The 143,131-nt window shown below is 45.0% G+C and overlaps 7 protein-coding genes across 9 annotated transcripts in view; 1 reads left to right on the top strand and 6 right to left on the bottom strand.

Annotated features, from left to right (window-relative positions):
- Nucleotides 1-44,093: 44,093 nt before the first annotated feature.
- Nucleotides 44,094-72,305, bottom strand: hace1 (HECT domain and ankyrin repeat containing E3 ubiquitin protein ligase 1). Of its 2 annotated transcripts, XM_056285732.1 has the most exons (24): nt 72,056-72,305; nt 70,378-70,432; nt 70,075-70,164; nt 69,755-69,859; nt 68,231-68,306; nt 63,346-63,477; nt 62,521-62,603; nt 61,160-61,256; nt 60,952-61,053; nt 60,610-60,716; nt 59,139-59,289; nt 52,863-53,182; nt 52,020-52,088; nt 51,736-51,823; nt 49,732-49,843; nt 49,498-49,595; nt 48,726-48,813; nt 48,364-48,513; nt 48,025-48,221; nt 47,444-47,575; nt 46,734-46,832; nt 46,178-46,248; nt 45,938-46,051; nt 44,094-45,469 (listed from the first exon to the last, which is right to left on the bottom strand). In XM_056285732.1, the coding sequence occupies exons 1-24, from the start codon at nt 72,144-72,146 to the stop codon at nt 45,367-45,369; spliced, it is 2,730 nt and encodes a 909-aa protein (XP_056141707.1). In that variant the 5' UTR covers nt 72,147-72,305; the 3' UTR covers nt 44,094-45,366. The 2 variants fall into 2 exon arrangements, with proteins under 2 accessions (XP_056141707.1, XP_056141709.1); XM_056285734.1 differs by lacking the exon at nt 70,378-70,432 and having other exon boundaries at nt 72,056-72,062.
- A 3,357-nt stretch (nt 72,306-75,662) lies between these two features.
- On the bottom strand, nt 75,663-100,429 carry bves (blood vessel epicardial substance). Its single transcript, XM_056286684.1, has 8 exons — nt 100,285-100,429; nt 98,969-99,235; nt 98,451-98,575; nt 97,991-98,178; nt 97,699-97,807; nt 78,581-78,748; nt 78,223-78,364; nt 75,663-76,286 (listed from the first exon to the last, which is right to left on the bottom strand). Exons 2-8 carry the CDS (start codon nt 99,207-99,209, stop codon nt 76,153-76,155), a joined length of 1,107 nt encoding a protein of 368 aa, XP_056142659.1. The 5' UTR covers nt 99,210-99,235; nt 100,285-100,429; the 3' UTR covers nt 75,663-76,152.
- Nucleotides 100,430-101,024: 595 nt separating this feature from the next.
- popdc3 (popeye domain containing 3) lies at nt 101,025-102,105 on the bottom strand. The gene is made up of 3 exons (XM_056287080.1): nt 101,597-102,105; nt 101,391-101,499; nt 101,025-101,299 (listed from the first exon to the last, which is right to left on the bottom strand). The coding sequence occupies exons 1-3, from the start codon at nt 102,103-102,105 to the stop codon at nt 101,075-101,077; spliced, it is 843 nt and encodes a 280-aa protein (XP_056143055.1). The 3' UTR covers nt 101,025-101,074.
- A 10,625-nt stretch (nt 102,106-112,730) lies between these two features.
- LOC130118230 (syntaxin-12-like) lies at nt 112,731-118,569 on the bottom strand. The gene is made up of 10 exons (XM_056286631.1): nt 118,499-118,569; nt 117,389-117,517; nt 117,101-117,170; nt 116,821-116,920; nt 116,005-116,142; nt 115,851-115,894; nt 114,492-114,600; nt 114,321-114,393; nt 113,561-113,643; nt 112,731-113,344 (listed from the first exon to the last, which is right to left on the bottom strand). The coding sequence occupies exons 2-10, from the start codon at nt 117,486-117,488 to the stop codon at nt 113,255-113,257; spliced, it is 807 nt and encodes a 268-aa protein (XP_056142606.1). The 5' UTR covers nt 117,489-117,517; nt 118,499-118,569; the 3' UTR covers nt 112,731-113,254.
- An 847-nt stretch (nt 118,570-119,416) lies between these two features.
- On the bottom strand, nt 119,417-126,304 carry LOC130118388 (tRNA selenocysteine 1-associated protein 1-like). Of its 2 annotated transcripts, XM_056286820.1 has the most exons (7): nt 125,504-125,595; nt 121,592-121,691; nt 121,407-121,459; nt 120,960-121,116; nt 120,825-120,858; nt 120,249-120,524; nt 119,417-119,873 (listed from the first exon to the last, which is right to left on the bottom strand). In XM_056286820.1, the coding sequence occupies exons 1-6, from the start codon at nt 125,587-125,589 to the stop codon at nt 120,394-120,396; spliced, it is 561 nt and encodes a 186-aa protein (XP_056142795.1). In that variant the 5' UTR covers nt 125,590-125,595; the 3' UTR covers nt 119,417-119,873; nt 120,249-120,393. The 2 variants fall into 2 exon arrangements, with proteins under 2 accessions (XP_056142795.1, XP_056142796.1); XM_056286821.1 differs by lacking the exon at nt 125,504-125,595 and adding an exon at nt 126,218-126,304 and having other exon boundaries at nt 119,417-120,524.
- A 6,002-nt stretch (nt 126,305-132,306) lies between these two features.
- On the top strand, nt 132,307-137,501 carry cnih4 (cornichon family AMPA receptor auxiliary protein 4). The gene is made up of 6 exons (XM_056285624.1): nt 132,307-132,375; nt 133,473-133,541; nt 135,042-135,154; nt 135,321-135,461; nt 135,571-135,647; nt 137,430-137,501. Exons 1-5 carry the CDS (start codon nt 132,307-132,309, stop codon nt 135,596-135,598), a joined length of 420 nt encoding a protein of 139 aa, XP_056141599.1. The 3' UTR covers nt 135,599-135,647; nt 137,430-137,501.
- Nucleotides 137,502-139,623: 2,122 nt separating this feature from the next.
- Nucleotides 139,624-143,131, bottom strand: part of wdr26a (WD repeat domain 26a) — a 4,938-nt gene continuing 1,430 nt past the window's right edge. The window contains exons 4-14 of the mRNA XM_056285623.1: nt 142,930-143,066; nt 142,609-142,706; nt 142,302-142,458; nt 141,826-141,964; nt 141,555-141,695; nt 141,309-141,428; nt 140,840-140,985; nt 140,650-140,728; nt 140,368-140,497; nt 139,906-140,100; nt 139,624-139,752 (exon numbers count right to left, since the gene is read on the bottom strand). Coding sequence (XP_056141598.1) covers nt 139,730-139,752; nt 139,906-140,100; nt 140,368-140,497; nt 140,650-140,728; nt 140,840-140,985; nt 141,309-141,428; nt 141,555-141,695; nt 141,826-141,964; nt 142,302-142,458; nt 142,609-142,706; nt 142,930-143,066 — 1,365 coding nt within the window. The 3' untranslated portion in view covers nt 139,624-139,729. The remainder of the gene's footprint in view (nt 139,753-139,905; nt 140,101-140,367; nt 140,498-140,649; nt 140,729-140,839; nt 140,986-141,308; nt 141,429-141,554; nt 141,696-141,825; nt 141,965-142,301; nt 142,459-142,608; nt 142,707-142,929; nt 143,067-143,131) is intronic.

The following is a 143,131-nucleotide window of genomic DNA, read 5'->3' as shown; positions in this document are numbered from 1 at the left end:
AAAAGCCTCCAGGTCACTGCAATTTGCAGAGCCACAGGTTGTTAGGCCAAGACACACAGACAACACTGACAGGCAACAGCGTGAAAGAAGCAGTGATGGCATTCTTCAAGTAATGCTGAAGCAAAATATGATAACAGAGAGATGCTCGTTAATCAACAGAAACAGACTTAGCTGCCAGTTAAAGATATTGCAGTGTTCAGGGGTGATATGGATCTTTTATCAGAGACTTCGGACAAGCCATTGAACAGATAGCTGATAGTAATCAGGACAAATTGTATTACTTGCAACAGTACACTGCAGGAGAACCACAAGAACTTGTGCATAGCTGCGAACACATGCCACCACACCGAGGATTCAAGGAAGCAAAACAACTACTTCAGCAGCACTACGGAGATGTGCTAATGATAGCTAGTGCTTATATTGATAAGCCTTGAAGTGGCTGCAAATAAAGTCCGAAGACTGAACAGTGCTGAACGCTTATGCCATATTTTTGACTGGCTGTCATAACACTATGGGAGATGTGGAGTTTATGGAGGAAATGGACAACTCTACAAACATGAGGATAGTGGTATCCAAATTGCCATACAAAATGAGAGAAAAGTGGTGCAATACAGCATTTGAAATCAAGGAAAGGAGAGGACACAGAGCAAGATTTGCTGACCTTGTTATTTTCATTGACCGTCAGTCAAAAATAGCTATGGATCAACTCTTTGGCGACCTCCAAGACAGCTGCACATCTGTGGCAGGGAAAGACGAAGAAAAAGGGAAACCCATCAAAAGTGGGGTGAAAGGAAGCAGCTTTGCAACCAATGTGATGGTGGAGAGAAAAAGACCAGATGTAGCAGCAAAGCAGGCTAGCCCATTCAAGATGGCTAATGCCTTCGAAACACCGTGTCTTTTCTGTCAAAAGAATCACACATTGGACTCTTGCTTCAAATTTAAAGTGCTGGCACTCAAGGAGCCTGTTGAAGTCCTAAAGACAAAGGGGCTATGTTTTGGGTGTTTGACACAAGGCCATCTTAGCAAGACCTGCAACAAGAGAATGGTGTGCAAACAGTGTTCACGGAGACACCCAGACATTCTTCATGAGGAGAAAGAAGACAATAAGAATATGCCCGTGTCGACGAATGATGACAGCATTCTAAATGAAAAGGCCACAGGTACTCAGAAGTCTTTCGCACAAGAAATAGTTGGCTACACTGGGGCCGGAGAGATAGAGTGTACATTATCAATTATGCCAGTGAAAGTGAGATCCCATAAGGGTGGGAGGCCCATAGAGACATATGCTTTTCTGGACCCTGGAAGCACAGCCACTTTCTGGTCGGAGGAGCTCCGAAAGAAACTGAATGTGATAGGAAAGCCGACTCAGATCTTGTTAAGCACAATGGGCCAAGAGGAACCTGGTGGACAGATGCTGATTAGCAGCTATATGTTCTCAGACGTGGAAGTGTGTGGCCTGGAGGAAAACAAAGTACATTCAGTTACCAAAGGCCTTCATACACAGCAACATCCCTGTACAGAGAGGAAAAATCCCCATTCAACAACATCTGCAAAAGTGGCCATGTCTGAGTGAATAAGTTTACCACACATTGACACTGATGTAGGCTTTCTCATAGGCGCCAACAACTCAAAGACAACGGAGCCATGGCACGTAATCAGTAGTCAAGATGATGGGCCCTACACCATGAAAACCATTCTGGGCTGGATGGTGTGTGGACCTGTAAAGAATGAAAGCATGAATTCCACGGATAAGACAATTCATTATAGTGTCAGCCAAATCTCAGTGGAGGAGATAGAAAAGCTAATGGTCGAGCAGTACAACACAGACCTTCCGGAGCGTCGTTAGGATGACAAGGAAGAGATGTCTCATGAAGACAAACAGTTTATGCTGTCAGTTCAAAAGACAACAAGGTTCGTGATTTAAATGATTTTCCACTTAAATTTAGTATAGTTTAACTGTTAATATATGTAATTGTTACACTGTCAAGCCATGTAAAATGTCATTTGATGTAGTTAAATTGTGAAGCAGATTGTGAGTGTATTTTTATAGTTTTGGTTGTCATTGCATGTTTTGACCAGTAAGTGGCAGTGTTGCGGACTTTTATTGTAACTCCGTGCAAGTTATCCAAGTGCATCTTGGGTATTCTTTCTTTTTTTCTTGTGTGGAGCACCTGAAGATTGCGGTGTGACGGTGCCCCGACTCCGCAACGCTACTGGAGTTGATGTTCGGTGATTTTGGGCGCGAGCCGTCGACCACTGTTCGCCATTGCAGGCATGACAAGGTAACTGACAGAGTGAGAAGTTGCGCGATCTTCAGGAAGTTCCACATGTCTTTGTTAAACCCTGTTTAACATATATAGTCCACTGCCGTATTTTGCACCGTATGTTGTATGTTGTATTTATTTTCCTTTTAAAATCTTTTCTGTTAAACTTGCCACATCTGTGAACATTTATGAGCTGTTTGCTCGAAAGACACAGGAATTTATGCACTCAGTAAAACGATCTGCATTCGAAGGTTCAAACAATAAAATTAAAGCTACAAGAACCCCGGAAGTAATTGTGTCCTGTGTGGTATCTAATTCCACGGGCTACATAATTTTGGTACCAGGAGTGGGGTGTAGCTAAAACATTTTTTTTAAATTGGCAACAGAGTGGCTTATTTTTACTTAAAAAAAATACGGCAGTGGTGAAGATTGCTGGTGACGTCCATTGGTGTTGGGTCTGAAGCCATCCTGCTGTGGAGGTGGTGACCAGCGAGAGACGACGTGAGGGGCTCTACGAGGTTCTGGTGCTTCCTGTGTCACACGACTCAGCCATACCAGCGCAGAGGACTCCAGCGCTAACTTCAGCTACAAAGACCAAGATTCAGCAAGGCTCCAAGTTAAAGACTGTCCTTGTAGTATCCTTGAACCAGGTTTTGAACTAAATATCCTCATTTATACTGGACTGAGTAAAGATTAATATATCATTATGTCTAGTGATTCTGGTGATGAAGGGAGTTCACGTAATGATAATGGCCACACCTCAGGTGGCATAACGGGTATAGGTGAAGGTGCTACAAAAGAAATGCAGACCACCATGCAAGAGCTCGCCAGACTGCGAGATGAGCTCACCAGGTTAAATGGTGAAGCAAGGGCTCAGAGAGCAAGTGATAACAGTGCACCCACACGTTCATACATCTACGTTCCAAGAGAACGCCAGATCCAAGCATTTAGTGGGGAGTGTGGTACAGACAGGAGATCTGTCGAAGAGTTTATTGAAGAGGTTGAAAGGGTTTTAAGATACAGAGAGCAAACAACAGAAGAACAATGTGACTATATACTATCTCTATTGCGTGGCCCTGCATTGGAAGAGGTGCGACTATGCATGAGGGGTCAGTCAGTGGGGCCCAGTGATTTATACTCTTACCTGAGTAATGCATTTGGGGAAAAGCGCAGTTCCACACAGCTTTTGCAGACCTTTTACAACCGTAACCAAACTGATGGAGAAGACCTCCGTGACTACTCCCATGCACTATCCCAGATTTTGAGCTCTGTAGTGAAACAGTCCACAGATGTAATACCTAATGAGAAAACTGCGCTCAGAGACTGGTTTATTGAGGGTTTAAGAGAAGCAGCACTCAGGTGTGAACTCAGGAAAATGGTTAGGGACAAACCAGAGAGCAGTCTTCTAGATGTGAGGAACGAGGCCCTCCTGTGGGAGATGGAGGACAGCAGGTCTCATCGTCCCAGGGTCATAAAGAGCAACCAAGTTACATCAGAGGTTCCAGAAACCCAGTGCTCTATTATTAAAACAAACAATGACCAAGGTACTGCATTAAATGATGTTCGGAGAGCAGTAGCCCATCAGGAAAAACAGCTAGCAGAGTTAGGCAAAACACTTGCTGATCTAGCCTTTGCTGTAGGTGAACTGAGTAAGCGCAGCACTCAACAGACATTCCTAGAGCCCAAGCCACGACCTAGACCCCAGCCAAAGTTCACACCAGATGGTCAGCCTATCTGTTTCAAGTGTAGAGGCATAGGTCACATTGCAAGAAAATGCTCACAGGCCAGAGGGGGTCAAGGGGACGCAACACCTAGTTCTTATGTATTACAGGAAAACTCGCACCCTCAGTTGTCATGAGCCACACAACTCGAGGGGAGGAAGCTGGCTCACCAAAAGAGACTCCAGACAGAAGCAGGATCTTAGAGCTGGCAGTCGGAGAATGTAAAACTGTTGAGGTGAAACTACGAGGTGTTACAGTGTCCTGCTTACTTGACACTGGTAGCCAGGTCAGTACAATTTCTGAGAGTTTTTTCAGGGAACACCTGTCAGTGAAAGGCGAAGACATTCACCCGGCATTTGAGTGGTTAAAGATCACTGCAGCTAATGGATTAGACATACCCTATATGGGCTATGTGGAGCTTGATGTAGAAGCCATGGGTCTGACTATCCCAGAGCGAGGTTTTCTGATAGTTAAAGATTCTGAACACTCTTCCTCTGTTCCAGGTCTAATAGGGATGAACATTGTCAAAAAATGCAGAGAGCTAGTACACACTGAGTTTGACACCACACTGCAGGAGAGGTTTGACTCAAACTGGAGAGAGGCTTTTAATCATCTTCATGCAGTACATGCAACAGACAGACTCTCTTTCGCTAGGGTAGCTGGTAAGGATGTAGTCCATATACCTGCTTCATCTGCTGCTACAGTTATGGCTAGGGGACTCAGGACCGTGAGTGAGGATGGTTCTTTTTTGTTGCTGGAGTCTGTGGGTGTCCCCGTTCCTGGAGGTTTGGTTTTTGTGCCTACTTTGGTTTCATCGGGAAATCACATTTTTCCAGTCCGAGTCATGAACATGTCTGATGAAGATATCTGGCTAGAGCCACGGACTAGGCTAGGGGTTTTGACTCAGGTAGACTGTGTGAAAAGTGATGAGCTTTGTGAGGTACAGTTCCAGAGAATCTCAGCAGACACTGAACAAGTGAGTATCAGTGAACACCCCGAAACACCGACAGATGTGCAGGAAATTCTCGGCAAGCTCAATTTTTGTGGTAGCCCAGAACAGCAAGCACAGCTGACTTTGTTACTGGAGAAGTACTCTTTTGTGTTTGCAACAGAAGATGAAGATCTAGGCCACACTGACAAAGTACAACATGAGATCCATCTGACAGATGACATACCTGTAACACAGCCACACAGACGAATCCCACCCACACAGTACAGTGAAGTCAGGGAACATATTGGCAAGCTGCTTAAAAAAGGGGTCATTCAAGAAAGCTCTAGTGCTTATGCTTCGTCCATAGTACTAGTGAGAAAGGCAGATGGTAGTCTGAGGCTATGTGTCAATTACAGGAAACTCAACTCAAAGACAAGACGTGATGCATTCCCGCTCCCGAGAATTGATGAGAGTTTTGATGCGCTGAGAGGGGCAAAGTTCTTTTCGACCATAGATCTGGCGAGCGGATACCACCAGGTAGCTATGCATGAGAGAGATCGGACTAAGACTGCATTTACTACACCGTTTGGTCTGTATGAGTACGTGAGAATGCCTTTTGGTGTTTGTAACGGTCCAGCTACATTTCAGAGACTTATGCAAGTTACTATGAATGATCTCATTTTTCAGATACTCCTGGTCTACCTAGATGACATCTTGGTTTTTTCAGAGACATTTGAGCAGCATTTGGAGAGACTTGAGACTGTGTTTAAGAGACTGGCAGAGACGGGCCTTAAGGTGAAGTTGCAGAAGTGTGCTTTTCTACAACAGTCAGTAAAGTTTTTGGGTCATCGGGTGTCAGCAGAAGGTATAGGAACTGACCCCTCCAAGGTCTCTGCTGTTAAGAACTGGAAGGTCCCAATCACTGCCAAAGAGCTGCAGTCGTTCTTGGGTTTCTGTAGTTACTACAGGAGATTCATTCGAGGCTTCCCACAGATTGCCGGGCCACTGCATGACCTAGTCAACAAATGTTCAGGTGTGAAAAAAAACAGGGAAAGTAGGTCACCAGTTTTGTAATATGTGGACACCAGAGTGTGACTCTTCCTTTGAGCAGTTAAAGGAAAAACTTACCTCTGCTCCCATTTTGGGTTTTGCCGACTTCACACAACCATTTGTAGTTGAGACAGATGCTAGTCAGCATGGATTAGGCGCTGTATTGTGTCAGCAGCAAGGTGACACCAGACGTGTCCTAGCATATGCTAGCCGCAGACTACGCCAGGCTGAGAAGAATGACCGAAATTATAGTAGCATGAAGTTGGAGTTGCTTGCCTTAAAATGGGCAGTTGCTGAAAAATTCAGGGGTTACTTGCTTGGTTCAAAGTTTGTTGTCCTGACTGATAACAATCCCCTCTGCCACCTCAAGACAGCCAAGTTAGGTGCTATAGAGCAGAGGTGGGTAGCGCAACTGTCTGTTTTTGATTTCGAGGTTAAGTACCGTCCTGGTTGCAGTAATGCCGCCGCAGATGCTCTCTCTAGGCAGGAGTTTGCAGGGGAGCCTGAAACAGACCCTGACTCGGATTTTGACGACTGTATCACTGTGTGTAACCTGATTGAGCGAGGAACAGTTCTGGATCCTGGTCTTGTCTCTAGAGGTCTGGAGTGTTACAAAGTGAGACAGATCCGTGCTGGGGAGTCGAGGTCTGGTGAGACAGGTACTAAACAGGGCAACGCCCCCACACTGCCAGGTTATACCAGAGAGGAGCTGGTAGGTTTTCAGGCCGGTGACCCCACCCTAAAAGAGTTTAGGGCATTTTGGGATCGGGGGAGGAGGCCATGTCCCAGAGAGAGAGCAGCCCTGTCTAGTCAAGTGAAAAGATTGTTGAAACAATGGAGATGCATACAACAACGAGAAGGGTTGTTGTACAGGGTTATCACAGACCCACGTCATGGAGAAGTGTGGCAGTTACTCGTGCCTAGTTGTTTGAGGGACCAAGTTCTAGAAAATGTACATAACAACATGGGACATCAGGGCATAGAGCGCACTGTAAACTTGCTAAGAGGGAGGTGTCTTTGGGTAGGGCTATGCGAGGATGTTGAAAGCTGGGTTAAAAACTGCGAGCGGTGCATTTTGACCAAGATGCCTCAGCCAAAAATCCATGCTCCAGTTCAGGCATTCCTGGCCTCCCGACCTCTAGAAGTGGTGGCTGTTGATTTTACAGTGTTGGAGGCAGCTTCAGATGGCCGTGAAAATGTCCTTGTTGTGACCGATGTGTTTACCAAGTTCACACAAGCGTATGCTACCAAAGACCAGAAGGCTGACACTACAGCTAAAGTTTTGCTCAGGGAGTGGTTCATGAAATATGGGGTCCCAGAGAGACTGCACTCAGACCAAGGTCGAAATTTCGAGAGTGAAATTATAGCAGAGCTGTGCAAACTCTATGGGGTTAAAAAGACACGGACAACTCCCTACAGGCCACAGGGAAACGGTCAGTGTGAAAGATACAATCGCACGCTCCATGACTTGTTAAGGACACTCCCACCAGAGAAAAAAAAGCGTTGGCCAGAGCATCTGTCTGAAGTAGTATATGCCTATAATGTCACTCCTCATTCCACCACAGGGTACTCGCCTTATTATTTGCTTTTCGGGGTACAGCCACATCTCCCAGTAGATGCTTTATTAGGGCGTGAGTGTGTGTCAGACAGGAAACAGGATTGGTTGTCTGTTCATCAGGAGAGACTCCGACAGGCACATGAGAGAGCCAGAGAGTACTCAGAGCAGAAGGCAGCTGAGAGGATCTCACTGCAAAATGAGAAGGTGTATTGTCCTCCTGTGGACATTGGTCAGTTGGTTTTCCTACGTCACAGACCCCCAGGTAGACATAAGATTCAGGACACATGGACCTCAACAGTCTACAAGGTAGTTGACATCCAGGGTACCACACACACTGTTGAACCTTTTGAGGGAGGTCCCATTAAAAGAGTTCATAGGTCAGAGTTGCGACCTTGTGCGAAACCAGTTCCCAAACCAAGAACTAGAACTAGGTTACAGACCACTACACAGCCTGTAGCTGAGGATGAGCCTGAGTCACCTGAGGCTGATTTTGTTATTGTTGAGGAAGTCATCCCTCGCCGGCTTGTGCAAGTACCTAACCTGCCTCTTGCAGCAGAAAGTGTTAGTTTACATGTGACAGCACCCACAGATGAGAGTGACGGTGAAGGACCTGAGGAAGGTTATTCAGATATGAGAAATTGTGGCACAGAAACAGAATGTGTTAATGATGTGCATCCAGACGTTAGCAACATTGACTTGCCCATTATTGAAAACAGGGACAGGCCCGCACTAACAGATGATGCTGGTGGAGCAGGACGTAGAACCTATGCACCTAAACCTGCCATTAGGAAAAGCAATCGGGAAAGGGCTGGATCTCATTCAAACCCATTTCATCTGCCAAAGTCAGCCTGTAATGCAGTCTCAGTCAGCACAGACATGGTCTCTAAGGTTTTGACAAGCCTGGGTGCTGCTCTCTTTGAAAAGGCCTTGCAGGGAGTATTTGAGTCAGTTCATGTTTCGTAGTCACCGAGGACGTTGACTATATTTGCAGGGGAGTATGTAGCCGGGTGGTGAATCTGTTAAATATGTTAAATGATTTTCCACTTAAATTTAGTATAGTTTAACTGTTAATATATGTAATTGTTACACTGTCAAGCCATATAAAATGTCATTTGATATAGTTAAATTGTGAAGCAGATTGTGAGTGTATTTTTATAGTTTTGGTTGTCATTGCATGTTTTGACCAGTAAGTGGCAGTGTTGCGGACTTTTATTGTAACTCCGTGCAAGTTATCCAAGTGCATCTTGGGTATTCTTTCTTTTTTCTTGTGTGGAGCACCTGAAGATTGCGGTGTGACGGTGCTCCGACTCCGCAACGCTACTGGAGTTGATGTTCGGTGATTTTGGGCGCGAGCCGTCGACCACTGTTCGCCATTGCAGGCATGACAAGGTAACTGACAGAGTGAGAAGTTGCGCGATCTTCAGGAAGTTCCACATGTCTTTGTTAAACCCTGTTTAACATACATAGTCCACTGCCGTATTTTGCACCGTATGTTGTATGTTGTATTTATTTTCCTTTTAAAATCTTTTCTGTTAAACTTGCCACATCTGTGAACATTTATGAGCTGTTTGCTCGAAAGACACAGGAATTTATGCACTCAGTAAAACGATCTGCATTCGAAGGCTCAAACACTAAAATTAAAGCTACAAGAACCCCGGAAGTAATTGTGTCCTGTGTGGTATCTAATTCCACGGGCTACAGGAATAAAAAGTTGCTGGCGATGGTGGATTTCACAGTCCTTCAAGGGGTCAGTGTCACTCGCATTGCCTCTCATCCGCAATGGTCGGAAATGTGTCTCGTACTTGGCTGCTTTGGTGTGTCTCCTGGAAGACTTTCGCAAACTCTGTTTCTGAATTGGATCGCATTTCTTCAACCTGTCTGCCTACCTCGTCAGCAGCAGAGATGCAGCTCACTAGGTCGCAGTTTTCTTTTTGAAGAAACTGGTGTAACCGGTTATTTTCTTGCCCGGTGCGGGATTCGATACGGGGTGTACGTACTGCACCACAAGGCGACATCACTAACCGCTCGGCTAAAGGGTCAGACCCGTTAGCTAGGGACTAACGTGTCTTATTGGTAGTTTACACTGGGATAGGTGGAATGTTTTGCCAAGCATCTTCTCGCAGACATTCATTGTAAGCGTGAATTCGGTTTTATCAATTACACTGAAAAGCTGGTAAGCTTTAACAGACGAATCACCAGAGAATGTGTCACTAATCTTTGTCAGGCTAGATCTCACTGGCTCATATAGCTCATTAAAAGTGAATATGGCTTCGTGACGCTCTACCCATCTTGTTTCACACAGGGAGCAGAGTCTGGTTTTCTTTTGATCAGGCATAAGCCGCTGTATTTCCTGTCTCAGGCAGGCGGATTGGAGAGCGGAATCATGAAAAAGGTGGCAAATTTCAGATACAATTCCAAAGCAATTTCTCACTAACGGAACTGTACAGCATTTGTTCAACACCCGATTTAGACTGTGACTCGCACAGTGCACATACACAGCATGCTTGTGCTTTTCTTTCAGTTTTGCCTGTGCCCCGTTAATACGGCCACTCATGGCAGAGGCCCCATCATAGCCCTGACCACGTAAGAACCGTACATCAATGCCTGCTGTCGTGATCTGTCCATCAATATAATTGGCAATTGCTTCTCCAGTCAGGGCTTCTATGTCTAGAAATGACAGAAAGTCCTCTCTGATTGCATATTTGCAATCGTCAGGCATAACCACATATCGAATGTAGAGAGACAGCTGTTCTCTTCCAGAGCAATCTTTCATTTCATCCGCTAGTACACTAAAACATTTAGCTGCATTTATTTTCTGTACTATTTTGTTTGTCATGATATCATCTATAGTGTTGATAATCTCATTCTGTGTTTCGGGACTGCAATAGCTTGCATTCGCATGAAAGTGACCGAGGTGCTGGACCAGAGCTTTGTCGCTAGCTAGTGCCCTTAATCGAAGTAGCGCTCGAGAAGTCCCATCGTTGTGCGTGGGCTGATCAAGCCCAACTGGCCCCGAATCTACATGCCCTCGTAGCATGATTGCGTGACGACCACGGAAAATTATGGTTTCAGTTATGCTCTTCATTTTTTTCCCTGTTTTCTGTAACCTGTCTTTTCTTCTCAGAGTCCAATTTCAGTGATATGTCCTCAGTTTTGTTTTGAAGAATCTGTTCAAAGTGGTCAGCTCTAACGCTTGCATCAATGTGGTATTTTTTTTCTTTGCATGATCTCTAAATGCTTCTAATGCATGCTTCCAGTTCGAGAATGGTGCACTGACTAACTTTCTGAATGTAGCGTTACCTCCTTTGCCAAAATCCACCGCAAGCAAAAGGTAATGCTTGCAGAAGCAACCGTCCGCCTGTGCCGAATAAATAGCCAAGTATTGGTTCAACCAGTGACGCTGAAAACTTAGCCTAACTTCATTCACGGGGAATGAATGTCCAGTTAAGGGCGTCCAGCCAGATGAATAAATATTTCTCCTGTGCTCATCTGAAAGTCCCTTACTTTGTCTTTGTGGAACATAGTCCATTATGTCAGACTTCGGTGAAACGTTAACAGCAGCCGCTACCGGCGCCGCCTCCTGTGATGTTTGATCCCCCACCGCGGCCTCCTCTGCTTGCACCATCGTCGTATCCACCGGTACTCCGCCAGAAATGCCGCCGTCGCCGACAAGATCAGATTCGGAGGCTTTGGACTTTTTCGGGGTAAGGAAAAAGTCGCTGACTTTTTTGTTCTTTTTTTGTTTGATCCATTGCAGCTAGCTAACGATTCAGGTAGCTAGCTAGCTAACGTTAGTGATGATCACGGCTAGCTAACAAATCCTTTTCGAATTGAACAATGCATTCGCACAATAGCTAAATTATGGTTGGCGATAAGATTGTATGGCCAGCAGTATACATGATTACACAAGATAAGTGATGTGACTTGTTCAATTCATGTCTCTCAAAGAAAGAGGGTGATTAAAAAGCTAGGTAGCTTACTGATTGGTTTATGATAAACTCACTGCACATTTATGGGAATCATTCAGCACATGGATTGCGCAAAACCAGTGTTGTTTGATATAGCTGTGCTGCACTGTTTCTGACAGTGCCAAGCAGTTTGGAACTGTCAGAAAATATTTCCGGGAGGGAGGTTAAACCCGGCCACCCCCCCCCCCCGGCTATGCCAGTGGCTTGAAAGCAGCAGATATTGTCCCTCCGCTACTGAACCGCCTAAGTTTTTTTTTTTTTTACTGGACCACCATTTGTTCCGGTTTTTGGGCTGCAATTCAGAGAACATAGAATAAGTGTTTTCCACGGTAAAATTTGTTTTATTATTATTATTATTGACACTTATACACAGTCTTTTTTCTTCTGACATGGGACATCGTGCCCCGTTTTCTCACCTCGCTGCACCTTCATCCCGACCTCAGAAGAAGAAAGTTAGTGAGTGAATATGCAAACGAAAGTTAGTGAGTGAAGAAGAAGAAAGTTAATGAGCGAAGAAGAAGAAAGTGAGTGAAAAAGAAAGTTTTTTTTCCAAGACTTCCAAAATACAAACACATCAGCAAAGCCAGTATACCCTAAAACAACAGAGTAGGCTAAGAACAGTACATCAAACATGTAAAGACAATGAGAACAAAACAAACAAGCAGAAATACTAAATTAAAAAGTAAATTAAAAAGAGATAAAAAAATAAAATAACATAGGACAATACAATAGTCTTCTTCTTCTCCTTTCGGCTTGTTCCCTGTTTCCCAGGGGTCGCCACAGCGGAATCGACAGTTTCCATTGGTACCCTGTGAGGGCACAACACTGATGGCGGTCTTGTCAATCCGCATAATGATCTGGCAAAATTTTACGTCGGATGCCCTTCCTGACACAACCACTAACCCTATGGAAGAGGACAATACAATAGTCCGGGGGTTAAATTACATTCAATTGTTCAAATGCAAAGAATAATTTTTGGCATTTCCGTTTTTCATACATTTTAGAGATTTGGAAAAAGTTACTAATTCGTTTTTAAAGGCAGCTAAGCAGGGTTGGGTTTTTACATTTGTGTATAAAATATGTTGCCAAAATAATTACATTATTCAACAAGAATTCTACATTTCTATCTTCCATAAACATTCCAAATTTGACACATGCTAGTAGAAATGGAGGCAGCGCACCAATGCTAGATTTCAAGCATACATATAAATTATACCAAAAATTATAAGTAATGTTACAGTGGGAAAATAAATGATCCATTGTTTCTACGTCTGTCTTGCAAAATTGACAGGAATTGCAGTCTACGTTAAATTTTAATCTTATAAATTCACTGGAAGGGTAAATATCATTAATTGTCTTGAAGTGGCCCTCTTTGGCTTTGGGGCGGGGGGTAGGGAATGAAATGTATCTTTTTCCAATTTTATTGGCATTCAAATTTGAGTACATGTCTAAAATATAATTCCTTCTTAAAGGGTTAGGATAACATATCTTCAACAGCGAGTTTCTGATAAAGTAATTATTGCAGGTTCTATCGATAAACTTTAAGTTGTCACTCATTAAGGGGCGAAGTGTGGGGCTGACAGAAGAGTAAATAAGACCATGTGAGACCATCATCTTGAGTTGTACAGGGATTGCACCTGTTATTATGTCATATGTGGTGACCCACATCTATATAACTAGAGACATTCACCTAAGAGGACAGTGTACCTTTAAGGGAAGAGGCGAGGGGTCAGATAATGCACTTCCGCTTCCGGTACAGAGTGCAGTGTCGTTGTCGAACGTATGACATGCAAAGTTGGAGCTAGTAAACTACCTCGACTACGTCTACTCTCACGTCTCCTGTCTCGTTGTTTTCTAACTCCACATTGGTGACCCCGACGTGATCGAACTACTAATACGAGTATGTCTGACAACGACGACGCCGGTGCTAACAACATGGCTATTGCTAACGCTAGCATTTACACCGCTACTGTGAAGCTACCCGACTTTTGGCAGCATAATCCACGGCCGTGGTTTCAACATGTGGAAGCCCAGTTCCAGCTGAGAGGGATAACGCAGGATGCAACGCAGTACTTCCACGTAGTGGCGGCGTTAGACGCATCGACAACGGCGCGAGCAATGACACTGTTGGAAGCTCCGCCAGCTGCTGGCAAGTACGATGCTATAAAGACATTCCTCCTGAAACTATTTGAACTGTCGGAGCTGGAGAAGGCAGACCGTTTACTGTCCCCGAATGGCCTCGGCGACGGCAAACCGTCTGAGTTAATGGAAAAAATGCTGTCTGTGCTGGGATCGGCTGATCCGGCCTTTCTTTTCACACACATTTTTCTGAGGCAGCTCCCCGCACCTGTACGCACAGCACTGGCCAGTTCTCCTCTCGCCGCCTCCAAGGACTACCGTTCTCTGGCTGCTGAAGCAGACAGGGTCTTCCTGGCCAACCGGCAACAGTTTGTGCATGCCCTGCTACCCCACCAGACCGCCCCACCACCACCTGTGTACGACTATATGGACACCGCGGCTGCGGTGACAGCCCGCCGCCAACCTGACGACGGGCTCTGTTATTACCATGCCAGGTTTAGGGCAAAAGCAAAACGGTGTCGCAAACCCTGCAGTTACAGGGTTCAGGGAAACGCCAAGGCCGGCGCTCGTTAACGGCTATGGGCGCCGGCCGTGACTGCAAGCTGTTGTTCATCAGAGACTCCTTGTCGGGCCGGCGGCTGCTGGTTGACTCTGGCGCTCAACGCAGCATACTACCAGCACAAGCTGTGGACACGATGACCGACAGTAACGGCCCCCAGATGGACGCCGCCAACGGCACGTCCATTCGGACGTACGGTATCAGACATGTGGACGTGTGTTTTGGCGGCCGACGTTTCGGCTGGGACTTTGTGATGGCTGCTGTATCCACCCCGCTCCTAGGTTCGGATTTCCTCTGTGCTTTCAACCTGCTGGTGGATGTTAAAAACTGTCGCGTGATTGATGCCGTCTCTTTTACGTCATACCCCTGCACGCTTGGGGGGGCTGGAGCGCTGTGCCTCGCTAACACACTCTCCACCGGGGATCCATACCAACGCCTGCTCGCAAATTTCCCCGAGCTCACCACACCCACCTTCTCCTCGGCGGTGGCCAAGCGCGGCGTGGAACATCATATCACCACAGTGGGCCTCCCAGTTTACGCCCGGGCCCGACGCCTCGACTCGGCCAAGCTCGCAATAGCCAGGGAGGAGTTTTCGACTATGGAGCGCCTCGGCATTGTCCGCCATTCTGACAGCCCGTGGGCTTCCCCTCTTCACATGGTTACTAAGGCCAACGGGGGTTGGCGCCCGTGCGGGGACTACCGTCGCCTAAACAATGCCACGACCCCCGACCGGTACCCCATACCACACATACAAGATTTCTCTACCCACCTGGCGGGCGCTGCCATCTATTCCAAAATCGACTTAGTGCGGGGGTATCACCAAGTGCCGGTCCACCCACTGGATGTCCCAAAAACGGCTGTCATCACACCCTTTGGGCTCTTTGAGTTTTTACGTATGCCTTTCGGCCTTAAAGGGGCGGCGCAGACGTTTCAGCGCCTTATGGATTCTGTGCTCCGCGACATGCCGTTTTTGTTTGTGTACTTAGACGACATCCTCGTGGCCAGCGCGTCGGCGGAGGACCACATGACGCACCTCAGACAGCTGTTTGACAGGCTCAGCGAACACGGCCTCATCATCAACCCAGCTAAGTGTCAGTTCGGGGAGTCGTCCATCACCGTCCTCGGGCACCACATCACTCCACAGGGGGCCGTTCCCCTCCCTGCCAGGGTTGAGGCTGTCACCATGTTCCCCCGCCCCCGCACTGTACAGTCGCTGCAGGAATTCCTGGGCATGGTGAACTTTTATAACCGTTTCCTGTCCCGTGCCGCCCACATCATGCGTCCCCTGTATGAGGCCCTGCGGGGTAAGAAGTCTAAGGACGAGCTGGACTGGTCTTCGGGGATGGACGAGGCTTTTGTGGCCGCCAAGACCGCGCTGGCCAACGCTGCGCTGCTAGCTCACCCGTCGCCTGCCGCCCCCATAGCCCTTACAACGGATGCCTCCGACTACGCCGTGGGGGCCGTGTGTGAGCATTGGGTGGGGGGGGGCTGGCAGCCGTTGGCGTTCTTCAGTAAACAACTCCGTGAGAGCGAGCGCAAATACAGCACCTTTGATAGGGAACTACTGGGTCTCTTCCTCGCAACCAGACACTTTAGGTTCCTATTGGAGGGCCGACAGTTCACCGCTTTCGTGGACCACAAACCGCTGACGTTCTGTATGGCCAAAACCTCAGAACCATGGTCTGGGCGTCAGCAGCGCCATCTCGCGGCGGTTTCCGAGTTTACCACGGACATACAACACGTGTCGGGCAAGGATAACTTCGTCCCCGACTGCCTTTCACGGGCGGTTGTTAACGCCGTTCACTTGGGACTCGACTACGCCGCTATGGCAGCGGACCAAGCCAAGGACGTGACCGTTCAAGACTACCGGTCGACCCCTACGGCGCTACGGCTGGAGGACGTGACGTTCGACGCGGCCAACACCACCCTCCTCTGTGACATCTCCACCGGTCAACTGCGCCCCCTGGTGCCTACTTCCTGACGGCGCCGAGTTTTCGACACCGTCCACGGCCTTTCCCACCCGGGAGTGAAGGCCTCGACCAAGCTGGTGAGCGTCAAGTTTGTTTGGCCTGGGCTCCGTAAGGATGTTAGAGCCTGGGCCGGCTCGTGTGTGGCGTGCCAACGCGCCAAGGTGCACCGCCATACCAAGGCCCCTTTGGCGCCGTTTGTGGTTCCAGAGAGGCGGTTTGACCACGTCAATGTTGACCTGGTGGGTCCCCTGCCCCCCTCCCGTGGTTATACGTTCCTCCTCACTATTGTGGACAGGGCCACCAGGTGGCCAGAGGCTATTCCCTTGTCCTCCACGACGGCAGCAGAGGTAGCACGGGCGTTCATCGGCTGCTGGGTGGCCCGTTTCGGCACACCGGGTGACATCACGAGCGACCGGGGCTCCCAGTTTACCTCGGAGCTCTGGACGGCGGTCGCTGAGCACCTGGGGATGAAGATCCACCGCACTACGGCGTACAACCCGCAGAGCAACGGACTTTGTGAGCGGTTCCATCGGGACATGAAAGCCGCTCTGCGGGCAAGCCTCACTGGCTGCGACTGGATGGACCGGCTCCCATGGGTCATGCTCGGCCTGCGTTCGGCCCCGAAGGAAGACCTCCAGACCTCCTCCGCTGAGCTGGTGTATGGCCAGCCCCTGCGAGTTCCGGGGGAGTTCCTTCCGGATGCTACGGCTCCCTGGTCGGCTGCCTCTCACCTCAGTGCGTCCTGGAGCGCTGCCGGTGCCTTCGCTCCCGTTCCGATGTCTCAACACTGCCTCCCCCGGTCCTACGTCCCCAAGGATCTGCCATCGGCAAGGTATGTCTTCATTATAGTCCATGGGCCAGACGATATTTCGGTACACTCAAGGTGGCAAAACTTACTTATAATTTTTGAAAGGATCCATGTCTGTAGATGATATTTTGGTATGATAACCATTCCTGAGTGGCAGCTGTATCACAGTTATCAGCTCATGAAGTTAACCACCCGCTAAACTAAATTGCATTTTAGACGCTGGTGCATATCCTGGTTTAGCCTCATGGTCAGGACATTTTTCAATGTTCTATAATATTGTCTTTGGTATCATTTTAAAGGGGACCTTCTTAGCTTTCATTCAAGCCCTGTTGTGGATATTTCTCACAAATATAGAGGTCACTTGAGCTCTTCAACCCTTCAATAACACACATCTATCTGCAATGTTCGCCTAAACTATATACTTTCTTTTAGCCCTGTGGCATCTAGGAATATCAGGGACACAAAACACAAAAACTGGAATACTCACAGGACTGTAAAGATTCAGGAAATGTATAATACACCCATACTATTTCATTGTGTGAGGTGATTGTGAGCCTTAAATGAGAACTAGACCAAAGCCAGTTAGGTCACAAACTGGTCTCTATACATTTGTTTAAATACACAATCAAAATACATGATAAAAAGGAATACCATAGTGAGGTAATGAACTATTTTAATATTTTAAACAACATTGACATTTACATATACTTAGTCAGTGATACATGTAATCCCATATCATTAGTGGGTATATGTAATGGTAATGGGTATATGTGAATATGGTTACATTATTGTTATCAAGCTCTGGGTAACCAAGTCCAGAATCAACATCCTGTGCATCAATAGACTACTACCACAGTAATACCATCAGAATCATCACACTGTCATTCATCAAACTGCTCGTTTCTCTCATCATCTGACTCCCCAAGTTCAAAGTCCAGTTCTGGACCATCCTGCTGTTTTTGGTTACTGCAGGTCTGTAACCTGCACATGTCTGTGCATGGAAGTCCATTTGACAGGCACATGCAGCTTGGCATTTTGCATGAATGCACACACTTGCATGTTAGCATTTCCAAGACCACATCTGGTGCAGGTGGGGAGCGCATCCAGTAAATGGCCAGCTTGCCTTCATCGTCTGTCCATCCATACTCAGTAGGGCTTGGCACCACAGGGTTAGCCTGCAGACAGCACTTCCATATTGCTGCCTGATAGTTGGCTCGTTGAACATGCATAAAGAGACAGTCTCTACATGGTGGCAGCTGGCTGGACTCAACCTCTCCCCTTTTGGTGCAGAAGAGCTGGTAACGCAGTTTGTTCACCTCAGCAGTGCTGCTATTAGCAACATACATCCGACAGGTGAACTGCTCAATTTTCTGGAACAGCTCATCACTCACATTCCATGTCTGTCCCAGTTGACTAAAAGTCTCTTGGCAGGAAGTGTGCTTTCTCACTATCTTCAGGGCATTCAGCTTCCCTCGACCAGCGAATGCACTGACAGTGTCGCAGCCTGTGAAGGCATGTAAGCCAATTAGGCTGTCACAGATGCTGTCTCCAAGTGAACTTGCCAGTTTGGTGATGTCGACAAACCGTGTGCAGTTCTGAGTCCCACACTTCTGGTAGATGGGACAGGTGATGTCCTTCTGGAAGCCAAGACAAAGCACCATGACATCAGTGTCCTCAGCTGTGATGATAACTGACTTTGAGCCTGCATTTGCTGCATGCAATGCATGCAGGAGCAGACGGGTGTCAGCTTCTTCATGTGTGGAGTGCAGTTCTGCTGCTTCCTCACACCCATCTTCTGTCAACTTGTAGCAGGTTTCCTCACAGGTCATGTACAACACCTTGCCATGCAGCATAGCTCTGTATCGTGGGAGTTTCCACTCTTCCACCAGAAACTTGATGAGACTGGTCTTGTTGGAGGAACTGCACAGAAATTTTCTCCACTGCTGGACGTGGTGTCCCCCTGCAAGATTCTTGTACTGGAGAGTGATGTCTCCATCCCCGGTTCAGTCGTTCAGCATCTTTGATCGAAGTCTGGTGATAGACATCAAAAACAACATCAATCCTCCCACTCTGTGCTCCCTCATAGAGGACCTGGGTCAAGGCTGACTCTGCCACCTGTGCAAAGGTTTTGTTGTTGCCATTCATTTTTTTGGACCAGGCTCATCCCATCAATGATGGAAGTAGATGGGATTGGGATGTCTTCTGCAGGAGATACATTCTTTTCAAGCTCTCTGGCAAGTGCAGCCTTGTTTGTTTTTCGTAAGGACCAATCAGCATTTGCCAGTGCCCATGGTAGTGGGCCCAATGGGTAGGCAAAGACATCCTTCAGATTCACCTTCCTGCTTTCAGCCACCAGGATCATGTGACTGAAAAGGTTTCTATCTGCCTTCAGAACCACATCCTGTGCTTTCTTTCCATGAGCTTGTTTTGTGCTGACATTGGAGAATGTTTTCAGACTTTGCTTGGTCATCTTGTCGTGGAATTTCACAGGTGGTGGGTCTGCATCTAACCTTGTTTGCTGGAATGCTTGGTAGGCCTCTTCTCCTTTCTCAAGAGCTCTCAAGAGATCTATGGTCACATCAGGTGGAGCCATGTTGCCAGTGGAGAGGCTAACCAAATCAATCTCATCAGGGGACATAGGATTGAGCCAGTTATTCTCCATAAGGTTCATGAGAGACTGGACATCTGCTTCATCTCTCTTGATCCTTGGACTCTGTAGATCTGGATGAGACCATTTGCACCTGCCTTGACCTGTCAGGTCTCTCAGCTGTCTGAGGTACATGCTTCTGTACTCAGCTGTGAGATAATATTTGGTCACAGCTCCTGGCTTCAAGCTGAATCCCTTTGTCCCTCCAGCTGTTTGGGTGTCTTTGTTCACCGTTTCTTCTATAGCTTGGTCAACAGGGATTCGGCCAAAGGGATTGGTGGAGCCCAGTTGGACTGAGAAGCCTCCTTCCATGAATTCTGTGTACACATCTGGGTGTGTGATGGGCAGCTCAGACATCTGGGCGTAGTAGTAGGGGAGGTAGCGTGCATAATTCATCCTGTCATAAGCAAAGCACCATGGGATCATTGCTCGAATGCTAGCCAAGTGTAGCATCCAGTCTCCCTCTCTGGATGCTCGGATGAGCCCCAACAAGATTTCAACCATGTCCAAATAGGACATCCAGAAGTTCGAGAGGCTGCCGTTTCCACCTCTAAGGAACTCACGGTAGACTTCAAATAGATCCATGATGCGTGTACAAGAGCTGTTCTCGAGGACCTCCTTCAAAGCATGTTGTGAGACTTCTTTCCCAAGGCTGTCAATGGTCTTCAGTGTCTCATTCAGGTGAACCATGTCATTCCTGTGAGTTTCTTCCAACCAGGACAGGAAACCATTCAAGGTCAGTCGCATGAGAGCCTCATACAGGAGCTTGTGTAGTCGCACTGCCCTGTTGTACTTGCAGCCATCCATAACACCAGCAATTGAGCCTTCTGCAATCATGCCAGACTCAATGCAGAGGTCTTTGAGCCCAGCATCTTGGAAACGCTTTCCTATTATTGCCAGCAGTGTGCAGATGGTGTGGAATACCCCAAGCCTAACGATGATATCATGGAACTTGTCATGGTGTTTCCATGTGATCTCGACAGCCTTCGCATACAGGGCTTGGTCAAAGACACAGACAATCTTCCTCAGGCCTAAGCACTGCATGATGCTCAGTGACTGGTTAAGCACCTCGTTGACAGTAGACATTTGTGTCGCTGGAGCATTGATGGTAGGCAGATAGCCTATATTGTCGGGTATGACCGTCATCTCTCCTCGAGTCAGGATGTTGAAGCCTGTCCAGCTGCTGACTGACTGTTCTTCTTGTTGTGACATGCGTGCTAGGACCCAAAGAAGGTTTTTCTCTCTGGCAAGCTTAGTATTGGCTGCAGTATCGGCATCTGACTTTTTGCTTTGTGGGGGCCCTACCCGTTGTCCAGCATTGTAAGTTGGTAACATTGGTGGGGGTCCATCAATGCTTCTCTTCTTTGTTTTGGGAACAGTGGGCATGGGTTGGACAGGAAGTGGGTTGACTGGCTTTGCTTGCACAGCAATCCCATTGACTCTGTGAGATGTTCTCTCACCACTGACAGTTTCTTCAAGACGGTCGATATTGTCCCAGGCTAAAGTTGTGAATATGCCAGGATGGATGTTAGCTGGAAGGGCAATGCCACTCCCTGATGATGAGAGTTTCTGGAGACACAGGGCAGTGTTGATCTCTTCCATCTGTGAATAGGACACACTGTGACCAAGTCGGTTGAGGATGTTTATCAACTCTACATTTCCTGTCAACGATTTGACACTGAATGGCAGAACAATGTGCTTGGAAGGCTTGGTATTTCCACATGTCACTGCATATACTATGTCATGGCCAAATGACTGCAGAAGGCACTGCACTCTCTGGGATGCATGATCAGGATCATTTGAGCCTGTGAGTAGAGAGTACAGGAAGATAATGAGCGACTCTGGAATGGTAGGACATTCTGCTTCTGGTTTGACTTCAGGCGGCCAGGTTTGAGGAACATCTTGACTTTTAATGTCTGCTCTCAATTTGATGGCTGCTTTGGCTATAACATCTTGTGCACTGACACTTTTCAGGGTCTGCAGCTCCCTTTTGAGAGACTGATTTTCTTTGGCAAGTTCCCTCATGGACAAGTTATCGGGATAGAGGAGGAATTTTCCTTTCTCATCAGGGAATATCTGCAAGGCTCCAGCAAACTCACTCTCCAGGTTTCGCCTTATGTGCTTCTTGGTTGATTCCTTGACTTGGGCAATGCCTTGGGAGTTCATTGAAGCTACCAGTCTAGAAGAGAGATCAGTCATTGTCATCACTTGAGGATTGCCTAAAAGCTCCATCCTGATGAAGAGGAACAGCTCATTGTATGCCTTATTCACAGCAGCTTCATACTGCGCTGCAGCATCATCATCTTCATTGCTGGCAACCTCTCCTTTGCAAACCTCTTCTTTGGTGTAAAGTCTATAGCATGACCTGTGGTAGTGCCCTTCAGCTGCTACAAGGTCTCTACTCACAATGGCAAGGATTCTGCTGCCCCTTTTCTTTGTGGCTGCACTCCTGATCTTTGCATCAGCTCGCAGTTCTCGACACTGCACCAGTACTTCTCTCGTATTCTGTCTCTTGGAATATTTGCTGTTTTTCTGACAAAATATGCACTCTGCATCATAAGTCCTAGATGTACTTGGAGCATGTCGAGCTACTCTCTTAGATTGTTTCTCTTCAGCAGAGACACAACTTTTCTTTTCTTTTGCAAGGAGGCCATCAAGAATTTGCTTCATAGTGAAGATACTGCGACACTTTCTGTGGTAGTAGATTGCTGGAATCTGTCTCTCAGGAATGTCTTTTGCCAGTTTCAAAACTGGTGCATGATTTCGTATCTGAGCTGCCCTGAGCAGAGTTCTCCATGAGTCGACACTTTGTAGTGAAACCAGCTTATCTGTATCATCAGAACAGTGGATAATGCACTCCACCCGTGGGCGCTTTGGTATTGGGTAAAAACTTGCTTGTTCACCAGTGGCCATATTCAGTCAGTTTTCACCTGCCACATACAAACAAATACATGTAACTTAGGTGTATGAACACTACTAGAACAAAGTTTACTTTGCTTCACCAGCGTCATATTACCATTATTTATCTTACATAGCCACAAATAGATACATTACCTAGTTGCTATGCAACAGCTGTATTTTGTCCACATGAGGCCGCTAAAATCAACACAAGATGAAAGTTCCTCGTAGCCACTTTAACTAATCATATTAACATATACATTAAAAGAACATGCTAATATTATGGGAAATTAGCTTACAATCTTCTCCAGAGTGAGACAAGAAGATAGATACCAGTTTCCTCTATATGTGTTTAGTAGAAAGCTATCTGGCTGCACGTTAGCCTAGCTTAGCACAATGAATGGAAGTACACAGTACTGGTTATCCTTGGTTGTTGGCCAACTAAGAACTGTCCCAGAGTTTAAGCTAGGCTAATCAGTACCAGGGGTGTTGAAATGCTATATTTGTAAAAATCTGGGCAAATACACAATCGTGAGAGGCACAGAAACAGGTTTCCTGAAAGAAAAATGAAATAGCTGCTCATTTGGAAAGGTTATCATGTATTATTTTACTTCTGTTAGTGTACCAAATAAAATGGCACCAGTGAAGTTGTGTCACCTTGGGTGATATCGATATCTGGTCTGACCCATGGACTAACTGGCTTTGGTCTAGTTAGTTTCTTAGTAATATTGCCCTTCTAATTTAAGGTTCACAATCACCTCACACAATGAAATAGTATGGGTGTATTATACATTTCCTGAATCTTTACAGTCCTGTGAGTATTCCAGTTTTTTGTGTTTTGTGTCCCTGATATTCCTAGATGCCACAGGGCTAAAAGAAAGTATATAGTTTAGGCGAACATTGCAGAAAGATGTGTGTTATTGACGGGTTGAAGAGCTCAAGTGACCTCTATATTTGTGAGAAATATCCACAACAGGGCTTGAATGAAAGCTAAGAAGGTCCCCTTTAAAATGATACCAAAGACAATATTATAGAACATTGAAAAATGTCCTGACCATGAGGCTAAACCAGGATATGCACCAGCGTCTAAAATGCAATTTACTTTAGGGGGTGGTTAACTTCATGAGCTGATAACTGTGATACAGCTGCCACTCAGGAATGGTTATCATACCAAAATATCATCTACAGACATGGATCCTTTCAAAAATTATAAGTAAGTTTTGCCACCTTGAGTGTACCGAAATAGGAAATTTTGGGCTCTGGCCCATGGACTATTAGGCACGACAGCCATCGGTCCCCGCTGCAGCCCCCATACGACGGGCCCTTCCGCGTCCTGGAGGCGGGGGATAAGAACTTTGTGGTGGACATGGGGGGCAGGCCAGAGCGGGTCGCTATAGACCGTCTCAAGCCCGCTCACTTGGACATTGGGGAGCCAATGCAATTGGCCCTACCCCCGCGGCGGGGACGCCCTCCTAGGTCGGCCCCGGCACCTGCCTCTGTTCCTGCTTCGGCCCCGCCTATGGCCCGGGTTTCGGCCCCATCTGTTTCCCCTCCTGTGAAGCGCAGCCGTTATGGCCGCAGGGTCCGCCCCCCGACTCGTCACTTGTTTTCCCCGTGACTTTGCACTATTTCATTGACTGTTCTGTTGTAGAGTCTATTTTTATGTTCATGACTTGCGCTTTTGCTGTTTTGCATTGTTTTGTGTAGGTGAATTCTGGGGGGGCCTGTGTGGTGACCCACATCTATATAACTAGAGACATTCACCTAAGAGGACAGTGTACCTTTAAGGGAAGAGGCAAGGGGTCAGATAATGCACTTCCGCTTCCGGTACAGAGTGCAGTGTCGTTGTCGAACGTATGACATGCAAAGTTGGAGCTAGTAAACTACCTCGACTACGTCTACTCTCACGTCTCCTGTCTCGTTGTTTTCTAACTCCACACATACACCTTTTCAGAGGAAGATAATCTATATTTCAAACACAACTCATTATAATTCAATAAATTGCCTCAGGATACATCTATTATTCCAAATTGGAACTTCATGGGGGGTAAAGTTATGTTTAAACAAGTTTCCAATGTTGTAAAACTTGTTTATGAAAGGCGGATAAACGTAACGGTATCTTGGACAGTTCAAAATCACAGTTCAAAAGAAAAGCAATCCCTCCCAAGTGAAGAAGAAAGTTAGTGAGTGAGGAAGAAAGTTGAAGAAGAAAGTGAGTGAAGAAGAATTAAGTTTTTTTTCAAAATGATACATCATGTATAGGAGAACTGAGCACACTGTGCAAACACAATTACAACCTACATTCATCCAGTTTCATTTAATTTAGTCTCCTTTGTAATATGCACTCCTAAGTATTTAACGGAATTTTTAATGGATATATCATACGCTGCCAGAAGGTGGCAGTTATGTACAGCTAGTAAGTCACATTGTTTTCAAGTTCAATTGTAAACCAGATGCTTTCGGCTGCAACTAAAAAGAGTAAAGGACAGATTGGGCAACCTTATTTTATACCTCTGTTAATTGAAAATCGAGGGGAAGTATCACCCGATAAAGATATTGATATATTGGTGCCATTATGAAAGGATTTGATTACATTCCTAAAGTTCTCTCCAAAACCACAGAGATCCAATGCCTTGAAGATAAAAGGATGTTCTACCGTATCAAAAGCTTTATAAAGATCAAGAAAAAGAATAAAGCCATTATCATCAAGATAATCAGTATATTCAAGTAGGACTAGGCGCACATTATTATATTGATCTACCTCTCATGAATCCTGACTGAGTGTCACTTATAATTTGAGAAAGACCTTTTTGGAGACGACTTGAAAATATATGCGTGACCAGCTTGTAGTCAGTGTTGGGGAGCGTTATTCGTCGTCAGTTATCCAATATTTCTTTATCTTTACCTAGTTTTGGGATAAGAACTATTACAACTTATCTACTAGTCTGTGAAAGTGATAAAATCTCAATAGTTTATTTTGGTGTTTCAAATAAAAGTACTTTGATATGTTCCCGAAAATGTTTATAAAATTTTGATGTAAGGCCATCTGGGCCAAGAGAGCAGTCAGGAGTCAAGCAATGCATTGCTCTCTCTGGCTCCTCATTTGAGATCTGTGCCTCACAGTCATTTCTAATATCTTCATTTATTTGAGGGATGAAAACTTTTAATTTTGTCAAAAAAGACGTCTGCTGTATCAGGTGAACATGTAGAAGAGTATAGATTACTAAAAAAATGAATATGTTTCATTGGCTATCCTCTTTGGGTAAGAGCATTCATTGTTATTGATGATCAATGTTCCCATATTGTTTTTTCTTGGCAGGTTTTCTCTAATCTGCAAAAATAATAATTTCTCTCTCCTTCCTCAATCCATTTTGCTTTAGATCTAATGAAAGCCCCCTTTGCTTTCTTTTTGTAAATATCACCCGGATTGGCATGTAGCGTAAGTAATTTCCTTTTGTCAGCATCAGTAATTTTTGGTTTATTGCAGCACAGACATATTTCTCAGTCAGTTGGGCCTCTTCCAACTGGGCGGAATGTTTCAGTTGTTTACTAAAGGATACGGAAAAGTTTCTTATTTCAAATTTCAAAAATTCCCATTTGGAGATAGGGTGTTATCTTTGGAAATGTGAGTAATAATATTTTAACCCCCTGACAGTAGACCTCAGAATGTAAGAAGCTGGCATTAAACTTCCAATAACCCTTATTTCGCTTGTAAGCATTAATAGGTTTCAAAGTTAAACTAATAAAACAGTGGTCTGATAAAGGAGTGGTAGATATAAAACAGTCAGCAACAAATTATTTTATACAATCAGAAATGAGCCAAAAATCAATCCTAGATTTACTTGAGCCATCTGGCTTAAGCCAAGAAAATTATTTTAAATCAGGGTGCAGAAAGCTCCATGGGTCAAATGGATTGTGGTTGCTACAAAAATGAATCAAATGAGGATTATATTGATGGCTGGCTATGATACTTGGTGGGAGAGCAGTCCAATCACTCATATTGAAGTCCCCTCCTAACGTAATATTATCAGTTGGGTATCTCAGTTTCAGATCCTCCTCAGTAATATTATTGATTTCAGAAAGTAAGTTCTTATTCTGGTTTATATTATTGTATCCGCACGTAGTTCCCAAAATAACAAAGGAATGCTCAGTTGACAAAACACATAGGATCCAGTGACCGTCCACAATTTTTTTGAAAGTAATAATTTTCCCAGGGAAGCTGTTCAGAAGGATAGCAGTACCTGCAGAGTGATTGGTTCCATGACAAAATAAAATCGTATCCCCCCATTGGTTGATCCAGAACTTTTACACAATTTCATCAGTGTGGTTTCTTGCTTTTACAGAAAAGAAAAATTGTCTTTCGTTTGATATCTCTGAGACTCCTTGCATTACGTGAAATGAAACAAAAGTCTGAATTAAAAGAGAACATCAAAGAACAACTTAAAATGTAAATAACTGAGATTAGCAGGAAAGGAATATATCAGATTCTGAGCAAAATATTCCTTTGTCCCACGTTGATGACGTATTGTAAGCAGGATTGTGACTTCTTGGGCCTTTCTCAAACCAAAAGAATGCAAAGAATGGACTTGTGTCCTTGGGGAGAACGTTCTTGCTAGCTGACTTGGAACTCGCAAGTTCACAAGCACACAGAACGCTCTGTTGACAATTTGAGACGATGCGTTCTTTCTGGTATTGCACAATATCCCCAGCACAGAGGCCGCCGGAAGTGCTTCAGATCAGCAGCTGGGCTTTATGACCCAAAACAATTGATGTTGTACAGTACACTAAGCTTAGTTGATTACTCCACAACTGTACACTAACAATGCAACGTCTATTTATAATAAAGCAAAGCCAGCGCCCTTTCATACTACTTATGTTGTTTATTTTTCCCAAAGTGCTGAAAAGTGAACTGTCAGTACATCACGAGCCAACGGCGGGGGGGGCGGCAAAAGCTATTGTTAATGCTTTTGATTCAAACAATAAAGGAAATAAAACTTTTACAGAAAAAAAAGATGGATCAGGCAATGTTGGCAGCTACCGTCGGTATACTTCACCGAGAAGCAGAAGAGGAGGCTGCGAATTCAAGAGAGAAGAGCCAGGGTGAGGAGGAGGATAAAAACTATCTAATTTTTTTTCAAAAATTCATGTAATGATAGAATAACAGTGGAATGAAAATTCAAAATATCTTACAGTTGATGGCCTGGCTTTCCTCTGCCATCCTAACATTAACGTTAGTGTTGTGGTTTGTGTTGTGACTGCGGGGTAGGAGGAAAAGGAAACAAGACGGGTGTGTGAGCAAACTGGCCGGCCGGCTGGCTAGCCAGCTACCCCGTGAAGCTTCTCAACTCCGAAACCGCTTGAGCAAATTTCCATTCGCCATCAAATTTTCGTTAAACTGTCGATATTTGAAATCTACATAGTTGATTTCTCGCCCGAAAATTCCTAAGAAGTGACTTTACCATACGAAAATTGTATAAAAAAACTTAGCGTTGCTTGCCTCTGCCTCCACTGCTTTCAGCGCCGCGCTTGAAGGCCGAAAGGAACGCTGGGATATGTGTGTTGACAAGTTCATACAAGTTACCAACCGATGTATCCTCGGTAAAATGGGCGTGTCAAGAACACTTCTGGGAATTTTAACCGCTCTTGGCGTAATGTGAACTTTTGTATTGGGACAGTACTTGGGCTGCAACTGATGACGTTTTACAAGGACACAAGAATGCAAGCACAGACAATAACACAGATTGAAAAAGGGCCCTTATTTCGTGGATCAGAATTTACGGGAGTCAGGATGGCGCTCTAAACACACATACCCGGATGTGCTCTGCAAACCTAATAGTTTATTATATAGTGTGTGTGAACAAAACTATTATCAACCTTCTTTTGACAGCAATTCTACCCAACTACCTTTGGTCAACCTCAATATTCCAGAATGAAAAGCTCAGGAAAAGAATGAGCCAAGTTAAGAAGTCGCTAACTGCTAATTCTGCTAGCAAACTTGCTACATCAACTCCCGGTGAACAGACTGAAGTTAAGAATGCACTCATTGACAACATGAACGACTATGGGCGCGGATTCCAAACCAGTGAAGATTATGATGATGGAAGAAGATTTTCCACCTCTTCTCATTACACCGTCTAAGTCTGCTGCGGTTAAACAGAAGAATTGATAACACAGAGACCACCTCCATTTTCTCCCAGCTCTCGTCTCTGCTTGCTGATAAACAACAGATCCGATGCCTTGGGAAAGATGGTCAGTGACAACTCCAGTGTGATTGCAGAAGTGAAAGAAGCAGTTAAGGAAAACGTGAGGTAGATTTCAGGCATTAAATAATCGCTTGACTCTGCGTGTGCTGAGATTTAAAAAAACACGAAGGATAGAGTGGAGCACACTGAATCACGGATCATAAAATATGAAGCAATCTCTGACACACGTGAGAAACGGATTTCCCATTTGGAAAGCTACTCGCGCCGCTGGCATCTAAAACTCTACGGCTTAATGAAAAGGAGAAACAGGGCGTGTGAAAAGAAATCATCCAGGTTTGCCAAGCTCTTCTTCCAGAGGCCAAAGATAAAATACCAGACGTCATTGACACGGTGCATCACCTTAGCCCCAGCAAGCCACAAACCCCAACCCAGATGTATCATCCTGCATTTCAGATCTACCGCGACGCTGTTTGGCGTTCTGCAAAAAAGTCCACCTTCCTGGAGAGTAACAATTTAAAGCTGGCAGAGGACTTGTCTGCAGAAGACAGGGAAAGGTGAACTAGACTTTGGCCCGCAGTAGAAAAGACACGGAAAGAAAACAAGCTAGCTTTCGTTGTTGGGGGCCGTGCTTTTGCGAATGGATCGGACATATTACCACCTCAGAGTCACGGTTGGTGTGCCAAATTTAGCACTGGTGCAATCAAGGTACAGTTTACAATGTCACTCACTTTTCTTTTTTTTTTTACTGTTTTGCATTAATGCCAGAGGTTTTTTTAATGAGAATTTTATTGCCCTACCAAGTTAATTAGAAGCGAGATGCCCTAACTTGTGCTAAAAGCTGCTAAGCTGAATATTTTTGAAGATATGTGCAAATGCTTTATAAAAGACAACACACGGTATAGTTAAAAGCAGCTTTTTTATTTGTTTATTTACCTCTTTCTTTTAAAAAAAAAAGAGACAATAGTGTTCTTAAGACTTTCCAGAGGATGTCTGCCACATTGAGCACATTGTTATGTACCCTCATGTTCACACTATGTTGCTGGATTATGCACCTTACGTTCACGTTTTTCTTAAAGGTTTGCAGTTTTCATTCCCTTGTGAATACATTCTCAGGATCCGTACGTTTCCTATTTCGGTGTATTACCATTTACTTGGTCTAACACTCGACCTCCTTTCCGTTTTATTTCTTTTTATTCATTGTGTATTTGTCTATTAATTCACTAAACGCGAGAGGTGTAACGAAATAAAGTCAAACGTAATATTTCTATTTTGCAAACAATATAATTGTCATGGACTCTGCCGGAGCTTCCTGATCCGCTCAATCCCCTCCCTCCTGCTGCACACACCCCTCAATCTCCAATCAACACCTGCCAGTTGTCCCTAACATATTGTAGCGAGTTAAGAGGGGCATCCACAGGAACCAGAGCCCTAGAAAAAGAGAGTTACGTCAATGAGGGGGTCAGAACGCGAGAGGGTCACGTGGTTCATGTAGCCGCCGAATAATTTCTTTCTAGGCCTCTGACAGGAAGAAGGCCACTACATATTCCTTATACTTGAAATTGCTAACTTTAATTACATTATAGCTAATGTTTATGGTTTTAACTCTCAAACAGAGAATAATGCTGATATTGGCGGATTATAAAAACGTCTTCTTCACTGGTTATATACATTTCCAAACTGTTCCATAATTTTCGGAGGAGACTTCAATACTGTGCTAGATAATCAAATTCACAGGTGGCCTTCAAGGAGTTCAGGTTTCCCTAGTACTCGTGCGAAGATGTTCATACATAGATTTAGTTTAACGGATACATGGAGCAATACCCATCCTCTACAGAAATCATATACACGGTGCAACAAATCACTATCAAGCCAGTCACGAATTGATTATTGGCTTATCTCCAAGGATCTGAAAAAATGTTTTTCTACCTTCACCATTATCTGATCATAAGACTATGTATATTTATATTCCTTTATCGCCTTTCTCTACTACCCCTATATCTTTAGACTGGCAACTTAACAGTACTATTCTTAAACATGGCGATGTCACTGCTGCGATTGAAAGAATGATTAGGCATTACTGGAACAAAGCGCTAAAGGAAATTGTGTATAGTAATAATTGGGAGCTGTTACTTGGGATTTCTTCTTTAATTTCCAGGCCAATAGACGTCCTCTCCGAGTCAGAAAAGATTGAGCTTGTTGATCAGCAGCATAGGTTGGATGAGAACATTCACAGACATGAGATATATAAGGGTAAAGCCGAAGGTGTTAGGGTTTGTGGAAGACCCCAAGCGCACGACACCAGACAGAGATGGGGTTAGCCGAAAACTGGCGTACTTTATTCCTTACGCGTACAAAGTCAAACATAGGAAGGCAATGAGCGACAAGGAAAAACGGAAAGTCCAAGGGGAAAAAACTCGCGGGTAATCCAAACGGGAACACGGCAGGATACTTCCACGGGGAAACTTTGCAAGGGAAAAACATAAACCAAGGGCTGGGGTGAGTTCGGAAAGAAAAGGACCGTGAGGGAAGCGTAGCCGCTACAACACAAACTGACGACGGGCGCGTGGGAGGCCACCAAACTTAAGCCCAGCCCTGATGGCTAAACCCGGCCCTGACGAGCCGATTGGCTGCCGGCGCGGGGTGGGCGGGCCACGGCGCAGGGTGGGCGAGCCGTAACAGAAGGGCCATTTGTTAGATCACGTAGAAGATGGCTCGAAGAGGGGGAACGAACTCAGCATATTTTTTTTAGGCTAGAAAGACGATAATCTAAAAATAACTCTATACAGAAATTAAGAATTGATGGGTTGATCACCGATGATCAAAAGAAAATAGCAAACTATTGTGTCGAGTTTTACAGTGATCTTTACGCTTCCAAGCACTGCCATCAAACTGCCTCTCACCTTTTGTATTCTATTCCTGATATTAATCGTTTGAATGAGGCGGATAGTGACTTGTGTGACAGACAAATTTCATTAAATGAACTCACTGATGCTATAAACCGTTTAAAATGTAGCGGTTCAGCTCCCTGCTCGGCTCTCTGGTTCCACCGTGAGGTCACGAAACACATCTCCACCATCTGTCTCTGAAACACCAGGCACGTCTGCGCGCGCTCGTAGAGCGTCGCGTAGACACAATCAACAACAACGCACCTGTCTAAGATCCACAACCACCACACCTGCGAGCGATCAGCTCATCGCCAATCTACAAGACCTAAGCCAACCCACTGTGTCGTCGCCAGACGTGCCTAAGCGACAGTCGGTAACGTTGTGTAGCCTACCTAGTTTACTCGTGTCTTCTAGTCAAATTGTCAACCCAAGTTTTCCTTCGTGTCTTCTGGTGCCCTGTTTAATCCTGTTTTCCCTGTCTCCTCAAGAACCCCTCGAGCTCTGCCCTCTCCCACGGACCCTAACCTCTCACTTGGAACTCCCGGCTTTTGGGTTTAGACCCCTAAAGGACTCTCTCGCGCGGATTACGGACCCTGGAAAACCACGCTCAGACTTCTCTTGGACCACGGACACCTTTGCCTGCACGCACATTTCAGACATTGGACACGCCATTTACATGCCGCACTACACGTAGAGTAATTCTTACACATAGCCTAGACACACAACCCGCTGGTCATCACACATAGTTTAGACAAACATCCCAGAAACAAGACGAACAACGCATCATACACAATACACTTTATTGTTGTGTTTTTCCTTGTTTAATTTTAATAAATCCGTCCTCCCGGCGGCTAAAGATTCCGCTGCCTCTGAACTACCTCTTTTGGTTCCACTCTGGCCGTTGCCGTGACAGTACATTCTGGCCAAGATGGAACCTGACAGTTCGGACGGTTCAACGAGACCCAGTGTCCCTGCTATCGTCACGACGGTCCAGCAACATGAAACTGTCCTGACGGGCCTAAAGGCTCAGCTCGAGACAGCCTTTGCTCCGGTTACAGCGAGGCTCAACCAGCTGTAGCCTCCCTCAACATCAACGCCTCGGCTCAAGCTCCCGCACCTGCCCTCCAGTCCCCGCCAGGTGGCGCCTCCCACATGGCTCCAGCTCCTGATCATGACCTTCAGTCAGGTGACGTACTCCCTGTGGCCCCCAGTTCTCCGGCAGCTCCAGATAGCAGGGACCCAGTCTAGCTTGTCCTACGACTTTCAAGGGAGATTTCGACTGATCACCCTGTAGATGGCCAGGATGCCGCCACACGCCTCCACAGTATCCAACAGGGTTCTCGTTCAGTTGCTGACTACACTGTTGAATTTCATATTCTGATAGTGGGTGGGGGGGCGGGGATAAGGCTCTTCTGAGCGCGTATAGGCGAGGGCTTAGTGAGGCAGTCAAGGATGGGATTATGAGGCGGACCCGATTCCTCTAATGCCTTAGTCGATCTGGCTCTTATGATGGATCTGCGCGAGGGGCATAGTCAGCGTTCCCCCTCCCTCCTCACAAGTCAGCCGCCGTGTTAGGTAGGTCCAGTAGCAGCCCTTATTCCCCGGTTTCCCGTGAACGCTCTCCTAAAGCATCCCGTAGTCTCGCCGCGCTGCCTCCTGTCCCCTCTGTTTCCAGGGCTGAGGAGGAGCAAATGCAGGTGGGCCGGTCGCGTCTCTTCCTCGAGGAGCGTGACCAGCTGTTCCGGGACTGCCTCTGCTTGTACTGTGAACAGTCTGGGCTCTACATCCGGGGTTGTCCTACGCGCCCAAAAGACGGGGCTTACTCGCTAAGGGAGTCCTAGTAAGCCTGACGACACCCCCCCAGAACAGGCCTACTTACAACAGGCTCTTCCTCTCATGGCACCAACAAACTCTCACTGTCAGGGCTGTCCTGGACTCTGGGGCTGACGCGTGTTTCATCGACGCCCCTTTGGTCTGGCAGGCTGGTATCCCTCTTGTTCCCCGGACACGCCACTTACCGCTCAGGCCTTGGATGGTCACTCCCTCGGAGCTATCACTCACAGTACTGACTCTCTCTCCGGCAGTCATGTCGAGACTACCCGGCTCCTTGTGTTGCACGCTCCCGCAGCCCCTCACGTGTTGGGTACTTCAATCCAGTTATTGAAAAAACCCAAAAGGTCCTCAGCCACTGGTTACAAAGGGACTTGTCTCTGAAGGGCAGAGTTCTGCTCACTAAGGCGGACGGTATGTCGCACCGAACTAAATCTTCAGCTGGTCCTTGGTTCTCAGACGCAACATGGATTGGCCAGGCTTTTGCTTCTTCTGCCGGCAGCACTTCAGGGAGCACGTCTGACTCAGTAACTTTTTCTCTACATTCATAGAGCACCATGAGTTCACTCGACGTCTCAGTTAACATTCTGCCGCACACGCCCAAGGCGCTTTATTGTCTGCAGAGCATTTTCTGTTTTGGAAATTTTGTGTTCTCAGGGACAACAGTCATTAGCGCATGACTCTTATCTAGTGCCTCTCATCGACGCCAGTTCTTTAACTTGTTCATGAACATTTGCATTTTAATTTAACTGCTGGGTTTCATTATCTCGTTTCTTTAGTTGGTGATTAAGCTTGACTAGGAACTCGAACTAATCCCAGCCGTGCCTCCATTTATGTAGCCTACCTATTCCTTCTTAATGCCCCTTTCACACTGGCTAAAAAAACCCGCTAATGTCTGCCTTTGGTCTGTGTAAAAAGGCGGGGGTTTTTGGCTAGTGTGAAAGTTAAGAAATGGGCCCTGTGTTCTTGTACTGTAACTGACTTCAGTATCAGATTGAGTTCCTGAATTACTGTATTATAAATCACCGGTAACACATCGCTTGTCTGAATTACTGATCTACTAAATGATTCTATACACTATTTTTAATTGGTCCAGATCTATATCTAATCATGTAGGCCTATGTACTATGAACTGAAACCTAATGCAGTTTTAAACCCATTCATAAACACACAACTCGGGTAAGTTTAATTAATAATAATTAGTGTATTTTTATAGAAAAATCCAATTACCAATACAAGATATGAATTAGTATACCTCTAATATACCGTCAATTTATATTTATCAAATATCCAATTACTAGTGTAAAATAACTATACTTTCCATAGGCCTCTATGAACACACACACACACACACACAGACACACACACACACACACACACACACACAAAGCCGGCAACAAAACTAAATTATTTATTTGCATGCAGGTTATTTTAACACTAGAAGACTGGGATTTCACTCCTACCTAAAACGACCATGGGCGGTCAAAATGACGGCCGGTTTGTAAACTCTATATTCTGTCTAGATAAATACCCAGTTGATATATTAATGCATTGCATATGTTAGTATGTCTGTTAGGAAACGACTGACACCAAAATTAACATTTTAACAACTATAATACTATTTTGAAACAATTTAGACTTCAGAGAGACATGGTCGAACTTGAATAGCAAAATTGAAAAAGTGAAAATAATACCTGAAAAACAAAAAGGAAAACAGAAATAGCTAATCTAACAAACGTAACAAGGCCTATGAAACATGAAATGTAAAAAATGAACTGAAAATAACCATTGAAACAACCCCAAACGACGACCGAAAAGTAAAAACACTAGAACGGCCATGGCTTGTCAAGATAAATACCCGATTGAGATATTAATGCATTGCATATGTTAGTATGTCTGTTAAGAAACGACTGACACCAAAATTAAAATTTTAACAACGTTAATACCATTTTTTTCAAACAACTTAAGATGGCTGCAGTCCAACGCCTGTAAATACTGCAACGCCTCGGTGGTAGTCATGGTGCATCTGTATCGGCGTCTGTAACCAGACATGTTGGCAATAATCAAAAATCAAGTTTAGACTATTACTCTGCACTGGAGAACGCTAGTGTGTTTCTGGGACAGAGCAATGAACTTCGCGAAGGAAATGACGCGGCCAACACACGTCATAAATGGTGATGTGACGTGCACGATGACGCACAAATTACATGCGGTCTTTTTGACGGCTCATTGTCGTTTTAGGTAGATCTTAACATAACTTTTTTGTGCAATTGATCTAAAACTCATTTTAATGCAAATATGTGCAATTTTAGGCGCATTCACTGAGCGGCAGGTCTTTATCTCTTTTTTCCCGCAAAGTTATTAAACTTGGAAAATCCAAAATGGTGGCCTTGGTCGTTCTTCGTGTCATGCTGGATTTAGAATGGACTAAGGTTCTCATATGTGATTGAGGTTAGTAACACTAAGTTAGCCAAACTGTGACAATACCCTGACTAAATTAACTCAGCCCGTTAGCTAACGTTATGTAACCTAATCTACAGTTTCTGATCTGGTGACCAGGTGCTAGGTTTTTGCATACTTGTTTTTATTTCATATACTATTCAGTTGTGCTTGACTTCAACGCAAAACTTGTGTGTGTGTGTGTGTGTGTGTGTGTGTGTGTGTGTGTGTGTGTGTGTGTGTGTGTGTGTGTGTGTGTGTGTGCACGGAAACATTTAATTAGGAAAACAATGACAGTGTCATATGAGAAACACCTTGTTTTCCTTTTAGAGCTATAGGGTATATTATAATTTCACAGCCCCACTCTCCACTGTTGTTCATTTAGGAAGCTTGTTATTGATTGCCACAATAATGTCAAATATCAGTAAGATTTATAAGGTGTAAGCAGGCTGCAACAGTTTTCATTAATGTTGAAAATAAAACTCAACTTTTCATGACCACTGTCTTTTAACTTTAAATGCAGAAACTGGTGTAGATCATCAGAATTTCATATGACTTGACTTGTGACTTGCTTGACCTGAGCAATGACCTGACTTGTGACTTGCTTGACCTGAGCAATGACTTGGCTTGTGACTTGCTTGACCTGAGCAAGGACTTGACTTGTGACTTGCTTGACTTATAGCAGGGACTCGACTTGACTTGTTTGATTCTCACGACATTAATTTGGGACTTGCTTGAGACTTGAATGTTAAGACTTGAGACTTGCTTGTGACTTACACCAACCTCTGGTTTGCACGTTCAGTTTCATATTCGGACCCAATAACGGACTCTGGGTGGTCGACGCCTCAGTAAGGAGAGGAGTGTCGATGTTTTAATCCGGAGTTTCATCACAGCCAAGGATAACAGCCAGCGGAAAGATCTATCAGAGCTCTATAATAATCTCCATGTATCAAAGAGCTCCGCCAGATATCGCCGCTCAGCACAGCACAATACATCTCCCCGTGTACACCAGCCGTAAGCAGATTGCTTTCAGGGAAACAAGAAAAGGAAGAGGGAGAAAGCTCTATACATCTTTTTTATTGTATGGAAACAAGTGTAAATGCTGCAGTTATCCATCTCAGGGTTGGCGGTTCAATCATTTTCTTACATGTGATAATGATAATCTGTGTCCTAGCCTGTCTCTTTCCTCTTCTTAATTCCAAAAGAAAACCAACTCAAGTTGAGATTTACACTGGGAGAATTTCAACTTCTGCCAGTGCAGCGTCACTAGAAAAAGCAAGGTATCGGCATCCTAAGATGTTGTGGTGAGAACACAGCAGACCAGACATCCTGGGAAAAAAATCAACAAATGATCCATTCAAACAGCAATCGCATTAAAGCTAGTCGGTTGCCTATTACACTGGGGGAAAATTAGAAGAAAAAAAAAACCTTTTAAAAACATTTCCAGAGAAATGCAATAGCGAAAGCCCTCAAAAGGTCTAGCTAGTGTGCGGTTTGTTGACACGAAGTTAGGAAGAGGGAGCGGTCAGATCAATATGGCATGTCAGTGGCCCAGAGACTTGCCAAAGACATCCCTGAGCCTTGCTCTGGAGAGAGGGAGATGCGGAGCGTGGCAGCAAATGCCAACTGAGCACGCTCACGACTGCCAACATCAGAGCCAATGTCAGACAGAGGTGGAAGGAGTTCAAACGCAGAAACACGTTTATTGCTTTGGCCCCCTGACCCTGCGACTCAGTCCGGCACTGATGTGTATTCATGAATGTGAAGCAGAGGAAAGGCAAGGCCAGCCTGTGGGAGAACACACACATATACACACATACACACACCTACTCAGACCAACAGCCCCACATTATGGAGTAGTTAATCTGCTCTTTGATGTGCTGCCCCTTCCATGGACCTCTGGGGCAGAGAGGGAATAAAACGAGGACTCTGACCCGGAGCACAACCCTGACCTCTCCTCTGAGATCAGAGGCACAGAAAGGAGGAGAAGGCAGATAGATGCATAAAAAAAGCAACCACAGGCATTAACTGACCCTCCCTGACCTCCAACGTTCTCCTAATATCCTCCTCATCAAAGCTGACATCACAAGAAGCGCTGCATAAAAACTGTGGGTGGCCAAAAAACATTTAACTCAGGATCGAGTGCTCGACAATAACTTGGGCTGTCTGCTAACTGAATTTTTTTGGCCTTTCTTTTCTAAGTTTATGGTGCAATGCTTCCAAGTGATGTTCCAAAACTCCCAAATGACCAATATGGATGGATAAAAAGAAAGAGATAGCACCAGAAATGGCAAATAAGAGTGTGCTGTCTCCGACGCTTCGTATGTCTTTAGGACAGCCATGTCTTATCTTCGTAATTAGAGATATCAATTAATGAAGGTCAGGGGCTTCCTTGTGGATGGAACAATATGATGGAAAATTAACTGCGCAATCCATTTGTTTGATAGGCTCTTGGAATAAACATCTTCATAAAGAGGTCGCGGGGAGAACGTGTTAACATTTGCTTAATATAAAGATAAACATCTCCTGTTTATCTACCATCTCCTGCCAGGCTGATGAAAAATGGCAACCTGAATCAGAACTGATGTGGCTAAACCTGATGGGGGAAAACTGAGGGAGGACGAGTGGAAAAGAGATGGAAAAACAAGCAGAGGGAGCGGGAGCAAGCGAGCGTGGGTGAAGTTGTGTGTGTGTGTGTGTGTGTGTGTGTGTGTGTGTGTGTGAGAGAGAGAGAGAGAGAGAGAGAGAGAGAGAGAGAGAGAGAGAGAGAGAGAGAGAGAGAGAGAGAGAGAGAGAGAGAGAGAGAGTTTATTGTGAAGAGGTTAAAACAGCAGTAACAACTAGGTCTCTTGGATGCCAGCAGCAGACACTACGGTGAATATCACATACAGAATGGCAAGTGCTATTCACGCAAACTGACAGATCTGAAAATTCATTTCCATAAGCAATGCAACGTTCTGGCGAGCCTCGTTTCTCCTATTACCTTGTACGGGTCTAACTGTCCCCCTGTCATCCTGCCCACCACACCCCCCCCCAACCGTCTGGTTGGCGCAGTTTGGGGAGAATAAATGAGTGAAAGCAGCTCCTGTAACGAGGGTGCCAACTCAGGTTAGGGCTGCCACCCAACCCCACTAAACATCTGTGAGCGCTTCAGTCTGCTTCAATGAGGCGGGGCAACATCGGGGAGGGCGGGGCACTTTCGGCGGGCAAGGCAGTTTGGAGTAGTGATTAATCCAGCTATGCGCATGTGCAGAAAACACCACCTTTGTGCAAGCATGGCAGGGTATTTCTGTGTAGCGCCTACCCATCCACTTTAAAATGGTTGAGGTAATTGTGGAATAAAGCCACATCTGTTTCTCTCCATAGTTTTATCGTGTCCTGAGTAAACCCACATTATGTAAATACGTTACTGTATATGTTTCAGTGTCTTTATTTATAAGCCTGTATTGTCTCCTTCTATAATACACACCTCAGCTGTGTTAATGACAATCAGGGCCAACTTATTTGTACACAAAAGAAACGAAAATCCGTTTAACCCAGCCCACAGCAGTTTAACACAAAGGACAAGAACACATATCCAAAAACCTCCAAAAACAACACCACCAAAAACATACAAAAACAGAGAGAACAAAGCAAAAACAAAACAAAACACACAAACAGCCAACAACACAGTACAACCAGTGCATCACAGTCCAAAAACTCCACTGTCCAGAGAACAAACGCCAGCCAGGATGACCGTCGGTGTGGGTTTCATTTCTGCTCGGGTACAATATCGTCTCGGGGTCCTTCGACTACATATGACGTCACGGATTATGTTGCTAGGTCAGTGGCGCCGTAAATGGGTATAATGTTATGAAGATTCTGAGGCCGCCAGACTAGAGGGGGCGCCAGACCAGAGGGGGCGCCACAACAGTGCTCAGTTGTTGTTGTTTTTTTTAATAAATGTATTTCTAGTTTTTCCCCTTATCCCACCCGATTACCCAATGGCATATGGCCAGATCTTGTCGAAGACTTCTCTGATTCGCGAACCACAGGAAGGAGAGAGCCACAGGAAAGAGCCCACAAGTTCAAACTGGGCTATGGTGGTGTAAACTACTAATAAGACACGTTAGTCCCTAGCTAACGGGACTGACCCTCTAGCCGAGCGGTTAGTGATGTCGCCTTGTGGTGCAGTACACCCCGTATCGAATGCCGCACCGGGCAAGAAAATAACCGGTTACAGTGGTATCACATTCCTTTTTGTTAAGAGCATTTTATATGTAAATTTGTCAAACTAAGAAGAAGATGAGTCCCTTATTGGAGAAGCTGTTGATGAGGGATTGTTGGGCAAGCTGGTAGCATGGGATGAAGGTGGAAGAAGGGGTTTAATGTTTAGAGAAGTCAGAAAAATAATAAAATAATTATTTGATTCATTAAACAGATAAAGGGCACTCAGTCACAGACAGCCCAGGGGCACAAAATCCTTGGCGGCACCCCTGTGCTAGCTAGTGTTATTATTTAGCTGTGTGTTTTTTTACAATTCACGTTGACATAGAGTTGGTTAGTAAAGGTGCGAGGGTCGAAGTCCCGAGCTGCGTCTAAGGAGCAAGGCCGCAGGCTCGGGGGTGTCCTGGACGAGCGAATGCGCGTGAGGGCCGAAGGCCCGAGCTACATCTAACGTTAATCTGCTGTTTCCTGCTGTCCCTTAACTCAACTAGCCCCTACCCAAGCCCCTACCCAATCACAATGCATGAAGCAGTGATGTCATCTGTAGTAGCAGGACCCCGAGCACATCTGGTAGGGCGAGTAGATCAAGTACCGACATCGGAACTGCAGGTCTACAGCCCCACCTACAGCCCCACCAAGAATTGTGTTAGCCCCACTTTAGCCCCAACATGGAACAACCAAGAAAATTACCAAGCAGGATTAGCCAACCCAGCACCTCCACATTAGCCTGGCATTGCTAGACCAATTTGCAAATGCGAAGGAAAACTCATTTTTGATCTCCAAGTGGTGTTATCAACGGGCACAGACCAAATGCCGCCATTAAAGTGATGACATCATTTTTGTAAACAGAACGGACAAACATTCGGATAAATTAGCTTGCTAGCTAGAGCCACTGACATTTTTTGTAAGTTATAATCACTCATACGAACAATTACGCTGCCAAATATGAAACTCTCAGACATGTTGTTTACTGTTGGTGTTCAGCACTTCCGATAGGCTGATGTGACACATTATTTGTGTTTATACACTACATGTTATGTTCTTGTTTTAAATGCTGCCGCCGCGCAGCATGCAGTGGACGGATGTGCCTGACAACATGAATGAGTTGAAATAGCATGAATAGTATTGTCTAAACTCGGTAGTAGTAGGGTCCGTCCGCATCTATTGCGCTTGATGTAATTTTGCGTGTGAAAAAGGGAGCATGCAATCCTCTAACCCATAGTCGCCTAATGTGTGGTATTTCTAGCTGTTGGGAGGGGGTGCTATTCTATTGTGTATGTACTTACATTGAAATTCTGACATTGATTTGAGCCACGCCACTGTATGGATTAGCCCCACCGTAATTTAGCCAAAAAAATAGTCTGCCGTCGCCACTGCGTCTGCATGGGCTAGCAATTAGCTTAGCCTGCCCCGTCTCCGCATCCCGTCAGACTGCCCTTGGTGTTTCCTCCTCAGGCACAGCTCCAGGCAGGGCCGGGGTCCCTGGGCCCATCGGATACGGCAGATCAGGCTCCCCCAGCCGATCCAACGCCAGCTCTCCCAGCCAGACACCCTGAGCACTCTCCCCCGCACTCCACATGACGACACAGACGCAGACAAAAACACCGCAAAGTCGACGCTAGGCGAGGCCGCCGCCAGACCGCCTCGGTGTTTCCTCTCGAGCAGGGCTGAGCAGTTAGCTTAGCCTGCCCCGCTTCCGTGTCCTGTCAGACCGCCCTCGGTGTTTCCTCTTCGGGCCCACAGGACGCAGCAGACCAAGCTCTCTCAGCCGATCCACTGCTAGCTCTCCCAGCCAAGCGAAATCGACGATCAAAATAAAAACTTCACACGATGACACAAACTTAGACGTAGACGTGGACAAACACATTGCATCATCGGTACTGGGGGAGGCTGCTGCAAACGCGAGCCCGCGCCGCCATCTTCCCAAAAGACCTAAGAGAAACTGATGTCAACCAGGTGAGCATGATCACCGCATGTAAATGGAGATCAACCGTGAACCCTACTGACTTTCTAAATGCATATCTCCATCTCCTAAATGCTTACTAAGCCCCTTTGCGTCCCCACACTGCATGCATCCCCAAGTCTTTCACCCGTAATCGAATCAAAGGTAGCAAAGGGACAAGGTGAGGCTTAAGAACCATTCATTTACCCGAGCGAGGATTGAGCTGCCAACTCTCACTCAAAGCGACAAAATATGCAAAGTATATTCTCGAGTCACTAAAACACCGCTTAATGTTCAAAATAGGGAGTGATGCAGGTTCCTCACCGTAACAGATGAGAACTTGTTACGTCATCCTAAGGCTCGTCGTTTAGTGCAGCATTAAATGATGACTCATTTCAGATACGACCTTTGTTTGGTACCCATAACTGAACCGCAGGCATTGACAACACTTTTTGTGGTGCACGTAGTTCTCTCTAGTCCTCTGCATTGTAAAACAGACCCGAGTCTCACCACATTTTCAGCTCCGTTGCATTGTACCACTCAAAAGCATGGGGGATGTGTGTGCTATGATTGTCTTTTGTGTGACTGAGCTTGTGTGATGAATAGTGAGTGTGTGTGTGTGTATGCGTGTGAGGGAAGAGAGGGATGCAAAGAGATAGACAGAGACTATGAGGGAGGGAGATGAGACACAGAACAAGCTATTGCAGAATGAAAGAGTGTTGTAGCAGGAGTGCAGCAGCCAAAGTGTGTTCCTGTGTGTAACAGAGTGGTTGAACAGATGTAATCACTGTGTGTGTGAATGCAGAGGTAATAACTCTGCAGCGAAAGCCACAGAAGTGGATCCATCTCTGTCTTGAGGACACAGTCCAATCAGGATGAAAAAAACCTCAGCCTACAGATCAAGAACCGGGGTTCAAAGGCCAGGCGTGACTCATTTCGGGAGTTCACTTCTGCAGGATACAGAAGAGAACTGTTAGAGATGAGCAGATGGGAATGGTTGGCAGTTGGCGATTAAAGACAGCATTTTTTTTTAATATGGTAAGGACATACATGAGTGCATTATAACAGGATAGGAATCTCTCAAGCTGTGGCAGAGATTTGGCTGGTTGCAAAGAAGACACTAATCCACCACTAAACTATAGATCACACAGTCTGGGGCTTGCATCTGTCCATATGTAGTCTATTTTGTCTTCCCTCTGGACTTGCCTGCAGGACAGAGGTAAGAATTTTAAATGCACTGGCCACTGAAAAATCAGACCTCTGGTGTTGGAATAGAATTTGTTGCCATGGCAAGTCTCCTGTATCTAAAGCACAGTGCTGTCCACTATTGTTGAGGAAGAAGGGTTGCCATGGGGACCAGGTACTGTGTTATGATGAATAAGGTGGAGGGGTTGTTAGGACAGCGTTGAAGCAGATGTTAAGAGTTGGCGGAGGCTGGCGAGGAGCAGTTTAGCACCAGTGGAAATGCCGTTCTGAACTGTTGACCCTACACGGTGCATGCTGAGCCCACATATTGTCCATCCAATCAGAAATGCAGCTTTCTTCTGATATGTACAGCACAGGACTGCACATGTGCCTCTATCCTTCATCACATACAGAGTGGCTCCCCCCTCCCTTTTTCTCCCCAGTTGTACTTGGCCAATTACCCCACTCTTACGAGCTGTTCTGGTCGCTGCTCCACCCCCTCTGCCGATCCGTGGAGGGTTGCAGACTACCACATGTCTCCTCCGATACACGTGGAGTCGCCAGCCGCTTCTTTTCATCTGACAGTAAGGAGTTTCACCAGGGGGACATAGCGCATGGGAGGATCACGCTATTCCCCCCAAGCCACCCCCCGAACAGGTTCCCTGACCGACCAGAGGAGGCGCTAGTGCAACGAACAGGACACATACCTACATCCGTCTCCCCACCTGCAGACAGCCAATTGTGTCTGTAGGGACACCCAACCAAGCCGGTGGTAACACGGGAATTTGATCCCTGTGTTTTTAGGCAACAGAATAGACCACTACGCTACCCGGACGCCCCAGTGGCTTTAAGCGTCACACATCACTCCCATGCAATTGTATGATGACTCTCACATGCACATATTCACGCCAGCTAATTGGGTAACATTACTGACTGACTGCAGATTTTCCAAAAAACTGTTTTACTAAATACAATTTTTAAGCACAACTGATGATATTTATGCTAAAATTCATAATTTGATATCAAAGACATTTGCAGAAATATCTATAAAGGCTCTGTTTTCAATAACCGTGATTACAAAAGCAAAAAAAAAAACAGGTAATACATCCAAAACAATACTGACAAAATAACACAAAAAATGGATGATCATTTACATTCCCATCTCTTAAGGAAAGGGGTCAGTTCAGTCAAAGATTAAGGTAGCATTCGCTTGGATACATTCATGACATGAAATGATCCCTGTCCCTTTTTAGCAAACAATTTTCAAAGGAAAGAAAAAGAAACAGTGATCGAAAGGATTCCAGCTAGGATTTTTTTTTTTGGCACTGCCGACCGAGCAGTTGTCATGTAGGTACGCCGTGTTGCTCTCCAGCCCTGAAAGACTTACTTCACATGGACAACATGGACAACAGCAACACAGGTGTCAGAGGAACACAAACACCAGAAAGGACTGCTACTCAAGACCAATTACAAAGAAACACGGCTACTGAGGACGGGAGACAAATCAATTTAAATATGAAACAAAATAGAGAAAGACAGGCCAGGGGATCCCACAAAGTAAACCACATTAGACATGCATGCTACACAGAATGCCTGTGTCAAGGCCGCTATGTAGACAAATGTAAAACAGCCATATGTCCAACATCTAGATTAACGTATTTGGGCTCTTTTTTTTTTCCATTTTCAGACAACACACGTACCAGTGCAAGCAATGCACCCGTTTTCACTTAGTTTATGAATATGTGAGTACATAGTCTTATAAATGTACATACTGTACATGATTTCATACAGATTCATTTGTGCTGACACAAACTCCCTCTGCAACACACACTCTCACACGCACGCACACACCTTTTATCATACATATGCTAGCAGATTGGCTTGGTTTTGCAGACCTTATACTCTTGTTGGACCACCGATCAGAAGCAGAAGAGGCCATGGTAACCTGTTTTGGCAGTTCAGGGAGAGGGTTCAGAGGGCAGGCTCACTATGCAGCCTTGCACCTTTCTCTTCCATCTAGCCGTGCCTCCACAGTGCGGCTTTAACAATTTATGTTTCCCTTGACTGTCCATATGTTTCACCAGCAAAAGCGATGCCTTATCGGTAGGGGAGAAGCAATGTGGAGGAGTGTTGGCATGTGTTCCCTGTACTGAGTAAGTGATTCCCCAGGGATGCGTCTGGGCCCCATCAAGGAACTGTGCTGTGCAGCATTAAGTGTTGACGTCACGCCATGGTGTACCCGTAGCTCCCACAATGCAGCGCTACCAGCAGGCGGTCTCTCAGGACTTCCTCGCTAGGGTATTCTGGGAGCTTCAGCATGTTGATGCTATGAGGAATAGTGGGAACATGGGGATGGGTAGGTTGGGGTGGCAACAGTTGAAGGACATGGTCAACACGGAAAGAGGCACTAGTGATGGCAGGTTAATACGGTGTTATTATGGCTATAATTGAGCTGCTGTGAGGAGTGGTGATTTCCGCAGTAGTCTCATAGCTACCTAAAGAAAGACCTGTGGTGATAAAAATTACCTGTCGCTCATTTCACCATGCAAAGTCTTGATCTTTTCAAACTTGCCACACAACTAAAACATCAGGGGACGAGAATAACACAATTCCACACTAGATGCACACAGAAGCAACACACTGCCCTCTAGTGCTCTCTATCTCTACTGTCTTTATTTTTTTATTTTATTTTTTTAAATTTCCCTGCATATACCACTCTTTCAAGGATTACTCTCCAAATGTTTGGGAACAAGATGACCCAGTATGTGAGCAAGAGATAGCGTGTGTTCCTCACCAGGTGCTGGAGGTAGGCAGTAAGTTGGATGTGTATGGCACCGCAGCTATTGTAAATTTCTGTAGGCCACTTCCACCCATCAGGTAAGCGAAGCCACCGTGAGGGACCCTGGAGCTGAGAGAGAGGGATGTGGATGGAGAGGTAAGACTCACCGGTGTGAGTAACCGAATAAATGTGTGAGGGATTTACAGTAGCTACTGATGCCCTTATTTAAGACTGTCGTCAACAGAGTGGTCGAACCTTCCAGTGACAAACTGTAGCAGCAGCACCCGCTCTTCCTGAGTAAGACTCTTCACAACTTCCCAGAACCACTACGAGGCAATAGGAGAGAAAATGCATTGAAAGACGACAATCACAGAGTGTAGTGTTATCAGTGCTACTGGTATCCACCTTCAATGTCAGATAATTTGGTTTTGGTTAACTTTGGAAGATTATTTGGGACTTAAATAACTATAATTATCAGAGGACAACCCACACTACCGCACTGCAATCGGCAATGTTTTTTTTTCATTATCTGCATGGAAAAACATTTTTTGTAATCCAAAAAAATACAAATAAATCCAAAAAATCTTTCAGTCATCCTCACATGGCCAATTTAGGAAAAAGAAGTTCTCCTTCATGTGAACATATAAAAAACTGATGGATTTTTTTTTTAACTCTTTAAACAAGTTCACTTCGCCAGGCACTTATACAACCCTAACAGGTAAATACATTAATAGCAATGAAAGAAGTGCAGCCCTGCTTTCTCTAAGTAGTTAAAGCATATTAAACCAACCCCTGTAAAAGATGGCCACACCTGAATGACTGGTTCATGAAGGTCATAGCCACTGGTGTACTCTGTGTTTCTGTTCCAGTCCTGCACATCAATCTCCGGCATCCCTGAGAGGAGTAACTCCTGCACAAACACACAACATGCAAGTTAATACAGGCCTATTGCTTCTTTCACTGAGCAAGAAAAAAAAAAGCAGAAAAAGAATAACACAACACATAGGGTAACAGGAAACTAGGTAAATATATTATACACTTTCACAGAGGAAAAAAAGAAAATGGAATCGGTTATCTCTTCAAAATCGGAAGATCACAACATTGTTGTGACACAAAACACATCCTACTCATATCTCTACTCTTCTGAGAGTTGTCAACAGACACGCAATGACTGCATGACCGAGGCATGTCCAATAAACACGGGGAGGGATAATCGTCCCGACACCCTATTGATCCAGGCACAAGTAAGGACAGGCAACGGGAATCTGCCGACACACACAGAAAAAAATCCATCTCGTGGAGCCAGAGAAAGGGGAGGGGCTTCAAGGTGACCCAGACATCCTGGTGACACCTCTGGCCAGACATGGCTAATCAATCCCCAAATCACCCAACCAGGCAGACAGGCAGGGAGGGGACGGGGGAATACAAACGGAGAAGACGAGCAGGGTTTAGAGGATACAAGGAGGAGAGAGAGAGAGGGAGAGGTAAGGGGAGGACAACAGAGGTGAGGAGGAAACTAACCAATTCGTATTCATCAAAAAGCTGGATGAGTGAGGGGGGGATGAAGGTGTGAAATCCATGCAGAAAGGCATTTATTTGAGGCTGGATGGCTCGTGTCATTCTCAGCTCTGTCACCAGCTGCACATACTCCGCCTGAAAGATCAGACCAGAAGAGATCAAAGTATAACAGAAATATTGATAGAGACTTGGGGGATGGGCTGGGGTGTGTGTGAGGGTGTCATCCATTGGTAACCTTCCCACGTAGAGTTTGGGCATTGAAGCCCAGTTAGACAAAGTTAACATTCTCTACCTTGTGAGACACTGCCATCTGAAGGGAAGTTGCAGTACTACATGCTCTAGTTCTGCCTCTCACTCATTCAAGAGAGATCAATCCTTCATTAAAGCCGAACTTTTCATGAATTCACTGGAGAAGGCCTCTTAACAAGAAACACCATGGGCAACCATTACGTTTTTGTTTTTTTTTTGTCATTTGATAGCTGTGTCTCAAACACAACACAACTCCTTACATTATATTGACAACTGGCAGCTTATGTTTCATTCACCTTCAGGATGTATTGCAATAAAACTGATCCTGGACTGACCTTGTTGTCCTGAGTGACCAGGATGCTGGTGCCCCCAGGTTTTAGAGGCACTTCCTCCATGGCCCCAAACACATCTGTCTCCACAGAAAACGTCAGCTCCAGACCCAGGTCACTGATGTCATTGTCCAGGATCCACTGGAGGTTTTTAGCATATTCAGGATCGATGGACGACACATCCTGGTAGTTGACAGGGATCCCTTGAAAACACAACAGACACATCCAAATAAACTTACACAATATATTTTAGATTACAAGCACACCTATACATGCATACTTACTATACCATAAAAGTTAGAACAAAAAAACAGCTTAAATTGTTGACAGAAAAACGCCGACAACCTAATATGTGTTTGTAGAAGGAGCGGGTGAAGTAGATGTTAACCAGCTGACGGTGGTACAGTGCCAGACCCAGGATCTGTCCCGCAAATCTGAAGTAATTCAGATGATCTGGATTCACTGAAGAGTTACTGTTTGGCTGAAATGTGGTACCTACACAGTGATTACAAAGAAATATGCAGATACAGTAAGTACCCTCCTCCAAGTGTAGCAACACTGCATGCTAGTATTGTTGTCTTCTTTGCATCAATTGACACCAAACCATAACGGTAAAATTGAGCATAAAACGTGTTGCACAAATCAGATATGATACGAATCAGAATCATATGTTAACATACAAATATTGTGCGATAATGTGACCATACCATCAGCTGACTGTGTAAAGAGAGCGTAGTCTGGATTTATGATCTCATTGGACAGGATGTCAAACCACTCCCTAACAACACCCTGGCCCTGCAACACAAAATTAACGTTCAAGAGTTGTTGTATACCTTAATGGACTACAATGACCTTTTACAGCATAGAGCACCACATCACCACAAAACAACACAGAACTGGATTATTTGCTGATCGAACAGCTGCTATCATACAAGTGGGCAGTAGAAAAGTGTTAACTGAAAGCAAATGTAACATAACTATAGGGTTCCAGCAGCTTCACCACTTGGGCCCCTTAATTTTCTTTTTTTTTTTCCCCAATTGTACTTGGCCAATTACCCCACTCTTCCGAGCCGTCCCGGTCTCTGCTCCACCCCCTCTGCCGATCCAGAAAGGGCTTCAGACTACTACATGCCTCCTCCTATACATGTGGAGTCGCGAGCCGCTTCTTTTCACCTGACAGTGAGGAGTTTCACCAGGGGGATGTAGCGCATGGGAGGATCACGCTATTCTCCCCAGTTCCCCCTCCCCCTTGAACAGGCGCCCCAACCGACCAGAGAAGGTGCTAGTGCAGTGCCCAGGACACACACCCACATCCGACTTCCCAACTGCAGACACGGCCAATTGTGTCTGTAGGGACGCCCGACCAAGCTGGAGGTAACACAGGGATTTGAACCGGTAATCCCCATGTCGGTAGGCAACGGAATAGACTGCCATGCCACCCGGACGTGGACTCCTTAATTATATGAAGGTGACACCCACCATCCCTTCCTCGCCATGGAACCGGACAGCAATGCCCTGTTTGAGTTTCTCATTGGTGGAATTGGAGACCATTTCACAGCTACTCCAGAATATGGAGTCTATTGACAAAACCCAAAATAGAAACAGAAAAAAATAACATTGTTTATGCTGTATAACACACTAAAAGGGCAACAAAAAAACAAAACACAAAAAAACAAAGGTGGAGGAAAGACTGGACAACGTTGCAGTAGGTACCTCTGTGGATAAGCAGAATGTCGTTCTCGTTAACCGGCCGATGGACCATGTCTGAATCTGGCTGCCCAGCTAACAGATGCTCATAGAACCACTCGCAGCGGTCCTTGAAGGGCTGCAAAGAAGAAAACAACACTTCCTCAGCACTCTTGAAAACTAAATACACCAACACCCATCCCCTACCCTCATCCTTCGCTCTACTCTCCACTCATAGTCAGTGGTTTTTTTAGTCTCAGCTGATGGCTCCAAAGTCTCCACTGTTGAACTACTAGTCTGTAATGCAGAGATGAGGCTGGGGTCTATTTGCATAATGTATGCCTTTGTTCTCTGAGCAGCCGAGATAGAGGGAGGAACGATGGAGCGGGGGGGGGGGGTTCCCCCAGGGCTGTGGGGCATACCGAGAGAGGAATCAGGAGATGGAATCAAATTCGCCAGGTTAAAGTCTGTAATTAAAACACAGCCTGCTCCCAGGTGGGCCCTAATCCATGGGTAACGAGGCTCGCACGCGGCAGCTCAAATATTAACACTGAAGAGTGCCTGAATGCCGTACAACTTGGAGAAGCACTTAAAATTTATGAAACCATATAAACGGAACTTGTGCCAATGCGACGGCGGTAGAACACAGTTAAATGATCCCCACTGTGGAGACACATTTCATTTCAAAGTCACTTTCCATGCAGTCCCGGAAGACAGAGAGAGAGAGAGAGAGAGAGAGAGAGAGAGAGAGAGAGAGAGAGAGAGAGAGAGAGAGAGAGAGAGAGAGAGAGAGAGAGAGAGAGAGAGAGAGAGAGAGAGAGAGAGAGAGAGAGAGAGAGAGAGAGAGAGAGAGAGACACAGAGAGAGAGAGACACAGAGAGAGAGAGACACAGAGAGAGAGAGACACAGAGAGAGAGAGAGGCTCCAACAACTCATCAAATTGTGAGGCTATGAAATCAGAAACACTCAGGAACACTTCATTTGTCATTTCACTTCATGCACTTGCGTACATGAAATGAAACAAAATACTGTTTCCCCCAGCCCACAGCAGTACAACACAAACACAACACACATCCAAAAACTACAAGAACACATATATCCAAACTAACACATATATCCAAACTAAACAAAAAAATCACTGTCTAAGAGAATGAATGCCAGCCAAGATAAATGTCGGAATGGCCGGTCTGCATGGATTAGCAGTTAGTTTAGCCCACCCCGCTTCCATGTCCTGTCAGACCACCCTCGGCATTTCCTCCTCAAGTGCAGCTCCAGGCAGGGGCCATGGTCCCCAGGCCCACTGGACAAAGCACACCAAGCTCTCCCTGCCAATCCAGCACCAGCTCGCCCAGCCACACACCCTCGACACACCTCTCTGCACTCCTCATGACGACATCAAAAACACCACAGTCAACGCCAGGTGAGGCCACTGCCACACCACCCTCAATGTTATAGGAACTGCCGGTCTGCATGGGCTAGCAGTTAGCTTAGCCTATCTTGCTCTCCCAGCCGATCCAGCACCAACACTCCCAGCCATCAAATGAAGACAAAACTTAGATGCAGACATGTACAAAAACACTGCATGGACGGTACTGGGTGAGGCCGCCGCAAATGTGAATTCGCGCCGCCATCTTCTGACACCAGCACTGGGTGAGGCTGCTGTAAATGTGAATTCACGCAGCCATCTTCCTACACCGGAAGCAGTCTGAAGATTGCTGTTGCATCATGTTTAGAACTTAAACGGCTAAAATGAAACCTACTAATACACACGAGATCTGAAAAGTGGTGTACATTACTGCACACATTGTACAGCCTCAGAAACTGTGTATGTGACGTACTGTGAGAAATTTCCCAAGGTCAAGTCTTTTCCGTAAAAAGGGGTTTGGGAAAAAACAATGACACTCTGGTTTCCTCCAGGGACTGAGTCTGTGCTTCCTGGTTCTGAGTTCACTGTCCACTTCCCGTATCGCTCCCTTTGCCAAAAACCAGAAAACTGACATCCGAAAAGATTAAGTCAATCACAAACCTCACCTGTCCTTTAATGATGTGCATGAAGCGTGACATCAACTCCGGACATTCCAGAAGGAAGTGGAAATGATTAAAGATAATCTTTGGATTCCTGAGAGCGGGAGGAAGACAGACAGACAGAACCAAAGAGAGAGGAAAGGATGGACACAAAGAGAATAAAGGGAGAAAAGGGGAGAGGAAATGGCATAGAGAGTACAAATTGAGAGGAAGGGAGTAGCTGGATCAATACTGAGTCTTGAGTACTATGTGAGGGGGGTGGTACCTGGCACAGCGCCATATTGACTCACCTGGTAACAAAACATTTGAGTACCTCGTCATGCTTGCAGACAAACTCAATGAAGCGAGGGGATGTCATTCTAGATGAGGAAAGAGGGGAAAATGGAGACAGAGGAAGACTGGGTGAGACAGGAAAGAAGAGGGCTATAGAAGGAGGTGGAAAATAACTAAAGCTCTGCTGCTGAATCTGCACTCTGATGAAAATGGAGACTACTGATTCATCTCTAAACCAACACAATTTCTAAACTCAAGGCTGTTTGCCGTGAACTGGAAAACAATTGCTTATGCAATGCCAATGGAATGGGAAAGAACAAAAATAACTTAAAAAAAATCAAGAGAAGTCCAACTTCAGCAACTCAGTTCTATTTAGTGTTGCTATAGGAGCTCTTAATGACCTATCTTTATGTTTTTATGGCTCTGGCTAATGGGGCAGAGGGAGCTTGGAGGATCGAATGGAGAGACATTAATAACTTAACAAACCTAAGGTAGATAGGAGGAGGTAAATGACCCAAGGGTGGTCACAATGGAAACCAACTGGAAGAATGATATTAAAACACTCAGAAATTAGAAAATAATAGGCACAAAACTTGCCCAGTATCTCCTGCATGCTTTGATGAGTGCTGTATAATACAAAAGAAAATCAAATAATTCCTTACTGCACATAAAAAGACTTGATATCTATTTGACAAACCTAGGAGAGCTAAAATGGGCTGCATTTTTGATTGAACCTCTATGTATACTTATACATTAACGCACCCCATCTCTTGATGGTGCTTCTTAATTTTACATTCCCCTGTCTTTACAGGTTGGAGATTAAAGTGTTTAAAAGGTAAGAGGTGAGGATGGATGCTCACCCTTGCGGCATTTGACAGGAGCAGCACATGTAAAAGGCCTGGATCACTGCGCTGAGCCGATTGGCTGTCATGGAGATGACATCCTCCCCATCGGCACACACATCTGATGTTTCCATGACAACCTGAGGGCCCAGCGAGGAGGGTAACATCGCTGAGGGGAAGGGTGACCCCGTGGAGATGGATGGGTCAGCCTCCCGCTGTTTGAGGAGGAGGGAAGCGATCTCGCTGCCCGAGGAGGTGGGGTTTCTTCTGTTTCTGTCCAGCTCGGTGGAGATCAATACCAGCCACTCATCCAGAGAGTGCCAAAGAAGCTCCAAAGGCTGGGAGGAGGAAGAAAAGATCAGGGAAGAGAGAGAGAGAGGGTAAGAGAGAGACAGAAAAGAAGGGGACTGATCCACTGAGAGGTAAATGTGATGGGGAAATGTCTTTGTTCAGCAGCTGTATTGGCACAGATAAAACAGTCTCTCGGAAAGAGCTAACCATGCAAACCATGCTATCACACAATCACACCCCCACGGAGATGGGCTCTCTCTACACATCCCCAAAACGGAGTTGATAACAGTAATCATTTTCAAATGGCTTTAATTATCATCAAGCAAATCATAATGGCCTAAGTGATTGGAATTTTGTCCAATGCAACTTGAAATTTAGCAGCTTCACATTTTTATTTATTTTAAACAAATAAAAATGTAACTGAGATAACCGAGAATGATTTTAAGCTCAGACAACACAGAGTCTATTCCCCAGATAACAACATGATATAGCTGCCTGTCCAGGTTTATGATTAACTCCCTGCAAATATTAATATCTTTGTAACTCACAACTGGGACACCAAATTCTCCCCAGCAACTCTGGTGCTTCCTGCTGCATATTGTTGTCTTACACATATCTGCATCACCAATGGAGTGAGTCAGTCTTAGCGTCATTGTTCAACTTTTGGAAGGCTAGGGGTGTCCGAGTAGCGTAGCAGTTTTTTTCGTTGCCTACCAATGCAGGGATCACCGGTTTGAATCCCCGTGTTACCTCAGGTGTAACAGTCCAAGATATACCCCCTGGCCAGACTACACCCTAGGTTAAAGTGGGCCGGGGTTAAAGTGGGCTAGCCGCTTTTATACCCCGGGTACATTATGGGCTAGTCCAGTTTATACCCCGGGGTATTATTTAGGCTATGCTATTTCATATCCCCTTAGGCCAGATTATACCCCCCACATTCAGACCTGGGGTTAAAGTGGGCTAACTTGTTTTATACCCCGGGTATATTCTGGGCTAGTCCAGTTTATACCCCGGGGTATTATTTAGGCTAGGCTATTTCATACCCTTCTAAACCAGATTATACCCACCACACTCAGATACACAAAATAATCAAGGATACAGTATTCAATTTTGATTTTATTTCACACGCTGATGACACAACCTTATAAACTATCATACAGCGTGTGCCAACCATCTGGAACTGTGAAGAATCTAGAATAAAATGGAGGCTACAAAATAAAATAAAATGAAATAAAAAGGCTATATTAGTAAATCATACTAATCAATAAAGGGTCCCAGAGACCCTTTGTTCTCTCTCTTATGCTCTTGCCATTGTAACCTATGTTTGGACTGGGTACATGCAGTTTCTTGTATGTACCTTGCAAATACTCTGCTGTGAAACTCCTAGCAACTTGAAAGTCTTTGACCGTTAGTTGTACGCTGAAGAAGAAACCATCTTCTGAACATGAAGAACTTTGAACTCAAATAACTACAAGCTCTCAGGACTCTGAACCAATCTAGACTACTTGACATAACCACAGTGCTAAATTCTCTGAACTCTGAACTCCACCAAACGCTAACAGGTGTTCAAACAGTCTGAAAATAACCCGATCGCACTGCCCTCTCTCTAGTGTCAAAGGGGAACCACCGGCGGATGGCCCCTGCTTCCGAACCAAGTGTTCCAATGTCATCCATGTGTCTCTTCCACGCTGAGTTGAGTCTCTTCCACATTGAGTTGCACATACGAGTTTTGAAATAGTGCCCTCTGTAACCCGGCGGGGGGGGGGGGGGGTATAATCTGGACTAGAGGGATATAGTCTGGCCTAGCCCAAAATATACCCCGGTGTATAAACCAGCCTGGGCTATTTTATACCCCAGGGTATATTTTAGGCTAGGCCAGACTATACCCAGGTATAGTTTGGTGGGGGGTTAATCTGGCCTGCTACACCAGCTTGGTCAGGCGCCCCTACAGACACCAACTGACCGTGTTTGTGGGTGGGAAGTTGGATATAGGTATGTGTCCTGATTACTGCGCTAGCTTAGGTTGTTTTATTTTGTTTCGTTTCCCTGCGTTTTTTAACGCACTGACCAGTGTTGTATTCTGTACAATGACAAAAAAGGCGTTCTATTCAAATCTATGGTATTCTGTTCTATCCTATTCTATTCTATGTCAACAGAGCCTTCCCTGGCGACAAAGTCATACAGCCAAATGTCTCTACAGCAAAGTGCGACACATTTATGGATAGGACCTTGTTTAATATGAGCAGGAAGATGTGCTTTTTCTGTGAAAGACCTTACTTTAACCGAGGAGAACGGTGCAGGTCTGCCAGATTTGCCGCAGAGGTGCCACATGTGCAAAAGTATTGTTGTAGATCAATACTTTTGCACATTTGTCAAAACTAACAAAGTCCAGTTTGTTTCCATCTTCCGCTTCCGGTTTGGGAAGATGGCGGCACGAATTCACATTTGCAGTGGCCCCACCCAGTACCAGTGTGGGAACATGGTAGTGCGAATTCACGTTTGCAGCAGCCTCACCGAGTACCGTCCATGCAGTGTCTTTGTCCACATCTGCGTTTAAGTCTTGTCTTCATTTGACGGCTGGGAGAGCTGGCGCTGGACCGGCTGGGAGAGCTTGGTCTGCTGCATCTTGTGGGCCCAGGGACCACAGCCCTGCCTGGAGCTGTGAACCGAGGAAGTAACACCAAAGGTGGTCTGACAGGACGCAGAAACGAGGCAGGCTAAGCTAACTGCTAGCCCACGCAGCAGTTCCGATAATACCGAGGGTGGTCTGGCAGTAGCCTCGCCTGGCTGTGGTGTTTTTGGTGTCGTCGTGTGGAGTGCGGGGAGGTGGGGTGGAGCAGCGACAGGGACGGCTTGGAAGAGTGGGGTAATTGGCTAGGTACAATTGGGGAAAAAAAGGGGGGAAAATCCCCAAAAAAAAAAAAAACTTGGAAGGCAAAAGAAAAAACTCTGTTTAATCGAAACAAAGTTTTTCTTTGCGTTTGAAGTGGAATTATTCAACCATCTTTAGCTGAAAAACTGGAACAGGATCAAAAGGTGCAAATTGGACTTTGACAGAATCAGATTTCCCCAACTTGGCAATAGACTGATTTCGGGACTGCTCGCAACATATAAAGCCAAAGCCTGCATTATTATTTACCCTTATTAGAAACTTGCTACATTTTTGTTGAGTTATACTAATAAAACTGAAATTACAACAATACCAGCAGTAAAAATATATCATGTAATACAACTACAGCCAAACTTGCTTAAGTCAAACCCACCTGAGGAGGGATGAAATGAGTTGAGCTGCAGGGGCCTGCAGTCAGCAGAGGTTGTTGAAAGGTTTGGTTGTTTGGTACTCACAAGGACGAGCCACGAGTTCACTGATGGGTTGTTTGGTACTCAAAGTATGGCAATCACACATTTATAGTTATAAAAAAAAGTTACATTTACTTTTTTCAACATTATTCTAATATGGTTTATTAATTAAATATTATTTTATATTTAGAAATTAAAAATTTGTGACCCATGATGTCATGTGTCAGTGGCCATTTCTCATTGCCAAGTCTGTTTATTACGTTAAACACACAATTATTATGATTAGTGATGATTATATGATTATAATGATTAATTATTATTATTACACAATTATTAATTAAATAACATTGAATTATCATTAAATTATTATTAATTATTATTACCAAAAAGTATTGTTAAATTATTAAATAGTATACAATTATTAAAGTTATTACTTTGTTCTTTTAATTTATCTGTTTTGTTTTGTTTTTGTTTTTGTTTTTTTGTTGTTTTTTTGGTGGGGGGGGTTCCAGTGTTACACCAAAAACTGTGACCCATCAGATTATGTGACCCAGCTTTTAAAACGTGCTATTTCAGCCGGTTACAGATTTCATTTAGGCATAAATTTAGAGATGGTTGAGTTTAGCCATTAAGTTGGAGACAGTTTTAGATGTTAGCTTGGTGTGGTTAAAATTGGGATTAGCATCTGGGTGGCAGCCGAAATAGTGTGTTTTAAGGGCAAGGTCACATAATCTGACGGGTCAAAGACTTTGGTTTAACACCGGCAATGCTGGCGATTCCCTGTTCACACATACAGCTTCTCTCTGTCAGACTTTCATGGGCATCTCTGTCAATCAAACAAGAATACAGGCCGCCACATATTGAACTCTCAGGTTCCAATTATATACAGTGCATCCGGAAAGTATTCACACCCCTTCACTTTCCCCACATTTTGTTATGTTACAGCCTTATTCCAAAATGAATTAAATTCCTTTTTTTTCTCATCAATCAACATACAATACCCCATAATGACAAAGCGAAAAAGGTTTTGTAGAAATTTTTGCAAATTTATTAAAAATGAAAAAACTGAAATATTGCATGTACATATAAGTATTAACACCCTTTACTCAGTACTTGGTTGAGGCACCCTTGGCAGCGATTACAGCCTCAGGTCTTCTTGGGTATGAAGCTACAAGCTTGGCACACCTATATTTGGGGTATTTCTCCCATTCTTCTCTGCAGATCCTCTCGAGCTCTGTAAGGTTAGATGGGGAGCGTCGCTGCACAGCTATTTTCAGGTCTTTCCAGAGATGTTCAATGGGGTTCAAGTCTGGGCTCTGGCTGGGCCACTCAAGGACATTCACAGACTTGTCCCGAAGCCACTCCTTCGTTGTCTTGGCTCTGTGCTTAGGGTCATTGTCGTGTTGAAAGGTAAACCTTCACCCCAGTCTGAGGTCCTGAGCGCTCTGGAGCAGATTTTCATCAAGGATCTCTTTGTACTTTGCTCCATTCATCTTTCTCTCGATCCTGACTAGTCTCCCAGTTCCTGCCGCTGAAGAACATCCCCACAGCATGATGCCGCCACCACCATGCTTCACTGTAGGGATGGTATTAGCAAGGTGATGAGAGGTGCCTGGTTTCCTCCGGACGTGACGTTTGGCATTCAGGCCAAAGAGTTCAATCTTAGTTTCATCAGACCAGAGAATCTTGTTTTTCCTGGTCTGAGAGTCCTTATGTGCTTTCTGGCAAACTCCAAGCGGGCTGTCGTGTGCCTTTTACTGAGCAGAGGCTTCCGTCTGGCCACTCTACCATAAAGGCCTGATTGGTGGAGTGCCGCAGAGATGGTTGTCCTTCTGGAAGGTTCTCCCATCTCCACAGAGGAATGCTGGAGCTCTGTCAGAGTGTCCATCGGGTTCTTGGTCACCTCCCTGACCAAGGCCCTTCTCCACCGATTGCTCAGTTTGCTGGGCGGCCAGCTCTAGGAAGAGTCCTGGTGGATCCAAAATTCTTCCATTTACGAATGATGGAGACCACTGTGCTCTTCGGGACCTTCAAAGCTGTAGAAATTTTTTTGTATCCTTCTCCAGATCTGTGCCTCGATACAATCCTGTCTCGGAGGTCCACAGACAATTCCTTTGACTTCATGGCTTGGTTTCTGCTCTGACATGCACTGTCAACAGTGGGACCTTACATAGACAGGTGTGTGCCTTTCCAAATCATGTCCAATCAATTGAATTTACTACAGGTGGACTCCAATCAAGATGTAGAAACATCTCAAGGATGATCAGTGGAAACAGGATGAACCTGAGCTCAATTTTGAGTGTCATAGCAAAGGGTGTGAATACTTATGTACGTGCAATATTTCAGTTTTTTATTTTTAACAAATTTGCAAAAATTTCTGCAAAACCTTTTTCACTTTGTCATTATGGGGTATTGTGTGTAGATTGATGAGGAAAAAAAAGGAATTTAATCCATTTTGGAATAAGGCTGTAACATAACAAAATGTGGGGAAAGTGAAGGGGTGTGAATACTTTCCGGATGCACTGTACATTCTGCTACAAAGACCATTCTCTATATCCCAATGATGAGGTACAATGCAGGGCTGTGCAGATGTACAGACTGCCATACTATTAAGTCAACATGCGGTGCACTTTATACCCCCATATGACCCCACTTTACAGAAGACATGCACTTATTTGAGCGCGCACCAAAGCTCCTGCTAACCTTAAAGACCTGACTGCGAGGGGTTTTGTTCCCATTGTATCCCATGTCATTTCCGTTGTTAGGAGAGGATGGACCTAGGCGGAAAACATGGCAGAAGATGCGTACAATTCTCAGCAGGCTCTTCATCTGAGCTTCATAGCTGCTTGAAAGACTGGGAAAGGAAAGGGGAAAAGGGGAAAGCAGATGTCAGCAGCAAAGCATGTCACACATCTTCCGTGTGTTCCATGAAACAAAATAAATCATATTAGCAAGCAATGCAGAGCATGTGCTCTTCTAGATAAGATTAAAGACTAGTAAATATATCCACTATGGAAATGAGGTAACAAAAATTTATTCAAGTTTAAGTCCAAGTACAACTTTATTGTCATGTGTATTAGAATACAATGAAATTCTTGTGCTCTGGCTCACTCAGCTTTAACACTAGAACGACCAAGCCGGTAATTTTTACCGTTTTGGATTTTCAAAGTTTAATAACTATGAAAAGAAAAAGACACAGACCTGGCGCTCCCTGAATGCTCCTAATAATGCATATATTTGCATTTAAAATGAGTTTTAGATCAATTGCACAAAAAAGTTATGATAAGATCTACCTAAATCGACCATGAGTGGTCAAAAAGATGGTGCGTAATTTGCGCATCATCGTGCGCGTCATGTCACTATTTATGACGCGTGTTGATCGCGTCATTTCCTTCGCGAAGTTTATTGCTCTGTCCTAGAAACACACTAGCGTTCTCCAGTGCAGAGAAATAGTCTAAACTTGATTTTTGCCAATATATCTAGTTATAGACGCCGTTAAGGCTGCACCATCACTACCACCGATGTGTTGCTGTATTTACAGTCGTTGGACAGTGGCCATTTTTAAATTGTTTGGAAAAATAGTATTAAAAGTTGTTAAAATGTTCATTTTGGTGTCAGTTTCTTAACAGACATACTCACATATGTAATGCATTAATATCTCAATTGGGTATTTATCGTGACAGAATATAGAGTTTAAAAACCAAGTTTTTTATATTTCATGTTTCATAGGCCTTGTTACTTGTTAGATTAGCAATACGTGTTTCCTTTTTGTTTTTCAGGTAATATTTTCACTTTTCAATTTTGCTATTCAAGTTCGACCATGTTTCTCTGAAGTTTAAATAGTTTAAAAATAGTATGATAGTTGTTAAAATTATAATTTTGGTGTCATGCGTTTCCTATCAGACATACTAACATATGCAATGCATTAATATCTCAACTTGGTATTTATCTTGACAGAATATAGAGTTTAAATACTGGCGGTCATTTTGACCGCTCGTGGTCGTTTAGGTAGGACTAAAATCCCGGTCGTTCTAGTGCTAACACAAGGGACACAAGGACACCCCCCCACCCCCTGCCCCAAAAAAAGACAGCACTACAGACCTACAAAGACTGTCTACACAATCTGCAGATATGTATTTATTCTATGCATTAATGATACTATATCAGGATTTACCTGAGCAGCTTGTGTCCATTGGTGGTAGCCACTTCAGCAAGACTGGTCAGGATCCTCTGGTAATGACTGTCACTCTGCTGAGAAACATGCTCCAGAACCTGCCTGAGCTACACACACACGCACGCACGCACGCACGCACGCACGCACGCACGCACGCACGCACGCACGCACGCACACACACACACACACACACACACACACACACACACACACACACACACACACACACACACACACACACACACACACACACACACACACAAAATCATTTTAAGCGTGTAGGCATGGTTTACAAGCGACTGTGGTCACAAAGAGAGAAGAAAAAAAACAAAGTGGCTTTACCATATTCTCTTTAATGTCATCATTTTGTGTCATTTGGATGAGGGTCTGGAACAGTCTGCCATGGTGCTGGATCAGAATCTCACACGTCTCTCCATATCCGCCCTGAACACAAACAGGAGGAACAGTGGCTGAGTTCAAGACAAAAGACAGACAGAGAAAAAGGGAGGGTGAAACTGGGCTGGGTTAACGGCCTTTTGCTAACGCTCACCTGCACGCAGAGATCAAGAGGAGTGACTCCATTCTTGTCAGCCATGTACTTGGCAGCTCGAGAGAGCAGGATCTGTGCTGTGTCTCTTTGGCCATGGCTGTGGAATAACATAAAATTTCAATACGTCGAGTCCAGTTAATTCATTTATAAAGCTTTGTGAAATTTAAAGATAACAAAAGAGGCAATCAGACAAATATAAAATTACTAAAATGAGTATAAGACAAGGGAAGTCAAGAAGAATCCAAAGCTTAAGGGTTATAAATGGGTTTAAAGGTGGGATTTAAATGAGCCCTCTGTTCATAACAAAGCTAAGGTTAACAGAGTAGTAACAAGAAAAACAGGTCTTAAAGGGAAGCAACCCGTTCATAATGATAAGCCAGAAGAAAAAGGCATAGTTAATAACCACTGAGAGGTCAGCAGCCTGACCCAGGCATGACGGGCCTGATGCTACTGACACATTAAAACCGATTTTCACACCACTAGCTTTGTTAGGGCTTTGGCTTTAAGCTAAATTAACAATACACCTAATCAACGAAAATTAAAAACCCTTAAAATGTGGATTCCACTAACTAAGTCAAATGTTTTACAATACTACCTATAAATGTCACTCTCTCTCTCTCTCTCTCACTCACACACACACACACACACACACACACACACACACACACTGCCCCTTTCTGCAGCAAATAAAGAAAAAAGCTACCAGGAAGTGGAATCACGCCACCCCATCCCATTTTTTACCCACAAGACATCTGACATAAGATAAATGCCCACCAAATATGCTTCTGAAGGCTGCTGAAAAACAAAGCAGCTACAGTGCCATTTAACTCAGTGTTTCTGTGTCCACCAGGGGCTGATCACGAGCTGGATGTGACACACTCGACTTGTATTCACCAGAACGTTTTTATGTTCTCGTTCTGCTTCTCACCTATTTGTCGCAGAACCATGTAGGTCTGTGAAGTGTGCATTGGGTTCAGTTCAGGTTAGGGTCAGGAATCCTCATAAGCTTCAAGACTTGGGCCTGTCTGTCTAGGGCAGGGGTGGGCAGTCTTATCCAGAAAGGGCCAGTGTGGGTGAAGGTTTTTTTTTTTTCCAACCAAGCAGTTACACACCTGATCCCACTAATCAACCAGCAGAGTCTTTGCTGAGGAACTTGATTAGGAGACACAGGTGTGTAGCTGCTTGGTTGGAACAAAAACCTGCACCCACACTGGCCCTTTCTGGATAAGATTGCCCACCCTTGGTCTAGGGCCAGGGCCGGACTAGGGCCTAAAGTTTAGATCCATGCAGGCCTCTAATACAGTGTGAATCTTGACCATTAAAATCCCACCAGTGAATTACTCTGAGCAACCTGCAGCTACCTGCAGGCAAAGTAGAGAGGTGTGGCTCCAGAGACATTGGGCCTGTTGATGTCAGCTCCACTGTCCAGGAGACACAGCACCGTCTGAACAGGAACAAACAGAAAAACACCAACCGAAATGACACACTGCGAAATGATTTAAAAATAGGTCAGTGACGAAGAGGAAATGAGAAACAGAAACAGTCAACATCCAACTACAAGGACTTGACAAAATGTCTTCTTATATATTTAGGTCACCCTCTTTGAGGAATAGCTGTTATGAAGCTGATGGCAGCCATACCCAAAATAAAAAATAAAAAAATAACCCAAGGTTGTAGGTGTATTTGCTTTCATAGATATGGTATTTTCTTTTCGGATTTTTTTTCTCCTTTTTTCTCCCCAATTGTATCTGGCCAATTACCCCACTCTTTCGAGCCATCCCCGTGGCTGCTCCACCCCCTCTGCCAATCTGGGGAGGGCTGCAAACTGCCACATACCTCCTCCTTTACATGTGGAGTCAACACCAGCCACTTCTTTTCACCTGACAGTGAGAGGTTATGCCAGGGGGACGTAGCGCATGGGAGGATCACGTTAGTCTCCCCCAATCCCCCCCCCCCCCCAAACAGGCGCCCCAACTGACCAGAGGAGGTGCTAGTGCAGCGACCAGGAGACATACCCACATCCGGCTTCCCATCCACAGACACGGCCAATTGTGTCTGTAGGGACGTCCAACCAAAGCCGGAGCTAACACGGAGTTTCGATTCAGCGATCCCCGTGTTGGTAGGCAACGGAGTAGACTGCCATGCTACCTGGATGCCCCTAGATTTTATATTTTCAATCAACTCACAGTCTTGTGTCCGTTCTGACAGGCGACATGTAGGGCTGTCTGCCCCATGGCATCTTCCACATCCACGTTGGACACATGCTGGACCAGATCATGGAGCAGCTCTGTGCGGCCGTTCACCGCCAACCAGTGAATCTAAAGGTAGAGGCACAAAAGAACAAGGTCTTTATCAGTTTTACTCTCTAAAGGGCATGCACAAAGCTCTCCAACCCCTTAATCCATGTTTTAGTGCTGCATCTTGAATTCATCTTTATAAAATAGGGATCTTTTTTCGACATGGTATAAATGTGAAAGTGGATTTTTTATTTACATATTTGCAAAGAAATCAACCAAAAATGAAAAGACGACATACCTGCAGGTAATAAGTGTTTCACCCCTATGCAGTGAAAGCTCAAACTGAACTAACTAACTTGAGCTTAAAATTAAATTTTAACTTGATTTTCCATCTGTGGCAAATTCAGGTGAAAGGGCATGATTTAAATGAAACCCATATGCATCTTCAAGGTTTAACAGATTTCAGTGGATGTAAATGCAGAAACTTTGGCCTTTCAAAGGATTGAAACTTAATCCAGAAAACACAAATGTGTGTGTGTGTTGGGGGGGTTTAATAAAACCCAATCCGGTGTGGGAAGATGTCAGTGCGAATTCATGTTCGCAACGGCCTCACCAAGTACCGTCCATACAGTGTCTTTGTCCACGTCTGTATCTACATTTTGTCTTCATTTTATGGCTGGAAGAGCTGGTGCAGGATCAGCTGGGAGAGCTTGGTCTGCTGCACTGTGGGCCCAGGGACTGCGGCCCTGCCTGGAGCTGCGCCCGAGGAGGTAACACTGAGGGCGGTCTGACAGGATGCGGGAGCGGGGCAGGCTAAGCTAACTGCTAGCCCATGCAGACCGGCAGTTCCGACAGTCATCCTGGCTGGCATTCGTTCCCTTGGACATTGATTTTTTTTTTATATATGTGTTAGTTTGAATATCTGTGTTCTTGTAGTTTTTGGATATGTGTTTTTGTCTTTATGTTGCATTGCTGTGGGCTGGGAGAAACGCCATTTCATTTCATTTCATGCGTGCAAGTACATGAGGTGAAATGACAAATAAAAGTGTTCCTGATTTCTTATCTTTATTCTGGTGGTAGAGTTTGCTAAAAGGACAACAGTCAGTGTACCACTTCAAAAATGTTAGCTACGTGAAAAAGAAGCCAAACGAGATCACACCCGAAAAGGAAAAAAAATAACAACTGCATGACAAGAATTTACATATAAGGCAAATGAAAGAAAGCATGACATGAAATAGATTCAGATGTATAATTGAATGAAAATTGCAGTCTTTGTCTCCCTGGCGAAAACCAAGCAAAGTTCCTCAACTATCTAACAGCATCCCAACCGCAGAGTGAGGTGGTGTAACCATCGCGTGGAGGTGCTTTTCAGCAGCAAGGATATGGAGATTTGTAAGGATAGCGGAAATAATGTCATGATGGAAACCTACCCTCGGGAGGGCCCAAGACATTAGACTGAGGGGATAAATCATGATCTGGTAGGATAATGACCCTACGTACAAAGCTGAATCAAAGTTGCAACGGCTTCAGAAGAACAATGTTAAAGTCCTTGAGTGGGCCAGCAAAGCCCAGACTTGAATCCCATTGAAAATGTGTAGGAATAGCTTAAAAGAAGATGTCTGTGAATGTTCTCATTCATCCAGGTCATGGTTATCCAAAGGAATTGAATCGAGTGCAGCTGGACTTGGTATATATCCTGTGACAATCTTAAAAGAAGATTGTCACAGGGCTAAGCTCTCCCATGCAACTTGACCAAGCTTGAACGCTTTTACAAAGAGAGGGAGAAAAAATCCCCAAATCCCCAACTGAAGAGTATCCCCTTCTAAGATCTTCCAAGCAGATAAAGATGTGCCCAAGAATCCAAACTATACCACGTTTCCCGGACTACAAAAAAATGCGTTGTTGTGAGGAAGAGAAAAAAAACATATACGAGTCGCTTCAGTGTATAAGTTGCATGTATATGGTGGTATAGCATAGAGCCCTGCGTGGGACTGTTTTCTTAATCCCACTCCCGCAATGTTTGTGTTAGACTCCCACCTGCACCCGCAAACATTCTGACCAGTCACACCCGCACAATAGAGTTCTATAGATTTTGTGTCCTCTCCCATCCAGCAGGGAAAACAGATTATAAAGAGAAGCATACCTGTCAGTAATAACATAGCAAAATTACGTTCTAGTACATAATTACATTCATATGAGTGCAATTACAACAGTGCAATAAGTAAACCTATTCTAGGGCAAAATTACATTATTTTACTTATTATTTTAGAACATGTGTTGTAGCTGTTTTGATGGGGTTGGTTTATTTTATTTCATTTCCCTGTGTCTACTAACGCACTGATCAGTGTTGTAGTCTGTACAATGACAACAAAGGCGTTCTATTCTACTCCACCCTATTCTACTCTATTCTATTCTATGTCAACAGAGCCTTTCCTGGTGACAAAGTCATATGGCCAAATGTCTCTACAGCAAAGTGCGACACATTTCTGGATAGGACCTTGTTTAATATGAGCAGGAAGATGTGCTTTTTCTGTGAAAGAGCTTACTTTTAACTGTGGAGAATGGAGCAGGTCTGCCACATTTGCCACAGAGGTGCCACATTTGTGCCTGTTGTAGATCAATACTTTTGCACATTTGTCAAAACTAACAAAGTCCAGTTTGTTTCCACCTTCCGCTTCCGGTGTGGGAAGATGGCGGCAAGAATTCACGTTTGCAGTGGCCTCATCCAGTACCGGTGTGGGAGGATGGCGGCGCGAATTCACATTTGCGGCAGCCTCACTGAGTACTGTCCATGCAGTGTCGTTGTCCACACTGCGTTTTAAGTTTTGTGTTCGTTTGATGGCTGGAAGAGCTGGTGCTGGATCGGCTAGGAGAGCTTGGTCTGCTGCAACTTGTGGGCCCAGGGACCACGGCCCTGCCTGGAGCTGTGACAGAGGGGGTAACACCAAAGGCGGTCTGACAGGACGCAGAAGCAGGGCAGGCTAAGCTAACTGTTAGCCCATGCAGACCGACAGTTCCGATAACACCGAGGGTGGTCTGGCGGCGGCCTTGTCTGGCTGTGGTGTTTTTGGTGTCGTCGTGTGGAGTGCGGGGAGGTGTGTCGAGGGTGTCTGGCTGGGACAGCAGGCACTGGATCGGCTGGGAGAGCTTGGTCTGCTGCGTCTTGTGGGCCCAGGGACCACGGCCCTGCCTGGAACTGTGACCAAGGAGGTAACACAGAGGAGCGGTTTGACAGAACCGCGGGGAGGTCTGTCGAGGGTGTCTGGCTGGGACAGCAGGCACTGGATCGGCTGGGAGAGCTGGGTCTACTGTGTCTTGTGGACCCAAAGGCCACAGCCCTGCCTGGAGCTGCGACCGAGGAAGTAACACTGCGGGCAGTCTGACAGTACACGGAAGCGGGGCAGGCTACGCTAACTGTTAACCCATGTAAACCAGCAGTTCTGACAGTCATCCTGGCTGGTGTTCATTCCCTTGGACAGTGAGGGGTTTTTTTTTTTTTGGCTATATGTGTTAGTTTAGATATATGTGTTAGTATGTGTGTTCTTGAAGTTCTTGTAGTTTTTGGATATGTGTTTTTGTCTTTGTGTTGCACTGCTGTGGGCTGAGGAAAATTATATTTCATTTCAATGTATGGAAGTACATGAAATGAAATGACAAATACAGTATTCCTGATTCCTGAACTTTGTCAGTAACAACTGAGAAATCTTTCCAAATGTCAGACTTGTCTTGTCATGCTTTGCTTTTGACCTGTTTTGATATTCTTTTCAACTTCATTCATTGACTCCCTTGTTCTGGTTAGAGCTAGCTCAATTCTGGGGACCGCAGTTTATTTTTTGACCACCCACTCCCACCTGCAGCAAAGTTAAAACTGCCTGCTCCCACGAGATCTGCATTGGGTTCCACAGGATGTAGGGTGGCACGGTGGCCCATTGCTTAGCACTTTCGCCTCACAGCAAGAAGGTCCTGGGTTCGAACCCCAGGGTTGTCTAACCTTGGGGGTCATCCTTGGTCGTCCTCTGTGTGGAGTTTGCATGTTCTCCCCGTGTCTACGGTGGGTTTTCTCCGGGTGCTCCAGTTTTCCCCACCATCAGAAAGACATGCATGTTAGGGCTAATACTCCTGTCTGTGCCCCTGTACAAGGCATGGCAAGAAGAACTACATAGAGTTGGTCCCCAGGCACTGCACGGCGGCTGCCCACTGTTCCTAGCTAAACAGCTAGGATGGGTTAAATGCAGAAAAGAATTGCCCTACGGGGATTAATAAAGTAGTTAAAAAAAAACATTAAAAAAAACAAATCCCAATGCAGTCCTCTAGTACAGTATTTTCAATTGAATCACAAGATTAAACAGTGCCATCTACAAGCCTTAGTTGAAATGCAGTGTATTCATCTGACAACACATTGTATAAGTCGCTTTGGAATATAAATCACAGAACCAGCCAGATGAGTAAAAAAACAGCGACTTATAGTCCGGGAAATAGCATACTTGCTGCTGCCCAAGGCAGTTCTACAGTGTTGACCTGTGAGCCGAGTACTTATTTTAATGACCATCCTCCTGTACTTAATTTTAAATAAATCTGCAAAACTTTCTTAAAACATGTTTCAACTTTGACATTCTTGGGTCATTTGCGCAAATTATTGGTAAGAAAAATCTCTTTGATCCATTTTGAATTTGGGCTGCAACAGGTAGTGTGTAAAACATTCTTAGGTCAATGTGAATGACGATGGCAATGGCAAATCGGTACCAACCATGGCCCCAAAAGAACAATAATGAAAGCAGTAAGTGCAAACATTGAAAACAGCATCAAACCCAAGGCAGAATTATAGGCTACTTACAGCGGTCAGTCCTTCATTGTTGCAGATGTTGACATCAGCATTATATTCCAGTAGTCGGCCCATACACTTCTTCTGTCTGTAATCAAGAGTGGAATGAAGCACTTTATAAGTGACAGGCTGTTTTAAGGGGCCATTCAAATGCTTTAAAGCACCTTCTGTTACCATCACCATCAACAAACCATGAACATATACACAAAGACAACACAGCCACTGTTGTTTGTTCCAAAATTGCAGCCAGTTTTTAGTACTAATTTATTGTTTTTATTGCCATTTCACTGCAGCTCCTTAGTTGAACAATTTAGGTTATGAATGCCTAGAAGAACTTCTGACATGCATAATGAGACAGAAGACTACAAATGGGATCATATTTTATCTCATCTATTCTAGAAAATTACAATTGAGGTGCTTTTTTTCCTAAAAACTGATCACTTAAAACACTGTTCTGGTGGACAGTAATAGTATCATTTCACTGTTATAACAATACCATTATATGAAACTTAAGGAGAAGTACAAGATGAAAATCCAAGATGGCACCACAGACATAGTGTGCTGTCACTACGTGGTGGAATATTAACCTCCTATTGCTAGCTCCCAGCACCAACCAGCAGTTACAGCATGCACATAAAACAGCACAAGGACATTATCAATAGAAAACAATCATGTGACAACAAGGGGGAATAGATCAACCAAGGTACACAGAATGTCCAGCCAGCCGTACAACAACAGACTAGGCACACTGTGCAGTACTGAGAATAAAAGCAGAAGAGGAGGAGAGGGAGGTAGGAGATACTAACCTGCTTTCTCCGAAGGAATTTCACCTCCGCAGACTAGTTACATAAGTATCAGTCCAGCTTTGCTGACTATAATTTACATTAGAGCTGTGTTAGTTTTGAGTTGGATCTGGCCACCACTACAACACTCCCCCAGTATGTCTTATACATTTAAAATGGCACATCCCTGTCCCGACCATGTTGCCACTGAGCTAAATGAGTCATATTTTGCTGTCTTACAATTGAATATTTGCTCATCTGAAAGTGAAATCATATGACCAAGCATTTTTAAAGATAGGACATTTTCACAATCTAAAAAAGGGCAAGACTTGACATGAGAAAACAACGCTGCATGGATCTGTAACCTGCCAGGTGCTCTATTGAAAATGTGGGTAAACAACCAACAGCAAAAAGAGCATAACCAAGGCACTCCATCTGCAGTAAATTTACATGTCAACCAAAATAGCCTCCTTCAGGATCATGTATATAGGTTGACACATTCTGACCATATCTTGCCCTCCGCAATAAAGGTTTTAAATTTACCTTTGATGGAGTGTATTGGTAATGCTGGTCGTTTTTTTTTTTTTGGTTTTTTTGTTTTTTTTGTCCATTAAAAATGTCATGTTACAGCCTTTCGATGTTATATGAATGCCTGATGATGATTTAAACCCAGAAAAAGGCATTCATTGCTTGAGTAAACAATACATAAACAATACATTGTGATGGCACAGTGAATGAAGTACAAGGATCTTACCCATTTCTGGCAGCTAAGTGGAGGGGGGTGCAGCCTGAGATGTCCTGGTAGTTGGGGTTGGCTCCTCTCTTCAGCAACAGAACCAGGCACTCCACTGAGCCACAGCTTAACAGGCAAAGTAAATCATAGTCAGAAAACCCATTAAAAAGACATCCATTTCCCGAACATAAAGTCGGAGGTCAACTTTAACAGATGATGGAACAGTTTTCTTCTACATATCTATCAATGTTAAACCACTAAGGTTAGACTATCTTAAGAGAGGAAGTTAGGGAATATGCAGCCACTCATAAGAGACATAACAGTGACAGCCATTGTCTTACTTGGCAGCTATATGTAGCAGACTTCTCTTCACCCGTCCAAAGGCATAGTTCACATCAAACTTTGAATTCAGCAGCAACTCTGACACTGACCTTTAGGGACCAGAAAGACTCAAATTAATGACAGCAAACAGTGCATTCACAGTATTTACAGCACAACATTCAACCCATATGGAAAAGACCTGCTATACTAGGCACAAGACTGTAAAGCATGCAACTATGGGCTACATTTGTTTCATTTCTCCTGGGATGCTGTGACAGTGACAACACTATATGTGCTTGGTTTTGATTCTCATCATACGCTACCTGTGCTGGTCTGCCATGACCATTGGCATAAGTGTGTAGACAGCAGTCTCATTGTCTGTGATGGGAGAAAACACAAGCGTAAGGTCTGAGGTGGGATGTCAAGGTGTCAACTCAACAGCCACTGGGGCAAGGAAATGCTAATTCAATTTTATCCTTTATTGTCTCTCAGTGGTATTGTATGATTAAGATATTTTGATATCATATTGTGATACAGAGTCTGTTGTCTAAATTAATGATAAGAATCACAGACCTTTTTTTTTCCAAAAAATGAGGTTTGTAATATTTGAGGGTGTATCATTTGACAACTAGTTTTCAATATACTTACATTACTTTAAAGTTCATTATTATGAACCCCCCATTGGACTTTTAAATATGGTGCATGTGTAAGCAGATATCGTGATATATATATCGATATCATGAGAAACTCCCCATGAATTTCGTGATAACAATATTTTACATATCGCCCAGCACCAACAGCGACCTGCCTTAGCTCCCTTGAAATCCAGACATTTTGCACTCACCGGGGTGTGAAATGGCAAACATACAGCACTGATATATTAGATGCAACGTCATAGTCAGAGAAAGGGTCAATGTGGCGGTATCGCGACTTTCATGTAGCACAGCTATACTATAGTGAAGAGGTAGGCTGTGTGTTAAGTGTTCAAGACCTTAGGCGATACAGCAGGTTGAGAGGCTGAATGACAGGCCAGGGCAGCGAAGCATTTTATACATCACTAAGCACCAACTTTACGGGCCCACAGTAGCAATATGTCTTCAGCATACTCTGCTGTGCAGCCTCGGTCCTGATGCACGGATGAGTACCCTGCCGCCCGGGGTGGACGGATGTGTACCCTGCCGCCCGGGATGGACGGATGAGTACCCTGCCGCCCGGGGTGGACGGATGTGTACCCTGCCGCCCGGGATGGACGGATGAGTACCCTGCCGCCCGGGGTGGACGGATGTGTACCCTGCCGCCCGGGATGGACGGATGAGTACCCTGCCGCCCGGGATGGACGGATGAGTACCCTGCCGCCCGGGGTGGACGGATGAGTACCCTGCCGCCCGGGGTGGACGGATGTGTACCCTGCCGCCCGGGATGGACGGATGTGTACCCTACCTTCTGTTAATCCTCTAATTTTCGTTTCTTAGGTTGGCGACACAATGTCACAAAGGAAAAAGGCTAATTTTGGCTTACTGGTTAAGGTTCATATTAGGGTAAGGTTAGGGTTATGATTGGGGGTTGGCATAAACTGGTTATGGATAAGATTAGGGAAAGGACTGAAAGCCAATTAGTTCTTCCGTCGCCACCCGAGGAAATGAAAACTCGCTTCTGGGACGGATGTGTGCCCCACCTCCCTCCTGAGATGTACGGATGTGTACCCTCCGTCTGTTAATTCGCTAATTTTCGTGTCTTAGGTTGGCGAAGCAATGTCACAAAGGAAAAAGGCCAATTTTGCCTTACTGATTAAGGTTAAGGTTCAAATTAGGGTAAGGTTGAGGTTAGGGTTAGGGTCTGGCATAAATTGGTTATGGCTAAGATTAGGGAAAGGAGACTGAAAGCCAAAATTAGTTCGTCCGTCGCCACCCCAGGAAACGAAAACTCGCTTCCGGGACGGGCGGACGTGTACCCTACCTTCCCGGATCAACTGACGGATGGACGGACGGATATGTACCCTACCTTCCGGGAGCTCCACTGTCCTCGCACGCCTGAGGGACCGCGTCAGTCTATTGAGCTGTACGTTAAGCTGCTCCATCGCCCGTTCCATCATAGGCCAACGATAAACTAGGATGAAACGAGGGGACAAAGCCTCGACTATGTTTATTTTTGCGTAAAATAGTTGTGTTGTTCTCGGGTTTCATCCATCCTGTTCAAACGAGGATAGTCGTCTCTTAGCCACCGTGAATCACAGTCATTTTCCTGCCTCTTGGTTTTTCCGCTTTACATGCCAAGCCTCGCTTTTCCTGTTTTCCTGACGTCGAAAGGATGCGCCCTCTGGGTAATGTAGTTCTTACAGGGTGGCGTTTTTTGTTTAGTCATGTATTTACCGTGTGACGCAGAGCTGTCCTCTCTCAATAGTAAATCTTAGTATCTTTAAGAGTTTTGTTGCTTTAACGTGATTTTGTAATAGCAAAAACAAAAGTATGGTTGTGTGTCGTAAAGTTACATCATTCAATGTAGTTGCAGTACAATGGTCTCAACTCACCAAGGACTCTAACTACTGTTATATTAATGGTTTCATGGAAGGTTGATCAACCCCAGCTCATCGGAGGTGTGGACCACTCATATATATTTTAAATCTAACGCATGTCTTTTTATGATGCGAATTTAATGTTTACACAATAGCACTGTGTCACGCACGTGTGAATGCGGATTGGGCATTTTAAAGTGAAAATGCATTAATTGAGATTTTTGTGAAAACAATTGACTACCACTACGCCGGCAGCCATATCAACATGTACCCTCCTTCTTCCGAATGACAGAAGCTAAGTAGGTGTGGACTTACTTGGTTAGTACTTGGATGGGAGACCTCCCGGGGAAATTGAGATGCTGCTGGAAGTGGTGTTGGTGGGCCATTAGGGGGCAGTCTTCCTACTGCTACTACTGTCGGCTGCTCCCGTTAGGAGTCGCCACAGCAGATCATCCGTTCCCATTTCTTCCTGTCTTCTGCGTCTTCCTCTGTCACACCAGCCACCTGCATGTCCTCCCTCACCACATCCATAAACCTCCTCTTTGGCCTTCCTCTTTTCCTCTTCCCTGGCAGCTCCATATTCAGCATCCTTCTCCCAATACACCCAGCGTCTCTCCTCCACACATGTCCAAGCCATCTCAATCTTGCCTCTCTTGCTTTGTCTCCAAACCGTCCAACTTGAGCGGTCCCTCTAATACAATCGTTCCTAATCCTGTCCTTCTGCGTCACTCCCAGTAAAAATCTTAGCATCTTCAACTCTACCACCTCCAGCTCCGCCTCCTGTCTTTTCGTCAGTGCCACTGTCTCCAAACCATATAACATAGCTGGTCTCACAACCATATTGTAAACCTTCCCTTTAACTCTTGCTGGTACCCTTCTGTCACACATCACTCCTGACACTCGTCTCCACCCACTCCACCCTGCCTGCACTCTCTTCTTCACCTCTCTTCCGCACTCCCCGTTACTTTGGACAGTTGACGCCAAGTATTTAAACTCATATGCCTTTGTCACCTCCACTCCTTGCATCCTGACCATTCCACTGTCCTCTTTCTCATTCACGCATAGGTATTCCGTCTTGCTCCTACTGACTTTCATTCCTCTTCTCTCCAGTGCATACCTCCACCTCTCCAGGCTCTCCTCAACCTGCTACACATCACAATGTCATCCACGAACATCATCGCCCATGGAGACTCCTGCCTGATCTTGTCTGTCTGACTTTCTGTCTATATGGAGGGATCCGACAACGACTTTATAGTTCAGTGTTTTTATTTCAACGGTGACGGTTACAATCATACAGTAGCTAGCTCCGCAGTAGTGACTCGTCTGAGTGCTAAACATAGACTGACGATTATGTGGTTCCCCTGCGCCCTCATGCGTCAGATGGACCAATCAGCTTGCAGCTAACTTAACAGCCAATAGGAGTGCTTGTATCACATCAACCTTATAGCCAAACGGGCTATTATATTCTAGAGAATATTACATTGTCCATCAACCTGTCCATCACCATTGCAAACAAGAAAGGGCTCAGAGCCGATCCTTGATGTAATCCCACCTCCACCTTGAACCCATCTGTCATTCCAACCGCACACCTCACCATTGTCACACTTCCCTCATACATATGCTGCACCACTCCTACATACTTCTCTGCAACTCTCGACTTCCTCATACAATACCACACATCCTCTCTTGGCACCCTGTCGTATGCTTTCTCTAAATCTACAAAGACACAATGCAACTCTTTCTGGCCTTCTCTATACTTCTCAATCAACATTCTCAAAGCAAACATCACATCTGTGGTGCTCTTTCATGGCATGAAACCATACTGCTGCTCGCTAATCGTCACCTCTCCTCTTAACCTAGCTTCTATTACTCTTTCCCATATCTTCATGCTGTGGCTGGTCAACTTTATACCTCTGTAGTTGCTACAGTTCTGCACATCATCCTTGTTCTTGAAAATCGGTACCAGTATGCTTCTTCTACACTCCTCGTGCATCCTCTCACTTTCCAGGATTGTGTTAAACAATCTAGTTAAAAACCCCACTGCCATCTCTCCTAAACATCTCCATGCCTCCACAGGTATGTCATCAGGACCAACTGCCTCTCCACCTTTCATCCTCTTCATAGCTGCCCTCACTTCCTCCTTGCTAATCCACTGCACTTCCTGATTCACTATCCCTACATCATCCAACCTTCTCTCTCTCTCATTTTCTTCCTTCATCAGCCCCTAAAAGTACTCCTTCCACCTTCTCAGCACACTCTCCTTGCTTGTCAGCACATTTCTAGCGCAGGGGGCAGTCTTCCCTGTGGACCTAATTTTAAAAAAAAATCCAATACCCGAGCGCAGTGACGGAGACACTGTTCTGTAGGAGATGCCATCCTTCAGATGAGATGTTAAATTGAGATCCTGACTCACTGTTTTCATTAAAGATCCCATGGCACTTATCACAAAAGTAGGGGGTCCCCCGATGTCCTGGTAAAATTCCCAACCTGGTTCCCTCGATCTGGCCACCTTATCACCCCCCTGTGTAATTGACTCAATGATTCCTCCCTCTCCAACTCAAGCTGATGTGTGGCAAGTGTTCTGGTGCAAAATGGCTGCCGTGCATCACCCATGTGGTGCTACATATTGGTGGTGGTTGGTGTGAGTTTGCCCCCCTTCACTGTGAAGCGCTATATAAATGCAATCCATTAATTACTGTTCACATTGAGGTCATTTAACTACGTAACCGAAGTCCACTCACTTTTCATTCACACCTGCCTGACCAAATGGTTGTTGCTATAATACATAATCTGATTGATTGATTGATTGATTTTTGTTCAGTTGTGTGCAACAGCTCATTACTGTCATTCAAGCGAGTGTTCAAACAGGATTTCCATTCATTGCACGTTTCACGAAGACTAATTACAAACTTCAGCCTCAAGAGGGCGCTCTGAGCTAAAGACGCTAGGATGCCCATTGGCCATCCAAAATAAATGTCCATGTTGACTCTCACTTCAGACGCGATTCAGTTGAGAGATTTTGCGATTTACTGTGCTGAGGTAAGGGTGCTTTGGCAGAACCGACACGTGAGTCCACTGAACATTATTTCAAATGCATTTAATAGGCTGTAACAGTGAGTGTAACTGATGCAAACAGTGTGCAGCAGGACAAGACGTTCCACTCCAAATACTAAAATGAAATAAAAAGGTGCAGTGGTTTGTATCGTAACACAGTAAAAACACAACATTAAATCACTGAATAAGTCCATGCAATCTGAAAAATATTCCTCAATAACAATTTCCTTGAGTGTTATCACACCTTAAAAAAAGTAGTTTGTGCCAAAATAACATAAGCAAATGTCTTGCTTGTAATCAAAATATTTAATTAAAAAATGCTCACTTTAACACATTTTCACAGAAGAAGAAGAAGTCAACCAGTTATGTTTACTAGAAACAAACGCCAGCTTTTTTTTCTTTTTGCGTTTTTTGCCGTTTTCTCTCGAGGATTACAAGAGTAAACGGAAGAATAAATGGTCAAAGGGGTTAAGGGACTTAAATTAGCTAAACAATCCTGTGTGACAGCATCATTTGATGTTAAATTGTGTCCCTACACCTCCTCAGTGGATGTTCCAGGAATATGGCGGGAGTTAGAAGGCGATGCTTCCGCTTCAAAAACATCATCCTCCATGCCTTCCTCTATGGGTTTCATCGCTGAGGAGACCTTGGTGCCAGGGGATTTTTCTAAAGATGAAAGAAAGAAATGAGTGAATGTTGAATTTAACTGATTGGTAAATATATGCACTCAGGGATGAACAAAAAAAAAAAGCACCTTTCAGGCTCCACAACAGACGATCATAGTTCAAGAAACCACACAAACCTTGATTCATATTACAAACCATCAAAATGAAAATAGCTTCTTATCGTATTTACTATCATAGGGATGCACGTTTACCTCACACTGCACAGTACAGTGCAATCGAGAGCCATGTGTACCCATGTTTTTCATCCAGCACTGCAGCCAAACTCTACATTTGCTAACAGTATGCTAAGAGGTGAAGCTAACAGTATGCTAAGAGGTGACTAACAGTATGCTAAGAGGCGAAGCTAGCTTTTGAAGTGTTTGGATGACACAAAAACCCACATACACATGGTTTTTGATAGCACACGGTTGGAATGCCCTGAGCTAGAGGATGAGGATGAGTAGACACCACCAAAGGGGGGGGGGGGGGATATGTGAATGCTTATCCAGGCTCCAGCTGTAGTGTTTGCAATAATCATTGCCAACCACCATATTTTATTAACTAAATCAAACCTGGACAGTATCGAAGTAGACATTTTCCATGTTAGAAATGGCGTGTTAGTTCGGATTTACATGCATTGTGGAATACTGAATACTCCACCCAAAAGAGTTGTGTGTGTTTTGTTTTTGTTGTTTTGTTTTTGTTTTTTGTCTTTTTTCTTGGATACACTATCAGAAAACCCGATGCGAATATTTGGTTTGAGAAAATGTACCTCCAAAGTGTACCTGGTTTCATGAGCAACATTCACTCATTCCGAGTAATATGGAACCAGTCACTACCGTATCATTTACAGGCACATAAATTAACCACTTCTCTAGGATGTTAACACGACAGACCAGGTTACGGGTTGGGTTGGGTTGGGTTGGGTGGAGTGTGTGGGTGTGTTGGGGGGGCACACTTAAAACAGGCAAGAACCGAGAGCTTTCACTAGGTTAATTTCTTTGAGTTGGTTTAAAGGAACCATGTCATGAATTTGGTTACATAGTGAATTGAACAGGGGATGGGGGGCGGTCTATTTGAGTGGGGGGGTCATGGTTGTAGGGTGAGATAAAAGAGGAGGTCTTACACCCTGTCAGGGATTGGCTCAAACTGAGGGAGTGGGTGGAGTCAGAGCTGGAGGAGGGAGGAGGAACAATATCAGAGAAAGGCGAACAGTTTCTACAAGACACATGTTACCCTGCTGGGAAACAAGCTCTTGCTCTGATAGAACATTTTCGGAGATGTGAAAAATAGTTATGATTACAATATAGATTACAAAGAACAGAGTGATCATATCAGAACCCCAGCATATGTTGTTATCTTTAGTGTTTGATAACAACAGACTGTCCAGACTGTCCTGTGTGTGCTACAGGGGCACATCTGTTTCTGGACAGGGCTATAGACTTCTACAACACTTAGAGTACCTCGGTGATCAAACACTTGAGAGATGATGGACAAATGGAGATGGTTGTCACGGCACACTTGCAAAGTGCATGGGATAAAATATAAGTGACACCTTGTCACATCTCACAACTTGAAAATCTCAATATTCTCAGGATAGGTTGGGGTAGGTATTGAATTAGTTAAGTTTTGTGGATGTGAGATACATCCATGAGAGCTATGATAAGAGAGAATGCTAAAATAAGCTATTCAAATTTGAAACACACTAGTTAGAAAACGCACAAGACTACTGACACGTTATTAGCAAACGAGATACAAGGACAGAAAACTCAGCTAGAGCCTCAAATGATAATGAGAATGGTCAAAGAGACCACTAATTGATCTTAAATTAACATAATAATCTCACAGGGCTGGATGAATGAAGACCCAAACTGGTAAGGATTTACATTTAAGACACCGTAATACAAAACAGCTTATCAGGTGCTAGTGGAGCTTACGAAGAGAGGAGCCGGTGGAGCCTCCTCGTAAGATCTGGTTCAGAACATCATCGGTGTCTCCGGTGCTCGCCATGCTGTTCCTCATTTGCATCATGGAGAGCTGGGAGCACAGGCTGGGCTGGCGGTCCATCTTCTTCACTGCCTGTGACATACCCCCCATCATCAACATCAATACCTTCATCTTCATCATCATCATCACCACAAAGATTATCCCTCAACTGCTTTAATCTTATCATTACAACAATGCTCCATCATTTGAAACAAATAGTTTCTCTCGTCATACTAAAATTGTTCCAGTTGTCGCCACAATTTGCAGAGTGAAGTGTTTTCCCTCAGTGGTCAGCAGAGCTGAACCTACCTTATCGCTGAGCGTTGGGTCATTGAGAGAGTAAAGTTTGTTGGTGATGTCTTTGCCAATGAGGTACCGAAACACCTCATTCAGGAACGTGTCGGATTCCAGGAAGTAGGTGAGCCTCTCCCGGGACCAACACAGGAACTTACAGTTCTCCTCTGCCATGATGGTCACCTGTTCATCACACACCAACGATGTCAAGGGGGGAAAGTGAAGATTAAATAAAAACAGTTCTGAAATTAGAAAAACAATTTACATGTACAAATACACTTATATTTCATAAATATATTTGATATACGTAAGTGTAATTAACAGGCTATCTTTATGCCCGGTACGGGATTCGATACGAGGTGTACTGCACCACAAGTCGACATCACTAACCGCTCGGCTAAAGGGTCAGAGCCGTTAACTAAGGGCTAACATCTTATTAGTAGTTTACAGTCGTCATCCTCCCCGGAAGCGCGCCCTCGCGCTTTATCATTCCGCGCTCCGAAGAGACTTCTGAGGATCTGCACACTTCCGGATCCCACCGCTGCCACCAATGTAACCGGCTATTTTCTTGCCCGCTGCGGGATTCGAAACAAGGTGTACTGCGCCACAAGGCGACGTCACTAACCGCTCGGCTAAAGGGTCAGATCCGTTAGCTAGGGGCTAAGGTGTCTTGTTAGTAGTTTACATAAGTATATGGTGCATACACTTGTTATATTGTAATGAATTCAGGGGGCAGCTAGTAACCGCTGCAGCCGGGATGCGAACCCGGGTCGCCACGTTAACCAGTCGACTAAAGGGTCCGACCCGTTAACCAAGGACTAGCGAGTTTTGTCATTCGTGGTCTTTACAATATTGTAGTGGGAAATGCCTGGGGATGTACTTGGAATGTTGCACTGGGCTCGTGCAGCTAGAGGACCAATCACAGGTTAGCTCGCGCTGTCACAGACGCAACTATATTAGACACCGCGGGAGAGACATAGCGCCAGAACTGTTTAGTAACCATATCGTAGACTGTCACCTTAGCGTGGGATAGAGCAGAAAACCTAGCATATCCTGGGCTAGACAGTAGATACGGTGGCTAGCAGTGGTAGTGTTAGCAGCAGACTGCCTCGGTACCTGTAGCTAGCTGACTACCCCCGAGAGCTTCCCCAGAGAGACTGAGAGAGACATTCACCCGGTCACACCGAAGCCAGAGTAAAGAGAGAGAGAGAGACACGCACCCCGGAGAGCAGCCATCCATCTCCCGCCCCGCCTAGAGCTCAGCCGCCCTGTTCCATCACCAGCCCTGGTCCCAAGGTGAGCTTGCTAACCCATTAGCACACGGTTAACTAGCTAACTAGCAGGCTAGCCCTAGCATTGGCGCAGCTATCTAGCTAACGGTGGTGAAGCCCGGTTTGTCGCACCTAAAAGTCCCCGCCTCCATCCATAGTTACCCGGGCTATAGAAAAACCGCGACAAGTGGTGTCAGAAGTGGGATAAAAGGTTGGGATTCGCCATAATCTCAACACCGGAGGATCCTGCCCCGGTCACATGGCGGCATAATTCAGCCTGCACACTGTGAGCTAACCCAGCTAGCAAGAAGCCATTTTGTACTTCTTCGTGAAGTAGAACCCCAACGAAAAAAGTGAATAAAAAGACTCATTAGTTTCTCAACGCCATTCACACTGTGAGGATATTGTTTTTCACCGAGTTTCACCCTGAAAGTGCACAAAAGGACGTCCAGTGGCGCTAGCTAATTAGCATTGACATTCTGCAGCATTTCAAAGCAGCATTTAGCAGCTTTTTGGCGGCATCGCTATAGCTAGGTAGCAACTGAGTGAATCAGCCATTTTGTGAAGCACTGTAATTTCTTCAGTAGTCACGTAAATCAGTGGAAAAATAAAAATGTCACAGGACAAAGAAAATGTAAAAGAACAGTCTGAGTTGAGTCTGGATGGTGCTGGTGTGGGGACAGAAGACCCCGGAGAGCACGCCTGGATGAAGCTCCTCCTGGCGCAGATGGAAACCATGAACCAGACCCAGGTTCAGATGCAACGCCAGATGGAAAACATGGAACGCCAGACCCAGGTTAAGATGCAACGCCAGATAGAGATGCAGATGGAGGCCCTCACAGCGCGTATCGATGGACTAGCAGAAGCGGTGGCTAAGCGATCTCGTCCCCCCACACCTCCCATTCAGCGCACCGATTGGGCCCGTCATCGTTCAGATATCCAAGGTGAGCCTCCCGGTTTGTCGCCCATCGCTCAAGTAGTGAAGCAAGGGGTTTCTCCTAGTAGCCCTCAAAGCGATAGTGGTGTAGGGTCGGCAGGGGCTGTGCTCGGAGAACGAACTAGCAGAACGGTGCAAGACATGAGCCTACTCTCGCAGTTCACCCCGGCCCGGGAGAACCCAGGGGCCAGACAGCGAGACGGCGCTGATCACCTGTTGCCAGCAGCTATGGCCGCAGTGGCTAACTTGAGCGACCGGCGCAACGAGGAGACGCCAGCCAGGCCGAGCAGCAAAGCGGCCCCAGCAGCCCTGCGCTATACAGGAAATGGACCCAGTGAGCCCGCACCACTTACCAGCACTCCGATCGGTCATGGTGGAAAAAATGGAGCGACTGCAGTACCACCCCCCCGACGGGATGCAGGGTGGCCAAATGTCCCTGGACAGCAACGGCGGCCGAAACCTGCTGGATGACAGCGTTGGAGGGCAGGCAGGTTCCTCTAGAGGTCAACAGAGCCAGACAGGAGACCTTCAAAGTCGGAGCGGCAACCGAAGCTCACAAGGTCCCGACCGAGGACACGAAAATGACATCAAGCTCCTCGCCACTTTTGATGGTAAGGGCGACTGGGATAGTTTCGTTGGACCATTCGAACGGATGGCGAGAAAGAGGGGCTGGACCGACGAGACCTGTTTGGACGCCTTGTATCTCCGACTGAGGGACAACGCCATGTCTTTTGTCATCGCGCAGCCGGCTCCGATAAAAGATGACTACCACGCGCTCATCACCCAGTTACGCCGCCGCTACGGTAAAGAGCTGCCTGAGGGAACTGCGTGCCGTAAACTCAGCGAGGTTAAGCAGGCCAGAGAGATGACCCTCTATGAGATTGGCGAGGAAGTGAGGAGACTTGTCACACTGGCATACCCGCAGGTTGGTGTTACACTGCAGGAGGCCTACGCTGCAGAAGCCTTTCTGCGCGGGCTGAAGAACCAAAACATCGCGTATGAAGTCCTGGGGGCAGAACCCAAAACACTAGCTGAAGCAATCAGGAAGGTTGAGGCACGCGAGTATGAATTTAAGGGGACGCTGGGGCGAGAGGTTGAAGGAAAAGGGAGAATCCGGCGAGTAGCATGGGAAGACGAGCGGCGTCGCGATAGCTCTCCAAGTCCTCCGCCGGTAGGAGACAGCATGAGCACCCCCTGGCCAGTGGCATCGACAACATTAACAAGGTGCTCTTAAACATCGAGCGGTACATGGCCAAAGAACAAGTAGGAGTGGAACGGGGAAGGACGCTTGAGCGGGCTACCTACGCGCACACGGGGCAACGCGCGCAGCGGTCCCCGAGCCCAAGTTCCCGCAGCAAAGGGACCTGTTACCAGTGTGGAGAGGAGGGCCATTTCAAGCGAGAGTGTAACTCACGGTCACCAAGCCCGAGGGCTCCGAGGAAGGTCAGCGAGCAGCCATCAGTCAATCTCGGCCGAGCCTCGGGGAATGGACCCAGTCTCGTCATTCCCATCACCGTGAACAGCCTGCAGCTGAAGTGCATCGTTGACACAGGGGCCGAAGCCACGGTGATGTCCCGAGACACATTCCAACGATTAAATCTGGCCGACCAGCCGAGCGTCGGAATCGCCATTCTGCGTAACGCTGAAGAGGGTAAAGACATGGCTGAAACCCCGAAGTATAGGGTGACCATCCGCTTGGGCCCCAAGACCATCGAATGGGATGTGTTCGTCGCGCCCATCCGCGACCCCTTCCTCCTGGGCCTAGATCTCATGTTGGCCGCTCATGTCACTGTATCCGGGGGAGGCCAGGTCTACGTCGAAGGGGAGCCAGGTACGTCCGTGGGGGAGTACGCCGTCTCTCGCGTACTGCTGCAGGACTCTTTGACACTATCAGCGGAGAGCGAGCAGGACGTCTGGGGTGTGGTGGAAAGCCCCAAGGCAGGTATCTCCGCCGTCCTGGAGCCTGCTGGCCTCACCGAGGGAGTTTCATCTGGCAGTGTGTTGGTCAACGTTGCCCCACACGTCCCTGTGCGACTGTGTAACCTGATGCCGAAAGAAGTTAGGCTGAAGAAAGGAGCCTGCCTCGGCGTGCTAGTGGAGGCGGAAGAGGAGCTTCAGGCCCCACAAGAGGACGACATGAGCCGAAAAAATGAACCAGCCACAGTCCGACGGATGGAGTCGTCACCAACTATGGGTCTGCCCGACCATCTGTCGTCCCTGTATGAGTCCGCCAGTGAAGGGTTGGATGAGGATCAGCGGAGGGCCCTGCAACAACTCCTGATTGAACACCAGGGCGTGTTCACGGCCAGTGACGCGGACCTGGGGCGCTTCGATGCGGTCCAGCACCGAATCAACACTAGCGAAGGCCAACCTGTCCGACAACCGGCTCGGCGCACGCCCCTGGGCTTTCAACAAGAAGAGGAGCGGCACCTGAAGAGCATGCTAGAGGCCGGAGTGATTACACCATCCACTTCGGAATGGGCCTCTCCGGTGGTGTTAGTTAGAAAGAAGGACGGAGGTGTGCGGTGGTGCATAGATTATAGAAGACTCAACGACCTGACTCTCAAAGATGCATATCCACTGCCGCGGATCGAAGAGTGTCTGGACACCCTCGAGGGGGCCACTGTATTCTCGACTTTAGATATGCAAAGTGGATATTGGCAGATTGGAGTGCACCCGGATGATCGTGGAAAGACAGCCTTTATAACACGCTATGGGCTGTTCGAGTACACCCGAATGCCCTTCGGGCTGTGCAATGCGCCCGGCACATTTCAACGTGCGATGGAGGTGGTGTTGAGAGGGTTACAGTGGAGACACCTGCTTGTATACCTCGACGACATCATTGTGCTGGGGCGTGGAGTCGAAGAGGGTCTGCAGAGCCTGGGGAAGGTCTTGGAGCGCATCCGGGCATACGGTCTCAAACTCAAGCCATCTAAATGCCACCTGCTGCGGAGGGAGGTCCTGTTCTTGGGGCATGTCGTGAGCGGAGACGGAGTCCAACACATGCGTCGGAGCTGTCCTGTCACAGATGCAAGCAAGAGAAGAAAAGGTCATAGCCTACGCCAGTGCACATCTGCAAAGCACACAGCAGCGATACTGCGTCACACGCCGAGAGCTTCTGGCTGTAGTCCGCTTCACACGGCAGTTTCGCCACTACCTGTTGGGCCGGTCGTTCATCATCCGGACGGACCATAACAGTTTGATTTGGCTGTTTCGGTTCAAGAGCCCAGAAGACCAGCTGGCGAGGTGGATCGAGGAGCTGAGCCAGTACGACTTCAAAATCGAACACCGGCCAGGAGTCAAGCACAGCAACGCGGACGCGCTGTCCAGGTCACCCAAACCCGCCTGTGACTGCTATCATGCTGGGGAGAGTCTGGACTCGCTGCCTTGTGGAGGTTGCTCCTACTGTCACCGTGAACACCACCATTGGGCAAGGTTCAGCGACGATGTGGATGATGTGGTCCCGCTAGCGATCCGTCGAACTGACTCGGAAGAGAACACCTCCGGAGCGGCAGAAGAGGGCGTTCCACCATCGGCTCCAGGAGGAGAGGCAGGAGGCCTAACGATGTCACAACCTGTCAATGAACATCAGAATGGTGCTGAAGAGAGTGAACCACCTGCTATCAACTGGTTAGCCCAGTATTCGACCAACGAGCTAGCGGAGCGCCAGAGGGGAGACGCCGTGCTAGCGAAGTTGCACCAGTGGAAGGATGAGGGGAAGCTACCGTCACAGGAGGAGATGGCGCTGGAAGGACCTGCTGCACGGAAGTACTGGTTGGTCTGGACGCAAGTAGAAAGGCGAAATGGAGTCCTGTACTACCGCTGGGACGAAGGAGCTGACACGCCATCCATCCTCCGTCTCATTGTTCCAACAGCGCTCCAAGAAGAGGTCCTACGTTTGTGTCACTGCGCCCTGCTGTCCGGTCACTTGGGCCGTGAGAAGACCTACCATCGAGTTCGCAGAGAGTTCTACTGGGTTGGTCTGACTGACAGTGTGAACCAGTTTGTCCGACGCTGTCCTGAATGTCAGGCGTGTAAATCCTCTGGAAGAACAGGCAGAGCTGCCTTGCAGATGTACCAGGCCGGCGCTCCTATGGACAGGGTTCACATCGACGTGGTTGGACCGCTCCCAGTATCCAAGATGGGGAACCGATACATCCTTGTGATGGTGGACCAGTTCACGCACTGGGTGGAGGTGGCCCCGATCCCCGAGCAAACTGCAGAGATCACCGCTCAGAAGCTGCTACAGGAGTTCCTTTCCAGGTTTGGAGTACCCCTGGAGATCCACACAGACCAGGGACGCAACTTCGAGAGTGCCCTGTTTCGTGAGCTCTGTGAACTTCTCCAGGTGGCCAAGACCAGAACGACCCCCTACCATCCTGCGTCGAATGGTCAAGTCGAGAGGTTCAACCGAACTCTCCTGCAAATGATCCGCTGTTACGTGGGGAAACACCAGAGCGAGTGGGACCAACACCTCCACCTCCTCGCCGGGGCTTACCGCAGCTCACCCCATGCCTGTACGGGTTACACACCAAACCGGATGATGCTTGGGCGAGAAGTCAACCAGCCGCAAGGACTCACCCTGAGGGTGCAGGAAGCCAACGTTCATCGCACTTCCCCAGCCGAGTACGTTGCTGACCTGGAGGCGAACATGCGGGACACCCACGAAGTGGCGCGCCAGCATCTCCGTGCTGCCCAGCTCAGGAACAAGAAGGACCACGACCTACGTGCTCGACAACGCACATTTCACCCTGGAGATCTAGTGTATGTCCGGGACGACACCAGGAAGAAGGGTCAATCTCCAAAGTTGAAGCCACGGTTGAGAGGTCCCGGCCTCATCACAGAGAAGATGGGAGACGTCTTGTACAGAGTCCAGGAAGGTCGTAAGGAGAGAGTCCTCCACCACGATCGACTGCTACCCTACCTTTCAGACGACGTGCCGGTCTGGAGGCGCCATGCTCTGTTGTCTGCTCCAGCACCAGCCATAGGGCCGCAGGAAACACCTGAAGGAGATCCTCCCGCTGCTGACATGGAGGAGCCGGGGGCGCAGAGAACAGAGGAGTACGAAGGAGTGACAGAGCAGGAGGAGATCGATGAAGACCTTGATCTCCGGCTGGAGGACCTGTTCCACGCAAACGACGATGGAGGACCCAGCACACCAGGCTCCCTGGCTCGGTTCCAGCCGCTCCAACACACTGCTGCCAGCTACTCTTCAGGCGAGTCGACAATCACCCAACGTCGTGGGACAGCAGCCTGTGCTCCGGGCGGGCAGTCCAACGCCCCTGACCCAGAAGGAGACGAAGCCGACGCCGCTGAGTCCCATCTCCCGTACACCACCAGACGGGGCCGGCCAGTCCGGAGGCCCGCCTGGCTCCTAGACTAACTTTGACGGATGTGACTAGTTGACTTGGGGGTTACTAGGCTAGTCACAAGAGTCCAGTATGGATAGCGACCACCCACATTTGTTTGACGCCCTTTGTTCCGGGCCTAGTTCATTTCGCGGGTGTTCTGTCCCGTTTATCGTGTTAGATTAATCAGACTGATCTTTGTAGTCTGTTGTTCATTTATGTTGAAGGGACTCAACAGTGCTGGAGGGGGGCAGTGTAGTGGGAAATGCCTGGGGATGTACTTGGAATGTTGCACTGGGCTCGTGCAGCTAGAGGACCAATCACAGGTTAGCTCGCGCTGTCACAGACGCAACTATATTAGACACCGCGGGAGAGACAAAGCGCCAGAACTGTTTAGTAACCATATCGTAGACTGTCACCTTAGCGTGGGATAGAGCAGAAAACCTAGCGTATCCTGGGCTAGACAGTAGATACGGTGGCTAGCAGTGGTAGTGTTAGCAGCAGACTGCCTCGGTACCTGTAGCTAGCTGACTACCCCCGAGAGCTTCCCCAGAGAGACTGAGAGAGACATTCACCCGGTCACACCGGAGCCAGAGTACAGAGAGAGAGAGACACGCACCCCGGAGAGCAGCCATCCATCTCCCGCCCCGCCTAGAGCTCAGCCGCCCTGTTCCATCACCAGCCCTGGTCCCAAGGTGAACCCATTAGCACACGGCTAACTAGCTAACTAGCAGGCTAGCCCTAGCATTGGCGCAACTATCTAGCTAACGGTGGTGAAGCCCGGTTTGTCGCACCTAAAAGTCCCCGCCTCCATCCATAGTTACCCGGGCTATAGAAAAACCGCGACAATATGTTGTTATTTGATGGCGCCCTTACTCATTGTATTACGGTGCAATCGGATGCGACGTCGCCACGTTCTCAGTGTGCGACATTGTGTGTGTTGTAAGAATCGGTAGTAGAGTGCTAAGACCTGCTGTATTTGCCTAAAAAAATATGCCTAACGTTAAAGGCTAAAGAGAAAACCGAGTCAAGCTTTGCTTATCCTCCATACGCAAGAAGAAGATTGCGCACCCCAGCTCAACAGGTTATGGGCCCAGGCAGAGTTGGACACAAGCTAGCATTCCGGAAGAAGTTTAACGCGAAGTATTACACGGAACTTCTACAGGCTATGTGGACCAGCTTGGAGATAAGTGAGCATTTATATCACAGTTTCTTAATCTATGTTCATATTATCGGAAGAAGTTTTATGCGGCATATTATGCGTTAGCCAATGAAGCTAACCAGCTAACTTAGCAAAGAAAAGGTATAGCAAGCTGGTAGGCCACGGTAAAATTAGTGCGTTAGCAAAATGGCAAACAGAGCAACAGGTGTCTTGGCACCGCAGCTTTTGTTCGACGGATCCGAAGATAAGTATGACCTTTGGGAAACAGGATTCCTAGGCTGCTTACATACTCTGAAGCTAAAAGACACTATTTTACGTGAGCCTACCAGCGCTAGCGAAGAACAGCTAGCTGACGATAGGAGGAAGAACGCTGATTGCTATGCTGAGCTAATAAGACTTAATAGATGATAAAAGCCTATCGCTGATAAGACATGAAGCCGCTGATGATGGCATGAAGGCTCTGAAAATACTGAAAGAACATTATTCCGGAAAAAGCAAGCAGCGAATAATAAATTCATACACGTCGTTGACCAAGCTACGCATGGCGGACAACGAAAGTATTACCGACTACATAATAAGGGCGGAGAACCTCATTACGGCTCAGAGATGCAGGCGAGACCATGAGTGATGGACTGATCGTAGCCATGATACTAGGCGGCCTACCAGACTCCTTTAAGGCGCTAGCCGTCCACATAACACAAAACGAAGACAACGTTACGTTCGCAGACTTTAAAAAAAAAGACTACGGGTCTATGAAGAGGCAGAGAAAATGAACACAGCAGGATCTACAGATGTGATGAAGACATGTGCAAGGCAAGGCCAAGGCCCCACCAAGACCACGCTAGCAACAGAAAAGATGAAGATGCCAACGTGACGTGTTACAAGTGTGGAATAAAAGGGCACAAGGCAAGAAATTGTTTTCGAAAAGTGTGGTGCAGTTACTGCAAAAATAATACACACCAAGAATCCCTGTGCAAGAAAAAGGGGGAAAAAGATGGTGTCAGAAAAGTCGCAGAGGAACAAAATAGCGACCAAGACCATCTCTTCAAGGCCAAGCACACAAAGAACGAGAGACCACCAGACAACGTGAAGATTAAAGGCATCATGGTGGATGCAGGAGCAACATCCCACATCGTGAATGACATCGGAAAGTTTAAAAGCTTCACAGCTACAGTATACACTGTACATGCCTTCATACCCACATGACATCTTTTCGGTAGCAAGAGCAACAAACGGAGGGGCGACAATCACTTTCAAGAAAGGGGACAGTCGCATGGTTACCAAGGGCCGGTAGCAGGTTTGACATCCACGAAAGTGGAAATTTGTATTACTTGCCAACTGTTGAGAGTGTTGACCAATGTAAAGGGTGTCACAACATGCAAACTTGGCATGAAATTTTATGTCATTGTAACTATGAAGATGTACAGAAGTTACAAGGTGTAGTGAAAGGCATAGAGATAAAAGGAAGTGCAGTCAGACCAGATCAGTTATGTGAAGTGTGTACACAGGGCAGATTCACCCAGAAGAGAAATAGGGAGCCAGACAGAAAGGCTAAGAAACCCTTAGAACTAGTCCACACTGACGTAGCCGGTCCCATGCCAACACCGAGCATAGAAGGGTACAGATATGCACAGTCTTTTACAGACAACTACTCAGGTACCGTGTTGGTGTATTTTCTAAGGTCCAAGAGTGATACACTGCAAACCACAGAAAGGTTCTTAGCAGACATAGCACCTTACGGAGAAGTCAAGTGTATCCCTTCAGATAACGGCACTGAGTTTACAATCTGAGACTTCCAGGCACTGTTAACCAAAAATAGGATTAGACACAAGATGTCTGCACCCTATTCACCCCACCAAGATGGCACAGCAGAGAGAGGTTGGCGAACTCTCTATGATATGAGTAGATGCTTACTGATAGAAAGCGAGTTACCAGATAAGCTATGGAACTACGCAATGCAGACAGCAGCTTATGTAAGAAACAGGTGCTACAGCAGGCGCACAAAGAAAACGCCATACGAGCTGTTCACAGGCAAGGAACCAGACATATCCAAACTGCAGAAATTTGGATCAATCTGTTTTGCTTACAAGCAAGAAAAAGGGAAGCTAGACTCTAGGTGCGAGCAAGGTGTTTTCATTGGCTACGATAAAAACAGCCCAGCTTATCTAGTGTACTATCCAGACACAGAAAGGGCTCAAAAGCACAGGTTGGTGAAGTTCACAACCAAGACAGCCAAAGAAAAGGAAACACAAACACCTGAGTCATACATAGAATATAAGCCCATTTCACGCCGTGGCCATCTTGGATTTTTAAAAAAACCAAGCGGTGGGAACTTAGCCACGCCCCCTTCTTACTTTATTGAAAACTCTGCTGGAAGCAACATGTCGTACTGCTGTGTACCATCCTGCAACTACTATCAAAGAAGGGAAAGAGATAAATCCTTGACGTTTCACCGCTTCCCCAAACGCCTGCACACCCGTAAGGCATGGGTGGTGAAAATTAAGAGGGATACAGGGCCACATTTTCAGGTAACTACCAATACCTTCACCTGTACCTAGCTAGCTGGCTGGATAGCTAGCTAGCTAGCTCCCTAGCAACATTGTTAGCTAGCTTTCTGGTCTAACTACAACCATAACAGTTAACATGTTGCTGACAGTAATGTCAGATATCATTTGTCATTATAGATCACAGACAACACCAGGGTGCGCTCAAAGCACTTCACCGAGGACTGTTTTCGCAAGACGTTTCTTGGGCTGACAAAACTGAAACCCGGAACTCTACCGACCATTTTCCCATGGTCAAATCAACCTACGCCGAGGAGGTAGCTAAGTTTACTAACTTTACTAGCAGACAGACATCACGGTAGGTCATGCAGAGCTATAATAACGTTAGCTGGATGTTGTTATGAAAAGGATTTTAGGATGTTGATGAAATGAAACATAATACCTGCCATTAATAGCTTGTATTTTTAGGGTTCCTGTTCGTGGTGGTCAACCTGCTGGGGAGGTGACACCCAAGTCAGCAGATGAGTAACGTTTACAGTTGTACACTCATGTTTACAACTAAATTCCACATTAAGATGCCATATGGCTAAATGTTTACTCCTCCTGCTATTATTGCAACAGACATCATGTACATGTAGGCCTACTGTATGCATTGAGCTGCAGAGGTTGCATGTACATTTAACGTTACTGTATGCATTGAGCTGCAGAGGTTGCACCATGTACAGCCAGTTAAATAATATTGGGGTGACCGGTTTCACTGTGATTAAAACATTAGAAGGGAGACAGAAGTTTGACGTTGAAAAATATTTGTTCCTGTTTGTAGTCGCATTGGTGACTTAATAGCGGAAGAAGATGAAGAGGAACATTAGGGAGATAGGTGAGTTGTTACTGTCAGTGCAATACAATTTTTCAAACATGTAGATTACTGCATTGTATAATATGTGTATATATATATATATATATATATATATATATATATATATATATATACACACACACACTCACTGGCCACTTTATTAGGTACACCTTGCTAGTACCGGGTTGGACCCCCTTTTGCCTTCAGAACTGCCTTAATCCTTCGTGGCATAGATTCAACAAGGTACTGGAAACATTCCTCAGAGAGTTTGGTCCATATTGACATGATAGCATCACGCAGTTGCTGCAGATTTGTCGGCTGCACATCCATGATGCGAATCTCCCGGTCCACCACATCCCAAAGGTGCTCTATTGGATTGAGATCTGGTGACTGTGGAGGCCATTTGAGTACAGTGAACTCATTGTCATGTTCAAGAAACCAGTCTGAGATGATTCGAGCTTTATGACATGGCGCATTATCCTGCTGGAAGTAGCCATCAGAAGATGGGAACACGGTCATAAAGGGATGGACATAGTCAGCAACAATACTCAGGTAGGCTGTGGCGTTAACACGATGCTCAATTGGTACTAAGGGGCCCAAAGTGTGCCAAGAAAATATCCCCCACACCATTACACCACCACCACCAGCCTGAACCGTTGATACAAGGCAGGATGGATCCATGCTTTCATGTTGTTGACGCCAAATTCTGACCCTACCATCCGAATGTCGCAGCAGAAATCGAGACTCATAGACCAGGCAACGTTTTTCCAATCTTCTATTGTCCAATTTTGGTGAGCCTGTGCGAATTGTAGCCTCAGTTTCCTGTTCTTAGCTGACAGGAGTGGCACCCGGTGTGGTCTTCTGCTGCTGTAGCCCATCTGCCTCAAGGTTCGACGTGTTGTGCGTTCAGAGATGCTCTTCTGCATACCTCGGTTGTAATGAGTGGTTATTTGAGTTACTGTTGCCTTTCTGTCAGCTCGACCAGTCTGGCCATTCTCCTCTGACCTCTGGCATCAACAAGGCATTTTCGCCCACAGAATTGCCACTCACTGAATATTTTCTCTTTTTCGGATCATTCTCTGTAAACCCTAGAGATGGTTGTGTGTGAAAATCCCAGTAGATCAGCAGTTTCTAAAATACTCAGACCAGCCCGTCTGGCACCAACAACCATGCCACGTTCAAAGTCACTTAAATCACCTTTCTTCCCCATTCTGATGCTCGGTTTGAACTGCAGCAGATCGTTTTGACCATGTCTACATGCCTAAATGCATTGAGTTGCTGCCATGTGATTGGCTGATTAGAAATTTGTGTTAACGAGCAGTTGGACAGGTGTGCCTAATAAAGTGGCCGGTGAGTGTGTGTGTGTATATATATATATATATATTCACTAATCTTTCAATAGTGGATAGCTCTGTTCTGACACATCATCTTGATAACAGGAAAATGTGTGGATTTATATTGCTTCCCACATGTATGACATATCCTCATGTGTCCAGTGAGGTTTGGGCGACTACCTGATCATGACTACGACGTGAAGCCCCTTTCTGCGGAAGACCAGCTTGACGCAGTAAAGAAACGCATAGCTTTCCTGGAGGATGAAAATAAAAAGCTGAAAAGTGAGCGTTTTGGTCTAGAACGCTTCCAGTGTGCGCCCAATCTGATCAGGTTTTACACTGGTTTTAAGGATTACCACACCCTCAAAGCACTCTTCCTAGCTTTACAGCCTACTGCAGTGTCCATGGTGTGATGGACTCAAATGTAAAGGAACAGCCATAACCTAGAACACATTTCTGTGTCTGGCTTCCATGCAGAGCATTTATCGCTGATTGATCAGTTTTTCCTGTTCTTGTGCCGTGTGAGGCAGGGCTTTTTTGCTCTGGATTTATCTGTGCGATTCAATGTGTCGCCGGCCACAGTCAGCAGGAACTGTACGACGTGGGCCAACTATTTGCTCTTTATGTTAGGGACCCTCCCAATATGGCCTAGTAGAGCAGCAGTAGACAAGCTAATGCCACCAGTATTCAGGGAATTCTACCCAAACACAAGAGTGATACTAGACTGCACAGAGATCCGCATCGAGACAGCTAGTTTGAAGGTTTTGAACACCATGACATACTCCCATTATAAAAGTAACACTACACTGAAATCCCTAATTGGGATCACTCCCTCAGGGTCAGTTAGCCTGGTAAGTAATCAGCAGGATGTATTTCTGATAAGGAGATAACTAAGAGGTCAGGTGTTCTGGACCTCTTAGAGTCAGGTGATGAGGTCATGGCCGATAAGGGCTTCCTTATCAAAGACCTGCTCGATGAAATAGATGTAAAACTTGTCATCCCTGCATTTTTAGGCCCAAGTGAACAGTTTAGCTCTGATGAGCTCACAGACACAGAGTATTGCTGGCTTGAGAATACACGTCGAACAGTCAATAAGACGCATAAAGGAGTACCACATTTTTGATGGAGTCATACCCCTTTCACTAAGTGGAACAGTCAACCAACTGTGGACTGTGTGTGCTCTCCTAACAAATTTTCAGGGACCACTGTTTTAAACCTTTGTTAAATTCAGCTGACAAGAAAAAAGTGCACATAAACCTTAGATAGATTGAAACATATTTAACTTCATTTCAGTACAGTCCCATTTTTTAGCCCACACCTTGAGATGAGCAATCACTATCTTAGTTTAGTAAACAATTGATGATTTGAGTTGGTAGCGAGTTCCAGTTTATTTCTACAACAGAATGACAGTTGACCCAACATATTTTAGTTTAAAATGAACCAAAAGTTTTGTTAAAGTTAAAGGACAAAGAATGAAAATATTGTAGATGGGACAATCTAATGTATAAATATTGAATGTACAGCATAAAAATGAAATGTATCTTATTTTTTATTTTGTTGTGATTAAACAGCTTCTTTGAATACAGCCCTGTGTGTGTGTGTGTCTCTCCTCACTGGCACAGGAGAGGCAGAAAGTACTCGAAAAAGAAAAGATCCAGCTTAGTTTTCATATTCTCCCATTCCTCCGCATCAAAGTAGATTAGCTCCAGGTGGTAGTCATCTCGGCACTTCACAAAAAAGTCACACCACATCATCCCTGTGATTCCCATTTGTCCCATCATCTGATTGTAGTAGCCACGGCTGTGCTTGAGAGCAAAAGATCCATCTGGTCTTAGAGAAAGGTACTTGCACTCCACAAAGCTGTTCATATCAGGACACTTGATTTCCAGCAGTCCCTGAAGCTGACCGGAGTCATCCACCACCTTTCGGTCAGGGGAGGCACCCAAATGTGGAGCGTTGGGGTTGATGGCGAAACCGCAAGTGGAGACCGAGTGTCCAGTTACTTCCTCATACTGTATAGCGGCAACGGGCTCCAACTCAATTCCTCTCATCATGGCCTGTGTCTGCACAGTCCTCTTCGGTCTCTGCCCCGGCTGCATTGATTTCCGATTGAGTAAGAAAGGGGCGTGGCTAAATTCCCACCACTTGTTTTTTTTTTTTAATCCAAGATGGCCGCGGCGTGAAATGGGCGTATGGTGTTAGCAATGTACATCCCAGGGTCAACGACAGTGAAGAAAATGTTGTTGATGAAAATGTGGAAAATGTACCAGGTCAGGGTGTTCAGAGTGGAGTTTCTGGGACTTTACCTGAACAGACTGAATGCACACAGCCGGGCAAAGTCACCAAGACTGTAATCAGATGGAACCCACCGTGAACCAAGAGGAGACCAGCTTACCTACAGGAATTTGAGACTGAGGATACAGAGGAAAAACTGCAAACATGCATGGACTCTTGTTATAGAGCAGTATGCGACCTTCCTCAAACCTACCAGGACGCCATAGCGTCAACCAAATCAAGGTCGTGGAAAAATGCCATGAACGAGGATATGCGATCACCGGAGGAGAACGGGACCTTCAGCCTCACCCAGTTGCCACCAGGTAAACAGGCAGTGGGGGGTAGATGGGTCTACATACTCAAGTGTGACATTGATGGATCAGATAAATACAAGGTGAGATTCGTAGCAAAAGGCTACAGTCAGAAACCAGGAACTGACTACGAGGTGACATTCTCACCCACAGCTGATATGACAAGTGTAAGAGTGGTCATGCAGAAGGCAGCGCAGGAGAACCTAGTCTTACACCAGATGGACGTTAAGACAGCCTATTTGCACGCATCAATTGACTGTGAAATCTATATAGAGCAACCAGAAGATTATGAGAAAAAGTCAGAAACGTGTGAAAAGCTAGTATGCAAGTTGCATAAGTCTCTCTATGGTCTAAAGCAGTCAGGCAGAAACTGGAACGCTATGCATGTTTGAGTGAAAATGGTTGTGTAGAGAATCCTGCTGATCACTTTGTGTATACAAGAGAAAAACATTATGGAAAGGTAATCTTGGAATACTGTCCTACTGAGCAAATGATCGCTGATGTAATGACAAAGCCAGCCACCAAGCTAAAGCTACAGAGGTTTGCTCAAGACATGTTTGGAACTTAGAAGTGCGAAGAGTCTGTTGTCATTGTCAAAGTAAAGAAGAAGCCTTATTTTGTTGTTGTTTTGTTTTCCAGGTAATCCAATGAGCTAAGCTGGGGGTGTCAAGTGTTGTTAATTGATGGCGCCCTTGTATTATGGTGCATTCGGATGTGACATCGCCACGTTCTCAGTGTGTGTTGTAAGTGTGCAACAGTGTGTTGTAAGAGTCGGTAGTAGAGAGATAAGAGCTGCTGTATTTGCCTAAATAAATATGCCTTATGTTAAAGGCTAAAGAGAAAACCGAGTCAAACTTTGCTTATCCTCCATACACAACAAGAAGATTGCACACCCCAGCTCAACAATAATCCATCCATCCATCCATTAACCAAGCCACTTATCCCAATTGGGGTCACAGGAGCGGCAGGCGGGGAGACACCCTGGATAGGCCACCAGTCTATCACAGGGCGGACACACACACACACACACACACAATTTAGTACGGCCGATTCACTTGACTTATATGTCTGGACTGTGGGAGGAAGGAAACCGGAGCACCCGGAGGAAACCCACACAGACACGTGGAGAACATGCAAACTCCCCACGACGACCCGGGACGACCCTCAGGGTTGAACTATCCCAGGGCTTGAACCCAGGACCTTCTTGCTGTGAGGCGACCATGCTAACCAACGTGCCACCGTGCCGCCATACCTTTTGTATCTTTTCACATTTTGTAAAGCACATTTCTACGCTTATAAAACTTGTGCAATAAATAGCGTTGAACCTCCAGAGTCCATCGTTTGGCCTTTAGCCACAATAACAATTGTGAGTCTTCTCGGTTAATTCTGTATGAGCTTTGTACGTTAAGAGTTTGAAATGTTTGCATTCTCGTCCCTCTTTGCATGTTTCCTCCAGCTCTGCCAACACATGGAGTGTCACTGAGCAGGGCTTTTTATACCAGACTTGGGTGTGGTTTAGATGGCTATTCCAGAATATCAACCTTATTTTTTAAGCCACTCTTTTACAGTATTTGTTGTGTGCTTTCTGTTATTGTCCAGTTGGGACATTGTTTTTTACCCTAAGAAGAAATCTCTTGCTGACAGAAACAAAATCTCCACAAGGATTTTCTGTATTGGCTCCATCCATCTTGCCCTTGATGACAGCAAACTTCCCAGTCTCTCCTGCTGAAAAACAATCCCGTGATCATGATGCCTGCACCAGCGTACTGGATGTTAGATACGGTATTACTTGGATAATGGACTGGAGATTGTTGATCTGCAGATAGTCTACAGCCATCTTAAGCCGGTGACGTGTAGCTGGTCTCTCTGACTACTGTCTGGTGACTCAGTTTGGCTGCGTGTCCTGTTCTTGGTAGTGTCTGGGTTGTGCCATTTTTTTTTCTATTTTGGTACTGTTGATTTTATTATACAATTAGAAAGGCTCAGAGTTTTAGAATCTTTTTTTGTTAGCTTTATTTAACTTTGTTGTCTCCTATTAACGTCACCTCGAAGGTCCACGGAGACTTGGTTAATCTTCATCACAGCAGGGCTGATCTGATGTGTTGTTTCAGTTATGAGACCTCAAAATCCTGGATATTTACTGTGCAGCCGTGCAACTTTAACATGTTGTTAAACTGTATTGTACATTAGCTGTGTTGATGTCTGCTTTTTATATATTATTTTCTATATTATCTTTATTATCTTTTTCTACATTATTCATATATTCTGCATATGTTTTCTTGTGTGTTTGCTCTTGTTCTTGTATTGTATATTTATGTTGTTTGTTTATTTTGGGTTTTTTATTTTGTTTGTTTGTTGTTGTTTTGGGTTTTTTTTTTGTTTTTTTGTTTTTTTTTGTACTGTTTTATTATCCTTGGATGCATAACAACATCAGACAAAGGGAGTGCCAATGGAAACTAGCCTATTGGCTTACTCAGGTACATTTACATTTGTTTCAAATGTTGATTAATGAACACATTGTCCCTTCCCAAATGAACATTAAAAAAACTGAAAACACATAGATTTGTAATTAACATACTTGAACATTATTAACGTATTCAGCATGAAAAACTGAAAACACCTGGCTCAGTTTAAGTTGTTCAAACAAAGGCAGTGAATACCCTTACACATAAATACATTTTGAAGTTTTTGGTATAGTTCTGTAGACACCTAAATAATGAATTTCATTTCACATTATAGAAAATTATATCTGTTAGAGTAGAAAACAATCCCATATAAACACACTTTAATTTGACTTTGCAACTAAGCAAAACAAAAAAAACAAAAAATCTATGAAAAATCTATCTATCTATCTATCTATCTATCTATCTATCTATCTGTCTATCTGTCTGTCTGTCTGTCTGTCCATCTATCTATCTAGCTATCTGTCTGTCTGTCCATCTAGCTTCTATCTGTCTGTCTGTCTGTCTGTGTCTATCTATCTGTCTGTCTGTCTGTCTGTCTGTCTATCTGTCTATCTATCTGTCTATCAGAGAGGGGGGAGAGAGAGGGTTTTATATAGCTTATTCTGTATAGGGTGGACTGGCTGCAGGTGTCCCATGTGTCTGCGTTAGCATTGTCATGTTCCTGCTCTTACCTGGAACTTCTTCCCTCTGTGCATCTCCGTTGATCTGAACTCAGGGGAGTCAATGAAGGCATTTGTATAGATGTTGTGGAGAAAGTGGCCTCGATATGACACCTTCATCCTGTCACAGAACAACGTAACATGTCAAAACACTGAAGAATCTCTGCAACATATCCCCCTCTGTGTAAAAGCTATACCTTCTCAGTGATGTGATGTTGAGGCCAAAAACAAGCAGAGGAATCATCTGACTGCTATAGCACAACTGGTGCAGTACTACTTGCATTTTACATCAAATACTACATACTTTCCTTTGAGGAGGATGCTGAGGCGCTCATCCACAGAGGTCTTATCTTCGGCAGCGTACACTTGGCCTTTTTTCAGTGTTTGGATGGTGCAGAACTGGCCTGTGAGCCTCTGGAACAGAGCCTCCCGCACATGGAGGGGCTCAAACATCCGCTTGTACACCGACCTCAACTCCCTGTCGATCTTAATCTGACGGGATAGAGAAACAGTGTCTGCTGATTTTTGTCATCAGACTCTTCATGAAAAAGACTGCAGAAAGAAAAGTTCAATAATGTACTCCAGCTGTACTACTTAAGAAATACACATTGAAAGTGCTATTGAATAGGTAGGTGGTGCAGCACACAGGTCTCGTAGACCTTAAGCCTTGAAAAAGAGCCATCCCTCGACCCCCAAAAGTAAGCATAGCAGTTTGGTGAAATACTGGTCTGCAGCTCATCAGTGCATCAGGGCAACGCACTTACTGGCCTGCGTTTGTACAGGAGAAAGAAGAAGTGCAAAAAATTGACCACCAGGAAGACCACGTTCCAAACCATCACATCCAGGTTACATCTGTATAGTGTCGCCCAGGCAATGAAGAGGCCGCATCCTGTGGCCGACAGAGAGGGGCAATGAAAAAAAAATAAGCTTCAAACTCTTTTTAGCTGCAACACGTGACTGCACACATCCCAGTAAACGATATCTCACCATTTAAATAAGCACATTTCCTGCTACCAAATTTTTTCCCTCAGTTGTTATGGATGTTTGGAGATTTTCCATGGCAACCGAGCAAATGGAGACCATCAAGCACACACCCTGAGGTAAACCAGTTGATGTCTTTTCAGCTTAATATTAAATAAATGTATTGTTACTTTGAACAAAGACCGGGATATGTTGTGGCCCAAGGACACATGAAGGGTTTTGTGATAAAATTAGCGCTCTACCATAGTGGCGGCTGCAATATCAGCTGAATGTCATCAAGTAGGTGGCACTGCGTACTGACCTGTCATCAGGAAGAGGCGTAGCAGAATCATGTGCAGGGCCAGGGTGGTGGGGATGATCAGACCCAACAACAAGGACAGGTTCCCCAGGTGGAAGAGAAGGTGGTGGGCCTCCTCCCACTGCTGGCAGTAGGTGGTGTTGGGCTCCAGAGACAGACCTCCGCCAAGGGTTCCTGGTTCGGCCGAGCCCAGTGGGGCCAGGGTGGTGAAGAGCACATTGGAGATGTCGGGGACAGAGGACATCCTGCAGCCGGTTTCAGCTACACCGACTAGATGAAAGAGAGAGGATGAGATCATCTGTCCCAGTAAGAGACCTGCCACTTTCTTCATTAACTTGTGTTGTCCACACATTCTCTATACTGCCCTTGTCGTAAGGGTCATTTACGACCCACCTTCATTAAAGCAACTTAATTTAAATTTAAACCCCAAATCTATTTTGCATGAAGAAACAACCTGTCATTCATCACAAACCTTGTGACTATCCGGGTCTTGCCTCTTCACAGTGCAGAAAGACTGCATTGAATCAGTGGACCCCACTCGTTTTATAGGGTCAAACATGATCCAAACATGTCTCAGGGTCAAAAATGGCCCTAAGACAAGCTGTACCCTAGTGGTGTACAGCTTTCATGGTGGAAGTATAGACAAAAACAATGTTTCACTTTTTCTAATGTTGGGGTCACTCTAGAAATAGTCATCAAATTTCGGGTTGAAAAAAACATGTGATTCAGTCTTTTCTCTGCTGTTAAACACTGTTATGGGTCATTTTGACCCACAAGACAACAGAAGGGTTTTAATTACTTGCATTATTGTATGCTTTTCGATTGAATGAAAATTTTACCTTATAGTTTGCAAGATTTCGTGTTTTGTTTTTTTTTTGTAAATGACAACTGTGTTGTCAAAAAACAAAACTGCAGTGCCTATCAATGCCCTAATAATGACTATCGATGAGCACAGTATAGCCTTGCACAGGCCTGCACACGCAGCTGACACATATACAAATATGTATTTAATACAATTACACGTGTTCTGACATGAATACAAATAAGCGCGCAGAATTAGTTCTTATAACTGCCTAACATAAACGTTACGTATTCTAATCTGTAAAATGGAAATACGCCGCTTATTAAGGCAGTACCTGGCGGTTGCGTTTTCATGGTTAATAGAGAATAACAGCAGTGGTGTGCACCATAAGGTCGCAGTGGGGAGGGTCGCATGCAAAATAGAGCTGGGACACAGGGACGCAAGCATGGGATTTCCAAGAGCTACAACTTCGAAACTGTTCATCAAACCAAAGACCGGGAAAATCTGCTTTACTTACCGATTCAGCGGCAACGGATCAAAAGGATGTTTGAGGGGGGAACAAACCCGATAAGAGGCGAATCCCTGCGCTGGGTATCGAGGCGCTGCTGTAGATAGCGTGGTCTACTTCTCGTGGAGGGCGACTGCTCAGCGGAGCCGCACATTCCAGCGGGCTGACAAGGCTTCGACTAAAATGGACAAGACGCGAGGGGCAGCTGCGCATCCGCAACCAACAAGTCCTCCAGCAGGGGGAGCAAAAACTACAGTGTAGGATAACAAAGTTTTCCACCATATAAGGAAGAGTTCGGTATTCAAAACACTTTCAAGCTCAAGACTTTAATCGACATCGTTTTCATGAAAGATTAGAAAAGGAAAAGAAAAGGGGAACGTGTCCCAGGTAAGCGCTCGGGACAGACGGTGCGATACCAGAGCGCCTCATAGGATTGTTTTTATTCGGTTATTCCGAGAGATGCATCAGCGTAGTAAAAATAACGTTTATGTTCAGTTACATTCACAATACAACATAGAGTACAGTTACAAATCCACAAACCATATTTGCACAAAGTGCTGACGGAATAAAAACAGCTGAAAATCTGTCGATATTTACAAGATCAACCGCAGTTCACAACTTCAAACGGCACAAGTCTTTAAGGGGGGGGTAATCATTTCTAGCATGGTCACATAAGACAGAAGAAATTGAAAGTGTTGTCATAAGGCATGGTGCAGTCCCCCCCCCCACCCCACCCCACCCTCCCTCTCTTTCAGACAGACATTCCGTCCTGCGCTGGCACTTGGAGGAACGCGTCTGGCTATTCTAATTCGGGCTCATGACAGTAAGAGGGTAACCGGAGATCGTAGCGGTGCCCCTCGCTGTCCAAAGCCTTGTCGTTGAGGGAGTACAGCTTCTCCGCGATGTCGTTGCGCACCACCAGGGCGAATATCTTGGCTATGTAGCGGTGCTTGGCGAAGAGGAGGTAGAGTTTCTTCCTCCTCCACGCCACGTACCTGCATCGGCTCTCGGCGCGCAGCGTCACCTAGACGAGAGAAATCAGAGAGAAGGAGCAGGTCAGCAGGTCAGGCCACTTTTCTCCAAAATGACTCACTTTTGGCACTCTCGGTGACTACCTGGAAAACTCCGTCCTCTGATGGTCTGAGGGAGTCCCATTCAGGGGAATCTAGAAACTGGAAAGGCTGGATGTAATGCAGAAACTCCCCATTCACCGTTACGCGTATTCTGTGTGAAAGGCATAGAAGAGGACGTAAAGGATGTGACAACAGGCACTCGGAGTCGCTTATAACTTCATCTGTAGGGGAAAACTAGAGGTCTGCACCTGCCCGACAGAAGCACAGACAGCTTATCGATCGCAGTTTTGCCCTCCATCGCGAAGAGGTGGTCTCTCTCGAGCGTGTGGACGTCCCCGTCGCAGCAGGCGACTATCCTGGCGAAGTGGGTGACGGAGACCCCCAGCTTTTTGAACAGGCGGCTGTACAGCTCCTGGAAGTCCTTGTCGAACGTGACGTTGCGCAGCCTGTAGGAAATGTGCACGACCTGGCCGACGCACACCCCGAACAGGGCGAAGCTCCACAGGAAGGTGTCCGTGGTGCAGGCGTCCGACCATGCCGAGACGGACTCGCAGAAGAAGCCGAGCGTCAGGAAGGTGAAGAGGTAGAGGAGGCCGTAGAAGCCGCTGCCCCCCATGAAGCCCAGCACCAGCAAGATGTGGGCCAGGTGGAAGACGGCGCCCTCGGCGCCCTCCCTCCACTCTTTGCACAGCGGGTGGAAAACAACGGCGGTGGTCCCCTGGCTGGTGTTCATGGCTTCGAAATCAGAGGGCTCCATCTTGCCCCCCTCCCTCCCACCCCCACCCAGTAGCTATGAGTTCCCTGCCAAGCACCACCAGGAGTAGAGTCCACCCCAACGTGCGCCGCGTCTTGCAGATCGCGTGGCGGTGCAGAGGGAATAGAAGTCTCCTGAGGCAGGGGTCCTCCACGCTTTGATTCCCAAAATACGACCCCCCCCGAACGTCGCCTCCGAAAGAAGAAAAAAAACTAGCGGCAGCTGATCTCTTTGGCGTTATTACTCAGGTGACCCGACAACAAACCTCACCTGAGATAAACTGAGGTGTCTGCTCAGAAACTTTTTGAGATAAAGATTAAAAAAAAGAAAGAAGGTAAACCGAGAGCACACCGCGCGCGTCGGACAGAGAGCGGGGAAGTGTGTGTGTGTGTGTGTGTGTGAGAGAGAGAGAGAGAGAGAGAGAGAGAGAGAGAGAGAGAGAGAGAGAGAGAGAGAGAGAGAGAGAGAGAGAGAGAGAGAGAGAGAGAGAGAGAGAGAGAGAGAGAGAGAGAGAGAGAGAGAGAGAGAGAGAGAGAACTTGAGCGTGTGTGAGTGCGTGTAAGAGACAACGTGTGTATGAGTGTGAGGGGGGGGAGTGTGTGTTTCTGTGTGAGAGAGAGAGAGCGAGAGAGAGAACGTGAGCGTGTGAGAGTCCGTGTAAGACACAGTGTGCATGAGTGTGAGGGGGAGAGTGTGTGTGTGAGTGAGAGAAAGAGAGCGTGTTTTCCTCATTAATCAAGTCTATGAGGGGTTGTGATCTCTCTGAGCCAAAATAGAAGTAGCTCTCCCACAGCGAGCTACCTTTGAACGGCCAGTCAAGGTGACTTTGGTGCTCCGGCAGCGGAGCGGAGCGTGTGTGAAGTATGTAGGGCAGCAGCAGGAAGAACACAGAACCCCTGGGTCCACGGCGCGCCTCCGTGTCAGACGCGGGGAGCTGTACAACTCGCTGTCACTGGGCGCTGCAGCACTATTCCCTTCGGATCTGTCCCTGTTTTCTCAAATTAGGGGTCGATAGGGATGAAAAGAAGAAGAAAGAGAGAACGAGAGGCAGAAGCTGGAAATATACAGTGGGGGAGATCAGACTTCTGGCTGGCAGCTATTTTGTGTTGGGAGGACAGGGAACAAGTTGGAAGGGGAACATTTGAGTTCACTCGTGTGTGTGTGTGTGTGTGTGTGTGTGTGTGTGTGTGTGTGTGTGTGTGTGTGTGTGTGTGTGTGTGTGTGTGTGTGTGTGTGTGTGGTGTACTCATATCAGAAACAAGATCCAGGAAGTCTTACTTGATATTTGACCTGAATTAGCGCAGACCACCATGGAAAATAAAAACTAAGGGACTCCGTCTTCAGGTGAAATAATATTGTGAATTTATTCTTCGAGCATATAGGCAAGCAGACCAACAGTCTTCATCGGGGTCTGGTGTACTCGTTTTGTGTGTGTGTGTGATTTAACAAATTGTTATGAACAACGAGTCACGTAAGCTGTGTGGCAGCCGTGCCAGCCGTGAAGACCACCAGACATCTAACACCATCCAGCACCCTCTATTTATAGAGCCGTCAACTCTGGAGAGTCCCTGTGTGTGTGTGTGTGTGTGTGTGTGTGTGTGTGTGTGTGTGTGTGTGTGTGTGTGTGTGTGTGTGTGTGTGTGTGTGTGTGTGTGTGTGCGTGTGCGTGTGTGTGTGTGCGTGTGTGTGTGGTTTATACCAGGTTTTCTATCCTAATGCGGACCAAATGTCCCCATTAGGATAGAAAAACCTGAAACCAGCTAACTTGTGGGGACATTTCATGGGTCCCCATGAGGAAGAGGCTCTATTCTAGGGTTAGGACTTGGGTTTAGGGTTAACGTTGGAATTAGGGTTAGGTCCAGTGAGGGGTCCCCACAAGTATAGGGTGTGTGTGCGCGTGCGTGCGTGTGCGCGCGTGTGTTTACATGTGCTTGCCTGCACTGAGTGAGTAAGAGTGTGTATGCATATGTGCATATATTGATATCTGCATTCAGGTTTGGGTATGTGCAGTATGAGGATAAGAAAGTGCCAATTATGGCCGTCCGGCTAGCGTGGCGGTCTATTCCGTTGCCTACCAACACGGAGATCGCTGGTTCGAATCTCCGTGTTACCTCCAGCTTAGTCGGGCGTCCCTACAGACACAATTGGGCGTGTCTACGGGTGGGAAGCCAGATGTGGGTATGTGTCCTGGTCGATGCACTAGGGCCTCCTCTGGTTGGTCGGGGTTTCTGTTCGGGGGGAGAGGGAACTGGGGGGGGGTAGCGTAATCCTCCCACGCGCTACGTCCCCCTGGCGTAACCTCTCATTGTCAGGTGAAAAGAAGCGGCTGGTGACTCCACATGTATCGGAGGAAGCACGTGGTAGTCTGCAGCCCTCACTGGATCGGCCGAGGGGGTGGAGCAGCGACCGAGACGGCGCAGAAGAGTGGGGTAATTGGCCGGATACAATGGGGGAGAAAAAGGGGTAAAAAGATATATTAAACAAGAGTTCTGTGCTAGTTTTATACACTTTATTTGCTATTTGTAAATACATATAATGGCATTCATCCTTTGCATGTAACCCATCCTATTGTATAGGTGCAGTGGGCAGCTGCAGCGCCTGGGGACCAACTCCAGTTTTTCTTTCCATTGCCTTGCTCAGGGGCACAGACAGGAGTATTAACCCTAAGATGCATGTCTTTTTGATGGTGTGAGGAAACCGGAGCACCCACAACAGCACAGACAGACATGTAGGTGTACCTTTACATATGCACTAACACTAAAAAGATATGTAATATAACGGTCCTCTGGTCATACTGAATCTGACTATCAGCCATGAGCTCAGCTCTCTATTGCTCACTCTCATCTTGAACCTGCTTCAAGCGTTGGTGTGGTAAATAAGATCATTTGCACATTCACTGGCTGACAGGATGGATTCTCACATGCTTGCACTGCTTGACACCCCCACCCCCACCCCCACCACCACCACCACAACACACACACACACACACACACACACACACACACACACACACACACACACACACACACACACACACACACACTGGTAGTTTTCCTACTGCAAGAGTATCAAGGAGCTGGTTCTCGGAGGCAGCTTTGCACAGCACATCTGCTGCATAAACAGGTGTAGTGTGACAGGCCTGCTACACCTTAAAGGAAAAGGGACTTATGGGCAGATGCAGAGTGGAGAAAGTGTGACAGACACAGCACTGTGGGGTGCAGGATGGTGTTGGTGGTGATGAGGAGGACAGGTGGACTCATGGCTACATGGCTAAAACCGGGGGGGGGGGCAAGCTGAAAAGTGACAGCCTATGAACCATCTTCCATCTGTGAAAGCTTTCCTTTATGTCAAGCACAAAGAGAAATGGTTGAGGATGAGTGAGCAGGAAAAAAACACGTTTACAGTCGCAGATATGTGCCATAGAAAAGGCTCATCAAAACTTTCCAGTTTTACTTTTTCTACTTTTTCTTTTAGCCTCATAAAACATCCATCAAGAGGCATAAAACCTGGAATTTAATAATTCCATTCCCTCTAGTTGAGAAACATTATTCTGCCCTCTCTCCCAATGGGGAGAAGGGACATCATTTGTTGGTCTGTCCATCAGTCGGCCAGGTCAGTGCAGAGGACGTCTCGCCATGTCTGCATGACAGGAAATTAAAGAGCAGCAGAGATGACAGGACTGACCTCCCACAAAAGAGAATATGGAAAGCAGGCCCCCTTCTTTTTGCTCCTCTTATATAATGGCTGAAACACAGGCAGCCAATTTCTATCTGACCTTTATTCTCTGTTTCTCGGGGGATATCTATTCTTTCCGATGAACAGAAAGGTTCTCCTCTCAAAAGGCCGGGGGACAAAAGAGGAGAGACAGAGAAGGCAAACAATGTCACATTTACCTCCCTGTACGGCAAAGCAAGGTTGACTGCAAGTGTTTATAAAAAAGTGAGATATAAAAACGTTTATTTATATATATATATATATATACAAATATAGATGTAGGAAAAAACTTCAATACATAGGAGTACAAACTTGTTTAGTGTGTCGCGCACTCATCAGCTGCCAATGTGTGTGTGTATATATTTTCTTTATTTATATTATATAATATAAATATATATATATCATATTTTATATAATTATATATTATTAATTATAATTATATATGAAATTATGATTACATATTATTAATTACATATATTATGTTTATATTATATATAATATATTATATATGTAATGTGCGCGGATAGACGCGCTAGCGCTTGGCTAATAGGTCGGACCCTTTAGTCGACTGGTTAATGTTATTGCCCACGTCCCGGCTGTGGCGGTCCCCGTGGCTGACCCCTGAATTCGCTGCATTGGTGTCAGAAGTGGGATTTAGGTGCACCATCTTTAACAGGCAAGTAGAACGCAATGTCCACTGGTAACCTAGGCTGACGCCCAAACATTAACTCATATGGACTGAACCCGGTGACCTCATTCTTGGTGCAGTTGTAAGCATGGGTTAATGGGTTTACGTAGTCACGCCAGTGACTTTTCTTCTTGTCGCTCAAGGTTCCTAACATGCCAAGAAGTGTTCGATTGAACCGTTCAACCGGATTTCCCCATGGGTGATAGGGACTAGTGCGCACTTTGGTGATACCCGCTAGAGCGCAGAGCTCCCTAATGAGTTGAGACTCAAAGTCCCTGCCTTGATCACTAAGTAGACATTCTGGAAAGCTGTAATGCACTAAATACTGCTCCCAAAGGCACTTCGCAACTGTTGTAGCCTTCTGATCTTTGGTGGGTATGGCAACTGCATATTTGGTAAAGTGATCGGTTATAACCAAGATATTTTTTGTGTTATGACTGTCAGGCTCCAGTAATAAATAGTCCATGCATACCAGTTCCATGGGACGAGTTGTTTGGATATTCACAAGAGGTGTGGATTTTTCAGGTGGGGTTTTCCTCCAGACACAAAGTCCACATGACTTGATCTTTTTCTCTACATCCGCTGCCATCTTAGGCCAATAAAATCTTAACCTAACTAAGTCAAAGGTTCTCGCCAAACCCATATGCCCAATATCCTCATGGAGGCATGTGAGAATGGTGGACCTTAGAGACTTTGGGACCACGAACTAGTAAGTGACGTCATCCTCGGATCAAAGAGTTGTATAGTGAAGACCATCTCTCAATTCCAACTGTTTCCATGCTTTGACCATCCACTTGAGCTCTGAAGAGTCAAAGCAACACCCAGGGCAAGGTGTTGCTTTTCTACCCTTCTTAGAAGGTGGATAGCCTCTGGTAAGATCATTCAAGGGTTTGACTATTTTAGAAAAGTCCCTGACAAACCGGCGATAATATCCTGCAAAGCCTAAGAAGGACTTAAGCTCACTGATAGTTTGAGGCCTTGGCCAGATGCTAAGAGCACTGATTTTCTCAAAGTCGGTCTCTACCCCTCTGCTGGAAACAATATGCCCCAAATAATGCACTGAGCTCTGGAAGAAGCAACATTTTGCTGGAGAAAGTTTCAAGCCGTTCTCTCTCAATTGCTGGAGGACATGTGTTTCGTGCTCCTCTGATGTACTTGAAAAGACTATGACATCATCCAAGAAAGCTGGTACTTCCTTCAGATTAAGACTGCCCATACATTTTTCCATTAACCGTTGGAAGGTACTGGGGACATTGGCGATGCCCTGAGGCATGCGATTGAACTCGTAAAACCCCAGAGGACACACAAAAGCAGTCTTAGGCTTATCACACTCCTCTATCTCAAGTTGGTAATAACCAGACTTGAGATCCATTACGGAGAACCATTTGGATCCGGCAAGAGCCAAAAAAGCCTCCTCCAGGTTGGGAAGTGCATATGCGTCTCATGTCGTCAGTGCATTTAACTTGCGATAGTTGATGCAAAGGCGGACTTCTCCATTCTTTTTTCAAAACACCACGATTGGTGAAGAGTAAGGGAACTCTGATTCATGAATCACTCCTGCATCCAGGAGGTCCTCAGCTTCATAATAATTTGGGTGAATTGGTCTAGACTTTTGCTTGAAGGGTGTTTTGTCTTTTAGGTTTATATGATGTTTCACTTTGGATGCATGCCCAAACTCCAGATCATGCTAGACGAAAACATCAGCATAAGCACGTAGACTCTGAGTTATCCCATCCTTCCACTCTTCTTGGAGAGGAGAATCACCAAAATCAAATGTTAGATCTGACTTGGTATATTCACTGACTGGCTGAGAAGTGACATTACAGCACGTCACAGTGTCAACGTTTCTGTTGGAAGCAGGTAAGTTGTCCCAGATCTCTTTGGGAGTATGAAGCTCTGCAATGAAACAGTTTGAGGGGAGTGTTATGGCATGCTTGGTTTCATTTTTTACCCACACAGGCAACTTGTGAGGAAGCTGCTTGGGCAAAGTGACAAGACTACACTTTACAAGGATTCCACCAGGCAAGGCAGGTGTTGTTGGCTGCTCGACAATGGCGCACTCACTGGTGGCGTTAGCCTTGATGTAACCCTCAAGAAGAACTCTACCTTGAGCAGGTATCACTTGCTGGACTTGACCTTTAAGAGTCATTATGCCCACTCTCCTGTTGAGTTCACCTTTTTCCTGAGCTTAAGTGTATGAAGAATCTGTCTATAGCCATAGACAGGAGATAAGTCGATTGGCTTTTTGCCATGACAGTGTTCATCGTACACGACGTCAAGTGCATTTGTTCCAATCAGTACAGGTAGGTCACAGTGAGAGCACAAGTCTGGGACTACTAATGCTAAAGTAGAAATTTCAGGCTCAGTCTCAACAAAATTCTTTGGAAATTTAAGGATAAGAGCTATATATCCCAAGTATGGAACATTTTGGCCATTAGCACCTTCAACATCCAGGCCATTGATAGGTTAAATGGGGTGCTTTGACAATTTTTTGTCGTAGAAAGAAGCAGATACAGTGGTCACTTGAGACCCAGTGTCAAGGAGACAATTACAGTTAACTCCTGACACAGTGACATTAGCTATACATTTCTGTCCTACAAGGCCTTTAGGTAGTTGGGTTGGCATTCTGCCTTGTGAGAGTGAATGGATGCTTTAGTCTGAAGTTTCGTTTTGGGACATTCATGCTTGGTTTCAGTTCCTGACAGTCCCTCCTCAGGAACTGAACTCAGTTTAAATCATGCTAATTCCTTCTTTCCAGGCCTGCTGTCTTTTTTTAAATTCCTTACACTTCGCTTCAACCAGTTCACGATTTGCTCTCATTACTGCAGGAAGGCACAATATGGCCATCCTTGCCGCACCTAAGACAATATCCTGGGCGGGGCTTCTTTGCGAGTTTTGACCCGCCTGGGCATAAGGGATTTTCCTCAGTAGGGGCCTTGGTTTTAGCCTTTAATTTCTTACTTAGCTTAGCAGGGGTCTGGCTTGAACCATTACTCAGGGTTGCTTTCAGAGAAGCCATTTGTGCTTGTAACTTAGCAAGTTGCATTTCTATCTTACGTCCATTAATGGAAGATGCCCCATCTGCAGCAGTCGCTATGTCCATGTCATCAGTGGCATACTCCTCCACTGTAAGAGAATTTGCCTGGGCTTTGGTTTTGGGAAGCCCCAAGTGCTGTTTCATTCGGGTGGACTTAGCAGCTTGCCAGACCTCCTCGGTGCATACCAGAAGTAGCAACTCAGAGAATAGGGGTGGGTCATTCTTCTTTTGCTCAAACTGGAGGCTGGTAATTAAGCTATTACTCCAGCAACCTCTACAGAATTGTTTAAGCAGCTGGCGCTCTGAGTCACTAGCTGCAATACCTCCACTTTTAACAGCTTTACTCAGGGCTGTCTGCAATCACTGTAAATAGCTAGAAGCCTTTTCACCCGAGTTCTGATTAGTGTTCAGGAATTCTGCAAAAAGCTCATCTCCGTCATCAACAATGCCATACGCTGAGTCCAGTAGGCTAAGGTAGTCATGGGGGTTTCCTTTAGGCCCAAGATGCTTAACTATGTTGGCAGCGGGTGGAAGAAAGCTCTCAACCATTTCCTGACAGTAGGTTTGCCAGACACAGTGGCATCAGTGAGAGGGAACTCAACATTATTGCGCCAGGTGTCATCAGACTCAGAATGTGGGCATGGGATTTTCCCCGAGAAAGGCCTAAGCTTGGCATGACCGTGATATAGGAAGACATGTCACTGTACTTAATGACATGCTCAACCACTACTTTCTGGACCTCAGCAGTGGTGAGCTGGTCGGGTGGTAAGTAGAGGATTTGTTTCTTAGGTAAGGGTGATGCCTCTGCCTCCAAAGTGAATGGGAGTGGGTCATGGTCATCAGTCGAATCAGTGCCTATTTTTATAGGAGTTTGACTTTTGTCAGCTGTTGGCTCAGCTCCGGCTGTATTGCTAGCTGGCTGCGGTTCCTGGCTAACTACTAATATGTCTGGTTCAGTTGTGTTATGGTTTTTGAAAGACTCCTGAATTCTAGCCAGTTCATCTAGTAGAAGCTTCTCAAAGTCTGCTCCACTTAGTTTAGCAATATCCTGCAGTTCGGCTAAGTAAGAATGGGTTAAGCTTGAACTTTTGTCAGCAGCATAGAGCTCAGACAGAAGCTGAATGTAATGGACAACATTTGGTGTACAGCTGGGTCTTTTGCAGAGCAAGGTATCCTGAAGAAACTGAATGGGTTCACCTGATGTGAATTCCACTATGGCTGTATCTTTAAACTGGGCTTCAGAACTGGTTACTTTAATTATCCTTTCAATAGAACCAAACTCTCCTAAGTACTCCATAACGTCATTGTCTACCTAATCACCAGTCAAGCCTCCAACTAGGACAGAATTAGGCACTTTAACATTTTCAGACTGAATTACATCCATATTTTAGGCTTTCTTATTACCACAAAATAAACCTAGGTAGCTGGTATCAGTGTTCACAGATAAAATGCAACAAAGGTGTCAAACTGCTCAACTTTCACGTAACAAGGAGCTCAAAACCAGGCGCAACAAAAATATATATTATATATATATTAAGTATATAATCCAGTTAGTTATTTTGCTCCTTATTTGTTGAGCACTATCCTTACCGTTGAGTGTTTCTTTTAACAAAGTTATTAAATATATATGAAATAAATATTTCATATACTATATTGATATATCTATATATATCTATATATTTATTTATTTATATAAATATATAGAAAACTATAAAAAATAAGAGATATATGTTTTATAAAAGTGTATGGCCAAGCAAGGTCGACTGCAAGTGCACACAAACGCATCTTCAGTGAAGTGGGGACTTGAGCATCAGCCCAGGTAACATCAGCTCTTTGTGGGCCTGTAATCATGCAGAGGTCCTTACAGCATCAGCTGGGAGGAGTGGAGCATGCTCGTGAAGGAGCGGGGTGTCAGTGGAGCCACTAAGACATCATAGACTATGTGTAGGACCACTTAGCACAGCTTCACAAGAGCAAAACATCATGTTGCCAAGACAACTTTTCTGATGCTGACTTGATCACTGTTTTTTTCTCAGCTGCTTATCTGCTACTCCAGTATCATACCACTAAATCACTATATCAATAATATTTCTGCAGCAATAATAACATTAACATGAATAATTTCTATCATATTTATTCGTTATCTGCCTTTTGGATACCTTGATGATAACTAGTATGACATCAGCATTGACGCAAATCAAATAAATCTAGATAAATCTATAATACCATGGTGAGTACTGAGCAAATGGGCCTGTCAATAGTACAAAACCATCTGCTGTGAACTGTAGTCGGTGTGTGCGTGTGCGTGTGTGTGTGTGTGTGTGTGTGCATGTGTGTGTGTGTGTATGTGTGTGTTAATAAGGGGGGTCAATGTGAGCGAAAAAGTGGTGAAATTCAAACGGCATCTGGAGTACATGTACTGCTGTAGTCGTTGAGGTTATCGCGGTTAGCATGCCCTTTAGTGAGAAAAAGGGAACATGATATCAAGAGCACTTGTTCAGGTTGACGTTTATTCATCTAAGTGGCCTATATTCAGTGATAGCAAATAAACTTGTGATGAACACGTTGTGTGATGCTACCTGATGTCATTTCTATCAACATCTTAACAGGTGAGACATTCACACTCCTCAGAGCCAAACCAAAAGCTCTTTTAAACTGGACAGCATCTGTATATAGATTTATATACAAAATTTTGCAACATTGCATTTGATAGAAAATATTCTCATGCACGGTGATAAAGGCTATTTGCTTTTCTGACATGATACAATGCATGATACAGAAGTATTGAACAATTTATCAATCTATCCAGCTCAAAATAATTGACCTGCAATACACACATACCATAAACACACACACAAAGGAAGGAGAGAGTGTGAAAGAGAGCGAGAGAGAGAGCGAAAGCGAGAGAGAGAGAGAGAGAGAGAGAGAGAGAGAGAGTGAAATAGAGAGGGGAGAGGGAGAGAGAGAGTGAAAGAGAGATGGGGAGAGAGAGAGAGTAAAATAGAGAGGGGGAGGGAGAGTGAGAGGGGGGGGGAGAGAGAGAGAGAGAGTGAGAGAGAGAGAGAGAGAGAGAGAGAGAGAGAGAGAGAGAGAGAGAGAGAGAGAGAGAGAGAGAGAGAGAGAGAGAGAGAGAGAGAGAGAGAGCGTGAAATAGAAAGCAAGACAAGGGGAAAGAGAGACAGAGTGAAATAGAGAGACAGAGAGTGAAATAGAGAGAAGGGGGAGTTAGAGCGAGAGGGGGGAGAGAGAGAGTGAAAAAGGGAACGGGGGGGAGAGAGAGAGAGAGAGAGAGCGAGGGGGGAATTCCCCTTGAGATTAATATATGGTCAAGCAGGCAGGGTATCACATAACTGACAAGTGACAGCCTATAGTATTGTTATTATTGTGACAGTGAACCATCAATTCAAGAGTTATACTGGAAACCAGAGGCCAGAGCTGAAGTGATGTCAAAACATTTTATATGTCAAACAATCTTTCATATGAAGAAGACTGAAAAAATTGACATCCACACCAGAACACACATCTTCTCCTGCTCAGACTCACTTATCACAAATATGTGCACGCATAATGCACATGCACACAAACACATGCACATGCACATGTACAGTATGCACGCACATACGGGTACAAACACATACTCACATAAACTCATTGGAAGCCATAGTAAGTAATAAGTGGGCCACTGAGAGCCCTGCCCATGCTCATCCTCTCATTTAATGGCCTGCCAGATGATGATCACGAGGATGGTAAAACACTAGGAACAGCACCAAGGCCAAGGTGCACATCCTCTTACGTGACTTCTTCTGCAAAAACACCATCAGAAATTATGTTAAACAAAATGTATTACATACTAATGACTGATGACATCCTTTAACTACAGCACAGATAGCCTTGCACCAGTCATGGAGTAACTGGCATGAATAAAGTCTATCCTGTGGGAGTATAATTTTTACATAAACCACACTAAAGGAAACGCTGCATTAGCAGTAATGAGTTAGATTGGGTGCTGTGCAGGTTACCTGGTAATAGGCAGCTCTTTGAAGCTGGGCAGTGCCTCTGTCCACATGGACTTCAGCGCTCTCCACATTTGCCTCAATGCTGTCTGTAGATCAGAAAAAAGGCACACGGATAACCAAGAGGTGAGATTTCAGATATGACTACAATATCAGATCTAGCAACAAACATGGAACTCCATCCATCCAGCCATTATCCAAACCGCTTATCCTGCTCTCGGGGTTGTGGGGATGCTGGAGCCTATCCCAGCAGTCACTGGGCGGCAGGCGGGGAGACACCCTGGACAGGCCGCCAGTCCATGGCAGGGCCAACACACACACACACACACACACACACACACACACACACACACACACACACACACACACACACACACACACACACACTTTAGTATGGCCAATTCACCTGACCTACATGTCTTTGGACTGTGGGAGGAAACCGGAGCACGTGGAGGAAACCCACGCAGACACCGAGAGAACATATAAACTCCACACAGAGGATGACCCTCATGGTTGGATGACCCCCGAGTTTGGACAACCCCGGGGCTTGAACCTAGGACCTTCCTGCTGTGAGGCAACTGTGTTAACCACTGTGCCACCGTGCCACCAAAATAAAATTATGCATTAGGAATCAAATGAAGGGGAGCTATATGAATTAAGGCATAGTGAGAGAGTGGGTATAGACTATTCTGTGCCCCTCCCCTTCAGTTTAATTTGCAATTGAGGGTCACATCAAAGACTGATTGGGGTTTTCTTTGCTACTTACCTATTATTTCACCCTGGTCATGAATCATAATGGCCAGGTCCTTGAAGATTTGGTTCACATCCATAATGTCAGCCTGGAAGGAGAGTGCTTAGTGGGCAAACACATGGTTTCACTATGACAATATGTTGGTCTTTCCCATCTCAGTAGGGAAATATAATTGTGGACTTGTACCTCTAGCTGTCTGATGTTGGTCTCTCTCTCTCTGATGATCTCCAGGTCCTCCTCTGTGATGGCAGGCTCCTCAATCTGAGACTGGCTCTGTCCCCAGTCATCATCTTCTCTGCACAATAAAACAGGTCAAACGTCATGTGTGCCCAAAGAAACCTACTACTACTACTACTTTCGGCTGCTCCCGTTTGGGGTCACCATAGTGGCTCATCTGTTTCCACCTCTTCCTGTCCTCTGCATCTTCCTCTGTCACACCAGCCACCTGGATGTCCCCTCTCACCACATCCATAAACCTCCTCGTTGGCCCTCCTCTTTTCCTCTTCCCTGGCAGCTCCATATTCAGCATCCTTCTCCCAATATACCCAGCATCTCTCCTCCACGCATGTCCAAGCCATCTCAATCTTGCCTCTATTGCTTTGTCTCCAAACTGTCCAACCTGAGCTGCCCTCTAATATACTTAAGTCAAAATTTCAAGTCAAGTCAATTTTATTTGTATAGCCCAATATCACAAATTACAAATTTGACTCAAGGGGCTTTACAGCAACACAACATCCTGTCCTTAGACCCTTGCATTGGATAAGGAACAACTCCCTAAAAAAAAAAAGCCTTTAACAGGGAGAAAAAATAGGAAGAAACCTCAGGGAGAGCAACAGAGGAGGGATCTCTCTCCCAAGACAGACAGCCTGCAATGGATGTACCTGTACTCATTCCTAATCATGTCCTTCTTCGTCACTCCCAAAGAAAATCTTAGCATCTTCAACTCTACCATCTCCAGCTCTGCCTCCTGTCTTTTCATCAGTGCCACTGTCTCCAAATCATATAACATAGCTGGTCTCACAACCATCTTGTAAAATTTCCCTTTAACTCTTGCTGGTACCCTTCTGTCGCAAATCACTCCTGACACTCTTCGCCATCCACTCCACCCTGCCTGCACTCTTCTTCACCTCAATCCTCTACTCCCCGTTACTTTGGACAGTTGACCCCAAGTATTTAAACTCATCCACCTTCATCACCTCTTCTCCTTGCATCCTCACCATTCTACTGTCCTCCCTCTCATTCACGCATAGGTATTCCATGTTGCTTCTACTGAATCTCATTCCTCTTCTCTCCAATGCATACCTCCACCTCTCCAGGCTCTCCTCAACCTGCACCCTATTCTCAGTACAGACCACAATGTCATTTGCAAACATCATAGTCCATGGAGACTCCTGCCTGATCTTGTCCATCAACCTGTTCATCACCATTGCAAACAAGTGCCCAAAGAAAGCACCATTGTAAAATGAGGTGTAGAACAGAGTCTCTCAATATCTCATTAAGAGTTTTGGCGCAATGGGTAATTCCATGTTTTTAAAGATGACCTACTTTGCAAACGTAACCAGCTGCTCATCCACGTTGCAACCATCTCCCTGCAGATATAGACAAAAGAGATGAATCAGCATTAGCACACATCAGTTTTCCTCCTCCACCTCATCAGTCAGTCAAGGATGACCGTGTTGGTCTAATGAAAGATGTTCACCATTAGGCGGGACCCGGCCCGGGCCCTTGCCACCGACTCCTTCTCTTTCTCCGCGGCCCGTCGCTGCATCACCTGGAAGTTGTTGAGAGCTGCAGAGAAGTCGTTCATCAAACGCTCCTTCTGGATCTTTTGCTGTCTCTGTACGAGGGAAAGAAAATGGCACTGTGAATTTGTACTTAAACATCAGTGTAACAACAAAGCAAACCAGCAGCCTCTTTATCTCTGATGTTGTGCAATAACTTCCCTCAATAAAAGTAATGTGGTGTCATATCATCCATATCATTTTATAACCACATCATGCACGGGTGTTTCAATAATATGTTTTTGTGTTTCCTCTTCTGCCTTTTTTTTTGTCAGTGAGAGAAAACATACAGTGACATATGACATATAGCATAACTAAACATAACAACCTTAAGAGATGATAAATAAACCTAAGACACATACACACAGAAAATATCAAAAATAATAACTAGGATATGATATATTACCATTTATTACACAATTATTATTCTTTTGCTTAATGAATATAGAGGATGTTATATTGGAAACCATTTTGTTGTGCTTTATGATGTCCTCTGGGTGTGGTGACAGTGTGATGTGGTACTGTAGTATGGTGATGACAGGTATGAACCATCTGAGGACGTTGTTGCTATCTTTGGCTTTGGCAGAGCCGAACATGACAGGGCTTATTTGCAATAGCCCACATAGCCGCATGAACCCTACACTAGATGTACATGATTTGACCTGAAATGATATCTGACAAACACTTAATTACACGGACAAGACAATACACAGCAGCACAGCAGACAGAGCGACCTGTTCAGAGGGGGATGGAGGTGACGGTAGGGAGCCCAGCTCTTTCAGGTGTCTGTTGGTTTCTTTAGCCAGCTGGTTTGTGTAGTGCTGCAGCTGCTGGCTGCAGGATAACCATGGGAGATAGTAAAACTTAGACTAAAAGCAGGTTGTGGGAGAACAAGGTAAGCTGTTGGTATTTTTGGTCAAACAATGAAAAATATGATGTAACAGCTGTAGGATGTTGTAATGTGAGTTTCTGAGTCCTGTAGAAATACTGACATTTCAGGGGGGCAATACTTACAGCCTCTCCTGCAACTCTGAGGTTTCCTGTCTCGTTCCCATTTGACACAACATGGTTTTGATCTGCCCAGCTGAAGAGAGGAGCAGTAACACACACTCAGTCATTGGGGAAGTGAAAAAAAGTCTTGAATTGAAAAGTTAGCAGCACATGAAGTGGCTGAAGGCCATATCACTCAGTTTAAAATCATTGCTTGTCTTGATGAAGCAAAGTGTTTATTTTGTGTACATCAGAGAAACAGACAGACGGACGGACGGACGGACAGACAGACAGAGCAGGATGAAGACTTACTGTTCTGGGTGATTTTCTGGATGTTGGTGCTGCATGTCTGGGTCAGGTTACTGAAGTCTCTTGGCTGTGGCCGGTAGCTATCTCCTCTTCCGTAGGACATCCTTGCTGTATTATTTCAGGGCCCAACTGCTGCAAATTGCATGAAGTCACATAATAAATCCGAGTTATGCAAAAGCTAAAGGCAACTGATGACCTCTAACACTGGTTTTTCAAGCCTGTAACTTTATCAAATGATCTATGCTAGGAAGAACACAACTGTTAAATATATGCACCGCAAAGAGAAAGGCTGCTGGGCTTTCCTCTGAAACAACTGTAAAGCCTGCATTTAAAGCATTGAGCTTTTATATATTACATTTTATTTACTGCGATTAAGTGTCATTTAATAATTATTAGTGTTACCTTTTTGTTTTTATTTATTCATTTGGCAAATTCATAATATTGCATGAATTTTGTCCCCTATAGGGTGTGCGTTCAGTCTTCTCGACCTGTCTAAACTCCAGCCGGCGTTACGAACAGACCTGCCGCGAGCACCGTTTATTATGAGGAATACGCACGAGCAAGAAGAGGCAAGATACAGACATAAATGCGCGGGTAGCCATCGCGAGCTAAACGCGGGGATTAACGCAGAAAGTTGACTCGGTTCATCCGGACACAGCGTTTATTGGGATTAACGTTCCGGCAGAATAAGGGAAGGCTGTCAACAAACCGCAGCCAATATCAAAAATGTTCGGAAAAACACAGATTTGCATCTCACGTTTGCTCTGTTGGGGTTGCAAGGTGTGACACAGCGATAAATGTGGTCTTTTACATGCATTACTGTACCCAAAATAATGGCAGTATGTTGCTCAATATATTAGCCTATATGCAAAGAGAACCCCCCCCCTCCCGAACTGGATAAGGCTGCTGTATGTCAGGACAACATTACAGCTCCAGTCAGTGTTATTGTAAATGTATGGGCTACAACGTGTCCTATTGCGTCACTGACAGTTGTATTGTAGATAACTGACTCGCCGCCTCTTTCGCTAAAACGGCTTCTGTGGGGCGATTGTAACCCGACTAAAAGAACACCCTTTCCTTGCTATTAACTATTAATTACAGTAATGTTCTTACTTAGCAGGACGGTTTGACGATGGATGTGCCGCTCCAAACGCATGTATCGGGATTAGACGGTGTGCGACGACCCAACCCGAGTGTGACGTCACACGTTAATTCGACGCGAGCATGTGACAGCCGCTTGTGTCTCCTGGGTGTCTCTGACGTCTCTTTTTTTTTCTTCTAAATGTTAGACGATGTTTTATTTAATGTCTACTGCGAGACAGCTAATAAATACACACTTGGAAGCCGAGTTGTTTGTAAAATGGTGGAATTACGCGTCTAAGAGCACGTAGATGTGTAAAGCGTAGTGGTGGATCTGCATGCTGTACCCACGACTACCATACACCGGTGTTACACCAAAATCTGTGACCAGTCAGATTATGTCACCCTGCCCTTAAAACACTCTATTTCGGCCACCCCTCAGATGCTAATCCTACATTTAACCAGACCAAACCCACATCTAATACCAGATGTCTCCAACCCAATACCTACATTTAACCATCTTGAGCTTTATATCTAACTGTAACCTTATCTAAACTGCTGTTTCCTGTCTGAAAGGGCGCTTTAGTGGAAGGGTCACATAATCTGATGGGTCACAGACTTTGGTTTTACGGTGCATGAGCCCCGGGCACGACATTCAAGATTCAAGATTAACTTTATTGTCCCACAAAGTGGAAAACTTGGTTTGGGCTTTCCCCCCCATGCTGCAGCCGTAGAAAGCAAACATTCCACATCCAAAAACATACAAACATGGTAGCAAATAAAAACATACAGCAAGGCTCCTAAGAGCACCTATAGTCTATAACAGAAAAAACAAACACATCAATAAAAGCAAAAATTTGCATTAATCCCCCCCCCCCAAAAAATACCGGCAAAATCAACATAGCCACATTATTTAAGTAAACAGTGATCTGACTGACCTATAACCCTGTTGGCACTGATAGTCTGCCTCGTACAAAATAGAGATTTAAATGATAAAGGCCAAGTCACGAGTCCTATTACACATTGTCGCACCTCAATGCCCACTTTGTTGAAGTGTTCACCATAAAATTACTGAAGTGTGTTTTATAAACACACATTCAGTGATGTGCGGACAAACCACCACAAAAAAACATGACATAAAATTAGTTTAAAATTGGACAGTTTTACCCTTGTAAATATTGTTGAACATAAAAATCAACTGTCAAATTACAAATGAATTCACTTTAAAATCCATTTTACCACAAATATAACTTTAATTCTAATAATCACGTACAAAGGTATGCTGTTGTTGCAAACACGAAGATGCAGAGGAAAGGTGACGATTCCACACGGTGGTCAACCTATATGATACTTGAAATCGCCTTGGTCATTTACACACAAGATCATTAGTCATAATCCATGACATTACCTAGAATGAGGAGGAAAAAAATCTATTAATCAGTGTTTCACTCTGTTATTTGCTTCCAAATTGTGAAGATTAAATGTTGGTAAGATAAAAAAAAACAACAAAAAAACAAAGTGGATCTCATAAAATGGTAGTCCTTTCAAAGATAAAACGTCCATATCTCCTAAAATGTGAGCAACATGTTCTCTAAGTAGCAGAAAAACAACACTCAATTAGAAGGCTTTCACTTCAACCCAGCTGGTGGTCAATGTGAACCAAATGAGGGTGTTAGCTCAAAGCAGAAGAAGCAGAAGTATAAAATTGCAAAGTGAAGGAGGAGCCATTGGCTCCTTAGGTCACTGTTGAGTTCCCATAGATCTGGCCTGGTGACCTGCTAACCTGGCGTACTGGGAAACACCAACTTTGCCTCACTTGGCACCAACATTTGCCCTTCATCCAATGGACCTCCACACTGGACTGTTAAAAACAATCCACACAGTACTGATAATTGCTGACAGTTGCAAAGACCAGGGTGCATGTTGCTCTACTGTGCATGCGGTGGTGTAGGTGGCACCAGAACAGACCAGTGACAGTCTATCAGGGCATCATAAAGCTCCTCGCTCTCCGATATGAACTGCCTGTTGGCCTCCACCACATCCAGTTCCAATAAGGGGTCTGCAAGGGAGAAACAGAGGACTGAGCAAGGACACATGGGGGAAAAAAAACAATAAAGCAGGCTGGCAGACAGTTGCAACACATTTAATGGAGTGATGCCCTCTAAAAAGCTTTCAAATTTCAAACCTGCAGGATTTGTAAATCTAGTCAGAGGACAAAATGGCATGACATGAACACATGGACCTAAAGTAGTCCTCAGAATGGGCTCAAAAATACAGGTCATCTGCAGATGTGAAGTGTTAAACTGTAATGCATTTAATTTGCCTTAAAGTTAAAGTGATCACAGAGAAGTGGACTCACCCTCTAGTCCTTCATCTTTAGCATCTCCATAGGACTGAAAAAAAAAACAGCTTTCCTAAATTGTTACTAAAATATGGGAGCCACTAATAGGACTACAACTACCCTTAATATGACCAAACTGATGGCAGATCTTACCTGATTATTATAATCATAATGGTCATAGTAGTAACTGCCATTGTTTCCTGCACTCAGGTCATACCCCCAATTTGAGCAGTAATTGGAGTATTGTTGATAGTACTGATTATCACTGTAGTAGTACTGTTGATGATGGCTGCTGTCTGAATAGTTAGTCCTGAAGGAAATAAACTGGTCATGTTTAGAAAAAGCACAATGACATTTATTTTACATGTGGAAGGAAACACCTGACACAACAATGCAGCACAAGAGCAAATTATACTTTCCATCTATGCAGCTATATATTGTTTCTCAAAACTCAATTTTAAAGTCATCGTTCTTCAGCAAAATGCGTGAGGAATTGCACTTCATGATTGAAAGCAAAGGTGTTCAGAAGGGAAAAGGACTTGTGTGCCCAATTATCTTTGTGCAGAGTATCTTCTGGATAGCATGCTAGATACAGTATACCTGTTCTCTCCCTGTCTTCCATAAGTGGCACGATTAAGCTTGAACCTTCTTGGCTGTTAACAGAAGAGAGTGCCACATTCATAAGTTAAACTCTCGACATTTGTTTGATCAGGTGGATAGTTAGATGGTTAAGAAAGATAAGCTGTAATGTGGCTGAGATGTAAGATGTTGACAGTGGACCATACCGGACTGGCTCCAGGTAAGGGCTTTCCATTGACTTTCCTCAGACACCTCTCTGCTGTGGCTTCATCTGCCAGCTCCACAAAACAATATCCAGATGCATCCCTGTCAGAAGAGATTTTATTTAGAAAAAGACCTTTACATTCACTGCTCACGTGCACTGGTATGCCCAACCAACAAGCGATCTCGCTCTTAAGGGCTATTACCAATAACAAATGCTGTTTATCCTCTAATCCTGTATACTGTAAATCCTCTTTTATTTGTGGCTTTTTTTTCCCCACCCTTTTTCTCCCCAATTGTACTTGGCCAATTACTCCACTCTTCTGAGCTTTCCTGGTCACTGCTCCACCCCCTCTGCCGATCCGGGGAGGGCTGCAGACTACCACATATGCCTCCTCCGATACATGTGGAGTCGCCAGCTGCTTCTTTTCACCTGACAGTGAGGAGTTTCACCAGGGGGACGTAGCACATGGGAGGATCACGCTATTCCCCCCCGAACAGGCACCCCGACCGACCAGAGGAGGCGCTACTGCAGCGACCAGGACACACACCCTCATCCGGCTTCCCACCCACAGCCACAGCCAATTGTGTCTGTAGGGACGCCTGACCAAGCCGGTGGTAACACGGGGATTCGAACCGGCGATTCCCATGTTGGTAGGCAATGGAATAGACCACTATGCCCCCCGGACGCCTGTATTCTGTAAATCCTGAGTGATGCCTTCCCAAGGTCTAATGGCCTGATCAAGCATATACACAATCCAAAATACGTAAACCTAATAGAAAGACTTGACATCATAGTATTGCAACAGCATTTTCTGTGAAACATATTCCAAATAAGAAAAAATCAGATCCCCAGAATAAAATGCTTATCATTTATATAGGTTAACTGATTCTGGCAGGCTTTTTTTTTCAATATATCCAAAAAATTGTAACATGGCTTTTGGTTTTCCATATATCATTGTAACTGTCAGTAAGTTAAACAAAAATGACAAAGGTCAGTCAGGCTTGTAGCTTTTAACTCTCAATTAACTCCTAACTGTAATTTAATAAAGTGGAAACACTGGTAAATGAATAACTTGAACAACTGTTATGTTGAAATTGGCAAACATCTGAAAATTGTTTGAGGACCACAGTTCTAGATGCCACTTATTTTTTCCATAGGCCTACGGTAACTGAATCAGGTCTTCACAGGTTCAAAGGCAGCATTCAGACTATAAATCATGTCTGACTCATTTATGAATATTTTTTAGGATGTGATTACAGACACATATACAAATGGAAAAGCATTTTTTCAACTCTGATTTAAGCCAGTTTGGCAACATTTGAGCCTTATTGTTCAAATGCATTTTTATACGAATATTCGATATTTTGTTTCATTGTTCACACCCATTTTAAAAAGTGACCCATATCTGACATCGATGCGAACAGGAGTCCATCCAAATCAAAAATAATTTACTGATGTATTGTGACCGCACTCAGACTTTTCAATAGCAATTTTTTAAACACTGGTCAACTGTGATATATGCTCTTGGGTTTAGGATCATTACAACGATCCAGACAGATCTAAAATCAATTACTATTCTGTCTTCTCAGTGACTTCCATCAGTTATCATTTTCCCCCTCCAACTTCCACAACTTCCAACAACTTCTCATTTCTTCCACAACCACATCCCCATTAGTACCCCCCAACTAGAATCCTGTCACAGGTGTGTACCCTGATCTCATTTGACCATAGTTTGGCTGAGGCAATAGCAGGCCACTAAAAGACACGCTGTAGTGCTGATACAAACCAGGCAATCTGTGTCATGGAGAATACACTTGAATTCCCAACAAACTCGTGTTGCATAGCCACATGCTGGATAGGCCAGAAAGGCAATAATGTGCCATAGAGTGCCAAGAGTATGTAGGTTTTCCTTCCAACCAATCGCTATAGCGTGTTTCACAGATTTATCTCTCATCTTTGGTTGAAGTTACACTAATCAATTAAATCAGCTAGTGTAGTGATTTGGTGAAGGGAAAACCTGCATGTTCTTAGTACTCCATGGCATTTTGTTGTCTATGTCCTAGACAGACCCTACATATCTGATCTAGGTCCACATTTGAAAGTGATCCTACTTGAAATTCAGGAAATGTTCCATGGTTTTGTTTTGTTTTGTTTTTTTGTGCTCACACCTCTATTAAAAATTTGATGTGTCACATTCTTTTATGCACATGCCTACACATACATGGCCAAATAAACTGATTCTGATTAAGGAAAAAAGTTAGGGTGAATTTGAGTTGCAGTCTGAATGTAGACTTTCAAATGTGGCCCCACATTAACCAAGTATCCAGTATGTGGCCATACTTCTTAAATCTGCATGCTGGTGTTGGAATTCAAGTGCATTAAGTATGGCACATACTGATAGGACTGATGGGCTTCTATCGCCACTTTACTTTGTCTTTCACTAACCCACCAGTTATTGCCTCAGGAAAACTACTGTCCAACTGAAGGTAGAGAGAACACTTGTGACACAATGGGTAGTAGTAGTTGGAGCGCCATGACAGAAGTTGAGAAGAATGACAAGCGAAACTGCTTGAATTCAGGAGAAAGATAGCAAAGTCGTAGATCTGGGAGAATATAGCCATATTAAAGTTAAACTCAAGGGTACGTATCAAGATCAACTAGTGTTTGGATAAAGGCGGGTCCTTTCAGGGTGGAGGTCGAGTCACTCTATCAGATATGGGTGATTTTGGAAAATGAATGTGAACAATGTGGGGGGAAAAAATCAAGGGCCCGTTTAATCTACTGTTTATACCCACACATTTTCTCTCACATACCCATATCTTATCCTTCTAGTTTGTCTCATAGAGTCAAGTCAAGTCAATTTTATTTGTATAGCCCAATATCACAAATTACAAATTTGCCTCAGTGGGCATTACAGCAACCCAACATCCTGTCCTTTGACCCTCTCATCGGATAAGGAAAAACTCCCTAAAAAAACCTTTAACAGGGAGAAAAAATAGTAAGAAACCTCAGGGAGAGAAACAGAGGAGGGATGTCTCTCTCCCAAGATGGACAATGTGCAATGGAAGTTGTTTTTACACAATTTACAGAATTTGAAAGAGGATTGAAAGCCATTGAAAGAGGATAAACAGGATTATAATGGGCTTATAAAATGTATAAAGAATATGATGTAGAGGATGCCAAGCAGTGTCCAGATGCCACCGGAACAGCCCAGGACCCAGGCCACGTGACCAGCATCATCGTGTTAAAAAAAGAAAAGAAAAAAAGGATTTATAAGATATATAAAAAGAAAATGTGATGAGGGTAATGCCAAGTAGCGTCCATGTGGCAACCACCATCACCACAGAGACCTGAGAGGAGACCTGGGAGATGACATAATGCCTGGGAAATCCCTGAATTTAGACACCAGTTGGCTAATATTCATGTCTTTGTAAGCCTGGGTGAATGCCAGTTGCAAGAGGTAGAAAATAGATGTCAGCTGGAAGGAATTACAAGTAACCATCAGACAAACTTGAGGGCTAAAACATCCCGTGAGCGTGTAATAACAAATCTGTTCATAGAATGATCGCTAAATGAGGCCTGAGATTTGAAAATTGAGCGCTAAAGACCTGCAGTCTGAACCAAGCCAAAATCCCCTCTCTAAAATTAAAATAGTTGATGTGCTCTAAGGATATTAGTCGTTTGTTTTAAAAGTAGAAATTCTAAAATTGGAGGCTAAAACTGGACACCAAAAATTCTAAAATTGGAGACTTAGTCTCCAATTTTAGAAATTGTGCTGCTAATTGCAAATAAAACACAGTTTACCCAGTGGAATTAGGGCCTGTACGACACAGAACCACCAGATTTTGAAATCATACCTCTTAATTCTACTAAATGAAAAGTATGGCCCATGCAGGAGAGCCTGCTGCCTTACCAGTTCATTTTGTTACGGATAATTCTCACCCCCGTTACTAGTTCCCCCATGGTTGCAAAGGCGCGACATATGAACTTCTCATCCATGTAGTGATCTAACTGCAAGGAGATTTAAAAAAAAATCAGTGACTGACAAAATACAAAAGCAACCGAAATCAAAATTCATTTAAACGTTTTAAAAGATTAAAATCCACCCCAAAATTGTTATTCACGTTGGTTTCGAATTACGCTGCGCGACAAATTAGGGGAAGTTGAACAGGTTTCTCTCTGAAGAACCTCGGTGGCCTTCATCTTTAAAACCATACCGTCAAATGACGAATTAAGAATAGAGTCGATTTTTAATGTCCAGCTCAAGAAGAGTGCTTTTCTGGTGTAATGCCGAACTCCCCAATTCTGTCAACGGAGCACAGGTAAAGTCCGGCTCACGGAACACGGAAGTCCTGCACTACACTTTTTGCTTCTCTTTCTTTACCAATGAATATAAAACTAGGCTAATCTTCAACCGTGTATCCATCACCACATGGACATATGTTGTATCGTAGCTGCGCCACGAAATAATGAATTCCATCTCAGTCTATTATTACGGCCGGACTCGGCTGTCTTCACAGCTCATCAACTGGCACTCGCTAGCAAACAATTTAGCGTTAACGTGTTTCTAACCCGTCGTGTATCGCGCCGTGCGCGGTTGAATTGCTTTAAGACTCACATTACTTACATTGCCCATCCATAAGCAACTCATTTTATCTGGAAATGTACTATATGAAAATTATGATGTAAACTTTCCATCAACGCGAATCGAGACTACATGGTCCCATCCCATTACTAACATTGTCCAACATCCGGTCTGTTTTCCAGGGTAAAAGTCCCATTCCAAAAGCTAGGTATTGGTACATAGATGGATCGATAGAGACAGTTGACAAATTAAAAGGAAAAACCTAGTGCTGGTTTGGTTTGGGTCTGGGTTCACTTGTCCCCTTAAAGGGAAGGGTCACTGCAAATCAATAGTTATTCTGAGTAGGCACAACCCGATCCCTACGGGTCTTATGCCGAGTGCCCACTGGGAATTGTAAACACCTCGCGGGAGCGCGTAAAACTAAAAGGAAAACTATCAAAACATTGTAACGATTTTTACAATAAATTGCCGTTTAAAAACGATATAATCTTCTTTGTCAGATCATTTAAGAGTCATCAACGTTTTATTACTCATTAGTGGCAGCATTTCCTTGATAGTACAGCGACCTTGTACAGTTGGGCGTTCTGACGAGCTTAGTCAGTATGCCACCCCCCTACTCTCCGCCAATCACGGGAATGCATGTTATATCAGCGCCTGTGGTTGGTGGAGCAGGGGGAAGTGGGTGGGCCTGCTGGTTACTGATTGGCTCTGTTTTGTGTTGTCCGCAAATTTGGGGTGTAATTTGGTTGTTCCGTTTTTGTTTTTTGTTTTGAGGGAAACGTTGTTGCGCCTCGGCGTGTTCGCTGTGTGCTGTTGGAGTGGATTAATAAACCGAACGATTTGGAAATTCTACTATTGTCTCCGATTCGTAAGTGAAACATTACACTGGTGTCAGGAGTGTCGAGGAACAACATTCATGTCGGGAGCTAGCGTAGTATTTGGTGTCAGCGAGTTGGCTGGTTAGCTAGCTGCTTGTCATGGATTGCTACGACGGGACGGGAGTGAAGAAGGAGGAGAGGAGAGATGAGAGGAGGAGGAGGGAGCATGCGGGTGGTCGGAGGACATGGCGAGGGAGCTCAGGAGAGCTTCGCGTTAGGTGAAGAATCGCCTGCGGTGAGAATGGCTGCCCGGGCGTTTCGCCCCGTTTCTTCCAGCTGATGTGGGACAGTTCGAGGCTCAGGATGTAAACAAACATGGCGGCGCCCAATACCCAGTAGCTGTCGCAACAGTGAAAACGCCCCAAGTACCCCTAGGGCAGACTGGGAGGCATTCCATGCCCAATTTGAGCTTTTAGCCCAGGCAGAGGGGTGGTCGATGGAGACTAAAGCACTACAGCTGGCTTTGTGCCTCACAGACGATGTTCTGTCCTGTCTGCTGCTGCTTAGCTCGGAGAGCAGATTGAGTGGGGGCCCTGCAGAGGTGGTTTGGACGGTGTTTACAGCCCGAGCTCCTGCTTAATGAACCTTAATCGATTCCGAAAATCTGGGGAGCCGCTGCGGGTGTTAGCCAACGACATAGAGCGCCTGAAGCGGCGGGCATATATGCACTATGCCTCCGGAGGTACGGAGCGAGCTGGCGCGGGACCAGTTCATCAGAGCCCTTTTCCCCACTGACTTACCTGTCCAGGTACAGCTGCAGCATCCACAGACTTTGCGGAGTTCTGGAGAGGTTGGAAGAGGTCGTTTACAGGGTGCAGTTGCCGTCCAAGGGGAGGGAAGAGGTGCTCCATAGAGACAGACTGGTCCCTTACAGAGGGGGATCTTCCCCACGTGCATCGGGGACGCTGGTACCCCCCACCCAGCCTTCCCCCTCACGGCCTTCTCACTCCTCTGCCATCTTCCCTTTGGCAATGTCGGGGGCTCCAGAGACTGCGTCCCCAGTCTTATCATCTTTTTCCTGCAGCACCCCTGTCCTGGTCCCCGCACTCACAGGGCGGCAGCCGCCTGCCAGTGACTTGAGTCACCTACCTCCTCTTTCTGTCCCTCCTCCAGTGGCTGAGTCCTCGGTCCCTGTTCCCTTGTCTCCAACCCCCCAGGCGGCACATCCATGAAGGCAAAGGAGGCCTCCAAGTCGCTTCAGAGACTTTGTTTGGCCCCTCTGGGATGAGAAATAGTAGTGAGACCCAAGGTTCCTGGGGAGGGCAAGAATGCGCCCTGGTCTCACCGGAAGTGACTGTAGTCTACCTGGCTCTCACTAGCTTAGAAAAAAAAGGGACAATGATACTACGGTGGACATTGGTTATTTGTTATTTGTATAAAAGCAAAAAATAAATAAAAAATGGTTCAAGTAGCAGGCAGTTGAATAAGTCGCCCAGTAGATTGGTTTAATGCATTTTTCTCACTGCATTGTGTAGATTGAAATGTAATGAGTTTATCGGTGACAGAGGAGACATTGTTTGTCCCTCGAGGGTGAGGCACTTTGTAGTGGGGGAGTAGTGTAGCGACCCTGACAGTTGGGAGTTCTGACTAGCAGAGTCAGTCTAGCATCCTCCTGCTCTCTGCCAATCACGGGAATGCATGTTATGTCGGTCAGTGTACGTGCCTGTGGTTGGTGGAGCAGAGGTGGGGAGGGCAGGCCCGCTGGGTACTTATTGGCTCTGTTTTGTGTTTTCCATAAGTGTAGAGTTTTTGGGGTGTAATTTGGTTGTTTCGTTTTTTTGAGGGAGACATTGATGCATCTCGGTGTATTCTCGGCGCTGTTGGGGTGGATTAATAAACTGAACAATTTGGGAATTCTACTTGTCTCCAATTTGTAAGTGAAACATTACAATACTACTACTACTACTTTCGGCTGCTCCCATTAGGGGTCGCCACAGCAGATCATCCGTTTCCATTACAATATGATTGGTGTGAAATTTACAAGGTTTCCTTGATTAATCTCTTGAAACATTACAATACGTACGATTGGTGTGAAATTTACAAGGTTTCCTTGATTAATTTCTCAATATTTCTTAGGGCAAACTCTTCATTGTTCTTATTTGATGTGTTTTTAAGCATAGTATTTCAGATAGTTATACTAATATGAGGTTTTTAAATGTAGGAAAATTAATGTGGGTGTATCAAATTGTGCTGATAAAACTATTTGATTCCTATCAACTTGGATTTGAAGCATAGGCGCACAAACCGCATCAACATGCGACACTGCTCCGCTACGAATTATAACAGGCTACATCATACCATGGTCAAATCCAAATCTACATTCCATACCATACAAGCACACAGTCATGAGGGGGTAGTATTTACATACACTTTGGCTACAACATAACCCTACGTCGCTTGCATGTGTAATAGTACAACCTATAGCAATACCTAAGAAAAAAATAAAGGTGTACAAGTTATTTTTCCCCAAATAATACTTGTTTTTTTTTTTCCCCAAATCATTTCATACTAAAATATCTGTCTCAGGAATTTTAACTCTAGTTTGTATGTCTCAGAAAGGTAACTACAAACTTTGTGGGAAAATGCGGTAAGAAAATCTGTTATTCATGCTCAGTCTGTTAGAAACAAAACTATTGCACTTTATTAGGCCGTTGGCATCACAGTCAGCAGCATTTTTACTGGTACATTCTTATCTCCGAACAACATTGAACATTATCACATTGATGTACCAAAATGTCATATAAAAACAAAGTATAGAAATAGAACGTATGTGCTTCTTAGTTTACTGACATCTGAATAGTGCATCACAATGTAAAAAAATCAGCCATCACACAAACAAGAACCTGTGTGATGCAAGGGGGGGGGGTTCTTGCACATTACAGCCAAGCCAACAAGAAATTAAAATGTTTGTCGTTTCATCAATTAGTCACTCAAACAGGACTAAGAATTGTACTGTTTTCGCCTCACTCTCATGGCGCTTCTGCTCCTTAGCATGTTCCTATACTAGAAAATCCAGCATGGGATTTGTCTTCTTTTTACGTGAGGCGGTTGGGGGGCTTGGGGTATCGATGGGAGAGGTGCAGGCTGCCATGGAAGATGCTGAGCCCGATGGAGGGTTTGGGCTCTGTGGTGTCAGCACTCATTGTGGGCTCGATGATCTCCTGAAAGAAAACAAAACAAATGAGAAGGCCAGAAGTATGCCAGAACTGGGTGATATGGCCATGTGTTACATACAATATATAATAACTATGTTCATAATATAGTTCTCCAAAAAAAAAAAAGACACTGGTTTGTCAATTACAACATCACATTGACTAACCATGTATCCACATAGCATTTTTAAAACAATTACTATTGCATTACTTGTTAAATGTGATTGTAGCTAATCTTCAAACTTTACCATATGCATTGATGTGGGATCAGCATCAGGACCAAAAAATGTGACCACAACAGGAGGGTCCATTGAAGGCCTGGCACCCAACACCTCATGCATGTCTCCAAAAAACTGCCAGGCGGCAGCTGTTACTTCACCGTCATCTGTTCCAGAACACATTTTGGGTGTTTTCAGGTCTTGCAATAAACACATACACATCATTGGCAGTCACTCGGGGTCAAGTATGACTGTCCTCCCTCTGGGTCCTCAGGTGGGTGTAGAGGCCGATTCTGGAGCTGCATAATGGGAGGACGCCTGTGCATGACAGCTTTTTACATGGAGTGGCTGATGTGCCTGCAGCCACCACACGGTCCTTGGCAGGGGGTGGCCAGAGTCCACTGGCATGGAGAACCAAAACGATTGGGGACCACCCTCTTGCAGTCTTCATCCACCTTCACTGCCATAGTGACTTGGAGACATCTTCCACCAGTTCCACCGCTGAGGTCTTTGTTGGATCGCTGTTCCTCTGGAACCTCCCTCGACCTATCTGCCTTGGGTGACCCTACCAGGAGCCATCCAGATGGCACAGCTCTTGGGATCATTGGTACACGCAAGCTTCCCCACCAGGGCAAGGTGGTGATCCAGGACACACACACACACACACACACACACACAAACACACACACACACACACACACACACACACACACACACACAATGTTATAACTCAATATTACAAATGGAATTACAAATTATGCTTTAAGGCCTTTTTTACAACAGGCATTAGATAATTGTGATGAAAAAAGGTTAAAGATAACATGGTAACAACGTGAACTGTTATGCATCTCCTTAACTTAGAACCACATTGCTCTGTCATTACCTAAAATATTTTCTTTATATTTTACCACTTTTTTGAGAACTGTTGGGTGTGATTTTGTCTTCAAGGCCAAACTCTTTGACCAATGTCCTATATCATATCAAAAATTAAGAGTAATGTTACCAACAAAACAAAAAACAAGAACAAAACACAGACGTTTGTAAGAAGTCAAGCAACTGTATAACAGAAGGCTTACTCCCAGAGTGGTTTGGCAGCAGTTTTTGATTTCTGGAAACGCTGCTCATTCTCCGCTCGGACCTGAATCAGCAGTCTGTTTTACCGAGGGGTCCCTGAAATGATGAAACCATTACTGTAACATTGTTCAGATTTCAAAGAAACCAATGCTATGGCTTGAATTACTATATAGGTGACAAACCCAGATTATCCAAATAACAGGTATGTTAATTTTGTTGGACATGAGAGGACAGGCGACTCATACTGAAACGAGCCAGGAAAAATGTTCAGGAGGCATGAGACGTCAGCACACTAGTAATGACTTTTTATTATGCTTGTTAAAATGTAAATGTCTACATTGAAACAACATTAAACTAAAATAATATGAGGGTTATCATAATTTTTAAATATCTATTAGCATAGAAAATACTTAAATTTGTGGTTTTCTTTTGTTGCTTTTGCAGCGTCCGCCACCATTTTGCCGATGATTTGCAAACCGTTCTGGAGGATTTCTCATGGCACCCGGTTTGGAGTGTGCCTCTGAAAATCTCCGTTTTGAGGGCCATGTAGCCCTAACGCTTCGCCCCACGTCTCTATTCCAACAAGAATCGGGACACTCTACCCCCACGCGTGAACGCGCAAAACGGAGGGATAGAGCTAAGAGGTAGGGGCAAGGGGTGTATTAGGATTTGCCCAAGTCTGATTTGTAAATGAAGACTTGCAAAAACACATGTTCTACTCCAGTACGCTAGGTGGCGATGCATTACATCCTATTAATGTCGCTTTCACTGACCGGAAATGAACCTGAGTCATTGAAAAAAGGCGGAAGATGGAGGCGGCTGTGTTTATTCTCTCCCTTGTGGATTGCTGTGCTTTGATTTTTCTGTCGGTGTACTTCGTATCCTTTCCCTCCACACATTAAAAGAGCTTGATTGTTATGCCAATTTTACGGTGAAGTTTTCTGGAGGTTTTCTAATGAATGACTGCTAAGGGCAAGGGAACTAGCGAGCTAACCGTTTAGCCGCCTAGCTACAAGTGTGAGTGACGAGCGCCGGTAAAGAAATGTACTTTCTTTTCGGTGGAGTCACAATTTTACAGGCGCATAACCACATTCTGTGAAACTTCTTAATTTAGTCCCAGAGGTTCAACGAACTCTTTCAGCCTTGGCTGACTTTTTGGTCAGGTAAACTGCTCGCTAACTGGCAGCTACTGAGTTGTTTTGAATGAAAACTGTTGGCAATGTGACTAATAAGGTGTCAAAAACAACGTATTTTGCGTCATGCGGTGTGTTCTAAGCTTTCGGTTGTTTTTCAGCACATAATGGTTCTTGGTAATGGATTCTCCAAAGAGTTTTCCCTGATACCAAAACCTTAAGACTGGTGTGGTCTGGGCACAAGATTTTTGAGACAACACTACACCTTTGTGTCAGTGTTGAGAGAATAAGCATTTTGTTGATTTCTCTTAGTTCCATAGAGGATCTAACAAATATCAGACGTATCTTTTTATCAATAATTTGCAAGAGTTATTCGTTACCCTGGTAAAGATCTGCTAACTTAATAGCCTTGCACTACATGAAAACGTCTTGGTGGGAAAATTAAAAACCTGTAGACTCTGTGGTTTTGAAATATTTGCATGAATTTAATACCCCGTTAAATTGCATAAAGTCAATTGACAATATGACGGGAAAGCAAATGATGGCAGGAAATATAGGACTGAGAGGTGTTGACATGTAACAAATCTCATGCAGCATTTTCAAACACATGATGTTGCAGTAAGGTTGTTTCCAACATGGGATGCCTGCTAACTGGCTGATCCTCCAGGATACCCATGATGCATATGTTATTTTGGTGAAGGGTTCGATTAAACCTGATGTACACATTTGAAATGTACTGAAAATTTACTTAATCTTTTTGCTTGCTATGGAAGCAAATGTCAGCTGGGTGTTTGTGTCGGTAAAATTGTCTCTCATTGTGTGCACCTTAACTTAATGCACAGATCATCACTTTGTCTGATCTAGAATGTGACTACATAAATGCAAGAGCCTGCTGTGCCAAGCTGAACAAAGTAAGTAACACTATTCTTGGTTCATTATTCCTGCAGTAAGTATGTATTTGCAATGCTGCCAAATAATAATTTGCTAATTTTGATGACCACAGAGACCATTTTGTTATGTCTTTTTTCTATGTAAAGAGAACATGTCAAACTATTTTTTAAAAATCTGATTCAACCTCGTTTGATACAGCCTCGTTTATCTGGAAACACAAGATATGTACACTATATAGCCAAAAGTGTTTGGACACCCTTCTAATGAGTGGCTTTAACTATTTCAGTCACGTCTATTGCTGATAGATGCATAAAATCAAGCACACAGCCATGCAGTTTCTATAGACAAACTTTGGCAGCAAAATGGGTCATACTGAAGAGCTCAGTGGCTTTCAACATGGTCCTGCCAAAGGATACCACCTTTCCAACAAGTCAGTTGGTCAAATTTCTGCCCTGCTAGATCTACCCCAGTCAAATGTAAGTCTGTTATTGTGAAGTGGAAAGTCTCGGGGCAACAACAGTTCAGCCGTGAAGCGGTAGGGTACACAAGATCACAGAAAGGGACTACCAAGTGCTGAAGCACGTAGGGCATAAAAATCATCTGTCCTGTCCTCAAACTCACTACCGAGTTCCAAACTGTCTCTGGAACCAACATCAACACAAGAGAAATGGGTGTCTATGGCCGAGCAGCTGCACCCAAGCATAAGATCACTATGTACAGTGCCAAGCATCGGCTGGAGTGGTGTAAAGGACACCACTATTAGACGGTTCACTATCTGGCAGTCTGGTGGGTCTGACAATCTGGGTTTGGTGGATTACAGGAGAATGCTACCAGCCCAAATGCATACTGCCTACTTTAAAGTGTGGTGGAGGAGGAATAATGGTCTAGGGGGGCTGTTTTTCATGGTTTGTGATAGGCCCGTCAGTCCCATTGGAGGGAAACCTTAATACTACAGCATACAGCATTCTAGAGAATTGTGTGCTTCCAACTTTGTGGAAACAGTTTGGGGAAAGCCCTCTCATGTTTCAGCATGACAGTGCCCCCATTTACAAAGCAAGGTCCATAAAAACATGGTTTGCCAAGTTTGGTGTGGAAGAATTTGACTGGCTTGCACAGAGCCCTGATCTCAACCCCATCCAACACCTTTGGGATGAATTGGAATGCTGACAGTGAGCCAGGCCTTCTCCCAAACATCAGTGCCCAACCTCACTAATGCTCTTGTGGCTGAATGGGAGCGAATCCCAGCAGCCATGTTCCAAAGTGTAGTGGGAAGCCTTCCCAGAAGAGTGGAGACTGTTATAGGAGCAAAGTGGAGACAACTCCATGGTGGTCCATGGTTTTTGAATGAGATGTTCAACAAGCACATATGGGTGTGATGTTCGCGTGTCCACATACTTTTGGCCATGTAGTGTATGTCTGATTAAAGGCAAGATAAGATTAAATTGCCAAATTGTAGCAGTCTGGTGATTGTTTGGGTCACATTTATACAATACATGACACTAAGTTTTGGGTCTGTACAGTGGGTCATTCCAGAGTTGGTTGGGCAAGGGTTATCTACCGTGCTGATGTTGGTCTCCATGCACTGGTTCATCTTCCTTCTCAACCTACCGGTAGCAGCCTGGAATATGTACAGGTACATACGAGTGTGTGTGTACAAGTTACTTTTATGGTAGCTATTGTGTTTCTCATACTAGCTTTGAAGCAAAGGGTTTAACTTTGTTATACTGGGAACAAGTTGCTATTTAACACTTGCCTTTGTGCTCTGTGAGTGAAGGATATCTTCCTGTTTTGTCCTACAGGTATGTCAAGGTACCTATGGGTAACATGGGGGTGTTTGACCCTACTGAGATCCACAACCGGGGCCAGCTGAAGTCCCATATGAAGGAAGCAATGATTAAATTGGGCTTCCATCTACTGTGCTTCTTCATTTATTTATACAGGTGAAAGAGATATGCGTGTGCTCTGATCCACTCACAATCTGTAAAGTCTTCTGACAGTTATACTGCTAGCAATATTCTCTTACGTTCCTCTCTCCTCCTCCTTTTTCAGTATGATCCTGGCACTAATCAATGATTGACCTACCCAGGAGGCTTCTCAACCCAAGCTGCCAAACTCCAAACTCTTGGGTATGCTGTTTTGAACATTGTGCCCTGGCCCCATATGCATAAAACATTTCAGAGTAGTGCTGCTGAGCAGGAGAAAACAGCTGGCTATCATTCACTTGTCTCTGTGGTTCTTAAGTCATGGTATTTTCGGTTGATGGTCCTGTTCGAAATGCTTTATGCATATGAGCTCGGTGTCCAAGCCAGAGCAGCATCACACTCCACTGCTGGATCTCCAATCATCGCTGAGCCCCCTTACCCCTCTTAGATAAATGGGTGTTGGTTAATGAAATAACGCTTGATCTCAAATGCTCAGAAATGCCCGCACATTCATGCGACTGTATGAACAAATCGCACGAAATAATGTGTTTGTGTGACTGTTGTCTGCTGAAAAACTGCTGGCATTGCACTGTTCCTCTGGGCAGAATGAAAGACAATCGCACTGAGTGGATTCTATTTGACCTCGGCTAAGGCCTATTTTTGCAATTAGCCGGTCATCCCGGTTTGTAGCCAGCGTTTAGTTGCTGTCTATTAAGCATGCTTTAAATAAGTCTTTAAAATCACTACAAAAATAAATCACAAAGTTGAATCAGTTCATCTGGACAGAATGTTTGGGCGAAATGTTTTATCACTCATCTAAGTGACCTCTTCAGTCTCAACTGACTGCAGGTATCGCCACCCTTATAAACAGTACAGTGGCATAACAACTAAAACCATTGATCGGTTTAATATGCAAGTTACTGTGACCATTAACTAGAGTTACAATGGCCATGTGTACTATTCACAGAGGATTGGGGAATAGTTGCAATGGTGACAGATGTACTCACCCCCCCCCCCCCGGTTCAGGGATGGTCATTCCCTCTTAAAGAGGCCACATAGATGGCCTCTTTGACTCCCTGTTCGAACAGTGTTCCTCCCTATCAAGGAATGATGAAACGTTTCTCTCAAACGTGTTCAAATGAACTAATTCAAGTTTGTGATTTCCTTACCTGGATTATTGAGCATGCATAAATGCAAAAATACAGATTTTTGTGATCATGTATTGGCCAAGGTCTAGTGTTATGGATAAAAAGTCATTGCATATCAGCTATGGCAAGATTTGGGTTAATTCTTTAATTTTCAAGTAAAACCAAATTGGACTTTATGTAAGGATTTAAACCTATTTATTCCATTAAAGGTTCTCCTCTCAGATATTTCTGGGAATGCAAGTTGCATTATGTATTTTGAACTTTGATTCATGACACTTAAACTGAATCCAGCACTGCTAAGTCTGCTTATGTTTACAGATTTATTATTTTTTACATTAATTGCAAATTGTACCTTAAAAATCAGATACCCTGTTTGCTGAAAGCTTCGTTTTTGTGATCAGTATGGTTTCTGTCTCAGGGGAACTCATTAAAATGGGAAAAAATGTATGTACTCATTTTGATTTGGTCTTTAACAGAATTCTGACAATGCAAATAAGAAGCCACCAAGTTATTTGAATTAATGCAGAGAAGAAGAAATTTTTTTAAGAGTGGGTATTTTCAAGTCATTCTTTCCCATTTATGAACTATAGGACTCCTCATTTTCACAGTATTGCCATCTTAAACAATCATATTTTCGCAAATAAACGTTAGATGCAGTTTTTTTTCAACTAAAGCCTGAAAAGTTGCTTAATAATTAGAGGACATGAAGATATTTTGACCAATAAATTACCAAATTCGCCATAACCCATTTTCACCACACCATTCTGATCAAGTAGCTTTTCTTGTTGTATGGCTCATGATGTTAACAAGGTACTTAAAGCTCTTCTCCCGTCGACAGAAAAAATGAAGATATGCTCATCTGGAACTGTCGAAAACCAAATGCTGGGCATCCGGGAAGCATAGTGGTCTATTCCATTGCCTACCAACACAGGGCTCGCCGGTTCGAATCCCCGTGTTACCTCCAGCTTGGTCTGGCATCCCTACAGACACAATTGGCCATGTCTGCGGGTGGAAAGCTGGATGTGGGTATGTGTCCTGGTCACTGCAGTAGCGCCTCCTCTGGTCGGTCAGGGCGCCTGTTCGGGGGGAGGAGGAACTGGGGGGGAATAGCATGATCCTCCCATACGCTACGTCCCCTTGGTGAAACTCCTCACTGTCAGGTGAAAAGAAGCGGCTGGCGACTCCACATGCGTATCGGAGGAGGCATGTGGTAGTCTGCAGCCCTCCCCGGATCGGCAGAGGGGGTGGAGCAGCGACCGGGACGGCTCGGAAGAGTGGGGTAATTTGGCCGGATACAATTGGGGAGAAAAAGGGTGGGAAAAAAAATCAAATACTTATTTTAAAACCCTGAATGCTTTATTGAAACTATGCATACGTAACACGTCTCCTACACAATACATAACAGTACAATCACATATTGTAATAACATTTAAATGTAAAGTTGATTCTGGCAAACCTGGCAGCAAACAAATCTTACTTAGGCATGGAGAGGGAAACAAGAAGCACCCCCCTCCCTTTTTTTATAATAAACCTACACTACATCTGTGGTTGTTTCAGTGTTTGGTTGTGTGTCTGTACATTTATTTGCATGTAAAACTAACTGTAGGCGTGTGATCCGTGACAGAACAGATTGCGCTGGTGATTTACAAGGATGACCTTTGTGCAAACACAAGGCTGATAGAGGGGGAAGTGTGCTATCTGCCTGTCCGGTGTTGGTACACAACCTCACATAATACATGCCATAACAAATATACAGCACATATTACACAGAACATACTGGGCAAGGTTGTTCATTTGACTCTCCTACTGAAACATTTTTGTACAAGCTTTTACTCACATTAAGTGTGCCTATAAATGTGATTTGCATTCATTAGTTGTTCAGTGGAAGAATTCAAGTTATTGTGAATACCGTGAAAATGAGTGCAGCAGTACATGAAAATTTAAAATGTGGAACAATCAACAACAACAACAAAAATCCAACAAAACAGCTAAAAGACCGCCATGAGTATGTTAGGGTAGGAAAATGAAGACAAAAAATTCGGAAATTTGAAACTTAAAAAGTAGCCTAAAACACTTCACCAGTGTGGAGAAGCAAAGCCAGAGCAAAGAGGAAAACAAAGCTAAGAGAAAACCTCAAAAACTTCATGTATGTGGTGGTGAGCGGAAGTAGAAACCAAAAGGCAAGGAAACGGACAGCACGTAGAGGATAGTTTGGACTGCTCCATAGCCACCACAAGCAGGCCAGGATCAAGGAAACCACAATCAGAAGTTAATTCCAATGTAGAGGTATGGGATTAACAGGCAAGTAAAACATGTATAGATAATTCCTTTCAACTGTAGTTCTTTCTACAATAACTTTTATGCAATCTTGGTAGGCAACTACCAAATGAACATGCTCGAATAGGACATACAAGATGTGAGCCACAGCACAATAAAATGCAGTGACGTGTAGTCTATGCATGCCTATGCAATATTTCCATCAAATATATTCTCTTAAGAAACAAAAGCACACTCAAGTTTAAAAGAAGTACCATGTAAAAATTCACGAAAACAAAAGATGGGACAAACTAACGCATATCCAAGCTTCTCTTCGGTGGGTTTTTACATCCACTAAATTCTGTCAAAATTCCTCAAAGTCCAACCAAGAAAATCAACCTGAAAATTTCCAGAGGTAAAAAAAAAAAGAAAATTCTCAATCATTGCTGCATTAAAACATCTGTGTCTCAGCAACGAATACCCTCCAATAATCGCTGATATTCAATGGCTGAATCATGAGAATAAATAATTGATAATAAATAACAAAAACCTGAAAGGACGTTTAGAGGTGGTGGTCCTGGGGTTACTGTGAGGGGATAGGTCCGGATATGGGCGGAGGTGCAGAAAAAGATGTCAGATACTGTGAGCTGCATAACTAAGAGGTCCTGGAGCACAGGTTTATTTGCTGGATGGGCATTGTTTTCATCAAAATCTGACATCTTTGTATGATGTTATGGCTCTGCCAAACAGTGCATGTGGGCCAGCCTCCAGGAAGCAGTTGCCAAAACTCACATTTCCTTTGCTTCATCTGTTTAAGAGTCAAATATATCTCTTTCCCCTTGATTTCAGAAGTATGGTGGATGCTCAGCCATGGGGTCACCATCAGCTGTCCATGCTACAACATTCTGAAAGACCAGAAAGGAAATACCATCAATATTGAAATGTGTGTTCCAGGACACTTAGTATGTATTAGAGCACTACTGTTGTCAAGCAGAGTTCATGTGGGTATTAGAAAATATTATTTTGATACACTTCTCTGCAGTAAGTCATTATCCTACCGTTCAGCCCCTCGGCATCCTGGACATCCAGGAAAGGAGCAGGCCCCCACACACGGACGGTTCCGTCATCTGAGGCGCTGGCCAGCAGACCCGGCAGAACGGGGTTCCAGCTCACACAGTTGACTGTGCGGGTATGACCTGTCAGCTCTGCAATGGGCAGTTCACTGCGCCTGTGCCAGATGTAAACCTTGTGGTCTGCGAAAGTGAGAGAGAAATTATTAAATGTTATCTGCATACATTCAGGATAAAGCTAATGAAATTATTGTGATGAACTTTTTTTCTATGAAATTATTAAATGTTATCTGCATACATTTAGGATAAAGCTAATGAAATTATTGTGATGAACTTTTTCTATTAAGTGTGGGCAGTTAAATGACTACGATTAACCTGCTACCAAAAATGCAAGCTAAGGCATGTATTACACCATCAGGTTATAGGAAATATCCCATTCAGTAGTCTTGCCTTCACTCCCGCTGGCAACAAAATCTTCATTATGTCCTCCAAAGCAGGAGTGGATGGTGTAAAAGCCCTGGGTCACCCCCTGATACTTCCTTACCAGCACGCGGTCCTGTAGGTCCCACAAGTGCACTCCCTGTCAAAACACAGCAGAGCTGCACTAAGGGCAGTGTTTACCAAGTGGGAAAAATTCATGCACTGGCAGTAAGCCGATCCAAGATGCCACATTTTGCAGAAAGTCAGTCAACTGCAACTTTATCGAATAACCTTACACTATAAGATGCTCACCTGAGTTGCAACATTCAACAGAGCTAATCTTCCATTCTTTGAAACAGTGAAAGACATGATGGGATGGTCCTCCTGGACTCTGTAATGAAACAAAATAGTGTCAGAAACTTGCACAAGCATAGCCTGAGAGTGAAGATCCATATGAAGAGGGTTATCAGTATGGTTACTCAAAGTGGCGGGCTCTGCTCACATGTTTCTATCCGTCAGGTCCTCAAAGTTGTAACCACGGATGCGTTGGTGTGTGTCTGATGCAAGTACAGTACGCCCGTCACTCAAGCACCAGAGGCACTGGACCCGTACTCCCTCCCATGAGTCAAGGAGGTTTCCATCCAAGTCCTGGCAAGTAGGGGAAAAATAATCAGCCGAAATCCTTTGCTGAATTACAGAATACACTTTATTTGTCATTTGTACATACATACAATGAAATTCACTCTCTGCGTTTAACCCATCCTAGCTGTGTAGCTAGGAGCAGTGGGCAGCCGCCGTGCAGCGCCCGGGAATTAAACACATCAAGTTGTTTCTATTGGAGATCTACAAATATTACCACAGTGCATGGGAATAAAGCCAGATCATTATAAAAGGTGTTTGGCTTATGGACTGACAGACTTGTGTGTCAGGGCACAGTGTAATCTGGCCTCTGTGCTGTGAAAAATACTCACACACTGGTAGAACTGGCCTCTCTGGCCACCTGTGACGAAACGCTTGCCATCTGGATTCCAGGCTACACTTGTTAGGCTATCCTCGTGGGACTGACTCATCTTTGTTCGCAGTTCTCCTGTCTGAAGAGTGGGGACAGAGGACACATAAATGAAGCACTGCTCATGAGATATACCCTTGCAGAAGGAATCAGAATGGTCCAGAGTCAGGAACTAGGCTACTAATGTCTAATGTGGCTCTGAGGTTACCTGTACATTCCAAAGCCACAGTTCAGAGCAGTCATCAGGACCACAGGCAATCAGATATGCATCATCAGGACTCCATGCCAAGTATGAGACGCCATACGCATGACCCTCCAGAGTCTTCATCAGTTTTAACTGGTGGGTTTCCTGTGAGCCATCCACAAAATACTGTCTTATTTCCTTTACAATAAATCTAAACATTCCCACACCCTTACAGCTACTGTTTCATTTTGGTACTTTAACACATAATTCACGGTTAAAATAAGTTGACGATTACCATGTCAACGTGCCACACAATGACTGTGGTGTCTTTAGATCCTGTGGCCAGTTTGGTGCCATCATTGGAGAACTTACAGAACCACACTTCGTTGCAGTGCTCAGTAAGGATCTGCTGGGTATAGCAGGGAAATTGTTTCCTGAAGAAAAAAAAATCAAACATAAGACAGGGGCCCATTTCGCAGGTTTCTGCTTGGTTGTAAGGCAGAACAACTAAGATAGCTTGTTGACTGTAGTGTCAAAGTGAAAACGGATATTTCAGAAAAGTAGGATCAGTTGACTAAAAAAAAGCAACGATGTTTCAGTAAAGGATGCAGGATGATAGAAGTATGCTGACAGTGTATAACCTTATATGGATGGATAATGAGGAGGATAAGATACCGACAACCAGTTTAGACTAGTGGGAGGCCAGAGGAAGCCAAAAAATGACAGAGAATGCTGAGAGAATGAGTAATACAAGAAATGAGCAATAATTACCGGCTGCAAGTGTGGTCCAGCAACAGAGACACAGAGTCAAGACCGCTGTCCAACTTGGTGTTGTGGTAGAGACAGCGCTCTCTCTGCAGCTCTACTGCCTGCCTGAGGAGGGTCTGCAGCCTGCGAGGTGGCAACATCACCGACGGGGGAAGGTATGCTGGATGCACAGAAGTAAAGCACAGAGTGTAAAGGAGAGGCATTATTTAAGATATTCCTATAAGAAGATTACCCATTGTTTCATGCCTGTGACCTATAAATGGCCAATAACTGAGTGTCATCAAAACTGGGTGTCAACGAATGTGCTCACTCTGTAACTTGTCCAAGAGCTTTGTGCGGGACGCAGTGCCTTTGCCTTCCCATTCAGCTTTAGCTCGCAGGTCCTCTGCGTGGCTGCACATGAGGTACCTTCCACAGAGATGACATCGACTTTAGTCAAGGACACTAAGGCATCACCTTTATTCAGAAACTTTCCTTAGGTGAAAGAGAGGCTGTTTACGATGAACCAGGATATATTCTTTCATATCTGTGTGGGACAGTAGTGGAAATTTGTCTTTCTATGAAATGAGAATTCTTCTTACAGCATGCCCCAAAATCTAGTCCAAAGAGGTGCTTTAATTGGTAAACATACCCGCTCAGGATGTGGATGCGGTCAGTGTTGTACTTGAGAGGGGTAAGCTCAGCCCGAAGGACTTGCAGTGCCTCCAGAACCTTGCCGTCCTCCAGATACTCAAGATACTTCTGCTGGAGTAACAGGAACTTCATACGCTACACAAAACATGGAGAAGCAAACAGCCAAACACAAAGGATGAGCATGACAAAGAGAGCATAGG

The sequence above is a fragment of the Lampris incognitus genome, chromosome 9 (genome assembly GCF_029633865.1).
Source record: "Lampris incognitus isolate fLamInc1 chromosome 9, fLamInc1.hap2, whole genome shotgun sequence".
NCBI lineage: Eukaryota > Metazoa > Chordata > Actinopteri > Lampriformes > Lampridae > Lampris > Lampris incognitus.
Note: the sequence above shows the minus strand (reverse complement) of the source record. Positions and strands in the feature narration are given on the sequence as shown.

Excerpts from the sequence above, each read along its gene's own strand:
- cnih4 (XM_056285624.1), top strand. The coding sequence starts at position 132,307 with ATGGAGGCGGCTGTGTTTATTCTCTCCCTTGTGGATTGCTGTGCTTTG. Across the intron at positions 133,542-135,041 it reads GCTGTGCCAAGCTGAACAAA|TGGGTCATTCCAGAGTTGGT; the intron begins GTAAGTAACACT and ends GGGTCTGTACAG. Across the intron at positions 135,462-135,570 it reads TTCTTCATTTATTTATACAG|TATGATCCTGGCACTAATCA; the intron begins GTGAAAGAGATA and ends CTCCTTTTTCAG.
- LOC130118230 (XM_056286631.1), bottom strand. The coding sequence starts at position 117,488 with ATGTCCTACGGAAGAGGAGATAGCTACCGGCCACAGCCAAGAGACTTC. Across the intron at positions 116,921-117,100 it reads TCAGAGTTGCAGGAGAGGCT|CCAGCAGCTGCAGCACTACA; the intron begins GTAAGTATTGCC and ends GTTATCCTGCAG. Across the intron at positions 113,345-113,560 it reads AAAGAGCTGCCTATTACCAG|AAGAAGTCACGTAAGAGGAT; the intron begins GTAACCTGCACA and ends GTGTTTTTGCAG.
- LOC130118388 (XM_056286820.1), bottom strand. The coding sequence starts at position 125,589 with ATGGATGAGAAGTTCATATGTCGCGCCTTTGCAACCATGGGGGAACTA. Across the intron at positions 121,692-125,503 it reads ATCCGTAACAAAATGAACTG|GGATGCATCTGGATATTGTT; the intron begins GTAAGGCAGCAG and ends CTCTTCTGACAG. Across the intron at positions 121,117-121,406 it reads GGAAGACAGGGAGAGAACAG|GACTAACTATTCAGACAGCA; the intron begins GTATACTGTATC and ends TATTTCCTTCAG.
- hace1 (XM_056285732.1), bottom strand. The coding sequence starts at position 72,146 with ATGATGGAACGGGCGATGGAGCAGCTTAACGTACAGCTCAATAGACTG. Across the intron at positions 68,307-69,754 it reads CACTTAGCTGCCAGAAATGG|ACAGAAGAAGTGTATGGGCC; the intron begins GTAAGATCCTTG and ends TCTTGATTACAG. Across the intron at positions 51,824-52,019 it reads CTCAAATGTTTTGTTACCAG|GAATCCAAAGATTATCTTTA; the intron begins GTGAGTCAATAT and ends TCCCGCTCTCAG.
- popdc3 (XM_056287080.1), bottom strand. The coding sequence starts at position 102,105 with ATGGAGCCCTCTGATTTCGAAGCCATGAACACCAGCCAGGGGACCACC. Across the intron at positions 101,500-101,596 it reads TCTGTGCTTCTGTCGGGCAG|AATACGCGTAACGGTGAATG; the intron begins GTGCAGACCTCT and ends CCTTTCACACAG. Across the intron at positions 101,300-101,390 it reads CAGAGGACGGAGTTTTCCAG|GTGACGCTGCGCGCCGAGAG; the intron begins GTAGTCACCGAG and ends TCTCTCGTCTAG.
- bves (XM_056286684.1), bottom strand. The coding sequence starts at position 99,209 with ATGTCCTCTGTCCCCGACATCTCCAATGTGCTCTTCACCACCCTGGCC. Across the intron at positions 78,749-97,698 it reads ACAGAGGGAAGAAGTTCCAG|GTGACCATCATGGCAGAGGA; the intron begins GTAAGAGCAGGA and ends TGTGATGAACAG. Across the intron at positions 78,365-78,580 it reads ACCCAACGCTCAGCGATAAG|GCAGTGAAGAAGATGGACCG; the intron begins GTAGGTTCAGCT and ends GGTATGTCACAG.